Below are 144,179 nucleotides of genomic sequence, written 5' to 3'. Positions count from 1 at the left end.
GATGGAATAGACTCCCTGCAGAACTGTTTAAGCCCTACCCTAACAACGTAAGGATTTTCAAGAAGAGGTGTAGAGGATTAATATTGGAAAATTAATATCATTTCATTTTAAATACATATTCACTATCTACTTCCATTTTGGTGATGTATGTTTCATTTACAATAGTTTTGTTTTTTTCTTTTTTTGTATAAACTGTTACCACCTGGCAAATAGCCAACTTGTAACTTGTACAATATATGTAATAATAATAATAAATATCCAATACAAGTACATTATAACACTTTCACTGACTTCATTAGAAGTTTATATTTCCCTTAACATTCAATCTCTCAAGCTTTTTTACATGAGAGGCGACACATACCTTAAAGTATGACTAATAGTGGAATAATGACTGCCAAAATTAATGGGCCACAACCTGCAGGGAATCATTAAATTTTATTAATTTTAGGCATATCATTAGATGCCTAGTAGATACAATGATACAATCAGATAATGAGGAAATAATAATGTAGCCTAAACATAGAATCCTCAAAAACAGAGCAGGATTTCTTACTATGTAAAATATTATGCATTTGACATTGATTTCCATCATTTCATTTTTCCCAATGCTCTGAACAGACTCAGAATAACTACAGGCACTCTCTAAAAATGATAAATCCAAGTTTTCACTGGAGGTACTATCACAAACGTCACAATCAAAATTATTGGCAAGGATGGGCAAAGCAAAACACTTATTTTCAACTTTGATTGGAGAAGTTTCAATTGTTCGAGAACAACCACTTTTTTGCTCATGTTTGTTCTTACACCTCATTCAAGTTTGTACCCTCTTTTCTGTCGAAGTGGGAGCCTAACTTGTGTTCGGAAGAATGTGGTCCTCTAGCATCAATGGATACAAATTATCTTCACCAGCCTCCTCATTACCATTTCCGGAGATAGCATGGTCCATTTGAACCTCCTTGGGCTCCTGCAGGAGAATTTTTCTCTTCCTAATTACGGGGTGGTCTGGAGAGACTGGGATGTTCTGATCCTGGCATTCTAATATGTACACATATTTATGAGGCGTCACCGTTTCCTTTATCCTCAAAGGGCCTAACATCATTTTCCAGAACATATTGTACATACTTTCTGCATCTTCTTCCAACTGTAAGGCATTTGTGAAAAATTTACTAGATACAAAAATCAATACTTAAATGATAATGATCAGAGAGAGATAAATCCATGACTATGTTTTGAACTGCTTAATAATTACTATAAGTCTTTGACATATTCTCAATTATTATTCATTTTCATGAAAAACCCTCCATACACGAGTTAAATGAGATTGAGACTAATACTTTAATGTCATAAAGAAATTCTAACAAAAGGATTCTACTGCGAGAACCCAGATATTTCAACTCAATCAATCTGAATGGATTGTATTTTTACTTTGTAATTACAGTGAGAATGTAAAAATGAATAATCTTATATATAATTATTGGATTGTAATTTGTGATTAATTAATCGTATTAGTCTTGAAAGGGTAGATACACAAGTTTGGTGATTTACTATGGAATAGAAAAAAATGTTTCATTTACTAATCTTTAAATGGTCAGCACAGCCGAGATGGGTTGATGCTGAGAAAAGGTATCTTCTTTAAATCTCATCCTGCTTCTAAGAGCCACTTTTTCTGGGAATACAGTATACAAAATCTTTATTCGGAGTTGATTTCATGGCGCATGAAACCCAGGCAGTAACCGACCATTATAACCGATAACATGGTTAAACATACCTCACCTCACCAGGAGATATTGAGGGGTGTTCCTCAAGGCTCCATTCTTGGGCCCCTGCTGTTTTTGTTATACATTGAAACCGTTGCCGTTTGGCTCGGTTCATGGATTATTAAAGCGGCGTTTACGAGGTAGGGAAGGCTTGTGTAAATTGTGAAGGATTATGTAATTTTGTGTGAATGAGAAGTGAAGTGTGAATGACTCAGTTTTGTATTTTTCCGTTCCCCCACCCCTCCCACGATTCTTCCGTCTACGAAGTGTAGAAAGTTCCGTTGTCTACATGATTCGTAGCATGTTTTCCCCAACCCCACTGTGAAGCCGGAATACCTGCGTACGGAGGTGATGTAACCCTCCAACCTCGCCCTCCACAGAAACCCCCCCCCTCCCCTACGGAAGAATAGCCAAAAAACCCGCTGTCCTGGGTTTTTCCGCTCGCTCATCCCCCTACCAGAAAGTGGCTATATAAGCGGAGTGCGGGCGACATCCAGGCTACTATTTTGCTGGAGAAGTCGGCCGGAGGCTCTGCTGCACGACCAATCCATCCTGTGAGGAGAGAGAGAGAGGCAGCCCAGCATTGACGAAGACGTGAGATTTGAAAACGGCGGTGACTTGGAAAGAGGATATGAGACGGTAGCTTTCTAGCACGCGCGGCAGAAGACGTCAATCCACGGCGCCAACGAAGGAGTTCTCTCTTCCCACAGCGATACTAGTCGCAATATCGAGCCAGCCAAGGAAATCTTTGTTGAAGGGTGTGCTCAATAGTTTCTTTATGTCTGTCTGCTATGATCCTGTATCGATTGTATTGGATGATTGTCGATTGTGTGCGCGCGCACTTCCGGTGCACGCTAGTGGTCTCTCTGTGTGTTCGCGCCTAATGTACAATTGAGTTGTATCCGTTAATATCCGAATATATCTTGTTGAACTAACGCTGTCTGAATCTTATTACCACTGCCATAACTCCCTATAACAGGTTATGGGCCCAGGGATCGTGCTGTGTGGTGATAGACGTTAGTGATTCGGTAAATTGGACATAATAGAAAAGGTGAGACCATGGCGGATCAGGATGAGTAGCTGGATTCGGATAGGCAAGTGAATCCAATCCTGAGCAAGGATAATTACGAATATTGGAGGACCATGTCGGAGGCGTCGATGATTTTTCTGAACTGCTGGGACGCAATCAACCCGGGGCTGAGTGCAGACGAGTTGAAGAGACCAGAAAATATGCGCAAGGACAACAAGGCTCGCGCATACATTTTCCGGCATGTGCGCCCGGAGTACCTCACAGACATCAGCCATTTGAGGTCAGCCAAGGAGTGTTGGGACACCTTAGAAGAGATTCATGGGAGGGCTACATCCATGGATATAGCTATGTGTCTCCGAGAGCTGGGTAGCATTGAGAAGACAGAGGCGATGGACATCTCAGCGTACACTGGGAGGATACAGGAGCTCTGCGGTAAATTAACCAAAAACGGCATCGTATTCCAAGACCACGTTGTGGCCTCTTTTATATTGGCGGGACTCGTGAAGGATCCACAGTATTCTACGTATGTGAGAATAACAAAGATCAATGAGAGACTGACGTCGAGGGCGGTGAAGTCAGACCTTCTGCTTGAGGAGAGAAGGATTAATGCTGCGGAGTCCTCTGAACATGGCAGTGCGTTGGCAGCCCAGAAGTTCAGCAGGACGAGAGCAGCCAACAATGGAAAGCAGAGGAGCACTGCTGATCAGAAATGTTATAAGTGTGGTAAGTGGGGCCACATTTCCTACCAGTGTGGTGCGCCGAGGGGAGACAAGAAGTCGGAGGAAAGAAAAGGAAAAGACGAGGAGTCACGGGAGAGACACGAGAAAGGAGGGGACAAGCCGAAGTTCAAGGGACTCATATCTGCGTTTGCTTTGGCTTGCTCCCAAAGAAAGTGTGTTAGTTACCTAGATTCATGTGCTTCGAACCACATGATGCCAGACCGTCACCGCTTCATTGATTTCTAACCTGCCACCGGAGAAGTAAAGATTGGAAAGGGACGTCTGGCCGTGAAGGGGAAGGGAACTATTGTCATCAAGTTAAGAAACTCTTGTGGGGACTGGACCTTGTCACTATCAAATGCACTGTGGGTACCTGAGTTGGACGTGAATCTTGTGTCTGTCAGGCAGCTGGCGAAGAAAGGTGTACAGACCGTGTTCAGATTGAATGAAGCGATTGGAGAGCATGATGACGGTGATGTTTTGTTCAATGCCTTAGTGGAAAATGATGTATATTATTTAGAGACTGAGCCAGATGAGAACTACGTCGCAAATGTTTCTGTCAACGATGAGTGCAATGGTGGTACAGAAATTGAAGTATTTCAGGCCAAAGCCTTCAAGAGTACGTTGTGGCACGAGAGATTAGGACATCTCCATGAAGGTGCTATGAACAGAATCCCAGGTCTTGATCTCAAGAAAGAGGATTCCAAAAGGGACGATGAGTTATGTGAAGTCTGTGTGAAGGGTAAAATGACTAAGTTGCCGTTTCCGAAAGTTGCTCATCACAATTGTGAACGCCCTTTAGAAATTGTCCACAGTGACGTAAGTGGCAGGGCACAGTGTCGATCGTTGGGGGGAGGTCATTATTTTGTGACTTTCATTGATGATTTCTCTCGATTCACAAATGTCAGGATAATCAAGAAAAAAGTGAAGTATTTAAATGCTTTAGAGAATACCAGAGAGAGGTTGAGGCTCAGCATCAGGTGAAAATAAGTGCTTTTCAATCAGACAATGGTGGCGAATACACAAGTGTTGAGTTTGAGAATTATTTGAAGGCTGAGGGTATTCTGCATCGGAAAAGTGTGCCTAGAAACCCCGAGCAAAATGGTGTGTCTGAACGTGCCAATAGAACACTAGTGGAAATGGCAAGGTGTTTGCTTATTCAAGCAGGGCTTCCTGTTTTCTTGTGGGCTGAAGCAATAAGTTCAGCATGTCATATCAGAAATTTGTGTCCATCGTCTGCGATTGAGAACAAAATTCCCTTGGAATTATGGAAAGGAGAGAAGGCTGACATCCAAGGGGAGCTTTCTAGATTGCGGGTGTTTGGTTGTAAGGTCTGGTACCTGGTGAGTCCAACTGGAAATAAGTTTGGCAGTAGGGCAGATGAAGGTATTTTTGTGGGATATGATAGAGAAGTGAAGGGGTACAGAATCTATTTGCCAAAAAGTAGGAGTGTCATTATATCATGTCATGTACGTTTTGAGGAGAGGGTGTTCCCGTGTAAAGAGGTGTGTGAAATCACTCACATTCCAAGGAGATGTAATGATTGGATATGGCATGTGGATGATCAAGGGACCTTTGACCCGGATGAGCCTGAAGTCCAGAGTGATGGTGAGTATGAGGAAGGAGATGGTGATTTTTTCTTGGAGAACTTGATGAATGGAGATGAAAATCATGAGGGGGTACTTGACGATGGGGTTAACTTGGGAGTTGAAAATGTACTTGCCCCTAGGAGGTCTTCCAGACTTCGAAAAGAAAAGACTCATTCTTGTTGTGGGAACATTGCAATGATTTGTAGGGCTCAAGATCTGTGTGTGTCCATTTCTGTAAATGATGCTTTAAGGGGAAATGAATCTGAAAAATGGAGATTAGCTATGGAGGCTGAATTAGAGAACCTTTACAAAAAGGATGTCTGGGACATTGTCAAGAGACCGTTAAATACAAATGTGATCGATTGTAAGTGGGTTCTAAGCATTAACGCACTCAATGCTGAGAAAATTTATAATAACACACCGCTACGCGGAAAAAATATTTTGCAAAAGCGGGCAAAATATCTGCTGCAAGCAAACGACTTGTATCCAGTCACAGGAGAAGACACACTGAGACGCTGGGCACAATTGCAGGGTCTAGTAGAAGACGCGGAGGCAGATGGCGGGCCGAGAAACCTAGCGGGACCGATGCCTTCTATTCAAGGCATCCGCGTCCTAGGCTAGCGCGGGATGCCTTGAATTTAAGGCATCCGCATTGACTGTGTTAAAAGGGACTCAAACAGACCTAAGGCTAGACTTGTAGCAAGGGGATTCTGGCAGAGACCTGGAGTGGACTTCACTGAGACCTTCAGTGCAATTATAAAACGCAGAACATTGAGGATTTTACTTGCTCTCTGTGCTGAGAATGAATGGTGTTATGAACACATTGATGTGGAGTGCGCTTACCTGAACAGTGTCTTAGATGAGGACATATATATGGAGCAACCTGAATTTTTCGAAATTGAGGGAAAGAATAGGAACCAATATGTGTGCAAACTAAAGAAAAGTCTCTATGGTTTGAAGCAAGCAGGGAGGATGTGGTTCAAACACATAAACAATATTTTGAAGGGTATGGACTTGAAACCTTGCTTGAGTGATTCATGTGTATATGTAAATGAAACTAAGGATCTCATTGTGGCCGTGTATGTTGACGATTTTTTGGTTGTTGGGAAAAAGTCTATGATTGAAGGTTTTAAGGGCGAGATTAAAGAAAAGTTGGATGTCAAAATGTTGGGCTCTGACACCCAATTTCTTTCTGTTCATCTAACTATGCCTGACAGTGAGACGGTTGTGTTCGACCAATCTGCCCAAGTGAGTCAAATGTTAGAGTTATTTGATATTATGAACGAGACTGGGGTGTCAACACCTTTAGCTAAGGAGTGTGAAGCTGGTTTTGATATTGATTGTGATGAACCTTTTGATAAAAAATTGTATGAGCAAGCTATTGGTCATATAATGTATGTTGCATGTGCCATAGGTAAACTAAGTCAAAAGTGTGTAAATCCTACTTTGTCTGATTGGAGAGCTGTGAAGCGTGTGTTTAAGTATTTGCTCAAAACGAAAGAGTTGAAACTTGTTTATCGAAAGACTGGGAAAACTTTAAGGGTGTTTTGTGATTCAGACTTCGCAGGTTGCACAGTGGACAGAAAATCCAGGAGTGGGTATGTTTTTATACTGGCTGGCAGTGCTGTCTTGGTTGTCAAGGAAGCAAAAGATTGTGTCTCAATCAACATGTGAGGCAGAATTTGTTGCAATGCAGGAAGCAGCTAGAGAGGTTGTATGGGTATCATCCTTGTTGAAGGAATTAGGGCAATCCTTTCACTGTCCTCAACCATGTAAGATTTTTTGTGATAACCTGGGAGCCATTTCATGGTCCAAAGACGAGGTTGTTGCCGAAAGTTCAAAGCATGTCCAAGTGCGTTACTTTTATGTCAAAGACTGTGTATCCAAGGGATTAATAGTTTATGTGCACATCCCAAGCTCTGAAAATGTAGCTGACATTTTAACCAAGGGATTAAACCGTATAAAGACTCAGAAGTTCACCAAAGAATAGGGGCTGCAACTATGAGCAAAGGGGAGTGTTGAAGGGTGTGCTCAATAGTTTCTTTATGTCTGTCTGCTATGATCCTGTATCGATTGTATTGGATGATTGTCGATTGTGTGCGCGCGCACTTCCGGTGCACGCTAGTGGTCTCTCTGTGTGTGTTCGCGCCTAATGTACAATTGAGTTGCATCCGTTTATATCCGAATATATCTTGTTGAACTAACGCTGTGTGAATCTTATTACCACTGCCATAACTCCCTATAACAATCTTCTCCACCAGCAACTCAGCGAGAGCGATAAGTACTCTAGCCACCTATAATCCCCAAATTTCAGCAGAATCAGAAGAACCCCATTCCCCCCTCTCTTCCATTCAAGAGAAGAAGAATAGTGATATATTCCCGTGCATTTTTTTAATATTTTTTTTTTAAGTCCCCCCCGTGTGTGTGTGAATGGTTAATTGTGGTTATTAGGACAATAAGTGATACTTTGGAATTGGCGTTTGTCATTTTTCAAGCATTTTTGTAATATTTCACGCCAACAATTGTAAGCAGGGTTTATTTTCTTTTTTGTCATTCATTAATTGTTGTTACAGGGTATTTAACTGGCCAGTAGCAGTAGTTTAATTTTTGTTATTCAAAGAGTCATTTATTTATGTATTTTGTAGAACATTTCCCAATTGAAGTGCACATTAAACGTGTTGTTGGAATTGTAAACTGTTACGTAAGCCTTCATTATTTCGTACGCGCCAGCCCCCATTCAGCAAGTGAACCCACCCCAACTTACTTTTCCATTTCCTTTTCCCCCACCTACCCTTGCCCTCGAACCACCACCCGCTCACCTTGAGCGATCCCTCCAAACTATCCTCCCCCCACCCCCTCTGAAAGTGAAACCCGGACGGACGACGGCACGGGTTACAATATCAATGATCTACCCTCACAATTAAAAGGAAATATTTTTATGTATGCTGACGATACGAATCATCTACTGAAACGTGATGGCAATATTGTTGTTCCCACTCAAAATGCTGTCATCAAAATGGAAACATGGTGTTCAACTAACAAAGTGGCTATAAATAAATCCAAGTCTTCCTTTATATTTTTCCATCCTACTCAGAAAAAAATTGATTACAGCCCTTACATTAAATTTTCGGATTGTACTCTTAAGCGGGTTACTAATACCAAATTTCTAGGCATCTCCATAAATGAAAATCTAAACTGGGATACCCATATTAATTGTATTTCATCCTCGGTGGCTTCACGCTGCTACTTAATTAGACGGGTGATTCAGCTCACCAATATAGAAACAGCTAAATCAATTTACTATGCACATATTTATAGTAGATTAAAATATGGTATTTTACCCTGGGGTCACTCCCCTAAGGCAGTCCGTCTTTTTAAACTACAAAAATGGTCGGTAAGAATATTATGCAAAGCTGAAAAACAAGCTAGCTGCCGTAATCTTTTCAAAAGGTTACAGATCCTTCCCCTTCCTTGTATATATATTTATTATGCTGTGATGTTAATTAGAGAATTCAAACAAAAGTTGTGCCTTACCATGAATAACGATATTCATGATTATCATACAAGAAGTAGAAATGAGCTCGCAGTGAGGCAACAAAATCTTTCTCTCTTCAGTAGAGGGCCTATCAATATGAGTATTAAAATTATAATAAATTACCCAAAGCATCAAAGAGGAAATCAGACCTGGCCTTTTTAAAGCCGAATTAAAACAGTATCTTTTAGATCATTGTTATTATTCAATTGATGAATTCTTTGAGGATGCCTCGCAATTAATGTACATAATCAGGGTTCCCACTCTACCTGAACAATGAAATTCACGGCTTTTTCCAGGTTTTCACGGTTATTTTTCACGTTTTCACGGTTTTTTTAAGGTTTTCACGGTCTCAATTTTGCTAAATTCACGGTCCGTTAATAAGCCAACAGTAAGAAAATCACTGGCCGTATATCAACAGAAAATTAACGTACGCGAAAAACGCCGTGAATGTTAACGCCGCAATGAAAAGTGATATCTGTTATGACGTGATCTATCGTTTGCAAAATTCAGGGCCGACTAAAGGACCAGCCCAACCGCGCTCTTGCCCGGACGCCGAATACCCTTCGGACCTTCTTCCGTCCGGACACTCGAGGTACTTTTTTAATTCCTCGCTGAGAGATTGTTTTTTGCGCACGTTGTTATTACTGCACAGTAACCGAATTTCCCCCACCCATATATTTCTTATTTAACGGAAAATATTTTATTTAAATTGTTTATAGAATACAATAAATTGATTCTTTCTTATTCAGCGGAAAATATTTTATGAAAATTGTTAATAGAACATAATAAATCGAAAAACAATTTCATACACCGTAGTAGCACGAATCTAAGACGAACACGATTCTAAGACTACCCTCCTTTTTTGGAACTCCACTAGGGGACAATTTTTCTTTATTAATAACGATACGATTATAAAATGAATGCGGAAAAACGATCAATGCTTAATTTTTTTTGCTAGATTGCCTATGTCCCAGGAAACGCAGGATTTTGGCGAGTGATTAAGAAATTCATTAAAGGTTTCAAAACAATATTTTAGATAATAACAGGAATAGTAGTACTTTATCAAGACACATACGTCATATTGTTGATTCGACCCATATCTCTTTCAAAATTCTGAATGTTTGCTCTCCACTCGGCATTTACACTGCTATTATGGATTTCAGTCAGATGTAAAAATTCTTATCCATCAAACACCATTTCCAGTACACGTATTCACGAGAGCAATGTGCATGTTGTGCCTAAAACAACCGCATTCGCCGGTGCAGTGACTGGTTGTGAGATGGATCACGAAGGCCAAAAATAGTCAATTACTTGAATTGTTCCTGTCTAATGAATATATTTTTAATACAATTGAGGTAGTGTGTAAAGCGTGAACAATGTTGCGTTAATCGTCAGCGGCACGCCCACCTGGATCTTCGCCTTCATATCTCTACTTGTTTTCTCCAGGTAGCTCACTCTACCCCCACCCCTACCGTCATGTGCTAGCGGACAACCCAAGGCGCTCTGCAATATTCACGCGCATCTAGCCCGGATTCTTTTCTTCATGTTCAATTATTTTCAGTCCATCTCTTAAAGTTCTCAATAGGTTCTTCGGAGGGGCCATGGTCGGAAGACGACTAAAATTAAACTAGTGAAAATGACTCTATTAAAGTCACATGGAAAACACTCGGTGGTTCGAAGTCCAGCCACCCCGGAAAGTAGGGAACCACTCGTACGAGGTGAAGTTCGGAACTGATGCTATCGCGTACGGGGGTACGCAGAGCACACTGCAGAGGGCGAAGCGTGACCATAGGACTGCGCCATGAAATTTTTTACCCTAAAGATGCCCATTCTTTTCTAATTAGCGTAGCGCCAGATGATCAGATGAATTCGGATTGTTAGTAGGGAGAAACAAAAATCCTGAGAAGATATCCCTTCGTCAGTAACTCTGACAAGTGAGACTACTAGTAGTGGTATAGCTCGTAAATTGATAACTGATAACAACCTGGTATCATGTTTTCGGAACAAAATGCCGAATTTACTGCCGTAAGCTCAGCTACGAGGATATCGCGTTTCGCCAAAAATCACCATCGTATTTTTCCATCTATTTCCTTGCTTAAAATACGTCATGTGTGGTCTCGTTTTTATTAACGTGCAAATTACTAACATTTCAATCTAATAAAAGCATAATAGCAATTACTGAATATCATTGTTAGATACCTTTTGGGCTAATAGGTGATTCATGCAGCAGTTGACCTCCATAAACTGGGAACTTCGAAGCAGTTAGGCTGAAAAAGGTCAGTTAGTGAGAAGAGGGGGGAGCGCGAAACACGTTTCTATTGTTCTCGTGTAACTCGATATTTTTTTCGAAGCTAAGGTCTTCGTAATAAGATCCCTGCGCGAGCTGGGACCTGTTTTTATTTTGAAGAAGAGGAAAGCGTCAGAAGGGGGGAGGCGAATGGTGAATGGAGGGGGATAAAGGTTCTTGGGAAATGCGCTAATGTTACTTTCCCACGGCACTGAGCTTCTCCCAATGGTAGTTCCATCTCTTGGAGAAGATTCCAACTACGTGCTTGTCGTTATTAGCCATAAATGACACATTGTATTTATTTCGTCTCATTTTCGTCAAACGATGGATGCGGGAAAATTCTGCGTCGGAACCGCGATCTTCAAACGATCAATGCGAGAAACGATACTTCGGGGAACGATAGATGCGGGAAAAAATTAAATTGTCTATAAGGAACTTTATTTGGGACCAGAAACGGCGAACGATCAATGCGGGAACGATAGATCGAGGTTCCACCGTATAACTTTCTTTTGAAAGCGGCAGTGTAATGACTTCTTTTCTCTGCTATTGTAATACTCTGAAACCAAAACTGAATCGATCTCTCTAATCAGAGGCAAATCATGTTCCCTTCTTACCGTTGCTCTGGGAAAAATGGAACGACTATGTAGCATAATTAATCGTAGAGGGCGTAACTTGGTGGAAATCCATAATATCACGAATACAAGGATCAAGGAAATAGAAAAGTTCTTGATCCTTGTATTCGTGAGACTATGTAGCAGTTTATATCGCGACGGCATTGAGGCTTTAACGACACAAACAAACAGCATTACCTTAGATAGCACAAAGCGGAGGAACTGGATCACCACCGACAGTAAATAACTCCACACAAACTTTCCGGTTGCGACGTAAAACTGGCAAGTTCCAGGTCGACGCATGCGACAATCGTGTAATGCTGTGTTGCCATAAGCGGAAATCTTCTCTCGTTTTCAGGGCCGCAATGCGCGAGAATTAGTAACGTCACGCCGAAAGCTCGCTGTCACCCGGTTCAAACGCAGGGAGCGTAGTGTCCACAGCGCATGGCAGGTTGTCAAGGCTAGCGGTCTTCCAGTCATAGGATTGAGGGTGTTGAATAAACGTTCAAATTTTTCGACACAATGGCCATCTAGATTTAGTTTCGAAAGTGGTCGCTGCAGCCAGTGGGAAGGCTAATTGGGTTGAAGGGGGACTAAGCAGTGACCGAGGGAGGGGAAACCAAGCTATTTGAGGAAAGTAAACAAGCTGATGAGAAGTGGTGTCATATTTCAGGAGGGGGAGAGAAATGGCCTGCGCTGGGGAAAGATATTTTTTTCTTCAGGCAACATTCGTTCTCACGCTTTTCTGACCCATGCGACCGCATTCGACGATGCTTGCCACAATGAATAGAAGTGCGCTAGCTACGAACGAAGATGAAAATTTCTGGGAAGGTATTATTATCAAGATTGAGAGATTTTTAAGGTTTTAAGACGAAATTCACGGCTATTTCCCGGTTTTTTCACGGTAGAGGAAATTCACGGCTAATTCACGGTTTTAAGGTTTTCACGGTTGAGTGGGAACCCTGATAATATATGTATGTATTATAATATATTGTGAGTTTCTTTGTACTTTTGATTTGTTTTTTATGTTTTCCTCACGGGTCCTATATATGTATATTCATATCTTTTCTGTGACCAATAAAATATTATTATTATTCTTCCAATCCCTTTTTGCTAGTCTCCACTGCAAAACACGGATTATTTTCCCCTCCCATGCACTTCAACGTAAATTTGCTTTTAAAACAAGATTTTCCAGCACAGCTAAATTCAAAAAGTCACAAAATACAGTCACTACGAATGTAAACAAAGTTTCAATAGCAATGGCTATGATATATAAAATGGCCGCCAGTTGTTTTGGTGCAAGTTTCGAAATACGATTTTTAATCCACTATATCTATATATATAAAAAAAGTCGAAAATCGTGTTAGTTAGAACACTTATAACTCGAGAACGGCTGCACCGATTTCAATGAGATTTGGTTCTTTGGATTCGTCTCAGGCGGGGTTAACATATAGGCCATTAAAAAAAGGATAATTTCACAAAAAAAATTCATCTCTTTCCTATGGGCATGCTTTTAGGAGTTATAGTAACACAACAATTGATAAGTCGGTCAAAACTACAAATTAAATAATTTGTTTTGTTTTTACCACTTTAATAACTGAATTTAGTAACAATATAACATTTTAATTACTAAATATATTCAAAATATTAATTAAATTGAAATTACATTTTAAAAATTTAATTCGAGCTGATTGTAAGCCCAGCCGTGGCCCAGCTCGAGTTGACACTTCACTGCCGTGTTTGTAAACAAATCTCCAAGCAATTGTTGACAAACGGTAATGTCCGTGTTCCTGTCGAGGAATCGAGTAGTTTTAACTCATAACCTTGGAATGATTGCAAATTAGTTTCAGCGGGAGGTGAGCTCATCAGCAAAGAGTTCCAGAATATGATTGATCACCAAAAGAATCAAAGATGGTTGATTTAGCGAGCAAGAACGAAGATGTGGATGACTAAAACGAGGTAAATTCAAATAGTTCGTACTCTCCATGGATTCAAATATTTTAAATGTGTAACAAACGAAGACGATATCACCAACTATCTATCTGAATATTTTCTATCTGGCTTACCAAGGCACGATTTACAGAGAAATGTAGTTTCTGTGCTCATGATCTTTCGAAGCCTAAACCAACCATAACTATCCAACGGAACGTGTTTGATCATTAAAAAAATTGGTGATGAATGTGATTCACGCAACTTTACTCAAAGGAAAATTCAAAGGTTAGGAAGTCCTCATTCCGTAGATTCCATGATCTCAACTCATATGCCCTTTTGAGATTAAACGTATTCAATTTACAATTCGTGTTGCATTCGTGATAACGATTAAATAATCGCATGGTCATTCTTTCAGTTTTTGTGTTTTTTGTGCTCATGTGCTAATGAAAACCCATGATTTTCTCATGGTCAATTTAGCGTGCTATGTTCACGAGTCGATAAACCATCCTCTGTATTTCTTCCTTCGCTTCAAGTGATAGGGGGTTTTGGGCGTAGCTAATACCACGGGTCTGTAGGGTATAGAAAACTCGCTAAGGTAAGCGGGAAGTGTGGGGGCACTTCCCCCAGACATTTTTTAAGATAAATGGTTCAAAATAGTGGGTTTTGTGGCTGTGTGAATAGTTAAATATGTTTTGTTTGTTAGTCATCCATCCCCCAAATATTAATAACAAAATCTTTCATAAAAAAATTCTCTAAGCTCTTGGTGGGGGTTTATCCCCCAAAACCTCCCCTCGCTGCGTCACTGCTTTGCTTCGCTATATTTATTTAGCTTCATCCGCTTCATCTTGCGCCTGATAACAAAACAAAAACTGTTGTTTCTCAGAAGGTGCTTGACGCAAGACATTAAACCCGAATGTGTAGGGCTCACCGTGGTGCGTTTACGCATGACGTACGTTTACGCAGTGCATTTTTTCCAAACAGAGATACTAAAACTAGCGCGCCTTAAGTCATTTAATGCGAATGCTGCTTCATAGGGGCTTTTCTTGCACGATTTTGAGCATCAGTCAAGCGTCGGTCTGGGGTCGTGTCAACCTGCCCCCTGAATGGGCCAAGTGTATGCAACAGACTTGGACCTAAAAACATTTTTTTTACAGCTAATAACGAAAATAGCCAACAACTGAATGCGTATAATTTTTATTTCATGAACTGCTTTATTAAACCACAATGCCCAAAATTTCTTAAGCTAAAACGTAAGAAAATTTGTTGAAAAAAATCCGCGTAAACGTGCTCCGATTCACCCTATGTAGATTCAATAAAGAAAATGTCTTTCTGACAAGCAATTTTGGTACTCATTTACGTAGTTTTATTGAATTTGTATCCTTATTTTATTATAATAAATTAAACATGATTAAAAACGATACAGCCGCTCCTGATTTATGAATGGTGTAAGTAAACTGTAAGTTCATTGATTGTTAGGCGGTACGAAGTTCGCCGGGTCAGCTAGTTTAAATATAATAGGAAAAAATTTGTAACTTAGGTATATCGAAATGCCAAATATATATATTTTCCGTAGTTACCAAAAGTTGTGCAGATACTTGGTTGTCCCTGTTTGCACATTTTGTTGCCTAAAATTATTGGACCAAACTCAGTTTAGTCCTAAAATTTGAGTCACGGCCCTCCCTATCTTCTTTCTAGTCTTTTGGTCCAAACGGTAGGACCAAAAGCTATTTTACATGATGCAAATTTGGCAAAATGACATTTCAAGACTTCCAGTGCTGCTACCAAGAGTGGGAACAACGACTCTGCTGGTGCATAGCTACGTAAGGGAACTAGTGTGAAGGGGATAACATTATTTGTCAAAAAAATAAAAACTTGAGGTAGTACAAAATCAGTCTCATTTCTTTTCTAACATGCCTCGTGCTGCTGTGCACAAACCAGGGGGCACCTATGAATGTCTTCTTCTGGATGATGATGAGTTTGTGTAAATGCGTATTGGCTACGGAACCCCAGACAGGATAACCCTAAGTGCCCAGGATTATGGCCATGTGCAGGATTTTCTTTGTATGAAGCCCTAAGTGTGGACTTTTATGGAGGGGAAAGATGGCTGCAGTTGCACTCTTTACCTTTGAATTGCCGCCTCGGTGTTGGCGCTCCATGTGAGCTTCTCATCGAGCGTTACGACCAGGAATTTGGAAGTGGTGCTGCAACTGATCCTTGTGTTGCAGGAATACATTGGAGTGGACGGCCAGCGTTTGGATTCCCCGGCAAACTGCATGATTTGGCTTTTGGCAGGATTTAGCTTCAGCTTCCAGGTACCATCATACATATCATCAAGGTGTTCCTAGATCTGTCCCGGGGCCGTGCCTGGGTCCATGGGATTGGAGAGTATGGCAAAGTCATTGGCATATTAGAAGGTTTCGGTATTCGAGTGAGGGGGTAGGTCATTGACGTAAACGTTGCAACGGATCGGGGAGAGGATTGAACCTTGTGGGACACCATATATGTGATTGGATGCTTTGGAGATCGTGCCAGATTAAAGGAGGAGAAGAGGGTGCAGTGTGAGAGGTAGGATTGAATAAATTTGATAAGGTAAATGGAAATGTGTGAAGAGTAGAGCTTGTGAATGGGTCCTTTGAGCCAGACACGGTCAAAGGCTTTGGACTGGTCCAGGAAGACACATACTTTTTAATGATAAAGCTCTTTTGGATGCTTTCCAAGAGCCTTGTAATCTGATAAGTTGTCGAGTGGCCAGATCCAAAGCCTGCCTGTTCTTCACAGAGCACGTAGTGGGTTGCCATTTTCAGGATCAGTCTGTCCAAGATGGTTCACTTGAACATTTTCCAAAATGTTGATAGCAAGCTGATTGGCAGATGGTAGTTTAAATCGAGCAGGTTTCCTGGTTTGGGAATATGAATTACTTTTTCCCCTGGTTTCGGAAAGTAGGATTATTTACAGCAGGTGTTGATCAGGTGGCGCATGAACAGTAAAAAGTTTGGGGGCAGCTGTTTGGTGAGATGATTTGTGAAATTATCAGGACTTGGTGCTTTCTTCTTCTGTAGCTATTGAATGATGGCTTGAATTTCGGATGATGAAATAGGAGGGAATGATTTACTTGGGCAATGAATGATAGAGGAGTGGTAAACTTCGCTCCCGTCGGTGGCATCTTAGTGAATTGCCTGCGTCTTGAAATGTTTCTACCAGCTGTTCGGCGAACAGGTTGGCCTTCACAACATCCGTGGTCGCTCGGTTGCCGTTAAAATCCACTGGTGGGGCGGGAGTTTTCGGCAACGAGTGATCACGCCAATTGCCAGACAGAGTGATCCATAGTGAGTGGAGAGTGAAGAGATCTTTTGATCCCGTGATTGCTAATGGTGGGCTCGGATGACGGATGTGACCTGGTTTTGTAAAGCTATATAAAGGTTGCGCATGACCAGGCTTTGAGTTCTGCGACATGATTTCAGCTCATTATTCCGCCGTTGTATCAGAGGGAGAATGGATGGCAGGAGTGATGTATCAATGAGTGGCGTCGGTTTCTGTTTAAAAGACAACTTTTGTATGCATTGGTTGAGGCTTGTGTTGGGCAGAGATACATGGTTATCGACGTCATCAGCGGTGGTGCTGGTGCGTGGATCCGGGAGGATGATCTTATTGGCAGATGTGTTAAACTTGCTCCGTTCACTGCAGGCAGTGGGACGATGGATGGGTGGGAAAGTGGAAGGTTGAGTATTATGAGGACATGATTGGATGCGGTTTGTGAGAGGGTTACTGGCAACAGGAATGAGGAAAGATTATTGGTGAGAAACATGTCTAGTTTATCAGTGGTTTGATTGGGGTTTGCTGATTAGTGGGATGGAGAGGGTGGTGAAAGAACGGTAAATGACAAAGTAAGTTTGGCTTGATAGAGGTCTCTTCCTTTGGGTTCTGCAGCCCCAGGCTACATGTTTGCTATTTAGTCTCGACCTAGCCCGCAGTGGTAGCAAGAATTGTTTGAAAGGCAAATCCAAATACATAGTTCTTCTTTATGTCGTGTCGTTTTGGGGGCCAGTGGGTGCTCCAGACGTTAATATCACTGTTGGTGGGGGTGTGATAATTGTTTCGAGCGCATCTGTCGGTGGTGATTTTATAAGATTTTCTCCCAGGTGTTTGTTGAGGAGCAGTATCACTCTGTCGCCATTTCCCTCCTCCTGGTCCTGTCCATACTGATAGACTGGGATGCTCAATGACTCCTGTGGTCTTAGCCAAGTTTCCTGGATTAGGGCCATGTCCCGCCGATTCGAATGAAGAAAGTAAAGGAATTCACACTTCTTTGCTTTAATACTTCCCACGTTCCAGGACAATAATTTCATGTGTTTTATAGTATCTTTGTATTTTTACAGTCCATTAAGGAAAGCATGGCACCTGTGATAACCTCCTCAATTAGGATGTCTATTCTTGATTTTCCTTCGGCTGGGTTAATGATTTTCTGGGTTAGTCTGAAAAGTTTATGCCATTTTAACAGTGATTTCCCGACTCTGTGGTGGGGGTGGGTCTTTGTGGGGCCGATGCTGGCTGATTTTCTCGTAAAGTCGATGGTTGAGGGCAGTTTTTCAGGTTGTTGGTGGGCAGGCTGATGGTGGATGACAAAGGAGTTGGTGTGACTGAGGTTGATGGTAGGGTTGAGGGAGTGATGGTAGGTGACGTGGAGGTGGCTGAATGTGGTGGCGCTAGTGGTTTGGAGATTGGCGGTCGAATGTGGCTGGCATGTTGTCCAGGCATTGGCGGGGGAGCAGGAAAATTTGCCTCGTTTAGCGCTGGTGGTTCGGCAGTTGCGGCTTCTGGCATGGCTTTTAGGCGCAAAAGGCGAGCTAGTTCTTTATATTTTGGGCAACCATTGTAGATAGCCATGTGTGCACCATTTAAGTTGGCGCATTTGCCAGGAGCGTCTTTGGCTTTCGTGCAATTTGTGTAGCATTGTGGGCCGGCGTACTTCATGTACTTCAGCTCAAGACCGCATTCCTTATGTGTGTGCAACTAGTCTTGGCAACGATGGCATTTTACTGGCCCTGGCACCGGGTGGAAAGGAACTACAGAAGCCCAAGGTCCAAGGAAGTTTTTTAAGTTGGTAAGTTTCACTTTCTTCTTCGGCCGATCCAGGCAGACTTGAAACATCGGCAATGGTCGCAGGGGAACTGGCAGCAGCGGTGCAGCAGGATCGGCTTGTCGCAGTTGGTTCCGTTGCTTACTTTCATTGGGCTTTGGACGAGACGATCTGAGCTGGTGAACATGCTCCGTCGTTATTCCTTTTGCGGCTAGTTCAGAAGCGATCGGTGCTGGGGTGGAGTCTGATGGGAGTCCTTTAATGACTGAGAGTTGCTTTTTATCACCTTTCAGTTGGCAGCTAAAATGAGGTATCTGTTTTTCGGACAGTATTTTGGTTGTTGCACAAAAGTCACCAACCCTCTGGCATTAGACCATGATTTCCTTGCTTCTTAATGAAGCCACAGGCGGGTAGGTGCAAACTAAGTTGATTAGTTTGTGTTTTCCAATTCTTGATGTCCCGGATGAAAATGGGCTGGATTTTGGAAGGGGATTCAGAGTGTTGTGCAGATTCTTCATCCATTTTGTCAGGTGCAAGTGCCGCAAACGGATACAAACAAACTCCTGAGAAAAATGTGGGTGAGCTGTAGAGAACGGCTCTTCAGCAGGAATATGAACAGGAAGGAGGGCAGAAGAAAATGGTGCTCATAACACTTGTAGACCAGGCCAGCAATAATAAGATCATTTGGAGTTGGCGGAAGTAGTGGCTAAGAGAGCCGGGGTGGAAGGTGCTAAAACAATCGTTTGCTAATAGGCTTATAGAAATATTTGGGGGAAATTACGGCAAGAGCCTATTTACTCAATGGTTGTACATTTCAGATTTGATGTTCGCCACCGGCCTGCTCGAGGAAGAAATTGAGAATTGCAAGTCCAAGGTACCTTACAAAATTTGTTGTTTTGATAGTTTATTATTACATAGTTATTTCAGCTTGAAATTGCGAGAAGTGGAGATAGAAAATGACTATTCCAAGTTAATAGGGTATAGGGTCAGTGAATTTTCCGGTCAAAGCATTCGTTTGTGGCATTGTGTTGCGGCCTAGCACATTTTCTGGTTGAAATTATAAATTGTCTCGTCTACCAATCCAGTGTATGGTCCCAAATAATTGTAAACGGTTATCTCATAAACAACTTTATTATGTTGATTATGGTTCAGTCTACCATAGAACTTTCTTCCACTGGACTTTCGGGTGAAACTCAGGTCAGTTTGCAATAAGAAAGTAATTACATTCGGGGGAAACATGTGTGAGGAAAATTTGAATTCAGTCGATGGCAGTGGGGTAGCCAGGAATTTCATAAGGGGGAGTCCTAAACCAGGGGGGAGGAATTTTTACCAACATGGTACAAAGTAGAGGGTTTCAAACTAATTTAAACACCTTTCATAATTGAAAAGAACTTCATTTTTCAAAGAAATCTTTTGAAAATCCATGTCTTTTCAATATTTTGTTTTCTTTCATGAAGGAAAATAATTGTGTTTTTATATTTAGGGGGTCTGGACCCCCCGGACTTTCCCCCTTCCTACGCCACTGGTTGATGGTTTGCCTGAAGATTTTTTCCTATTTTTATTTCCAAACCAAAGCGTAACAGTTTAGGTCCTTAGCGTGTTAAAAAACAACTTGAAAGCCTATAAAAATGATTTTTAATTAATAAAAATATGTACGAAAATCTAAAAAGCATTCCTTTAATGGTATGTACCCAGAAGAAACTTGAATAATTATTTTGTATTATAGCAGCCATTTGAAAATGCATTTGGATCCAAAAATATCTGAAGACCCGGCTCCGAAATCAAGGATCCAATTCGAATCCGGATCCGCCCATGCTAGGTAAAAATGTTGAATTTTTAAAATGAAAACCTGGAGAAAGAACCATTGGCTGACTGATGCAATATGACATATTTTTCGACAATGCATTCTTAAACAACATGTTATTTAAATTTTTTTGCTACACAAGTAAAATTATGGAGACGATCTTAGGTTTTTTTTACTGAGCTTTCCTGCTAATTTACATCTTTAGTGAAATTATTTCATTCATTTCTTGTGGTTGCTCATTTTGCAATTAATTCAGATAATAAGAGTTCATCTTTAGAACCGAGTATCAAGAACTGAGAACCGATGGGGGAGAACGGGACCAGTACCGAGAGCCGAAAAAATTTAAGAGCCGACTCATTCTTAAATATAATTAAGGAAATGACTTCCAATTTTGAATGATTGTATTTGCCTATTTCCCATGCATGTCTTGTGTTTCTTCAGATGTCTATTGCTTTCCATAGATAACTGCCAAAAAGTTATTTTTCCATTTAGTAGAGAGTGCTTTTCTAGTGCACTATGTATTAGCATTAGCTTTCCAAATCTTTAGCTCCTTACACGAAAATAATGCAGAGCAACAGAATATATGTTTATTAAAATTGAGTTCAGTGTTTTTGTCTGCAATTAAGGGTCTCCAGCCAGTAGTGTAGCCACAAATTTCGTTCTGGGGGGGGGGGTTCCATTATTAGGGGAAAATTTTACACAACAGAGTAAATACTAAGTAGAGGGTTTTAAACTAATTTTAACACTTATCATAATCAAAAAAACTTCATTTGTTAAAGAAATCTTTAGTGAATTCCTGATTTTTCAATAGTATTTTGTTTCCATTTATGAGGCAAAGTACATACATAATTCTGTTTTTATAATTTGAGGTGTACGTCCGGACCTCCACCCTGGCTAAGCCACTGTCTCCTTCCTTAATCGACTAAAATGCACTGTAATCAACTGTGTGCGGTTAAACATACAAGATGGTCATAAAATGATGAGAATATACCAGCATTTGCATTTCTACTTCACTGGAAACATCGAAGAGCATCCCCAATACGTGAAGATAATTAAAAGTGAGCTTCTATTCAGCGAACTCAGTCAATTACGTACAAAAAAGTTAGTAGGGAATAGCTTTAAACAATGCAGTGATCATTTACACAATATGAGAGAACGAGAAAATGCAGCTTAATAAAATCTTAGCTGAATACAACACGAAAAATCCAGTGGCCAGAAAACAAGGAGGTTGTAAATATGTGGAGGTGGCACCACTGGTTTCGAGCGTGGAGCGAAGTGTCGCCGGAATGGGGGTGCTTGGGTAGGACGACAAGCCACGCCCACTTTGATGACCAAAACATTGACAATCCCATAAGGGTCGATGCTAACTATTTGGTGAAATATTTGGTCATAACTCGTCAATACATTAAAATAAACTATGGAACTCAGAATTTAAACCTTTTTTTCTTACTTCATTGGTAGGCTTCACGAAGTTATTTCACAAACATCTTATCCCAGGGAAAAATTATTATCAATCACCACGGTTACCTTCTACAACCAGCTCAGCTGAAAATAAATTTTACAAGAGTAAACTAGTCATTTATCTGATTACATAATTATAGCTAACGGAAATCTAACAATTACAGTAATAAAGAATATTGTCAAGGATATCCCCACCAATAAAGTGGCCAACAGACACAGAGTTTATGCATTAATAGAAGTATCGCAAATGATGTGAAAAATCCTATGACAATCACTGGTGAAACACTAATGATTATAGTAGCATTTTTCCCAAAATGCAGTTCATTTTCAGAACAAAACTTAGACACCTCAAAATATCAGTCTGAGACTAAGCCTAAAAATTGTTAAACCAAGATGGTGAATCTTTGACGACGTCATAATCTTGGAGACAGCTCCTCCTAATATTTACAACCTCCTTGCCAGTAACCCGTGAACAACTTTGCAAATAATGTTGTGTGTCAACTTTTTGTACACTTTTTCGCAGCACTCATTGCCAACACTCAAAATTTCAATGTATGATCGAGACTTGAGCGGCTTAAGTTCCACTTTATAAAGTAAGAACCTTGACACGACTGTGCAACGTGCTTTAGCTAACGTCTTACTTTACTGTAAAAGGACTTTGTAAAGTGAGCCATTTCAGTGTCGTCTATGAATCACATCCTAAGTATTCATGATGGATTTTTAGCATTTTCAGCAGAAAGAGAATCGGACCACCATAGGACGGATAGGACTACCTTCTCCACTAATAAGGCATTGACAAATTCAACCGAACGGCTCGTAAGCTTGAGAAGGCATTTCCACAATATAACAACCAGAAGAAAACTTGAAACGTTCCAAAACAAAGGCCTCAGTCTCCTCCCACACTGCTCTAAATTAACTAGAATTCAGGACATTATTACGGCTCATAAGCTGCAAACTGTCATCCAGTTACTAAATACAGTATAACCTCACCTTATCGAACTCCCGCTAAACGAAAAAATCCGTTTAACGAAAAAATGCTATAGGCCAATCACCTATGGAAATACAGTAGCGAGAAACCCCGATAAACAAACTCCTCTTTTACAAAAACTCCCAATCAACGAAATGAAATTTTTGCACGATTGAGTGAAATTCACCTCTCAATAACCAATTTTTCTGGTTATATTTTCATGTGAATAATTTAATATTTGTAGCGTGGTGACGAAATCCGTGAATTCTGGCAGGGTCTCTCAAAAGACATGAATATTGAAGGGTCATTTGATGAGTTCACCAGAGTAGACTCAAATTCAGTTATCCACAAAGCACAAATACAAACAGAGGTTGTAGAATATAATTTCTCAAAAACTCATTTTCCAAAATCGTGACTTATTTTACTTCAAGAACTCATGCATGAGGCCTTTCAAGCTGTTTTCTTATCGGCAGTTGTTTATTCGGAATACAATGGAAATGATGCTATTACAAGACTACTATAAATACATGCTACCACCTGCTGTGCTTTAATGGGTCGACGAAAGTCGCAACTCGCTTCGTTATGATAGAGTGATCTAAATTTCATGATGAAGCTATAATTGGCGCTGTTAACTAAAATTTATATTAGTGATGGTAAAATCTATTGAATTCTTAATTTTTCAGTGTAAACCTCACGAATACATGCACTCTATTTTAAATATTGAGAATAAAAGGATCGCCTCGCGCTCATCGCTGTATGCATTTTTGAAAACCGATTACAAAAGCACGCAAAGTGATTGAATAATACAAACTGAGGCTTCCTAAATGTGGTCTATTGTCCACGATTTTCATTGCAGTTGAAGGAATCAGCATTGTTTTGAAGTACGCAAAGGTAGAATGAAGATCATGCACGCAGACTCGCTTCAATTTCCGTGCCCCTAGGATGATGCAACGTGCGAATCACCTCCAAGGAATGAACTCCCGATCAACGAAACGGCAAAATTTCGGTCCCTTGAATTTCGTTTAAGAGAGGTTTGACGAGTCCAGGCTCGCGACAACTAATAACACACACACTCACAACAGATATTTAGAATCATGATCCAACAATTCCAACTAAATACCTACAAGTCACTCATCTATCAGTCTTTGCCTCCTTTTAGTTTAAAAAAATGCCAAAATAAGCATTAGTTATTGATTAAAAATGTATAAAAAATACAAAATATAAGAAAGAAATTAGAAAATAAAACAAAATGAAAAAAATTATGTAGAAGTTGTTTTTTGCAATGGAAAAACAAAAAAAATACTTGAAATGTAAAAAAACCGATTAAATGATTAAAAAATTGCAAAATTATACTTATTCTATATACCAAAGTTTTCATGATCAATGTTATCATTTAGTGCATAAGTTTCTGCTATCATAAACAACACACCACCCATTCAGCAGAAACAGATGGGCAAAAAAATTATTGTCTTATTTATGTAGTGGCTGGTTTTGGTGAACTAGGTTTACCGGTACAGCAGAAATGCACCACAGGCAATGAGTTTCCAGGTGGGAGAGCAAAATAGAGAGCTTCGTCAACCCAATCATCGAATTGTTGACTTATGATAACGATGCGTCAATGCAGGGTGACAGATCATTCCCCTGGCTCAACAAGCAAATAAGTCCGCTCTTTCTTTTAGACGTAGGTCATTTATTAAACATCACATAACACAGTTCTGTGTGGTTTCTCTTATCTCTCCGATCCAGATGAGAGCAGTGTGACATTTGGATTGGTTGAGATGATGTGTTGCAGAAGGTGAGCGGCAGTGGCGGCAAGGCAGGTCAGAGGTCGTCGTGGCGTCTCGTGCGTCGCAAGGCCGCTTCGAAGAAGGCAAACACTGATTGCAGGCACGACCAAGACGTCAGCTCGTGCTTCACCGTTCCTGCCGAAAGACATATAATTTGAACATGCACGCACACGCACGTCATTCTGTACTTCCAAATGCAGATGACGACACAGAATCATCAAAAGATGGCAATTGTTTGGAAGCACAATCAGTGACACACGCAAATAGCAGCTCACTTCCATTGGAACGGTTTGTTTCCATAGAGGCACTTCTGTTGCCTCAAGCAATGAATGACTCATTCGACGATTCATTTGAAGATGTCCGAAAGTGGTCATTTTCCATCGCCCCATCGGTAATACACAACAACAGCCCAGGTTCGCGTAGTGGCTGAGATGTTGCAAGCTGATTCATCAAGCACACCCGCCATCTTTGGTAAGATGCATCTTGCGTCAATGCTACACTTGCCGCTGGAGCCGACGGAAGGGTAGGGGTGCGACCCAAGGTTGACGGTAGCTATGGAGGACCTCTTGTCCTCAAGACATTAAGTGAACACTTTTTCCATCAAGCAGTTGATTTTTGAAATACATAAAAGAACCACTAAGGAGGAAACTGGAAAAGTAGCATGGGCTAAATATTACGGCTTCACTCAAACAAAGCCAATAAATTAGAAAGACATAATATTACATCCATGGCTTGCAAAGAGTAAAGCACACCAACCAGAGTGTTTTCGGAAGACAAAAGGGTACAATACTGCCCAAAAGACTTTCTCTCATTCACTCTACCATATCTCAGTAATTTTTCTACATTTACTGTTCCAGAGATGACATCCAAAAATTATGTTGCAAAATGTGATAATTAATCATATCAGATTCAATCACAGACAGGAAACATGTTTAAAATTTCCATAATCGATGACATTCTTTCCTTACATCAAAGGCTACATAAATCTAGCAAATTGGTTTCTCCAATCTTTTCGCCTAGTATCTATCATAAAGTATCATGGACTTCGCAAAAACGTCATAATTTATCCAAATTTCTCCATGAATTAACTCACCCCACAGTATGCAGTTGTAATTTCGAAACCTTGTTCCCTATGTGGACCTTTATAATAAACCAAGTGGGATGGTTCATTTTTTCCGTGACGGGGATAGCAATATGCTTCAACATGTACGCTTTCTCATCAGTAGCATAAGTACACACGTCCTTACCATACGCCGAAACGTAAAAATTTTATCTTTCCTTAGACAGCCTCGAATTTCCGCATCTTCCAACGAAACGGAAACAGCCCCATTAGACCGACCATCCCGAAAGAAAGAGCGGCAACAATGGAGTGCCACTTGACTCTGGATCCTCATGGCGTGCGCTCTCAATGCACCAATCCCCAGTGAACTTTCTGTTATTTTTGTTTTCTTGTTCTTAATCAGCCATTGGGAAGTCCTAGTCAAGAGTGGAGATGCCCAGAGTGACTCTCAAATGCTCCATGTACCTTTGCCAGTGTTATACTTAAATAACAATGATCCAGCCTCTGTCATGCCTGGCCAGGATGTCTGCCAAAGTCTCTTGTGTGTTCTGTTTGACTCCAAGAGCATAATAAAACCTTCTATCATCCGACACTATGGGCTGTATCCAGTGGCGGCGCGTGCATATGCGCATGTTAGCAAGTGCACACCCAAAGATGAATAAATTATAAAAGAAAACTATTCCTTTGCAACGCAAAGGATAAAAGTACTGTCTGCATATGCAAGAAACATGAGCCTCCGAACGCTACAGCTATCTCCTTTTCGAATTCACCGCTCTACAAGTGTGCGATCCCGTGGCATCATGCCGGGTGCATTTTTGGTCTGTGCGATCACTTGAGGGAGCTCTGGCGGGACGAGGTAAGCGGGGGGGTATGTGCTGTTCAAAGGGGCGATGGGAGCAGACTCAAAACCATGCGAATGCGCACGCGCATGTTTTTGGTGACTGACTAGCAGGTAGTGTAGTGGTGTAGCCGCCACCTACACTACCTGCGCCCAGGATCCTAGTCCGTCTACAGAGCCATCTGTATAGCCGTTCCCTACACTACTTCCTCATAGGAAGGTGTAAGGAAAAGAGAATGAATTTCAACTACCGTCACTTGTAAAGGTGTGTTAAGAATAATTATTTTCATACATGCTAATATTATTTCTGTTCATGCAATTTTAAGGGTAGAGTGTACCAGTGATATGTTTTGCTTGCTATGTATTCTATTACGACGAAATATGATGCTCATGGATTAGGATTAACATAATATAATTAAATCATCCTATATCTGCTCTAATGCACACCCTAGATAAATTACCACCAGCCGCCACTGGCTGTATCTCAGAATGTCACACAAGACTTGATTATGACTCAAACTCAGCTCGGTGGGCATGTTGGTAGCATAACTTGCACGACTGATAACTTGAGTCCAAGCTAATTGTCAGTGGCCACATTGCCAGATGCCCAACACCATCATCTCACATCTTTGAAATGAAACGTACCTCAAAAAAAATTCAACTCATGATATTGTATTCCAGTAATTCTATTTTTTAAATCAGAAGAACTAAGTGTGACCGAGTGGAATTTTTCCATATTGAAAGAAACACATGCAATTTTAATGCATGGCATAATTGTGGAAAACTGCATGTGTTTCTTTCAATATTCTAATTTAAGATGAGTGGGAGACCATGAGTGGAAAGAGCTTAGATCAATGTATGTATTACTTTGTAAATTTCACAGCTGAATAGAAACACAACTATGTACTCTGGCTCAAGTGAGTTTAGTAGAAGTTAGTTTCTAAAATGCAACCAGAGATGGGGAGTAACAGAGTAAATGTAACCCTGTTACTGGTAAAGACTACATTTAGGGTATTTTTTACTTATTATCATTAAATCCTAATAAAAATGTAAACATTACTTGAAAGCTGCGCATAACTCGTTAGTAGTTTCCATAAGATATTACGAAAAGTAAATATAACCGTATTTGTAACTGGACCCAGTTAGGTACTTTTTGAAATTGTAAATGACTGGTACTTGTAAGTGATTGCAAATTTCAAAATGTAACTAAAACTAAGCCCCGTTACTTGTGTTTGGTTCTCTAAGTCTCCATCAAACAAAATACAAATCTTACAGAAACTCAACTTGATACAGAGATATTTAACAACTAGGTACAGTGAGGACTGAGTCAGGTTCTGGAATACATACAGCCTTTTGTGCTATAAGGATCCTGTCAAGGTCTCTGTAAGAATAAACGGTTCAGTGGCTGCCAGTCAACAGCAGGCGCAGATGGATCTCACTTCCTCCTGTGGAGGTATGCCATAACAATACATATGTATCAGTTCCCCTTTGTTCTTACCAGCAGACACTCTGGGTATTTCTCCTTCCCTTGTTGACTCTGGCTCGTCCAGCGGCAGGTCCGACGACACCCAGTTGCGGCTTGCCTGCAAACACAACAAAAGAACTGTCAGCAAGAACAGGGTGAGAACTGTGCAGTAAAAAATTACCAGAGATTTCCACGTTTTCCACGGGAATTTCTTTGGGTAGATGTAAGCATGAGACACTATCAAATAATCACTTTTTTTTAACCTTCCCAAATTGCCATATCATAGAATTTTGAAAGCTGAATTACTGAGGATCAGAAAGCTGAAAAAATACAAGAAAGGCATGCATCGAAAGACATTACATATGTACAAAGAAAACCACAGCACCTCTGCCACACCAGGAAACTATCAACACAACCAAAGTTGCAAATCTATGTTTTTATTTATGTATTTACCGCATGTGTCTGAATATAGTCCCCCTTTTTTTCCAAAAATGTCCATGGTAAAAGTAAAGGGGGGACTATATTCAAACGCATTTTTGAAATTATATCCTGAAAATGAAGTCTCAAAATTAGGGGGGGACTATATTCGGAGAAATACGGTAGTTAACACCAAATACAGCACTAATGCCTTTACACTGGGTTACATAAACAACATAAATTATGTGAATATAATATTTAAAAATTATAAAAATAATCCCATAAACAATACCTAATCATGTATAACACATACAAGAGGTGGGCATTAAAATGAAAGTCCTTGAAATTGTTTATTGGAACTGATGAGGGAGGCAAAGAGATGAAGACAAGAAGAAGTATTAGAGAGGGAACTGAGAAGAGAAGGTAAACGGTAGAAAGGGAGGGACCAATGGGAAATGGACAGTCGGAATTGGGCTGGTGTGTAGCTTCAGTATTGTGGGTTTTGCAGGCAGGCAGGATATATAAGGAGCCATTCATGGTGCAGTGAAGAAATTTGACGAATGTCCATCGGCGGTGGGTGGGGTGTAATAATCCAAGTGAGTGAAGTATTTCTGCACATGAAGAGAGTCTGAGGTGAGGTGTGTGATGTTGCACTGTTGCTATGAAGAAATTGAGAGGACGGTTGAGTAGTTTTAGTGAGGTGGCAGAAGCAGTTAACCAAATGGGAGAGCAATATTCTAGGATGGGTAGCAAACATTCAATGAAGACGGATTTTAAAGCACTCCGCTCGGATATCTCGCTCAGACAGTAAAGGGTCCCAACCACTACCATAAACAGTTTTTATATTATCTTAGAAACTTAATTTTTGATCAAAAGTACATATACAGGTGTGAAATATGTCGAAATTTGATTGGGAGATGACAGAGGGAATGGGTTGATTATTTAAAGTATAAGTGGAGGTTATAGTGATACTTGTCAGCAAAAAAACATCATAGTGGATTTTCCAGGATTCACACGCAACTGCCATTTATTGCACCATTTCTCTAGCGATTGAAGAGCAGTTTGTAAAACCAGGGAATCAGCCATGGTGTTAACCCTTTTAAATATTTTACAATTGTCGGCATAGAGGAGAACACCACAGATAGGGGGAAGAATGTCGTCAACAATATTGTCGACGTGGAGAGTGAGCAGACGTGGGCCTAATACACTGCCTTGAGGCACACCAGAAGAAACAGGTAAGCAATTCGATTAAATACCTTCTATTAGAACTCCTTGGATGCACCAAGTCAGGAAATTAGAGACTAAACATAAGAGAGTGCCATGGATATTATAATGAGACTGGAGTTTGTGGATGAGGAGGCTATGATTAACGGAATCAAAAGCTTTAGAAAAGTCAAAGTAACAGACATCTAGCTGAGACCTTTTTTCGAAGGTAGAAATTAAATGGTGGTGCAGTATACAGAGATCAGCAGGGCAGAACCCACCAGGAAGAAAGCCATGCTGCAAAGGCGATATGTAAGGGAGAGTGAAATGAAGTATGCAGTTATGGATAATATATTCTAAGATAATAGATAAAACTAGTAATATTGAAATGGGTTGATAGTTCTCAACTACAGTAGAACCTTGGTTATACGACTCTCAGTTATACGATGACCTCACTTAAACACTGATTTTTTTTTGGTCCGAAGAATAACCCTATATGAACCCATGTATTTCCAACCTCGGTTATGAAACTTTTCACATGTATGACGACCTCGCTGACGAAATCTATTTTTCCAGTCCAATGAGATGAAATACCTCACTTATACGACTTGTCAGAGAACTGCTCTACGAGAAGATCGGGGAACACGCACAGATTTTAGTCACAGGAGCGGGAGTAGTATGTGCTCATTACAAGGATATGTCGATAAAGAATAATAAGTTTTAATAATGAGTGATGCTGTTTATTAAATATTAATTTTAACTATGGTAGATGATCATCAATCACTATGGAACATCTATCTCTAACGGAAGATTTTCTAGAATTTTTCTAAGGTTATTTTATCCATTGCCCCAGCAAAATAACACCCAAATGAGCCGTTAAAAATCCTCGCGTACCAAAATTTTGGCTCCCAAGGTCATCCAAAAAAGATAATCGTATTTGCAGTATAGACGTAAGTCGATAGTGATTCAACACGATGGCAAAAACAGCATGTGTGGATTCATTCCACACGCTTATCCCACATCTGCGGGACGAATTGCACCAGGGGGAAAGTTGTTTACGTGTCGAGCAGAACAAAACTGACCCAACTTGTAACTCAGTGGGTTCAAATGAAACATAGTTGGACCTTGAATAGCTATTAGCTTAACTCTGCCCAGTGGCAAGCGTATCTTTTTTAACAGAACGAGAGTTAGTGTTAATGCCCTTGGAGAATAACTCGCGTCGTCAGTCGTCACGTAAACATTAAAGTCAAATTCAAAACGTGAAAGATAAGGCAGTTCCTTTTGACTCAGGAATGGCTTATAACCATTATATCGAAGTACAAAAGTGTCCTGTGTTGTTATCAGAAATGGGAAAGTAAATAATTCCGTGAAAACATATCACGCAGCTAGCGAGTCGAAGTTCCTGGCACTGAATTCGCGGAAGAATGCCGACATAGAAGCTATACCTGGTAGATTCAATCTACCATTGCTAAAATTTCATGGGAAAATTCTTTTTTAGTGCGTAAACATGATAGAGAGAGGAGATTTTTCCGGGCTCTTTATCTATTTTAGTTCATTTATCATTGACGGCAGTTGTGCCGTTATTTAAATTGCTCACTTAAAAGAAGTGATATAAGCACTGGAAAAATCTTAGTTACGGAATATCCCAGGTGCCAGTGGTGTTACTAGGAATATACTAGGAATATGCTTGGGGGGATGGTAGCACCTGGGGCACGGGTCCCCTCCCCCCGAGGCACCGGGGATTTCCGGAAAATCAAAAAAAAATGATATGTCTATAATATGTTTACATCATTTTGGCACTTAAAATCTATCTTTAAGCAGATGCAGTTGCTGTACATCAAAACTAGACAATTGTTTTAAATATTTTTTTTTTCATTTCTCTGAGGCTTTGAGGGGGGGGGTTTATTCCCTCACCCCCCCCCCCCCCCCATACTTACACCACTGCCACGTGCCATGTGCTCCATATTATCTATGGCATGTTATTTAGAGGAAGGTAACCGACAGCTGGGTTTATTTTTGCCATGAGGTATGGGAGGGAGGATAGAAATCCTGTGTTGAAATTAGCCAGGTGGAAACAATAGGCTTAACCAGGGCTTTATGTCCCATGTGCCGGACAGTGTGTTGCACTAGCAGTTCCCTCCACGCTATTCTTAAGCAGGGATGCTACCCTCTCCGGAAAGTTTCTGCCACAGCCAGGACTTAAACCCCGGACTTAGGGTGGTCAGCCTTAATGATGCATTAGTGAAATTTTGCTCCCTAATTTTAGGGTTGATTTGGAAGACTTTCCTCATGTCATCTCATTTCTTCAATCTCCTATCCTTGGTTTGTCCTTAGGTGGTAAAATGAATTTCCTGAAAACTGCTGTCAATGAGGCAATTTTTTTGAAAATTGGATTCTCTGTGAACATTTGGTATGTATCGCAATTCTGAAATTTCTCCAGTATGATAGCCCTGCAGCTTAGTGCCATAAATGCTAGCGATTCAACCAAGACGTTCAACCATGGGTAATGATGTTCAGGAATGCAAAATTATGTTTCTCTTGGAGTGACACATCATCTGTGATGTTGCTTGTGAGTAAATACGATTATTAACCTTCAATTTCTTGCCTCCAAATGAGTAATTACATCCTGGAAACAAACTGGCCCCTAAATGAAAAAGATTTCATGCTAAATAGCGAAAAACCTCACGCATGAAACTTCCTCACTTATGAAACTTTTTTCGGTTCTCCGCTGAAAGTTTCATAAGTGAGGTTCTACTGTATGACCCAAAGGCTAGATTTCAAATTGTGGGTTACATTTTTCCATTGAGCAGGAAAAATTACAGATGAAACGAACCTGTCGAAGATTTTTGAGACTGGCCAAGAATACCTTCAACAGAGATTCTGGATATGCATTGAGCAACACTTGGAAACCTGTGCTCAAGACTATCCAAAAGGCTAGGCAATACCATCACGCCAGCCAATCAGAGCATACCACTGACGACAGCAAATCAGCAGTCACCTGACCACCAGAGAGTGACTGAATATAAGCAAGTTAAAATTCTCACTCGACACTCACAGCCCTGACGACAATGGCCGAGTCGGACATCGAAACGTCGGCAGTTCTGCAGTTCCTGACCTGGTGGCGATCCTGAGAACTCTTCACTATGCTATTATTTTGTTCGCTAATCTCATTATGAATGCTAGATGATATTGTTATTACCAGCCTTACAGTATAGAGTGTACGTATTTAACACAGCCATTAACTAAGTGGTTGAATAATTTCTTGTACCACACTTTTCCTTTCCAGCAAGAACGATTCTAAAGACTGATCTTTTAAATCTACACCACCCATACATTTATTATATTCTACTACACAAATACGTATATTTACACATTCTAGCCCACCCTTTCGACTTATGGGTTGCATTTGGTCTGAATGTTTCGTAGTCAGCAATGCAACATCGCATTTATCCCTCCTCATCAAAGCAACCAATTTCCTACACTTTGCACTAACAACTTCTCCTTTCTTCAGTTTCTTTTTTAGGTTTACTGGCATACCTTCACATGTGATTTTCACGGTTACAACAGCATCTGTTGTCATAGGAACTAACCTCTGGAAAAGATCGGGACTACTGTAAAAATTGTCCATATAAACACATCTACCAGAGTCTATTAGTTTCTCACACAAACTTAGAACAACTTTAGTTGAAAAAAGATCTGTGTCCTTTGTGATTTCACAGCCCAATTTTGTCCCCGAGCCACAGTAAGTAATAAAATTCCATAAATACCCTGCGGAGTCACAAAGTTCAAGTAATTTTATACCAAACCAGGAAGCATTCATGGGAATAGTATACTGTTTCCACGACAGTCTACCTTTCCAGCGATAAAGACTCATCTTCACTGATTTCCTTACCTAGTGTATACACTTTTTGAAACTTATTTTTCAAATATTTAATAAATGGTAAAATTTTATACAGCTTCGGATCCTTTTTTACAACTTCCTCATCGTTATTATCTACAAAATGGAGAAATTTGGTGAGCAATCCAAACCTCTGCTCACTCATTACATTGGGAAAAAATGGAGTCTCCAATAAATGCTTTCTGCTAAAATACATTCTGGGGCTTGGTTTCTGAATTATACCCATCAGCATCAGTAAACCTAGATACACCCTTATTTCCCCCAGCATTGTGGGAACCCAATTTTGGAAGCATTTCATAATTTTCTCTTTCTCACAAGCAAGAAACTGTGCTGCATGTGCTACTGTCTCAGTCACTATAATTGAAATTATTTCATCATCAAAAAATTACTCAAAATATTCCAAGGGATCATCTACACACATAACAGGCAATATTTGTTTTCCAGCTAATTCACACGCAAAAGGTTGACGAGGGTTCGATCTCTTGCCAATTATTTTCTTGAAAATTCACAGAAAAATAAGAAGGTTCTTCACTCTCTGTGGAACTGGAGTCCAGGAGTATCCAATTGAAATTTCTGAAGTAGTATCTGAGCATTCTGCACTCTCTTCTTCCAAAGCGTCAAGCACTTGCTCATCGCACAACTAACGCAAGCTAGAAGCCATGGTCAACTAAAGAGGGGTGCAGATATGGAGTGGACCCAAGGCAGAAAAAAAAATCACTAAAGCAAACGTAGGGGTGAAAACACCCCAACTCCAAGCTTCAAACGTCGTAAATACGATACCAAGATGTGGGGATGCTGGCCAGTCTTTGAGGTTCCGAGAGGTGTTGAGTGAATATGCCTGGATGACCCAGTCCTTCACTATCATTGCCTCGATGAAAGAGAAAAGGAAACGATGAGGCAGAAAAGCAGATGATAATGAACCACAGACGGATTGATTCACCATGCCCACACATCACTCACAATCGCTAAGAAAGCACATAACCAGAGCTTGCGTGGAAGGATATCTTTCATTAGCATCCACCAGACGCTGACCCTAGAGGAAGCGTTTCTTTCCTGACATCAGCCAGAAAAAAATATTCTAAGAAATACGAGAATGCAAACTCAGACCACACAGGGGCACAGAACGATAGCATGCAAATGTGTCTCACAAATATATACTCACTAAAAGTACATATATGGAAGCTTAAGAGATAGGAATACCTAATGAAACATTCAGATGCATAGGGTGTGTCGTGCACGCTTGAGGCATGGCAATCGGAGGATGCAAACGTTCTGTCGTACACGCTGTGAGAAGGACCACGGGCATTTAAAGCAACGCTTGAGGAGTTACACAATAATCAGATGATTGCCAACAACTATTGAACTGTGGCATAGCATTGTCAAAAACTTTCCCAGTTTTAAATGTAAGCCAACACTGACACTCTTTCACAGTGAGAGAACAGCTCAAAAAACAACGAAAGAACAAAAGAACAATTACATCATAAGTACATAAAAAACTCATTAAATTATTATTTCAAACATAAGTATTTCAATAGGTATGTCAATTTCAATAAGATTTTCAATAATAACAAATAACAACAGCCATTCCCCAAAACAAACCTCAAAGATACAAGAAATAAGTTGAACGGCGTGTGGCGGCACCAAAAGACAAAGTGACCCTTTGAAACATCTCCATTAGAGCGATGATGTCACTCTGACGATGGCCACTTCAAGGGAGATGCTAACTTGCAGAAGTGGGAGGGGGGAAATTACAGCTGCAACATAGGGGGAGGCATGTCAGAGGAAGCGGTACATGTGTAGCTGGCTTCAAACTCCAGGCGGAGGGATGAGGTAACACGCGGCCTCAAACAGTCCAATTTTCCCTGCAGTGATCCACGGGTTGATAGGAATCTCCAGAACAGTACTCATAGTCTAAGCATGATTGGGGAACCAATATACTCGGCGGGAAACACCTCCCTCTCCGCAATCTTCTCCATCATAAAAGTCCCCGGGTGGAGGGAGAGAAATTCAGAGAGGCAATTGGTAGCAATGGAGGGGAGGGACGTGGTAGGATGAGTGAGGTCTTGGAGGGAGAGACACTCGATCGGTGAAGAGTGGACTGCTTCTCATCCAAACTGCAAACTATGACTCAGCGCCAACCTTCCCCTGGATTTCCCAACTCCAACTATTTGTCCATAGGACTGCTGTTCAAGTGTTGAACTCCTGGTTTGGCAGGACGCATGATGGTGTAGGTTACAGAATGTCAGAGACAGGGGGCCAGAGATGGGGGGTCGGAGACAATGGTGCGAGACTACAGTGTCTGCACCTTTGAGTCGAAGGCCTTTGCACAAAAATCCTCAGTGCAAAAGATCCTTCACGGGAAAGTCCTGCGGTAAGTTCAGAGAGGAGTCCCAAGAATTTCTGGGAGGCTTAATTTCAAGATATGCCAAATTTCTGGGATAACTACTTTAAAAATGCCACATAACAAAAAAAAGATGCTAGATCAAGACTTTGAAAAGAAAGTCACATGTTCACAATCGTATCACAACAGCACTAGGCATAATTTTTAAAAATTCTTACCAGAGACAAAAACTTGGCATACTTTTCCATAGCATGCTTTGAGCTTAACCTATGGACAGAATCCGTCATGGCCACTGCAACCACCTTGCTCTTGAAGCTCGGGAACATCTCCCTTGCCTGCAAAAGCGAACAAGAGTCGTGAGTACACGATAAGGCCAAGCAAGAATGCTCAATGAGAGAATGACTGAGGCTAAGTCAACATCTATTGACTGAGGTGTGAGCTCCATCATTAATGTGATAATCAGTGATATCATGGCAAAATTGGCAGTGCCGGAACACACTTCCCTTAACCTTCTTTAGAAGTGAAATATTACTCAGCATGTTTTTTTATTACAAGTCATTATTTACATTTTCTTACTAAATTTTTTTTTTGATTATGAATGCATAAATTAGAAATTTTGAGCCAACAAAATTGATGAAAGTGTTATTTGACTATTACGTCTTTTGTTAACCACTGGTGACATGGCAACATGACACCACTGGTGATAATTATCCGATAGTGACTGAAATGAAGAAATTCCTGTTTACTTACAAAACTATGGTCAAGTATAAGCTCATTTGAAAGAGCCCCGACTGGAGGCCATTACAGCTATCATCCATACGACATCACACGGACGTATGAACATGACGAAAGATAGGCAGAGTATAACTATCAAGTGAAATTATTGGAGCACCTCAGAGGCTCTGCACTCATAGAAATATGTGGTAAGAACAATTTTCTGGAAATATTTATTATTGAACTCGTTCTTTGCTCATTCTAAAACCTTCCACGCGACCAACCGCATTTTACTCTCAGGCCCTGATTAATAAATGAAATACGTAATTCGTGTGTCATGGGACATGAGAGCTCGCTTGAGACTTACTCAATTGAGTGTGTTTTGTTCACCATTGAATTCAATTACTATCCATTTCATACATATTGCATAATGACCCAGGAACCATAAACAGCAAACATCACTTGTAAAATCTTAGCAAAGCATCACTGACTAGCCCATTCACCACTTAAGCTGAGCAAACATCACACTTTCAATTTGAGTAGAGTGGGGCTCAAATGTGCAACTTTCTAGTCAATGTTATTTTGAGTTATAACGTTACTTTCTACTTTTTGTAAAAAGTTACACTCATCAGAAACATTAGATTTCACATTAAATTCCTAATTGTCAGAAACACAACTATGAGGGCATACTCTGTACTTCATGATTTTTGTTTCTTTTTCGCAGCTTTTCAGGGCATGTCGCTTCGTCAATGTTTGCGTAGCCCCACCAATGCTGGTCGCTTTTTCAAGGGAATCTAAAAAAAAAGCGACCACCATCGGTCAGGAAACAGAAGGGACACCCAAACATTGACGCGACGACATGGCCCAATAACAGTTTTTGCTAGCATGAAGAGTAACTGCAAAAGTTTTCACGAAGATGTGCTCTTATCAACCATTTTTGTACATACTGCACTGCTAGGGGAATATTCAACAGTTTGCTCCACCCACTGAAAATGTTATCAGGGGACTAATGACAATGTATCTGGACCTGTGTCAGGTCATGACCAGAATGTAAAAATTCATAGTTGTAATGGATTAAAAATAATGAATTAAAACCACGCTTTAATTATAAAAGAAATCAAATCATAAAAAAACAGAAAAAGTGTCAAGGATTGGTTGCCACACCCGTACATTAGGGAGTTGCTTATTTTTTATTTATTTTTTTTTGGATTTTTTATTTCTACCTCTTATAATATGCTAAGGGGTGCAGAATAGATATCATAAAAATTTCAGCTTGATTTTTCCACATTTCTTTTTTTATCAAATATTTGGTTCGAAGAACAATGCTGTAATTATTTTAAGGGATAAACTCCAGCAAATACACAATGTGAAAAATGTTAGCATAGTGTTCCACTCCTCCCTTCTTCCGCCGACTCTCACTAGGGAAGGAGCGAGGGGCTTAAGGCAATGACGGTCGCTGACTGTGAATGCAATCGACCAGCTCAATTGCCATCAGGGGGTTGATGTGTGGCTGTAGCTCGAGGAAAAGTATTGTATTCCTGGAAAACCATTGAGCGAACGTTAAAATGGAGTGAATTTTGGTCCTAAAGGACTGTAAAATTGTGTGTTACCTCTGAAAATGATGTTATTTCAAATAACCAGGAAAATTACATGTTATTGCATTTATGCTCTTTGAGCGACCTCTAAATGTGGAACAATTGAGCTGAAATTTTTAGGATATCCATTCTGCACCCCATCAGTGTGGTTTTATTCATAAACTCCGACTCACCACCATCGTAGAGATACATATTTAGTGCAGAGCCCAACAAGTCGCTTCTAAGTTGAGATATGTACATATTTCCAACATTCTATCCCAATTTTCATTCAAGTTAAAAACATTTGAAAATTGGTTGCTTTCTCCTCAATCACCACAAAATATTTACTAAGAGAATTGAAAATGTCAATTTGCTCATCACTCAAATAGATCAACAATATTTGTATTTTTTTCAAGATACATCCACAATGGTTACCCTGCTCCTGTGGCATGAATTTGATTGGTGATGGCAATGACGTATACACAAAATAATCATTCAACCAAAAAGACACTCTGCACTGCACAAAAGGAACACCTGGAATCAATTCAACGATGTACCTTCATCCAAAATTTTCCCCTGAAAAATCACGAACATCAAGGATAATTACGGCTTCTTACAAACACAAAATTTGCATCACATCCACAGACACTGGCTATTAATGAAAGGGTCAACAAAAATGGTCACTCGACCACTCACCAGTTCCACTATGCAGTGTCCTCCATAGCTGTGCGCCACAATAAGAACCTGATTGGACTTTGCACCTTGGATGTAGTTCTTCCAAACATAGGACACATGCGCAACGGCATTGCTGCTCCCCTGTAATTCACAAGCACATTATGATTTAAAGTGCGCAAACATTCACTGCACTCACTCCACTCCACTTTCAATTAATAAACAAAGCAGAAATTATTAGCAGGATGTGCACTGCTTAAAAAATAAACAATTCCCTGATGAGATTTCCAGGTTATCCACCACAATTGCTTTGTTGTTTTCAATTGGGGTGCTACAAACAGTCCTAAACATAAGTATTACAGTAGACTCTCGTTAATACGAGCAACCTAATTACAAAGTTCTCTTCTTTGCAAAGCAAACCATTGGTCCCAACGAAAACCACCCGAACAAAGCTCCTTCTATCTCTTCATGTTCTGCATTCCTCGGGTACTTTTGTGTTTTTTAAATTGTGAAGTGAAAATAGGAAGATAAATTAACTACGCCTCTCTCATATAGCTCCATTATTTTCATTTTCTCGCTTAGACGTGTTTGGTACTGTTTGACCATTGTGTCTTCCTTCAAATGCTCTATATTCACACAACTCACGGACATGCGGGTTTGCTGTCGACTGCTTCCTGCGGCCCGAGGAACAAAAGAAGATCGAGCATTCACGAATGTTAATGCCACAGTATTTTCACCAAAATGAACTACGTACTTATTTATCGAACAACGGTTTACCACATGAATTTGAGACTGAACGCTCCATGCTAACTTCATTTCTAAAAGATCACCAGCAATTACAGAGATTACGGACTCTTGGTGAAGGTTTTCCTGCGATGGAAACTCTCGCTATGGTGAGTGCCAACACCTAAAGGGACTCGTAAAAAACAGATTTTTTTTACATGCTAATAATAGGGTTAATTGACGGTGCTTCGGCTATCTCTCATAATGGCAGGGGTCTCGCAATAGCCCGTACTCATTTTAGCGTGGTTCCACTGTAAATGCTGACTTCACCTGACATTCTATTCTTTTGTGTGCTTTTGAATCTCACAATTGAGTCAAGAGTGCTAGACATTTCTATTCTCTTTTCTTATTCTTGTCTGACACGCTTCGATGCGGCTGCAAAATTCTACTTAGCTATAACACTCATTAAGACAAGACACATTTTAGGACAGAAAATGGGAGTAGAACTGGAGAAATTTTATGTGAAATGAATTTGAAAGAGTTAAGATTTATAAATTCCAGGTTGGAGCAGAAATTCATGAATAATAATTCCAATGCAATAATAATGCCAGGCACTTAAAATTTACGCACAATTCTCTATTTTCCCCGTTGCTGGACAGAGGGTCAATTACGGTCCCCTTTTCAGTGCAAGATACTTCTGCATCCATGCATGCAACATCATATCATGAATGGGATTCATTCCAGTGGAATCATGGCGACCCACTCATTAACGCTCATAAATAGGCTGTACACTAAGTCCTCTTCTAATGAACAATCGAGTGACGAACTTTCTGAGGCACAAACTTTCGAAATATTCAAGCGCGCCTGAAATTTCAAATTCGGTGCCCATGGAGATGGCTGATGCAATGCAGTGTTGGAGCGCACACTTTGGGCACAGTCTGAACAAAGTGTCAATTAAATCCGACGTGAAGTCAGTAACTGTTTTGCATTTCGCCTGTTCTACCTTCCTGCAGACAGTGCATTTCATTCATCTCCATCCGCGTCGCACGTGCAGCTAGAATAGTTTGTCACAATCGTGAGATAACACAAAATTGCCATGGAGTGCTGCATTTTGCGGGATAATCACACTTTTCAATGGCTTGCATAGGTTCATCAACTTACGAGCAAGGTCTCCGAACACCTCTCGTTCGTATGTCGAGGAATTACTGTATTCGGGAAGAGGGATCACCCCTCGATTGTGTCATGCAGCAGCCAAGGAGTTCACACAGGAATGTGTTTGACGCCAGATGGCCATGGCAATGGGAGGATGACAAGAAACTGCCAAATGAATTCAGAGGGCTAGAGCTACGACGTCGAAAATTATGTTACCCCAAGGATCACTTTTCAAGCAGATGACTTCAAAGCCAAACGAGAATATTTGAAGATATTATTTTGCAAGAAATTTATCCCTTCAATTAAATGATACGCTATGATTGAAGAAGTGCTGCACCACCACTCGTATTCATCTATTGATGAAACCAAACGAATATGCTTGTTTTTTTTTCAAACACATTTGTGTGTAATTTAATCATGTTTATCATACACATGACTCTTAAGCTACTCCACAGTGCGTGCGTACCTATGGGAGGTTGAAGAGACAAGAAATTTTGGCTAGGTATGATTTTTCTTGTGATGATTCTTAATAGTAGCATTCTTACGAACTCCATCATTACGAACATCCGGTTTCTCAGTCCTGTGAACTTCGTAATAAGGATACTCTACTATACATAGGGTTATCATAAAAAATAGTTAATTCAGCAATTCATAGGAAGTTAGAAGGGATAGGATGGGCAAGATTTTTTGGAGGCTGCCCAATCGCTGCTCATTGACTTGAGGAGGGCACTTCAAGGCATCCGTCACATGGCATGTAAAGTCCGAGTGCCCTTGATACCGTTAATTAGGAATTGGCTAATGTTGAAGCCAAGTTACACTCTCATTGATTGACTCAGGGCTGTAACATCAGACATTCTTTCCTGCCACAACCTTTTTTATTTCTTTTCAAATACAATTTACTTCCTTGTCTCCTTACAGATCTTTCTTTAATAGCCACAACAATCCTCCTTTCAGATTGTTTGTCGACGAGTTGACTTTGTGGAAGTTGATGAGTACATATTAATAATTCAAACAGCTTTAGTAATTTTCCACACTTTTTTTTATTCTTTCTTGACCGGTTTCAATGATTACGCATCATTATCAAGAGCTGTTTGACCTAAGGAGCATCAAGCCTGGTATTTATACTTATTTAGGGTAGGTGTAGGTGGGGTATAATATAGAAGCAGGAATGGGAGAGTGTATAGAGGTTGGGTACTCATTTGCGGGATGTGTATTCAGGGTCATCGGAAAAGGTTTTCAATGGAGGAGGAGGGACGTTAAGGAAAGGTGATGCCATCGTTGGCACCACCTCATTGACAAGACATTCACCAAACAACTTCGAATATACACCTATTTCAAAATTTTCTACAAAATCCAGTTTTTTACCTTTGTCAAATGCATATAAAATTTTCAAGTTATCCATCTATTGGTAACCTTGAGCAACTTTTTTACCTTTGCCAAATACAAATGTAAAATTTTCCAGTTATCTATCTATCGGTAGATTAGAGCCATGAAGAGAGTAAAACAATGACAGAGCAACAAGTCACTGTTTATAAGGGCCTTCCATGATTATATGCATTTGCATCTCCGGCGATCGTCTGTCTTAATGAAAAGTAAATATACATGGACTTCAACTGACGTATCTTTGTGGTTTCAATATCCTGTAACGGCTAATTTGAACAAAGAGCAATTTTCACGTATGTTAAAGAGGCTGAAAATATACTGAGAGGCCATCAGGGGGGAAGTAACGCACAACAACGTAAAGTCAACCATTCCCGTATTCAACTCGGCAACCCATTGAGATTAGTGAAGAACGTAACTTCATATTAATCCAGCCAGGATTTTCCTACCCTGAACACGATATAAAGCTGCATCATTCCTTAGCCCCTCCCAGCAGTGGACAAAAGTAGAGCTTGGATTGCCTCGAAAGCTTCTTACGTCGTTACCATTTAGCAGTGATGATATGAACTGTTCCTACGGCTCCGATGGCCTTGGAGCCCTGACTATGAAATCACGCAATCATATGCGATGACTACAAGGAGCATATGAAGTAATTATATGGGAACACGATTTAGAGGTTTGTAAATGGGAAGCACCGTCGCTGATACCAATCTAGCTAGCAATACCACACATTGTAATGCGATACTTTGACTTGGTCGATGCATAGTGAAACTCCTTGAGAAACTTGACGATATGTATATGAAGTTGAGATCAGAGTTATCTTCAATATTGAGGCGGTCAACTGACCATTTGCATTTTTCTTTTGCACACCATTTTGTTATTTAATAATTGATAACGCAGAGACTTTTTGACATTTAATGTTTTCGAATAAATATGTACCATGAAAATGAAGGTTTTTTTGGGGAAAAAAATTAATGTACAGAAAAATGTCAGCTTTTATCTTGAATGACTGCAAGCAGTCAATTGACCCTTTTTGTATTTTATACCATAATATAGCTTTCTTTGCCGTTCCTTGAAGTCAATTTTGTCAAACATCATAGTGTATACTTTACCACACACGAAACTACTCAAGTTTGAATTTCATGTCTTTAAAACAGTTTTTACGTGTGATTTTACAGTTTATGTAAAGGGGAGACATAAGCAAATCCAAGGTATGTTGCATCGTAAAGAGTTGCTACTAAGCCTACTAAGCATTCTATGCAGTGATGAATGTTCATTTAGCTGAAATTCATCGTTGCATTCGTGCGTAGCTACTGCCAACCAATCCAGGTGCCACCGCACCCCCCCTCTCCTGCGCCTGTGGGGCCTGCCCGTGAGCACCTGGGGAAAATGCTTTCGGTGACGTGTTACAACTTGCATGCTGGTCACTGTCTTGTCATAGATGCTGCAGTCACCCATTCCCGTAGTTTAGTCTACACTGAGGTCATCTGGTTCACCAGAACTGGTGATATTCTTCAAGATCCTCCGATAGAAACTATATCCATGGAACAAATTCGGTGAAAACTTTTTTTTGCTCAGTTGATGGGAAGAATGAAATTTATTTCAAATGCAACAAAGCATAAACAATTTTCATAAATGATAGCAGTTGAAACTTTCACTGGCTGAGGCACAAAGGTGTGTGTTGCTTTTTCTTCCCCGAAATTGATGCGGTCTGTCGCTCACGAGATATTTCTGGTGATGGTTACCAGTGTCACATAAACGATCATGGATGTTTCCAACCACCTCCCCGTCAACTCAATCACTTCCACGCAGTCTTGCTTTCCCGAGATCATTGCTTCTTCATATGGTTTCCTTCATTATTCCTCCGTTCTGCATGTTCCTAAGATTTTCTCTACAACGCACTCATTTAATGTGCTTGAATATATTTCTGGGTTGATCGATGATTTTAGTCTCATTGTCCCGTTATGCTTGGTCTCACAAGACATTTTACTAATAAAATCAACTGATTTGGGCGTTACTTGGTGGAACGATGAAATATTCATGGTGAAACAAAAACACAGTACTATTCCACAAAATTTAAACAACTTAAATAAATTTTAAGTGGAATAGCACTGTGTTTTTGTTTCACCATGAACATTTTACTAAGACTCTAAAGTTTAATCATGGACTCAGAGGATAGATAAAATGAAATACACAATGACACATTCCGAAAGCCTTCTTTTCTATCTCCTTGAGATTCAAATACGCGTCTCATTCCACAATTTTGGTCACTTTAATTAAGCGATGTCTATTTTGTTGCCTCGTAGTCAACAGCGGTGTTCTTGATTTGTTGAAATTTCGGGTTTTCACTGCATAGTTTGTCATAGGGTGACGACAGTTTCACCTGGATTCCATGAGGCATCTTCAGAAGTGCCGAAATCGAAAATTTTGCATCTCCTTTGCACCACGGTTCCTGACCCAGAAAAATTCCACGTTTTGTATTAACATGCACTAAAAATTAATGTTTTTCGATGTTCCAGGAAAATTATTTCATTTCAACACTGATGTGTGTCTCCCAAATACATGTGCGAACGCCGTGAACGTAATCAGAACATTTTCAAATGTGCTGAGAGAGTGGAGTGGAATGGACAAACCTTGTGACCGAATTTGTAGTGCTTCATTTTTAATGCTTTTTTATTCTTTTTCCCTGACATATGTTTCTAACCAAGCAAAATACCACAAATAATGTGTTTTGAAATGTTACTTGCGTTTTAAAACACATGACATATTCTTTTTTAACAATGCACGTGAGACACTTTTTTATTTCACAATAAATATTTTTTGTAAAGTTCAGTTATTTCCTAACACTACATCTAACCATAAAACATGGTCAGAACACTTCTACAATCATTAGTTAAAAATATGGAGGAAAAAAAATGAAAGGGAGCAAGAAATGGACGATCGGTCAATTGATCACTGGTGGTCATTATATGTATGAACCTTACCCCACTCATTCTAGTGTTTGTTAACTGTAGGTAAAGGAAGTCCGTAAAGTTTCTCTTCATGGTGGTTAAGAGCTCAATGAGTGAATAAGAAGGCATTTGTATTTCTAGGAGGAAAATAGACAATTATCATTCATGTGCCACAAATGTTTCATAAAATTGTAGATCTCCTCCGATGGATTTTAAGTGATTATGGGTGTGAGGCATGCACAATGTGAACTTCAAACCATTCCTCCCCTCATTAAGTCAGGAAATTTCAAGGAGTAGACATCATACGCTAATGCCCTAATGTCTGTTGGGTAGGGATGGGTCGAATAGTAGATTTCTCGAATTCGAATATCGAATTCAAATATCAAATCATTGCTCAAATATTCGAATACCTCGAATTTCGAATACCTCGATTACTAAACGATGAATGTGAAAATGTTTGACTAGGTCGCCTATGCAGCAGGAAACCTAAGATTTTGGCAAGTAATTGTGATTGCCTTTAAAGGATTCAGACAGGAATTTAGCTGATTAATGGAATATTTTAATTTTATATAAATAATAGGGTAGTTTCCTTCATTAAAGAAAACAAAAGGAATTGATTGTGATTCGTTACCCACCATTGGTGTATTCATAATATACAAATTATTTGGTTCTAGAAATACCGGTTTAGACCAATGGCAATGGTCAATTTTATCCTCATTTGAAAAAGGCCAGATTGGCACCCATGCGATGCCGCTCCACGTGACGTCACAGGGACCTAGTTTCTACACGAGTGGATAGGAGTTTTACAACGTCTGAGGTTACCAATGCATGCATGAGGCACAGAGCTCAGGGAAACATGTCTTATTAATCACTTATTAAAACTGGCTAAGGTCCAAAAGTTTTCTTTGTTTGATAAGGTATTAATAATCCTTATTTAAGCCAAGCGCTACCAGCTAGCATGGTACTCGGCTACCTGCAAGCATCCTGCGTCGTATGAGCGCTCAGAGCTTCACCCCAAGGTCACCTCACTTGTGGCAGCGGGAAGCAGAACGACTTCATGCGGAGTTTTTCCCAGCATTCTTACTTACCCATCGCGTTTTGGCGCGCTTGAATTTTCACTTTTAATTTAATCGCGAAAAATCGATATCGTCTTATAAAAATCTAAAAGCGTAAAATACGCACTCTAGGAGTATTAATATTTCGATTTAGGCAATAAAAAAATAATAGGAAAGCACCCTATTTGAGCATTACGCTAAAATGCTAAGCCTCCGTCGTATTTCTTCGTCTTTCCGGCATTTATTTCTTTGCGTAAAATGCTTAAATAAAGTCAGAAATATGTCGTGTTTGGTCTTGTTCTTTCTTAAATTACGCGCATATTACTAATATTTCAATCCAACAAAGGTGTAATATCAATTGCCGAAAGTCATTGTTAGACAACTTTTGGGCTAGTAGATGACTCATGCAGCAGTTGACCTCCAAAAATGGGGAGCTTCGAAGCAGGTAACCAGAAAAAGGCCAGTGGGTGAGTAGAGGGGGGTGCGTGAGACATGTTTTTATTGTTCTCGTGTAACTTGATATTTTTTTCGAAGCTAAGGTCTTGGTAATACGATCCCTGCGCGAGCTGGGATCTTTTGTTTGATTTCGGAGAAGAGGAAATCGTCAGATTGGATGGGGTGAATGCTGAATGGAGGGGATAGCGGATCGTGGGAAATGCGCCAATGTTGCTATCCCACGGCACTGAGGTTCTCCTGATGGGGGGACACCTGGGATTTTCGGATTTTTTTCACCCGATCAATTTCGGTTCCCCACTTCGAACTCTTTTCACAGCTCTAACCCGCGAATTTGATGTGGTTCGCCAGCTTGCCTAAAACGGCGCTACATGCACTAAACGGCTAGAGTTCTCCTCATTTTTCCGAGTCAACTGCGTGTGAGCGACAGTGTATGACGCAAAATTCAAAGTATTCGAGACGGCACCTTTGGCATAACTATTCGAGATCTCGAATATCGAATACTTTCTAGTATTCGCGGTATTCGAGTATTCGCGGATACTATTGGCACATCTCTACTTGTTGGGTGAAATCACCACATCTAGGAATTCAAAGTCACACAATGACATATTTGCAGAATGGCAAATTAGTTGACTAGCTCTCGCAGGATTAACACCAAGACAGCAAACAGCCAGGCTCTAATATGGCAATTAAACCACTTATGTAGCCGTATTTTCAGCAATACAGCTTTTAAAAAATGGAAATTTTGAAAAACTACAGAAAACCTTCAATTGTTACATTATTCCTTTGTTTAGAGTTCCAGATTATTGATCTTCTACTGCGTAAATGTTTGAAAATTGATGTATGTTCATTTAAAAATTTTTACTGTAAAATGATTCATAATACAGTAAAACCTCTATGTAGTGAACCTCTTTACATCGCAAACCTCCATACTTTGTACCAACCCTCTGGTCCCGTCAGATTTACATGTAAATTTATAGGAAAACCTCTCTCTACATAGTGAACCTCTTTATCTCGTAAAACCTCCATATATCGTACCAACAAGACAGCCCCGAGACGGCCTAACTACCTCCGCAAATCGTACCGAGACATCTTGAGACCATTAATGCAGCCGCGATTACCTACATGGAATGACATTTTCAGCGATAAATGTTTCACGCTTATTTTTTTCTTATACACCTTTAATAATTATCACGTTAACCATTAGTTAGGGCATCCAACTATCCTAATCATATTAAGTGACGGTAAATGAAGACAGAACACATCGTTTTTCTCTCGAATCATGGTCAAAATCGCGCGATGGCACTCGCTTTCCTTTACTGATGGCTTTATTTTCTTGTAAGTGGCTATTTACTATGTTCAGTTAATAAAAGAGGCGATCAGCACAGCCTATAATCACTTGCTGACGGAAATATTTCAACTAACTTCACTACCATCCATGGAGACAGAATTACTCGACTGCATTGCTACTTCCGCTTCTAAAATGAAAATATTTCATGAATTTTCCGCGACTTGAAATAAATCAAATACAGTTCCGCAGTTATTTTATTCCCATATTTCCCGGTGTAGCACTTTCTTACTACCGCCTTGGTAATTTTTTCGATGCTTTCGTGAACAATCGTAGTTTAAAACTTATTGCGCTTAGTGACAGTCATATATCTTGCCTGCGTATTTATGACGCGAAATCTGACTCTTCCATCGGGAGTCTGGGACGTCAATTTCTAGCAATACTGAACGAACATCAATCCATGCGCGACAGTATTAGGTGAAGGAGACAGCTAATTAGCTGATACACGGTAGGGCAATGAAATTTTTTACCGTCGCTGCCGCATTCTGAAATAGTTCGCCCAGCATTCTCACCGGGAAATCATATCCTTTCGCAGACCTAGCGTTTCTGTGTGCCCTCGACAGAGTTTTTCTTCGGAACGCTACGTGCATTGTATTTTGGAGAGAGGGATTTAAACAAAATTTTCAAAATTACACTCAATTTTCCGTCTATTTTTTGCAGTAGTCACGTGTTTATTTATTTTTTTATAATCTTTAACAAGTCCTCTTACTAATACTCCTTATTATATCTTTTAGAATTGATTTATCATATTAAATATCTTTTAGAATTGATTTATCATTCTTATAACATGTGACTAATAATAATAATAATAATAATAATATTATTATTATTATTATTATTATTATTATGTTTAGAAATATAAAACTATTGTTCTTTCCTCCTAACACTATTAGTAAATTACAACCCTTAGACCAGGGAATTATTTCTTAGGTCAAAAGGCATTAACGAAAACAGCAAGTGATTTATTTATAGTGAAAATGACATTAAAATGTGCTCGTGGAATTGAAAACATTATTTCGAAAGAGTTAGAAAATAATTTTAAGCAAACCCATTAACTAATTTATTTTCTAAAAAGGCCTCTTGAACAATTAACTTTTACCTTTGTGTAATCATTAAATTGTAAATATATGTTCACTTATGCATACCTATATGTTTAAATATATTAATATAACGGCTTAAAGACAATAGCACCTTTCATTTCTCAAGGATATGAAAAAATGGTGCCTACCACTAAAACCTCTCTATAGTGAACCTCCATACATCAAATTGCCCAAATTTTGGTCCCCTCCGATGTAAAGAGTTTTTACTGTAAATTAATCAGTTGTATTGAGAAATACAGAAAAAAGTTATATTTAATGAAGTTATCAATTAATTTACACACACATGAAGAGATATTCATAATACATACATAAATACTACCCATCAAAATGATGGACAAAAGTCCTTCTAGGTAGCCATACAAATCCGCTCCTTCTAGTGTTAAGCCAGAGGCTGTAACTATCTACGAACATTATTACTGATGTTTTCTCACGTCCATTTCTGAGCTACCAGCAGAGCGCTCAACCATTGCTCTCTCCAATGGCCCTTGAAAACAGTTAACATAAAGCGAGCTGGAAGTGAAAGGGTTATTCTTTCCGTCCCGTGAACTAGCCGGGATCCTAACTCTCCCAAATGAGCCACATGGTGGAGAGAGGGCTTTTGAAAGAGGGCTTTCCTTTTTTATTCACTGGCAAAGTCTTTAGGGAGAGAACGTGGAAATGCCACGCCCCAAGTGTTGCAGGTCCCTCCTGCCATGATGCTGCCCCAAACAAACATTCCGAGCTTGCATAACTGGGCCAGTTCCAAATGAATTTATTTGAAAAGGATCATGACAGAAGATCAAGGCAGAGGGACTCCATGGGTGACTTTTTCTTTGCATTGCTTTACCTTGATGGCGATCCTCTTGCCATTTATAACTTTGGAGTTCTCATTGGAATTGGTGATGAGCACCTCATATCCCATCTCCCTTGCCTTCTTAATGTACGGGATTTGCGTGCCAGACTGCAGCGAGTCATTTATTATCAAACTGCAAAAACAAAAGAGTAACATAAAGACCAACATGAGCATTGCTGAGGGTTGCATACAATGAAGACTTGAGTTGGCATCATATCAAGTTCACTAATTGATTAACACATTCAATGCGGATGATATTTTTGCCGTAACCTCCAGTGACGGATGGGTGATTTTTCTTCATAACGGTGCTCTTGGAAGTAATACAACAGAATTTGCAATTTTTTATGTTTCTATTTCACGCAATTTGTAAAAAACGTTAATGACGTACATGTATGCCACCCGTCACCAGTAATTGACAATTCACGCAACCCGCATTACACACATGCAATATTACTTGTATGAAGGAGTGAACTTTTCATATTTCCGTTTATAATACTTCTTCTACCTTTGATTCCTTAGGTTAATGACGAAAATATCTTGGAATTAGTCTTTTATTTCAATGGCCATAGATTTAATTTTTACAAGTCACAGAAGTAGAACACACAATGAACGGCAATAAAAATATAAATTTATGGAATAAATATTTTTTTTAATCAAAGCAAATCTATGTTACCTCAGAGTTATTGCAAAATTGAAACATTTCAATAAAAATTCTCATAAAATTTTATGATATATTTTAGAGATGGGTCGAATAGCAGATTTCTCGAATTCGAATATCGAATTCGAATATTAAATCATTGCTCGAATATTCGAATACCTCGAATACTAAATGATGAATGCTGGAATTTTTGACTCGGTTGCCTATGCAGCAGGCAACACAAGATTTTGGGGAATAATTTTGATTTCCTTTAAATGATTCAAACAGGAATTTAGCTAATTAATGAATATTTTAATTTTATAGAAACAATTGGGCATATAATTAATTCAACTAACATCGCTTTACCCCCACTTCTGCTGCCAAGTGCTAGCTGACAATCTGAGGCATTCTGCAAAATACAAGCTCTTTTCCACCGGATTTTCTTCAATTATTTTCAGTCCATCTTTGGGATTTCTCACGAGATAAGAAGATGAATTGGAATTGCTATCAGGGAGAAACCAAATATTCTGAGAAAATATCCCTTTGTCTGGGACTGTAACAATAAAGATTTATAGCACCACTCATTAATTGTAACTTAATATATGCTTTCGGAAAAAAATACCGCATCAACTTCCGAGAAGCTCTGCTGCTCATATCGAGTTTCGCCAGAATGCTAAGTCTCCGTCGTATTTTGGCAATTATTTCTTTGCGTGAAATGCTTAAATAAACTCAGAAATACGTCGTGTTTGGTCTTATTCTTTTTGAAATTACGCGCACATTATTAATATTTCAATTCATTAAACGTGTAACATCAATTGACGAAAGTCATTCTTAGACACCTTTTGTGCTAATAGATGACTCATGCAGCGGTTGACCTCCACAGAAATGGGGAACTTCGAAGCTGGTAGGAAAAAAAGGTCAGTGGGGGAGAAAAGGGAAGGCCGGAAACACGTTTCTATTGTTCTCGTGTAACTTGGTATTTTTTCGAAGCTAAGGTCTTCGTAATATGATCCCTGCGCAAGCTGTGACCTTTTTTTTATTTCGAAGAAGAGGAAAGCCTCAGAGGGGGGGGCTAGTGCTGAATGGAGAGGGATACCGGATCTTGGGAAATACGCTAATGTAAGTATCCCACGGTACTCACACAGCAGTTGACCTCCAGAAATGGGGAACTTCGAAGCAGGTAGCCAGAAAAAGGTCAGTGGGTGAGAAAAGGGGGGAGGGCGTGAAACACGCTTTTATTGTTTTCGTAACTCGATATTTTTTTCGAAGCAGTGGTCTTCGTAATGCGATCCCTGCGCGAGCTGGGACCTTTTGTTTGATTTCGGAGAAGAGGAAAGCGTCAGAGTGGGTGAGGCGAGTGCTGAATGGAGGGGGATAGCGGATCGTGGGAAATGCCCTAAGGTTGCTGTCCCACGGCACTGAGGTTCTCCTGGTGGGGGAAATCGGGGATTTTCGGATTTTTTCACCCGACCATTTTCGGTTCCCCTCGTCGAACTCTTTTCACCGCTAAAATCCACGAATTTGAAGTAATTCGTCAACTTGCGTAAAACGGCGCTGCGTGCACTAAATGACTGCAGTTCTCTACATTTTTCCGAGTCAACTACCAACGACGTGCGTGCGACAGTGCATGACGCGAAATTCGAAGTATTCGAGGTATTCGAGGCGGTACTTTTCGCATAACTATTCGAAACCTCGAATATCGAATACTTTCTAATATTCGAGGTATTCGAGTATTCGCGGATACTATTCGCACATCTCTAATATATTTGAAAGCAAGGCCTTAGACAGAGTCCTGGTTGACCTTCACATTCTGGGCAAATCATAGTCACTGTCCTACAGATGCCTTCACGGTCTGAAAATGTCTGAGAAATGAAGAGCCTGCATCATTCCTAAAAACCTATCACGGCACATTTTCTCCCGAATATTGGTACTCGCACTAATTCTGACCTCCAATTGTTAGAAATCGTGTTCACCATAAGTGCGCCCATGTGGAGAAGAAGGCCCAGCCAAGTTTCCAGTTCTCCCTACCCAACGGCTTCCAATCCATTATGCCCTTAGTGAAGGCCTTGGGTGAAGGATTTTGGAGTAAAATGCTTTCTGCATTTTTCTCTGTCTATGAGAGGATTATTCCAAAGAAAATATAATTTGCAAGTTGAAATAATCCCTGGGAGTGCCGCTGGTAGGGAGGGACTCCAACCATGAGCCTTAAAAATTATCCAGCAAAATAGTACAATTTGTGTAATGGATTGTTGCATATGTGATTAATATGTTAGTTTTTATGAAAAGTAAGACTCTATCTGTACCGAACACTAGAATGTATTAATGACCTACAAAATGAAAATGCCATAATGAACAGAGGACAAGTAATTGATGTGGATCAATGACCGAGAAAATATGCTGTAAAATTAGGAAAAAAACCCAAAATATGTAAAAAAACGTAATTTGCAATAATAATTTTAAAAATTATTAATAAAGTATAAAATACGACCTTATGGACCGCATGGAAACATTTTGGAATAAAATAGTGAGTTTTGAGACGGGAATACACGTTATTAACAAAAACTAAGACTGATCATAATTTTGGTGGTTGCACATAAGATATGAATAAATTAAAAAATAAGATAAAAATACTATTGAAAGGGAATAAATAATGGTCACATGCTGTAATGGTTAAAATACCTCTTGAGTTTATCTATTCATTTCCGCAATTTCGTTTACAAAGCTAAGGAAACAAATAAACGAGTAAAAAAATACAGACCAATACTGTACATAATGTAATGCAGTGTTGCATACGCTATTCATGTTATTTTTTTATGAAAAGGAAGAAAATTTGCAACTAACCCCAACACGTATGAATAACTCAGAAAATGAAATAAAATCGAAATGAATAGAGGATTGGTAATTGACTTAGAGAAACGAATGAGAAAATATGCCGTAAAAGTAGGAAAAAGACCCAAAAAAAATCACCCAGGATAAACGTAATTTGCAATAATAAAATAAGTTCCCAGAAAAAGAAATTCAAATATAACATAATTAACTGAAGCACCGCACTAAGATCATTTTTTTATATTGTAGTGAGTATGAAACGGGGATAAATATCTTCAATAAAAAAGTTAGTCTAATCATAATTTTTGTGATAGCAATAATCTATATATATAAAAGAAAGTCGAAAATCGTGTTAGTTAGAACACTTATAACTCGAGAACGGCTGCACCGATTTCAATGAGATTTGGTTCTTTGGGTTCGTCTCAGGCGGGGTTAACATATAGGCCATTAAAAAAAGGATAATTTCACAAAAAAAATTCATCTCTTTCCTATGGACATGCTTTTAGGAGTTATAGTAACACAACAATTGATAAGTCGGTCAAAACTACTAATTAAATAATTTGTTTGGTTTTTACCACTTAAATAACTGAATTTTGTAACAATATAACGTTTTAATCACTAAATATATTCAAAATATTAATTAAATTGAAATTACATTTAAAAAATTTAATTCGAGCTAATTGTAAGCCCAGCCGTGGCCCAGCTCGAGTTGACACTTCACTACCGTGTTTGTAAACAAATCTCCAAGTAATTGTTGACAAACGGTAATGTCCGTGTTCCTGTCTAGGAATCGAGTAGTTTTAACTCATTTTCTTTGAATGATTGCAAATTAGTTTCAGCGAAAGGTGAGCTCATCAGCAAAGAGTTCCAGAATATGATTGATCACCAAAAGAATCAAAGATGGTTGATTTAGCGAGCAAGAACGAAGATGTGGATGACTAAAACGAGGTAAATTCAAATAGTTCGTACTCTGCATGAATTCGAATCTTTTAAATGTGTAACAAACGAAGTCGAAATCACCAACTATCTATCTGAATATTTAAAGTCCTTGGACGTACCTACCTGGCTTACCAAGGCACGATTTACAGAAAAATGTAGTTTCTGTGTTCATGATCTTTCGAAGCCTAAACCAACCATAACTATCCAACGGAACGTGTTTGGTGATTAAAAAAATTGGTAATGAATGTGATTCACGCAACTTTACTCAAAGGAAAATTCAAAGGTGAGGAAGTCCTCATTCCGTAGATTCCATGATCTCAACTATATGCCCTTTTGAGCCTAAACATATTCAATTTCCAATTCGTGTTGCATTCGTGATAACGATTAAAAAATCGCAAGGTCAGTCTTTCAGTTTTTGTATTGTTTGTGCTCATGTGCTAATGAAAACCCATGATTTTCTCATGGTCAATTTGACGTGCTATGCTCACGAGTCGATAAACCATCCTCTGTATTTCTTCCTTCGCTTCAAGTTCGTAGCTAGGATAGGGGGTTTTGGGCGCAGCTAATACTACGGGTCTGTAGGGTATAGAAAACTCGCTAAGGTAAGCGGGAAGTGTGGGGGCACTTCCCCCAGACATTTTTTAAGATAAATGGTTCAAAATAGTGGGTTTTGCGGCTGTGTGAATAGTTAAATATGTTTTGTTTGTTAGTCATCCGTCCCCCTAATGTTAATAACAAAATCTTTCATAAAAAAATTCTCTAAGCTCTTGGGGGGGTTTATCCCCCAAAACCTCCGCTCGCTTCGTCACTGCTTTGCTTCGCTATATTTATTTAGCTTCATCCGCTTCATCTTGCGCCTGATAACAAAACAAAAACTGTTGTTTATCAGAAGGTGCTTGACGCAAGACATTAAACTCGAATGTGTAGGGCTCACCGTGATGCGTTTACGCATGCAGTACGTTTACGCAGTACATTTTTTCCAAACAGAGATACTAAAACTGGAGCGCCTTAAGTCATTTAATGCGAATGCTGCTTCATAGGGGCTTTTCTTGCACGATTTTGAGAATCAGTCAAGCGTCGGTCTGGGGTTGTGTCAACCTGCCCCCTGAATGGGCCAAGTATATGCAACAGACTTGGACCTAAAAACATTTTTTTTACAGCTAATAACGCAAATGGCCAACAACTTAATGCGTATGATTTTTATTTCATGAACTGCTTTATTAAACCACAATGCCCAAAATTTCTTAAGCTAAAACGTAAGAAAATTTGTTGAAAAAAATCCGCGTAAACGTGCTCCGATCCACCCAATGTAGATTCAATAAAGAAAGTGTCTTTCTGACAAGCAATTTAGGTACTCATTTACGTAGTTTTATTAAATTTGTATCCTTATTTTATTATAATAAATTAAACATGATTAAAAACGATACAGCCGCTCTTGATTTATAAATGGTGTAAGTAAACTGTAAGTTCATTGATTGTTAGGCGGTACGAAGTTCGCCGGGTCAGCTAGTATATGAATAAATTAAAATGAAGGTAAAAAAACAAATTAAAAAAAAATAATCCATATGTAAGACATGATGATGATATTTACGATAAGAGTAATGAGAAAGAGGTGAAGGAAATGAAGAGAAAAATCTCAACCTGCCAAATTGTTCCAAAAATAGCACTAAAGAAAACAAAGAAACACTAAAAATGAAGGAACACCTAGAACTAGAAACGGACACTTCCGCAATGGTGTAAGGTCACTCCCAAACTGCGGGAGGGTGAAAAAGTAACGCTAGGCGCGCTCGGAGCACCCTAGTGACCAGCGGAAAAACGAACTCCCGAAGACATACATTTATGTCATCCGCCTGAGTGGAAAAGCCTTCATGGCATATATATATACGTCATCCGCACTGAAAGTGTTAAAAAATGGCATGAAACTTGCAGAATGATATTCAAATGCCAACATTTATCGCAATTGATGACACTAGTGAGTTACAAAGCTCATAAATTTAGAATAATGGTACTTCGACAGAATACTACAAAATGAATCTGTAAATTTAACCTTTTCCCTACTATACACGTATAGGTACGTGTATAGAAGTGTATATTTCCTGAACCAGGAGACGACGGCCGTATATTTACGTGTGTGATTTTCCTGGTCAGGATAACGAAAGCCGTATATATACGTTTTCTAGCTCTCCCCCTTATAGGACGGTCGCGGGCTTACATCGTCTTTGTCTCGGGACCCAACCCTGCGGGGTTTAGGATTTACCCTCGGAATCCGGGAGCAGGTATAACCCCCCTTAGCGGTAAGGGACAGCGGTCGTATAATTGTTTATCCAGTCAGTTTTTGAAATAAATATTTGTTCATTTCTCATAAAAAATAAACTAAGAATTGAATTTGAAACAAACTTTTTAAAAAGTGTCTTTGACGTGAAGATTGGGAAGTCTTCTGACACTAATGTTCTTCTGTTTTAAATATTTCAAAACCTATGGAGAATAAATCACTAAGCCCAAAAACCAGCCCATTTTGGCAATAAACAGTGACAAATATAGCATTCAAGGTTATACTGACGAAGTTTAAAGTTTATCGAAAGAATGTTATGGTTTTACAATGAGTGAGAATGATCAACAAATGTTGAGCATAAGCAGCAACCTGCATTCCACCCAAAATGTGTGCCTAGGGTGTCGCGTGCTCACTCTAGGGGCCTTATCTCATGAAACACCAGTCACAACTGGAAAATATTTTAGATGCAGCATCTAAAATGTCAAATGTATCGTTGGTTACCATAGAAAATCTGTTGGAAAATACGAGCACCTACTTATCGCCATTCATATCCAAAAAATAGCTGAAAATACCAAAATTTCTCAAATTTGAGTGCAATGTGGCACGTTTTCCCATAATACAACTGCAATAATATTTTACAGGATATGCTTTTACACCAATTGGCATAAAATGAGGGGGTGTCTTGAAAGAAAATTGAAAAATAAGGACCACCCTAATTTTGCACTGTGTTAACAGATGGGAAAACAAATCTAAATTAAGACATTTTGGTTACAATGGCAAAGAATATTGTATATATAAAAAAAGGTGAATCAGGTCAATATTCCATGTAAATTATTGATTAAAATATCCCTGTTCCCTCATTCAATATCAATTAATTTGCCGTTAAATTAACACCTCTTTCAGGGCAAAATAACACCACTTCTGGCTCTGGATATATAACCCCACCTTCTGCATGAACCTACTCATTATTTCATAATAATTAGAAAATTCCATGCAGTCACGCCTGAAACAATGCACTCAACCAACCTCCTTGCCCATTGGCCAGCTCGAACAACTCCACTCCCATGAACGAGGATGACCAGAGGTGCATCAGCCGTCAAGGCGTTTGGAGAGGCAAAGATAAACGTGGAGGGGTGGTCAGGGTTGACGGGGACGGGCAGCCGCACCAACCCCACCTCAGTCTCAAGCAGATCATACACATACTCCGTGATCACCTACAATAAATATATGCAACCATTTTAATTTAGTCATCAAATTGACACTGCTCACTCAGTGACAGTACTTGACACTTGAGATTGATGAATGAAAATTATATGTGCCATTAGGTTTCAATTGCTATGACACACTGATCAGATAAGGCTGGGTCGGTTCAGACCTTTAGTTACATCGGTTACATCATGAGTTAGAGGACTGGAATAGGAGGCAGAGCCAAAACAAATTGGTGCCAACACAAATGGTAGGATACTAAGTTTGAAAACTTTTCCAGAGCACAATTATGCATTCCATAGGTTAAATGTTTAGGCTAAAGTATACATAGTTTCAATCACTAGCAAAATAACTTGACGTGCTGTTATCTCAGGGAGTTTTCACAGGGTGTCGACCGTATAGTGATAAAAAAATTCCCAGATAAGATTTCCCAGTTTTCCAAGGGAATGGCTTTTTCCACTCCAATGGGTGCTCTTTCCCAGTCCTCTCTGTGTCTCTGCATCTCTGACTAAACTTTGTCAATTGGGGAGAAATAACTGACCACTCAAATGGTTGGAAAATGCATTATAATGCTGCGAAGAGTAACATTTTGAGGAGATAGACACTTATCCACACACGCAAGTTACCCCAATAAAATGAGGTTCAACAAAACCTTCCGCATATTCTAAAAAAAACTTCAGCTCCAAGAAGGGGGGAAAACTGCACAGGCATTATCAAATTATCCCGATCTTTACAATGAATACCAGAGTATCAATAACAGACACTTTGTAAATACAGATGCACACGACACATTCTACTTTAGGCAAATGTTCACTGAAAACAATCTCAAAATCCTACCGTTAGGCCCCACTAATACTACGAAAACTTCATCAATACGGATTGATCATATGGCAACGGCAAAAAAAGGAAAGGTTATTGCGCAACGACAGCTTCCAGCTCCTGGTATCTCTTCTCATGATCTACTGTATCTTGCTTACTCAGTTAAAGCCAAAAATTCAAGCAGAAGCTTCTAAGTCAACAAAATATCAAGGAAATAAACGACGATGAATTACTTAACGCAGCATTTTCACTACCATGGGCCCATACTGAATTCACTGATTCAGTAGACGACAAAGTTGAAACTCTAAATTCACTGATGATATATCTGCTTGACTTGAATTTGCTCCTGTAAAGGTGATCCGAATTTCAAAGCCACGTGCACGTGGTTAAATTCAGAAATGACAATGAATCAGACCCTCCTAAGGAAGAAAGATATTCCTAAGGAAGATATTATTCACCACAAATCTTACTGGTTTTCCTCTTATAAACATTTTAATGGAATGGCAACCAAAATAAGGCATCATTTTCTCATGAATAGATAATTTATGAGAAAATGCATCAAACCGTAGAAATATTTGGTTGAGCTCACTAAGTATGGAAGTATCTTAGAAAACTTATTCCCCTTGTCCAAACTTCTGTTACCCGCCAAGCTTAAGAACATTTTAGTTTCAACAAAACACTTCCGGGACATCGTTTGGCGTACAATCAGAATGCCTTTATCAGGGTCCTTACTTCAGTAATATTTTTTATGTACGGTGTGATAGCCACTAAACATCAGAATAGAAGAAATACCATGCTATTGCAATATTTTCTGAGAATTTCACACACTCTGATCACTGGCGATAATGAGTAACTTAGGCAGCAAACGTGGGTTCAGGTCATTTGGAGGGAACAATAGTTCAACAGACAACCAGTGGAACAGAACATATATCATACCCCTTCTATAAACCATAATACCTACTGTTCAAGCTATCCCTTAGAGCAATTACCTGAGTCAATATACCAAGAAATATTTTTCTAGTAATCCCAGTGCATTCATCATCACTCATAGTTCTCAAAAAATTTCTCTCCAAATGAGCCGCACCCTCATTTGGAGCCTGACCAGCTCATTAGGTACCGTCAGCGGCCAGTGAGCATGAATTTCTCAGAAAATACTGCGATAATGCGATCCCTCCTATTTCTGTATTCTTTTTACTCACTTGCCAACCCACGCTGTGCATGGAGACCCATCGGTATCGGGTTATCCCCACCCAGCCTAACTATGTTTTTTCTCCTACCACTTCCTTCCCTATGAATCCTAGTCAACAACACCACGTAACTACGACTCTACAATCTCTTTCCTAACCATCACATACTATATTGCTTTTAGCATACCAGTCAACTGTGGAAAACAGATCGTTCTTACCTTAGGATGTCAGTATATCTTGGAATTGTACACGCCTACAGAAACCATTGTATTTTCTGAACAACTCTATGGCAAAGTTTTTATGCATCTTTTATGTTTAGGTCACGGTAAATTCCCACTGTAGCGTAAGTAGATGATCATTTAATCTTGCTCAACACGTGAAGTTAAAAATAGCAAACACAATCACAACTCGGTGAAAACTCACCACCTGCCAAACATCCTCATACAGACACTTCAGCACCTACATAGATGTATACGTAGGACTAAAATATTGTACAACTGCCTGAAATTAAAGAGTCACCATAAAAATGTAGCAAATACTTTTTTTCATATTTCAGTCCCAAAAGAAATATGTACTCTTAACGACTACCACCGCGGCGCGCCATTGCCCTAGATTACCGGGGTCCTCCCAATGGTGCATGAACGCAACACTTTGTTTATTCTTAAATTATTTGAAAACCACTCTGTCAAATTCACCCAATTTGTTGCAATGGCCTAGAATACAAATGCATCATTGCATCTGTAAAGAGATATAATCATCAAGTGCCTCAGATTTCACATAATATGTAAACTTAAAACATACCCTAAAATAATGACTTTCCAATAAATGAAAAGGTCATTGTAAAAACAAAAGTTATTAAATTTTTTTCATAAAAAAATTCATAACATTTTAAAAAGCATTGAACTACCTATTTTAAAAGTATGAACTACGTATCAACAACAAATGATGAGAAAAAAATCGCAAAGCTTGCGTTGCGTTCACGCAACATTCGGAAGAAATGGGTTAAAGTGGCAAAGGGTCACAAAATATAAACAGCAGTAATCAGAAGAGCAGTTAACGGGGATTGGGCGCATAAAAAATACACACATTCTGCAAAGGTTAAACCAGTCTTGATGATGCTGACCTAAGTGCACTGGACGACATGTTGACGATGCAATAAAATATGCAGTTGCAAATAATGCCGAGTATTTTTCCCTTAAATATGTACCATGGCATTTTGGAAATCACAGCTTCAATTTAAGACGATATTAATTTGAAGATACTCCATAAGGCAGAAGAAGAAAATGCAGTCCAGTACAGAAATTAGAGATTTTTAAGATATATACGAGCATCACTAATAATTAGGTCAGCTCAAAAAACAGACTAACTCTGATTACAGCACAAGGATGAGCAGAATGAAAGAGGGATATGATAACAGCACCAATGCATTACTATTGACCATGGCACATTCAGCGCACGATTTGATATAAGAGGGGTTGAGAAGCCAAGGGGTACACGTGATTTATTTTCTAAGCAGAGGTAGACACAGAAATTGATAAAAAGAAAGGTACAAAAACTTGGTGGCCACAGTATACGAGTGAGTCTCTGTTCTGTGCTCTCATGGAGTGAGTGGAGTATCAAATACACTGCTAAATATAATCTAGCTGATCTCTTTCGTTTTCTTTGCCTAATTTCTGTACCAAACTCTGTTCAGAAATAAAATCACTTGCAGCCCTAGCTTCACACCCACTCATTTGTTTCACATATGTTGGCAGGGAGAGAGAGAGAGAGAGCATGGTGCAGATCTTACGTCTCCGAGGGCTTCGTAGTGCCGCTGGTTGTAATCACCATCGTCAGAGACTTGGAATTGAAAGCCTTCTTCTCCGGGCTCACCAGTGGATTTTTCAAGCTTCCTCAGTTTACCCTCTGCAATGACCAAACACCCAATAAATTAAAAGAAAAAATCAATCAGGAAATGTTTACCTCTGAATACGTACTGCTGTCAACCGACCATGAGATTGACAGCTGAACACGTCATTTTCAAAGCACAGAAGTTTTTTCTCTAACAACCTTCTTGTACTATGGCAGCAAAGAGGTAAACGGGCAAGGGATGTTTGAATGAGAGGTGAGAAAGAGAGAAGAAGACCATAGGTGGTGAAAGTCAGGCATTCTGCAAGTCATGGGGACGGGAAAACAAAGGTTAACAAGATGTAATTTATAGCTAAAAACAATGTCATTGCACAGCGTAGCCGGGCTACGAGCAATAACATATTGCTTGGGCTGGACTCTTTGTCCACTTGGTGCAATACGACTGCATCAAAACTGCTAAAATGATTACAATCGCACAGACGTTATGCAAAACAGGATCTATCGTCACCATTTACAAAACTTACCCTATTCCCAATGATTCTACCTCAAAATTATCTACCTGTACTTCTACTTGTTTGACCAAAGTAACACGTGTCACAGTAATCACATAGTAATTTGATTACACCACTCCTACTTAAAATGTCATGGTGGGCTGTTGGGTTGACTAAAATGATTCCTATGATGACCTCCCATAAAACAAACATGGGCCAAATGCCTATTTCCTTTAAATAAATATTTTCCATTGCTTAACCCCTTCAGTGCGGATGGCATAGCATTGATGCCCAGCATAGGTCCTGCCAACGGGCGGGTGGCATCACATTGATGCCATGCCGGCCTATGTCCTTCAATCGCTCCCTACGCTCCTCCGCTCTGTTCTTTCTACTCTCACGATGGTTTCCCGCACGCACATTGGATTAGGCTACCTTGATATGCCTTCCGTTTTTGAAAAAAAGTTTATATTTTTTTAGTAATTTTTTTTACATTTATGGAGTACTTTTTAATTTGTAAGATTTTTCGCCATTACAAAAAAATTAAAATGTGATATTTTCTTTACTCTTCTGAATATTTGTACTAAATGTTGCCAGATTTGAAGGTTATTATCCCCGTTTTAGTCGTATTAAAATTTTTGTTAACAATATTTAGTCATAGTCTTCCTTTCATCTCACCGACGAAAAATATTTTCGTATTTCAAAATACAGTCAAAATACACAAGCTAAAGAGAGTTGAATAATATTTTTCTCTTTTTATTATTATTTAAACTTAATATTTACATAATGCCGTTTTAACTTATAACATTCTTCCATAACATATTTGCAACTCATTTTCTGAACGATCCTTTCAATAGGGGTTTGAATATATTGGTTTCGGAAAAAGAAATAGATTTTTTCGATTTTTTCTCATTTATTTCGTTTGAGTTTGTTAAAGTTACTAGGCTCGAATAATTACGTCCACCAATTCGTTATTCACGGGAAATAATGAAGGTTCTAGGGAAACTTTTATATTTATTTCATTTTGAATGAGAAATTAAAATTGGGGAAATCGATTTCCCCAATTTTAATTTCTTCAAAGATCTTTGGGGAAAAAATGATCAAATTTCGGGGCTCAAAAAAAAGAGTCGTTTTATGTCACCGCGGAATAGACTACAAGTTTTTGCCATTCTTATGAGAAATGCATGCAAATGCAAAGTATTCTCTTATGTGCATGTGGTGGAGAAGGTGAGCTCTTCCTGCTCAGTTTTTTTGACTCTCGCCATTAGTACAGTCTCTACTTCGGACATCTTTCGATTGCGTGCATTTTCACTCCCCTACAGAGATTTTTTAAAATAATATTACCGTATAGCCTTTTTCTGTTGGAAATTTCAGTATTTTACATATATTTAGCCACTTAGGTGGAATATGGGAAAAACCTTTATTTTTAATTGTATTCCTATTCTCAAACCCCAAGGACCGTTTATGTATCAGCCTTTGGTGAACTAGGCTTAGAATATCTCCTCGCAATTAAACTACCTCTGGCACAATTTACTCAAGTTTATGCATGGAACACTGCATTGAGTCTTCTCCGCGAAGGATTTTTTAACTTTGTAGCAATTTACATATTTTGCTTCAACCAAATAGAGCTATTATAATTAGAAAAGACCGAGCATAGGGATCTTACTCGTGGGGAATGGGAGATATTTTTAATCTGGTATACCTAATGTATGATTGTATTAAGTATTACAAGATGGCCATCCATTCCAGATTATTGGAAAATGTAAGAAAATATCTTCGATGTTTCTTGTCTTCACACCACTTTTTCCCGAGACCGATTTCAACTAATTTTCCGTTGCATGCATTTTGGCAGGGACCCTGGAGTAGATGATCCGATACCAAGAGACCCCTTGCATAAAATTTGACCCCTTTTGAAATTATTCACTCAAAGAATGAAATAAATTTACTATCCGGGTAAAGAACTCTGCTTCATGTGTCCATGTTGCTTTGGCGCTACAAACACGGCATAACATTATATATGCTTTCAGGGCCTAATGGCGTCTTGCAAGATGCTATAATTTACACAGGGGCGAAGGATCCTGATGTTGGAGGCAGATGACATGCAAACAAAGTCGTGCGAAAATTAATCGATAGATTTCATCTCTGTGGACACCGTTTATACAGTCGCGAAGCCACGATTTTGAAATGAGGGGTTTTTGCCGGATATTTTAGGGCCCTTCCGGAGGGTGCGGGGGCCATCTTCCCGTTTTTGGCGCCTCAACGGGGGTTGTAACCCATAACCCTCCCTTCCGTGGCAACACTGCTGAGTTTACGCATGGAAAATTATAATAATCTCTTGAAATATCTATTGAGTTACTCAAAAAAGACACACCTCTGAAACTCTAAGGAAAAACAGAAAAATAATACTCCTCACGTTCTAAGAACGACTAAAAAGTGGCTCTAATGATATATGATGCGCAGAAGCTCCAGGGCTGCGTTTGAAGCCTTTTTTCAAAGAATTCCTCAATTATTAGTTAGTTTTTATAGTATTAACGCTAATAAAAATGTCAAAAAGATAAAATAACTTTCATATGTTTGCATGCAAATCTAAGTTACTGGTAACTTAAAAAATTTATAAATGTGAAAATTAAACTTCGAATACTATTATTTTCCCAAAGTTTGATGCATGGAAAGTGGATGATAACTGAGAATATATTTATCTTCTTTTATAATTCAATTCCGCCATCATTTCAGAAATTATTTTAAGCTTCTTAGTTGCTACGTAAAGATTAGTTGCCCGTCGCCACCTAATGTTTGTGTAACGGGTTGCATAAATATCCGGAACATTTTTTCACATGGGTGCGGATGGCATCACTGTGATGCCATTAACAAATTGTTTAATAAATAGTGAAATGAATATAAATATCTTTTTTGTATTGAAATTGTTTACATATTTTCGAAAAACTAAGTGAATGCAGTGAAAAAAAATTCTCCGCCAATGTGAAACAACTCTGAGAAAATGTTACGCAATGAAAGGGTTAACATGTCCTAACTGGCATGCAATTTTCAATCAAGTGCACTCTTCCCATGGGGTGTTCTTGACATCCCAAAGATAACTTTTTGTAGCATTATGAGACCCACTAACTAGAGACGGAAGAAGAAGGACAGAAATTATCAGTGGAATAGCCCTGGCAAAGAGAGCAAAAGAAATATCCACTAACAGCAGAAAATTTAAACAAAGAAGAAAGAACAATGATCAGAACTTACATATGGAGTATGCTCCTCTAAGGAAGTGATGCTGGGACAATGATAGCAGTGGAGAAAGCAAGGATAGAGGCTGTCAAAATGTGGTGCTATGGAAGAGTTCTGAAAATCAAATTGATCAACTGCGTAATGAGGAAGCCCTAAGAAAAGTAGGAGAAGAGAGAAGCCTCATGAAAACCTTGGTAAGAAGATGGAGCAATCTTATCAGCCATATCTCGAGACATGGTGGCCCGATGAGGACAATCGTGGAGGGTCAAGCAGGTGGTGAAAATGGGAAAGGAGGACCGAATTTATAATGTCAAGTTAGCGTTAACCAGAACATGATACTGTCTATCCCAGTTTTGCATTGTCGTAACCTAAACTTTAAGGTATTTTAAAGTTAAAGTAGTGAAAAGTAATTCAGGATAACGGTTAGTTTAACAGGTGACTTCAAGTGGAAGATATCGTTAACTCTGATTTTTATGCACTGAAAAACCTTAACTAGACATTATAAAACCGGGCCTAAATCCAAAAACAGTCTAGAAGACCAGATAATTAATTTCCGGGCAAATGCCACGTTGACGCATTCTGGTGGACAACAGTTTCAGGTGCATTCCAGCTCTGTCTTCTTTACCTGAACAGTCATCCACCAAAATGAGTCGATGAGGCATAAGCCTAAAAAACATCCATTTAATCACCATGGAAGCCTCTTTACCAGTATGGAAGACCTTTTACATCGGAACTTTAATCAAAGGGGAAAATAATAAAGTGCAACTATGTAGTAGTTACAACAACAAAAAAAATAACACATCAAATACACTCAGATAGATATCATGCATCACTTGTATGACCGCCTCATTTGCTCTTTTTGTATTATAGGGAGGGAAAATCAGGGCCCAGCTGTGAAGAAGCAAGGATTAAGAAAGGAGTGCGACAAGGCTGTACATTGTCACCCGTAATTTTCAACGTTTACATTGAAAAAGCCATTAATGAAATCAAAGAAAAGGAATTGGGAGTGAATATTCATGGAGAAAAAGTTAGCATGCTAAGATTTGCCGATGACATAGCCATTATAGCAGAAACAGAGAAGGATTTGAAAAATATTCTGGTTAATACGGGTAGGGTAATGAGTAGATATCAACTGAAAATAAGCACGAAGAAAACCAAGATCTTAGTATACAGCAGAAGAGAAGAAGTCAAGACCAACATTAAAATAGGGAGGGAAAAACTGATAGAGGTGGATGAATTCTGTTATTTGGGAAGCAAGATAACTAGTGACGGGAGAAGCAAGAAAGAAATTATCAGCAGAATAGCCCAGGCGAAGAGAGCATTCCACCAAAAGAGAGACCTGCTTACAGCGGGAAACTTAAATATGGAAGTAAAGAAACAATTTATTAGAACCTATATCTGGAGTATGCTCCTATACGGAAGTGACGCATGGACAATGACCGCAGCGGAGAAAGCAAGGATAGAGGCCTTTGAAATGTGGTGCTACAGAAGAATGATGAAAATCAAATAGATCGACCGAGTTAGTAACTAGGAAGTCCTAGGAAGGGTAGGAGAGAAGGGAAGCCTCATGAAAACCTTAATAAGAAGACGGAACAACCTTATAGGCCACATCTTGAGACATGATGGCCTGATGAAGACAATCGTCGAAGGACAAGTGGAAGGCAAGAATGGAAAAGGAAGACCTCGAACAAAATATATGGAACAAGTAAAGAGAGATGTGAAAGAGAAGAAATACGTAGGAGTAAAAAGATTAGCTGATAGGAGAACTGAGTGGAGAGCTGCGTCAAACCAATCCTAGGATTGTTGACCAGTGATGATGATGAGGGAGGGATTCAGAGAGGAACTCTGATGGCGGTTGTAAATGATGATGTTAAAACAACAGAGGGCGCTCCAATAGGTAAAGAGGCAGCTGGTAGGTAAGGGATCTCTGAGTGAGTCACGGATGAATGGTGAGGCAGATGGGAAAGACACGAGTTTCATGGGGAGGGAGGGACCCATTGGGAGGGAGAATATCGGCAGAATGATCTCAAGTGGGTGATATGGTGGAAAACCTGAGGTCACAAAGTGTACATTGTAAGGGAACTACAGTATACTCTTGTTATTATGAAGTTCACAGGACTGAAAAACCGGAGGTTCGAAATAACGAAGTTCATATGAACGTTACTTTTAGGAATCATCGAAAGAAAAAGTTCTTTGTCAAGATTTCTTGTCTCTTCAATCTCCCGCACTTATAATATTCAGAGTCAAGCGTATAATATGTATACGCGATTACATTATGTGCAAGTCCTTGGTATGCAAGGAAGATGCTTTGCGAGACCTTGCTCGTTAGTTGATAAACCTCGAGGAGAGTGGTTACCCTGCAGAATGCGACACTGCATGACAGTCGTGCGTTAACTCACGATTGTGATGAACTGATCTAGCTTGCAACGTAGCTGGAGCCGAAAAAAAAAATTGCTGTCCGCGGGAAGAAAGAATGGGCAAAACACTGAACAGTTTCTGACTTCACACCGGATTAAATGATACTTTGTTCAGATGATGCCCAAAGTTGGAGTTCCTCTACGCCACGTCGTGTCGCATCGGCTAACTCCAAAGGTGCCAAATTTGAAATTTCGGGCGTGCTTGAATTTTTCAAATGTTCGTATCTCTGAAAGTTTGTAAATCCAAAATGTGTAGGAAGGGGACTAACTGTACGTCCAATTTACAAGCGGTAATGAGTGGGTCACCATAATTCCACAGGAATGAAGCTTATTATATGATGTTGTGAGCATATTGCAGTATCTCCTACAACAGAAAGAACCTAAGTTGATGCTCTTGGGCACAGTACAAGAAGAGAACATAAACGTAATCATGACGTAGTGCAGTAGGTCGATCCACCTGAATGCCGTTACTTTTTTGATGGAGAGATTATGGAGGGAGGGGTTATGGATTTCAAAATGTCAAAGAAGAAATTAAGAGGCCCATTTAGAGTTTTGAGATTGCTGAGACAAGCTAAGGACCACATGCAAGGGCGAACAATTATCAATAATAATAACAGTGGAAGAACACATTCAAAAAAGACAGATTTACTTGGTATTTCTGTAATGCTGTATAACAGTCAAACTAGATGCATTGCTTTAGAAGAGATTTGCTTGACGTAGGAGGCGAAGGTAAGCTTGGAGTCGAAAAGGACTCCCGGATCACATTGGGATGTAACTCTTGGAATTGGTTAGCCAGAGAAACTTTACGACAAATTTACAGGATTAGCACATAGAGAAAAGGTCATGGTTTAGTATTTAAGTGGATTTACCTCTATCTTCCAGGTGAAACTCAGTGAAAATGAAGTGAGAACATCCAGCAGGATTGAGCTGTCAGAGTGGCAGTTAACTTTTCTGAAAACCTTGCAGTCATCAGCATACAGAAGAATTCCACAGTCACGCAAAGAAATGGATTGGGTTATATCATCGATGTAAGGCATAAATATAAAAAGGGCAGACTGCCTTGAGGAACTCCAGAGGATACTCAGAGTAATGTAGAGGAGACACCATCAAGAATTACCACCTGTATTCTATTGAACACGAAGTCGATGAAAAGATTAAAAAAGGTTGCAAGAATATTGAAGCGGTTTCCCAGCTTGTGTGATAGGTTATGGCTGACTGTAACAAATGCATCTGAAAAATAAATGCAGCAAACGTCAAGTTGGGAAGATTGCAAGAACGCTTCATTGATGTGGCTGCGCATGACTGTGAGATTGCTTAGGAATGATCCACTTGGAAGGAACCCATGCTGGTGCGGAGATAAACAGGGAAGAGTGAATGAAAGGAGGCAGTTATGGATGACTTCATCAGAGAGAATAGATAGGATCGATAAGATGGATGGATCTTGGTCAATAATTATCAATGGAAACCTTGCATTGATTTAAAAATCGGAGTGACATTTCCTATTCTAATGGAAAAGCACCAACTGAAAATGCTCTGTTGAATATCATTGAAATGGAATGACCAAATTACAAAGTTGTACATATACATATATAATGCCAATAACAGCCAAAATTTCAAAGGCAAAAATATTATTATAAGATAGAACATTACAGCCTAGTGGTAATGCACAATGAAAAAAATAAAATACATAGCATAAATTTAGCATCCACATGGTATATCTAAATCTCTTTTCAAGTGCAGTGGCAGAAAAAATAAACACACAGCTCTTTGGCATCTGAAAGTGGCCAGTTCACGAATTACTCGTCTTCCAAAATTTTGCCGTCATACAACCAGGAATTTTGAAAGCTATTTGACCCTAATAGCGGGGAAATAATCATATGACAAATCCCACATGCAGCTAATGTCAGGATCCTAGAAGCAGGGCTGGACAATGCAGAAAACGTAGTGAAATGTCCAAATGGTTGTGCAATATAGGAGTTGAATTTCAGCAAATAAGTATGCGTGTAAGAATTCAATAGCAATGCAACATCCTCTTGATCTTGTGATAAGTTTTATGAACTATTAAGATCAGAAAAATGTCCAGTGTTTGTGTACAGCATAAAATCATCTGTCACTGAGACTTGATCCATGGAACTTCTGATTAGTTGCATGATCCACTATGCCACCGGAACGAGGAAGAGCATTCTAATCTTCAAATGCAGATTTCACACGTGAATACTAAAACATATCCCTTCATTTTGTATTTTCAGTGATGATGTTTTATTTTAAGCAAAACCAACTATTCTATTCAAGTTGCCTAAAAAAAGGTAAAAAAAATGGTTCTCTACTCAATCAATTTAATAGAAGGAATTTCCTCCATCAGTTCAAGGGTTACATAGACTTAAAACGAATTAGTCTGAGAGCCACTGGAGTTTCATGGAGTGTACATGCTACACATAGATTGCTTGACCAATTAAGAATAGATATCATTCAGAGGGACACTGGAAGGTCGGCACCAAAAGGCGATGAGGATGAGGACTAACAAAGGTGGAGTCAAATTCCAGGGCCAAACGCTAGAATTCAAATGACTCAAGATTAGCGGATGGAATGCACGAAGGAGACTCACATCCATGCACACATTGGACCTTTGGAATGGTTTCTTTTGGGCTCCATGGTGAGGTTTATCCCCTCTCCACATTCATACATATTTGCATGCACTGTTTATTTTTTACTAATGCATGGCTCCATAGCTGAATAGCCCTATTCTATGCAGGGTAATCCTGGTGAAGTTCTGGGAAGATTTGAGTCAGAAGTAAACAAATTTTTTTCATTTTTTAGAAAAGATATTCTTAACATCAACATATTAAGTACAGTTGACCCTATAAAAATTTAATACTGAATTGTTTAATGAATAAATATATTCAAATAATGACTACCAACGTTAAGATATTTATTTTCAATCGAAATGACCACAATAGGTGACACCCATGTCTTCAAGCTTTTTAATCAGGCTAAATTGTGATTTTCCTTAGATGAATTCTTCTCATGGTAGAATAGGTTCTTAATAAGTAAAACTACACAATTTTTTCAATCAATTAATATTTAGTAGTGTCAATTGCTGTCTCTACAAATTTCTGCAGACATTTAGTCGTTAATTCAACTAATTTCTCTCATATATGAGGCCGAAACGCACAAGTCATGGACATACAATAGGGTGGTTTCCTATTATTTTTTTATTGCCTAAATCGAAAGATTATTACTCCTGGAGTACGTATTTTGCGCTTTTAGATTTTTAAATGACGATATCTATTTTTCGCGATAAAATGAAAAGTGAAAAATTTCAAGCGCGCAAAAACGCGACGCGTAAGCAGGAAAGTCCGTGCGACGCATTTCTGGTTCCCCCTCTCTCCTTGTGAAGTGACCTTGATCGAGACTCTGAGCGCTGATAGGACGCAGGGTGCTAGCGGATAGCTGAGTACCTTGCTGAATGGTAGCGCTTGGCTTAAAAAAGGTTTATTAATACCTTATCAAACGAAGAAAACTTTCCGACCTTAGCCAGTTTTAATAGGTGACATGTTTCCCTGAGCTCTGTGCCTCATGCATGCATTGGTAACCTCAGACGATGTATAACTCCTATCCTCTCGTGTAGAAACTAGGTCCCTGTGACGTCACGCGGAGTGGAATCGCATGGGCGCCAATCTGGCCTTTTTCAAATGAGGATAAAATTTGACCCTTGCCATTCGTCTAAACCTGTATTTCAAAAACCAAATAATTTGTGTATTATGAATACACTAATGGTGGGTAACGAATCGCAATCAATGCCTATCGTTTTCTTTGATGAAGGAAACTACCCTATTCTAGCACCTTCACTGCTGAGGCACCCCTCAATTTCCATTCCTTCCCCATAGGTTCTCAATGGGGTTTAGGTAAATGAGTTGGCATGGTGTTTATCGTATGTTGCTAGTGGTGAAATCAGAAGGTGAGGCTTAAAAGAATTCCATTTGAAAATTGAAGAAATGGATGATATCCATTTGGTCATAAATGTCCTAATTTTTCGTAGTCGTCAGATTCTTTAAGGTGAAAGAGTTTTCTAAGGTACCAATTTATTTCCACCTGGTTCTCAGAGCTGTTTGCTCACCCATTGGAAGGAGAGTATTGGTGCTTTTAATTGCGCAACTTCTCACATTTTTTTGTGACCAAGTACTATAAATTTGAATATTATGATTATTCATTGAATTACATTCACTTCTCATACTCTAAGAGTCATCAAAACGATTTTAACTACAAATGTATCTGGTTATTTATTGAGTATTGTCGATACTATGAATAGCAATTTTACTCGATGGATATTTGAAAGTAATTAGCCACAAGGACACAAAGATACGACCACTAACACTTCTGCTTATATTTCATCTCAGTGAATCACTTTAAAAATAAATAAAATAAATATGTTAATGTAGGTAGAGTTATAACTTTAAGAAAACTCGCCACGAAAAATCCTGTATACATTTTTTCTTAAGTCACTCACAGCAACAACCATGCATGGAATAAAATTAATCAGCGACGAGCAACGTCTTTGCATGACAGAAACAGTGAATTCAATTATGAATCTGGAGAATGTGAAAAAATGTTGTGGCACTATTGCAGAATAAGGCCCAAACCATTGGAGACCTTTGGAGGTCCACTTTTGACTCTTGCTCCATGACCTGCTCCTATGGGGAGGGTGTTAAAATTTAAGGTGTAAAACTTACTGGTCATTTCCAAAAGATTTTGCCGAGGCATGGCCTCAACAATGAACATTTTCTCCATTTTGTCTTACCTTTGACTGTTTAGCCACAAATTGTCTATTAAGAGTGCATGGATGGAGGGTCCTATGCAACCTAGAAGTGTCGTCGGCAGCAATGTTACGCAGGGGAATGTGCAATATACAGCTCATACCTCCTGCCTTCTCCCAGAGAATGGAGTACAATTCATATTCCATGCATCTTTTATGAGTGCATAACTAATGCTTGACACATTGATAATGGCAGAGGAATTTTTTGGAATCAATATAGGACATGCCGTTAGGTGATCCTCCTGGGCTACTAAATCAGAGAGCATTTCTGCACAGTGAACTTTGCAGAAGTTTCAAGATTTTCCTCAGACATACTTCTTGGGCTTTGACAGAAAAGACCAATGGTTTTGTTGAGAAAGAGAGTAATTATGTTTGAAAGCTGATCAAAACTTTTTATGCTCTTCATCAATCAGTAATGGATTGAAATAGCTCTTACCTGAGACGTGTGTCTTGAGAGAATACATTTAAAACAATATTCAAGTGAACCTTGTACAACTTGAAAAGAAGGTTTAACCATTGGACTGGGTGTTGACAACACAAGAAAGATAGAACACCAAGTAGGGTACTTATGAATTTAATGCAGAAGAGTAATGAGTATTGGAAAAACATCACCTTTATTCTATCATACCATCACAACATTGAGGCCATTGTGGGAATAATAGTGACCTATCCATCAATCACATATTAATCAATCAAATCATCAGGAGATTTGGAAGATTTTAGAATGGATCAATGGGTCAATGACTCTATGGCAAGTTACATGCGGAAACAAAACAATGAGATTGTGAATGAATACATTAACAGGTAAGCAGGAGGCTGTCAACTACACTTGAATATTTGCATTAAAACAAATCTAGCTTTTGAACTTGCTTACAAGAAAAATATTTTAAAAGTTTTTCAAGTAAGAAAAACTGGAATGATGTTAAGCACATAATAATTTTAATAATTTATTTGTCCAAAGATCTACAAAAGAGATATACGACATGTCAAAAAAAGGGGAGGAGATCCATACAAATTGGCAGTTCACAAACATCAAGGTGGAATGTTATGTACAAAGTATATATTTAATTCACATAAAATAAGCTTTCAAAAAAAATATAAAAGAAGCACTACATTGTAGAGTCAGTCAGATATACTGTCAAAGAATAGAAATTCTTTGCAAGCAGGAATACTTTCAACTTCATTTTCAGAGACACACATGGATTATTCAAATGGTGTGCGAGTTCATTATTGGTTTGAAGTCCCATTTCTCTCAGACCTAACTTAGTTCTATTTGCCCTCACTGTATTATATTGGAGGCTTTGCCAATTTCTGGTTTCACACTATGAAAATTCGAGTTAATTTCAAACATGTCCAGACTCATATCTGTAAAAATTGACAGAAATAATAAATGGACACATGGTAATGGGAGAATCTTCAGAGTTTTAAAGATGGGGTTGGAGGGACCATCATAAGGTTGTCTTCATCAAATTCTACTTGCCCTTTTTTGCAATGTAAATATTTCGGATGCATGAGGTGATGAGCCCCAAAAGATTATGTAGTATGACATCAGGAAATAAAAAGCACCGAAGTATACATTAAGTAAGATATCTTATACATTAACAGAGTTTCAGAGGTGGCGTAAAAGGTAGCAACTATAGCTAAGTTTAATGGTTAAAATTTCAACATTCTTAACACACGGCATATTACCACTTGACCCTAGAAATTTAGATGAAGTAACATTCTCAATCGACTTTTTATCAATTTTAATTCAAATACTTTCCAGGAGATGACTTTTACACTCAAATTAAACAATATGTGACTTTTTAGTGTTTCATTTTCATTCATTGTCAATGTACCAAGCAAATAATGTTTTCGTTCACAGATTTAGTACTGATGATTAGGTAATTTTGTGATGGGGCAGAAAGTAAGATGTTTGTATCATAATCATACATTACAACTTCAGCATAATGAATATTGGAAAAGGATGCAGGAAAATTGCCTATGTAGATTAGGGAAAGAACTCGGCCCAATATGGACCCTTGTGGTACACCAACAGAAGTGGTACTACTCTCAAAGCCATATCTGTTACCCTTGACAGAGAGTGACACAGCTTGTGTTCAATTGGTGAGGTAAGAGTGAAGCCATTTGTTAGCAATGCCTCTCACGCCCAGTTTATTAATTTTGTTGAGAAGGCATGAATGATTAACGTAATCAAAATTGTAGATGCCATAGAAGATTCTCACTGTTTTATGTTATATAATAAGTACATTAAAGAAAAGTCAAAAAATAAAGCTGTGTCATCGCATGACAAGTGGAAGAGCAATCATCTTCTGTTCGGCAGACTTGGATAGTGAGAATATGGATGTTGCAGTAAAATAATGGTAGCAAAAACAAAAGGAATTAGCAGATTACCATCCTTTAGTTGTGACCAAGATAACAAGTCACCAGACATTGTCACCAAAGGAAAAGATGGAAAGAATATTATTAGGGGGAGCAATTTTCTACACCGGTCATTACCCCAAAGCCGGATCTGATACATAGACCGACACTGACGAAAATTATGACACTTCGTTAAACATAATTGACAGCTCACAATAGGATTTAACGCAAGTTGAACAGGAAATTGCTGGTTTCCCGATGCAATTCATTCGCCAATATGTCGGGTGAATCACGTAGCTGAGGATGAGATATGAGCACCAAAGGTACAGCCCTCAAAATCAGATTTAACAAGGTGCATCAGAAACCAAATCTACAAAGACGTGCCACAAGAGGAGAAATGTACCTGGGAAACTGATTTATATATTGCTAGACATGTCAAGGCATGAAGAAATCGAAACAAACACCGGGATGGCTAATAAGGGAAGAGTAACTTAATTACGATTTCGAAACGAGGTGCCTCATTAAAATTGACTCCGTCTGTGTCACAGAAAATACCATCGATGGATGGATATTCCTCCCGTAGGTGCTAATACTAGTTCCCAATGAATGAGTAGGAATCTAGAAATGCTGAAGTTAGAAATCAAATAGTGTGCATATTTACTCATAGTTACATTTTAAAACAAATCCACGATCTGCGACTTCAAGTAGCAGCGTGCACATAACCATAAATACCTTTGGAGAATCCATAGCCGAAACCTTTTAGATTAGCGGGAAACCCAGTGCCAAGCGATCCTGCTGCCATTCCTATACAAAGCAGAACAAAAGATAAGATGTATTTACCCAGGAAGCACATCCGCACGCTGAAGGGTTAAGTTCTACGTTTACTTATAAATAATTCTGTCAAAATTCGAACTTTAGGCCATGATAATTGTCAATGCGAGAAAGTACCCCACCAAGCACGTACTTCACCTTTCAAATAGAATGATAATTGATGACAAAACACGAATACCAAAATTTGAGCGCACCCGCAGACAGCGCGAAAATTTACAGTTTGAAATAACCAACACAAGTTCGGAATCTATCACTAAACGGATATCAATTACATGCTCAGAGAGCGACAGGAAAGTCTTCAGTGACAGCATTTTCGAGGAAAGCCTACGCTTTCACCGATAGCCTCTGGGTCATTCCATGTCAGTTCATCCAGGCATGACACCCACCGACTCGGATTTTGATGAAACTTGCCAATTTTCATCCTTCCATGCTGGAATGAAACAGTGTAAAATATTTCTTGGCTATCTCTAATAGTTTTATTTTCACGACCATTTGAAGTTTGGGTGAAACTGCAGTTTTTCAATGAATGCTGTCTCCAGAGGCACTTGCGCCTCCAGAGGGAAATAATTTGTCTCAGCCATAGTTTTCATCCGATTCTTATGAAAATTTGCAGGTTTACTATAGAAGTCATGAGGATTCCAAAATCTTATTGAAAAATATCCTAAGGAATATTGGAAATTCTCTAAACTCGTATGTTTCATAAGATTTTAGAATATTTTGCGTCAAAAACATGGTTCTATAAAACATCAAATTTTGACCTGAGGCAATATCTGAATCAAGCTAAATTATTTTTTCTAATATTCCTTAAGGTATGACCCACCACCTGTAAAAATAAAATTCATGGCTTTTTGCTTGCTTTGTTGTTAAAAAAAATTTTATGCAAAAAAAATCCCTTTTCACGACTCTGGTCGTCAGTGTTGGGTCCTCCTTCAAGTGTGATGAAATGCTTGTGTTAACTGTTTTCTATATCTAAGAAAATATTTACAACATATATCTAGTGCATAATACATCCAAAAATTAAAACATTTTTTTATGTGCAGGTTGTTTTTCTCCCGATAAGAAAAATATATTTTTGAAATAGAATATTTTAAGGAATTCATAGCTCTTACCCATCATTGCTGTGGATAACTTAATTGTTGCTTAATAAAACACATCAAAATACAGGATGCATGTCAATACAAGTCAACTTTCTCCATTTTGTATTGACAAAAAACTTCTCGAATGTGTTTTACTTCAATAATGTTGCACAACTTATGAATGAACAATCACAATATATAGTCACTTTTGTCTGTGCATCAGTTTGTAGTTAAATAGGATAGTATCCAAGGTCTTCACTGAGGCCTATCTCTGAGAAAGCTAATATTTCAGTTACACTAGAGTTACATTTTTTTCCCAGTGGTGGTAATTCCAAGTTTTCCTTTTAAATCCAAGAGCCGTCGGTTCACACGTTCAATGTCTTTCTCCGAGAAGTAATATATTTGTCCTGAGCCTCTTGTGGTAGAAGTTTCCACATAACAAATGACATTATTTACAGGAACATTGCAAATATCTTCTTTCTCTTTTGGCCACTAAAATGATAAAGAATTTCACTTTTATATCTAATGGATCAACATCCTTTGACATAAGTTGCCCAAAAAACCAGTGATTGTCATACAAGCAGGCCACAAAAGAATTAGTACAAGTTTTTGTCAAAATTTCTTCCCAACTTGGCTTTATCAAGAAATTGTGGACAGAACTGTACGTGGTATCAAAGCTAATTTTTTTTGTCGCAATAATGTATAGAAGAATGGTAGCTACGAGTACCTGGGATTGTTTTTACAAGGTACTAGTGAGTTTCTAATTGTTGCTGAATCATTGATAATTGTTCTTTTTTTAAAACGTAAAATGAAATTTTGTCCACTTTGTACTTGCAGAACTGAAACACCTTTTCAATGGAAGTCATTGTATTACCCAGATCCCGCTGAAGGCTTTCTCTTGTAAGAATGCACTTAACTGTTCCACCTATCCCATCACATGGAGATTTCCCATGACTAGTTGAAAAAAAGACCAAGAAGCATGCAAGTCAAAGTCCTGGTGATGATGGCACAGGTTTATAAAGTTTTTACAGTTCTTATATTGGCCAGCACAACCATCACTGAAATATTGCACTTCCTTTACTTCAAGGAACTTTTCCTTTAAAAACTGAGTGACTATTTTTTGCGTTTCAAATACGAAAGCTACATCATGTTCTAGATCGTCACAAAATACACACAAACTTGACACACAGAGATCTTACTTCAGCTGTCCACGAGTATAAATTACCGCTGGATGTAGGGAACAACCATCCTGATTCCAGTGATGACCCTGTACCTCATCTTGTATTACATAATGGTATTTTTCACTGAAATCCAGCAAAACAATGGCTTCATCTGGCTGTAGGTTATTTTTTAGTTCTTTTAGGTATCTCGCCTGGGATTTGTTTATGAAGGAATGTGGGAGAAGTTTTTCCAGATTGTTCACCAGACTATTGATGTATTCATCCAGAGTCACTGTTAACCTAATTTATTGGGTCCGATCTGTTGTCACCCATTGTATGTCACTTCATCTTCAGGGTCCCATTCCTCAAATTTACTTTTCAGATGCTCCTTCAGTCGTTTTTCAGACATACATTCTGAACAGTGCCGTAACATGCAATCCCTGTTATCTTTGGAACATACCAAGTAGTCAAATAGGTCGTTGTAGGTCTCCTCTATAGAGCATCCATGGAGAAGAAGTGATGCATTCTGATGGATAGCACAGATACACACAGAATGGGCTACAGTGAAGCCTGCCAACACGCACCATTTAAGTTGCAACATACAGAATTTTGAAAACCCTATTTTTACATGTGGGAATTCAAATTGAAAAGCTGCATACAGCTCATTTAGGTTAAATAAAAGTAACCACTTTTGCTTGTGGACATTTTTGGACACACTCACCTTATCATTCATTCCTGGCATAAGGCGTGAATACTCGTAATTTTGGTAGAATGACTGAACTAAGTCCACTGCAGTTTGTTCTATGTTTTTCCCCCTCCTTGGATCTGGTATGGCTATGATGCCTTTCATTCTTAGAATTCCCTAGCATGCTGAATTGTATATTCACTAACATTAGTTTCGGTGGCTACTTTTTTCCTACTCCACGAAGTCGGAGCTAGTGTTAGTAGCTGAATTATCTCTCGCTGACTGCCTGCTGTCACCAGTTTTTCTTTTAGTAACCCAACTAGCACATCCATATCACTCGCTTTATCAAGAACTTCTGAATCATGCTCTGGAAGGAAATCTTTATCCAGTACTTTGAAAACCTTTTTGTTCAAAGTAGAACAACATTAATGAGGTAAAAAACATTTGTGAAGTTTTTTGTCAATACAAAATGGAGAAAGGTGACATGCATTGACATGCATCCTGTATTTTGATGTGTTTTATTAAGCAACAATTAAGTTATCCACAGCAATGATGGGTAAGAGCTATGAATTCCTTAAAATATTCTATTTCAAAAATATATTTTTCTTATCGGGAGAAAAACAACCTGCACATAAAAAAATGTTTTAATTTTTGGATGTATTATGCACTAGATATATGTTGTAAATATTTTCTTAGATATAGAAAACAGTTAACACAAGCATTTCATCACACTTGAAGGAGGACCCAACACTGACGACCAGAGTCGTGAAAAGGGATTTTTTTTGCATAAAATTTTTTTTAACAACAAAGCAAGCAAAAAGCCATGAATTTTATTTTTACAGGTGGTGGGTCATACCTTAAGGAATATTAGAAAAAATAATTTAGCTTGATTCAGATATTGCCTCAGGTCAAAATTTGATGTTTTATAGAACCATGTTTTTGACGCAAAATATTCTAAAATCTTATGAAACATACGAGTTTAGAGAATTTCCAATATTCCTTAGGATATTTTTCAATAAGATTTTGGAATCCTCATGACTTCTATAATAAACCTGCAAATTTTCATAAGAATCGGATGAAAACTATGGCTGAGACAAATTATTTCCCTCTGGAGGCGCAAGTGCCTCTGGAGACAGCATTCATTGAAAAACTGCAGTTTCACCCAAACTTCAAATGGTCGTGAAAATAAAACTATTAGAGATAGCCAAGAAATATTTTACACTGTTTCATTCCAGCATGGAAGGATGAAAATTGGCAAGTTTCATCAAAATCCGAGTCGGTGGGTGTCATGCCTGGATGAACTGACATGGAATGACCCCTCTATCTGACAGGCCGGCCCTTAAAAATGCCATACACGTCCAACCTACCGAGGATTCTAGATGAGAAAATACATTCAAGGCTGGTGCCTAAGGTATGTTGATTCGAGGAACATATAAGCTGACAAAATTATAGCATAAATGCATATTTTTAGTGACCCTAGTTAAGGAGGCGAACAGCAAATGACGCAACAGAAACTTAAGGAAATGAGACGGGGTTGCACCACCGGCACAACACTTCCGTTGGGCGCTTCCCCAGAATCAATGCCTTCTGAAGCTTACGAGCAAAGATATGTATATGCAGGCTAGGGCTGCTATTATGGATGGAATAGCATTATGCTATTCTTCATTATTGCAACCGATGTTGCTATAATATAGCGTATTGCAACGCCTATGCTATTTGGTATTACGAACGGTTGCAATTCGTGTTTTTACTACACCGGAAGACGTAATTCTCAGAATAGCATAGGCCCGTTGCTATTTACTATTATGAACGGCGAATTGCAACCGGTAGGCTTGCTATAATATTACGCGGTCTTCGATGCCGAGCAATTCGGCAAGGGGACTCCATTATAATATTCTATTGTAATATTCGTGCAATTCGGTATTGCAACCAGAAAACGTGCGCATTGCGATGTCGAATTGTTTTTCTGAGGTTAAAGTAACCTAATCAAGCATTGAAAAATGGAATAATAGCCAAAAATAAAATGATATCAGCTTTATTTTAATTAAATAATAGTAGCATAAGTGATGAATATTTAACTAGTTAAGTGATTTGGTTAGGAATTAACATTCGAGCTTAATATATGAAGCACAAGCTTGCTTCATCGACAGTACGAAAACAATAACAATTAATGCAAAGAATTACTACCATTAGCCCAAATTTTACGTGTTTTATTCATATTTACAATTCATAATTTTATTTCATCACTTGACTTGCTACTAAAAATATCCTCAATGTAGGCTATCAGGTCGATTCTTGAAAAATTTCAAGCTTGTGTTAACACACTAACTCGCCAAATATATTAATAGTTATAGCTTTCAATGAAAACCATATATTACCATAATAATACCATATACTTTGATCAGCCGTTCATTTCCTCAATTGGACAGTATATACAAATACATGCAACGAGTCGAAATTGTTTTCCCCACTATTCGCTGCCTTCTACAATTAAAACTAAAAATTTACTAAATTATAAACACGGGCAGTCGACTTGAATTACTTGCTTGAAAACAAAGGATTTCTCCGAACACCAATAAAGTTTCCGAACAAATATGATTCACCACAAACGTTTAATGGAATATCCATGCACTACATCATTAATGCAATATAAATCATGTGGAATTGAATACAAATTGTTTCCTCTATAGACAAGTAAGTTATTCACACAATTAAGTTTCAGTTTATCGGCACAGTTCAGGGTCTATCAAAAATTTCAGTGAGCACATAATAAAATCAGCTGATTCGAAAACAATGATAACTGACACAACAGCACTTTCCACACGATTCACTATTGCTAGATTCACTTTTTCACAGCTGTTCCATCCATCCTCAAATTCACCATCACCTCCCTCTGCTTTTTCCAAATATGCAGCTGAAATATCGATACTATTCCATCATAATACATCAAAGCACAGCTGTGACGTTGCCACCTACTTCATTTCCTAAACAGAGAATGAACACTGAAATTAGGGAGTCATATAATACATAGATAACATTAGAAACGAAAGCTTCTAGTTCATACAGTAAAACGATATCGTCACGAGCAATACAATAAAAGTTGATACATATTAATTCTGATATGCAACAAACAGACTTCGAAGCCTAACACATTTACGAAGAAAATCAAACATATTTAGCTTTCAATGATTATTTCGCATAGCATATATCTCACGGTAAAGGACCGATCGGATATAGGTAAATCATTGAATATTTATGTCCGATAAATCATCATTATAACAACGAAATTATGACCTAACCCACCTGTCTGAAGCCATTGGGAAATTATCACAACCACAACAAACAGCTGATTTCTTAAATGAGATTTTCAAAGCGTATTATATATTTCCAAGGTTTAATATAATTTTTAAATGTAAATAAAGCAATTATTTATAATTTCAAGTCAATATTCCGTAAAATACAGAAAAATATATAAAATATCTTCTCCCTCATTGGTTACGCAAACTGTTCAGAAAGTTTGTCATACGGGAAGAGGCGGAGCTTCCAAATAGCTCGCGCAAGAAATAGCATGCTGCTATTCCGAACAAAATTATTACTACGCTTCATTCATAATACGGGGTCGTTGCTATAATGACCCGCAGAATAGCGTATGCTATTTTTTGCAACGCTTATCCATAATAGCAGCCTAGTAGGTTACGAGTCGTGCTGTTGAATTTGGCAATGCCGCATTATCGTAGAAGGTCCTATCCGTCTTACAGAGGTCCGAATCTCTTCCTCCTGAAAATCCATAACGAATATTTAGCTGAGCCTTAATTAATCACAGACAAAAACACTGAACTTCTGAGATATAACAAACCATCTGCTGCTCTGCATTCTTCCGCCGGCCAAGGTGGCGTAAAGTCCTCACCTACCAAACCGTAAGTCACCGGGTTCGAATCCCGCCTAGATAGGTGGTCCCAGGGCATAGATGTTTATGACTATGTGCTGTTTGCGGGGAAGTTAAACAAAAAACACTTTCGTGTAAGTAGCGGGGTTAGGAAAGCTAATGCCAATCCAGAGAGCACAAGGAAAGTACTTTTTGCAAAAATGAAAATAACTTTTAGGCAGTTATCAAAGAGAAGCAATAGACAGTAAAAGAAACACAAGACGTACAATTCATGTTTAAATAAACTTTTATTTCATGATGATGTGACAGAGTTTCACCATTTCCTTGAGTTCACGGATACGAATTCACAGCAAAACTGTCTGCACAGAATTCAAATGTGAGGTCACGAATCGGTTCCGCTGCCAACATACACAAACTACAACGTACGCACGCATGTAACGGATTTCTTTTTGGTTTAATTCTTCCTCGCTCCCAGCTGGTTAGCTGTCTGCCAGGGATTTCAGCAACTGTTGGATTCTGCTATTTCAACAATATACGTAAATCCAAAAGCGATATATAAGCACACATCATAAAAAATATGGTGGGAAATAGGCAATTAAATCATCTAAAACTATAAGTCACTACCATTCATACAATCCTCACGCACAATCCTACACGACTTACAATCACAGAGCTCGTTATGATGAAAACTACCATTTATTCATTGATTTAAAACCTTAAATTAGCCACAGGTGACTTCTCTCACAGCCATTCATTGATACATTAGAAATAAACTTCACACACAGCTATGATCTTGATAGCTGGATCGTGAAATATCATACCTACAGTGAAAAACGGAGGTGAACATGCCAATGACAATTTTAACGTTATTGTCAGACATTTATCGATTACGTAACAACACTGCTTTCAATTCAATCACGAATGAACACTGATAATTGCAACTGTTGGCCGATATTTTTCAACCTCGTCAAACTGTGTTTGCTACAACCACTGGCAATGTGATTATCAGCAGTTGATTAACGGGAGATGTCACGTTGAAAATAACACTACTGTGGCACAAAAGTTGTTCGTAGAAATCTCCAAGCAGCGAGAAGAATTTGTAATCAACTTATAACACAAGCACAATCGGACCTAAACGACGAACTTTCCGATACATACGAAGAAATGGATGATTTATAGTGTCTATAAACATAGCGGACATTATCGAACATCGAAATTGTTGATTACATTAATAATGAGTTGCCGCTCATTATCATCTTACAATCGTCTCCACCTCCCACACGTGGCTCAAATGATAATATTTTGGAATTATAACATTTTTGGTTTCACTGCTCCAGTTTTGCATTATCTGCGCTTACTCAGATAGTAATATCATTAATAATACAAAAAATGAGGGCTTCCGAGCCTCTATCGACGTATATTTTGCTTTAAATCGAAAATAACCGACACTTCTCACAAACTAACCTCGCACAACTGCTGGTTACTACAAACAATCACAAACAATCACAATATACACAACAAAGATTATATACTCTAGATACACAACGTGGTCTGGAAATGAGTGCCGGACTCCTATGTCCCTCTGTTGCCAAATCTTCAGTATCTGGTGGTATCTGGGCTCTGCTTTAATATTAATAATAGTTTCATAATTATTAAAAGAGGCCATGGCTCTGCGCTCGAAGGCATTGCATGCATAAAATAAGTGATACCCGAGGTGATAACGAACCAATAGGAAAGAATCGAATCGAAAATGATAACATGATAATTAAAATACCTAGTTTTCCTAATAAAGCTTGATTAATAAATACTTAATGCAGAAGAATCTCCGTCATACGGATCGGCTTAGTCCGGACTCTCGATTATACTGATCAATGATCTTGAAGGATAAAAATATATTTGCTGCGATATTTTGCAAATACAAACGAAAATACGTAACTTTCGGTTTTAGCGCCTACATTCTTTGGGCGAATATGCCCGCAATACACTTCTGTTGTTCGTTTTGCAATCACAATGCGTTATTTGTCAAATCTATACAATATTTGCAATGATTTATGTAGCAATGACACTTGTAACACCTGAGGAGGGAGGGGAGTGTCTCTGACTTCCACTAGGCAACAAACACTACTAGTATGCATGCGCTTTGCTATGGCAGATGTAAACTTTGATTGAGGTGTTCGCGTTGCTTCTTGAATATAGTATGATTTAAAATCAATAATTAAACACACAATTTTAACAAAATCTGAAATACTCACATTCCTTTAGTTGTATTGCAGAAGTCCATCCTTCTTTCCTTTTGTCCAGCAAAGTGATCAATTACACGTTCGTTGAAACCAGCGCTGGACAACAATTTCTTTCCGATTGAACACATGGCAAGGGCACTAGTCTATAATAAACAAGGGACGACACAAAATAGGCCGACGAAAAATACGATCAAAAAGAACAAGGTGGCTGGACACAGAATTGGGACAATTTTTCCCGATATTTCCCTAAATCAAAAACGAGCACTTGATTAATTAAAATTGTCTTCTTGAATGTACACACAGCACTAAGAAACTTCTTAATCGGCAATTACTCACAGTTAACTCCTCGAAAATGATGTCTGAATTCGTTTCACTCCGTTCTTTCCGAGAGTCTTGCCGTTACTATAAGGACGACTCAAGGGAGATAGAAGTCGTGGTCCACTAATGCTGATTCAGCTGAGGGACGAATTTAAGGTCAGCAAAGGCATTCAAGCAAACAGAAGACGTCACGGACCATCTCCTTGAGTCTAAGATTCATATGTGGTAAACACACGAAACGCCAACGGGTCGCACTTGGAATAACCATGTCTTCGAAATAATTGCCATGATATAATAGAAAATAAATTCTAGATCGTAAAAGAAGACGACTCTGAGCCACAGATGGGAGCTGTAAGGACCTCCGCACCATGATATGAACTCTTCGAAGCCACTTAAATCAGACCCAAGTGGACATTTTCCGTCAGACAGCTACCGCTCTGCCGCTGAGGAATTAGGTGAACATGAACTAATTGAACAAGGGGCTAGAAAAATGATGAATCTACACACAAAAGGTGCATTGTACGCGGCACTTCTTGGCATTCATTGAATGACTCTATTTAAAGTCACGTTTTACGGGTTAAATCATGTTCAATCCTTCACCCTATCACGCACGCACCTATTTCTTAAATTATAAATCAGTGGGGAATGTTAACTGATTTTTCCCAATACTGCAGGCCTTTTGATAAATTCATCTGAAAAATAGGTTTCGCATTTCTAATCATCGGGAAGATATGAATACATTGGTCCCCAAGGTTCTTGAAATTCGTAATCATAACAGAACTGTGGCAAATACTCGAGAATAGTTTTCCTACGTCAATACGGCCTTTAACTGGTTGGATTTTATGTGTTCCGGAATTCAAACACCCAAAAATGCAAGCATAATGAGATAATTTATTTTCTGTGGCAATACCTACCAGTAATTAAAAATTAAAATCGTATAGCTACACCCAGTACAGTGACCATTCTGATTCCGTAGGTTCCTTTTCTGTGGCAGCACCAAGTAGGCGCCAGATTATACGCCCGCCGGCCGGCGCAGCGATGTCAACTCACTCGTCGCTCTGCGCATTCTCGGACGACGTCAACGCGTCAATAAGGCACAACGTTAGACGCGTCATAGCACCAGCGGCCCCCACCACTACAACTCTCCATATAACTGCATGGGGATGGATTGGGACGTTCTGGCCAGCGCCCCACGGCTACAAATACGAACTTCTCGCGCTATTTCTTTTCGTGTTTTTCCTACACTTTCGATGTATGCGACTGAAAAAACACTCTGATTAGGTAGATGTATAATTATAAATTAATGGATATCAATTTTTTTTACTTTTTAAAATATTTGGGAGGGGCGGCGTCCGAGAGTCCTTATGGGCAAGCCGCCACTGCAGCAGAGGATATGTTAATTTATTATCATTATTATCGTAATCAGTTACAATTTGGCAACTGGCCATATGGTAACATGCACATCCAAAAAGAAAACACTGAACAATAATAACGCTAGGAAAAAGTTTGGAAAACAATTATGTAAAATTTGGCCAGTAGAGTGAGCAGTGACAGCAAAGACAAAGCGAAAATTATTGGGATGTGCGTCATGGAAAAAATACTTACGTGCTTTTGAAATTCCTCCTTTAAAATAAAGAGGTGCGACGTATGAATAGATACCACGCTGTGAATGTCTGAAATGAAATAGGCGCCTCAACGATCCACACTGCATGGTCGCTCTGGTGCGATTCACGGACGCCACTGAAATAGCTCACTTTACGAAGTCTCTCTTTAGGATAAAGGGAGACTTTAGCTGAAGTACGTTGACTTATTTGACTTATCATTTCGCGTGCCATTGGGTGAGGTAATATTTTTGAAATATCCAACGTCATACGAACTGTTTGGACATGGCCGTCACTCATTACAAAATTTAGTACCAAAACTCACAAAAATAGATTTCCTAAAGACAATTCTGCAGCTGGGAAGAAATCAGTCTCAAAGGAGGTGTGCAGTTTGTGCGTAACATGGGAAATGAAGAGTTTGCGTGTACTGGTGTGAAAAATGTGCTGTGGGATTATGTTTGGATTGCTTCAAATCATGTCACACAAAGCAGATTTTCTAAGGTAAATCATTTGAATATTTGCATATTGACGTTTGAAACATTAGCATGTGATTACCTATATGAAATGATACGGTAATAATGTAACAAAGTCAGAGAAGTGGGCGGAGTGGTAAATTTTCAAGTAGGCGAAACGGGTAATCCTATCGAAAGTATCCAATCTGTTATGAAATTTTCAACCCAAAATAACTAAATTACATCATGTAATTGTATTTTTTAAATGCATGGAATGTTAAAGATCTCGTAGCTTATTCGAAACCAAATAAAAATCTTTCAAAATAGAAAATTTATTTATTAGTTCATAAAAGGAGATACATAAAACAAATATTTTTTCAAATCGCTCGAAAAATTATTATATAGTAGCGCATTATATTACGCAAGTTTACAAAAATTTTCAACGATACTGATCGTATATTATGAAAGATGTAAATTATTGAATGATAGTATACCAAAAAGGCGAAGATTTTTAAATCTCATCCGGCCGCTGAGATGGGATTTAATTAAATGCCTGCCGCGCGTGAGGGGCTATTTGATCGGACAGTACCGGTTCCCAATATGCCGCGTGATGCTAATGCCGGCAAAAGCTTAGCACTGGTAAAAAAAATTGTCAAAATAGAAAAAGAAATTCACCTCAGGAAAATTTTCCTTGACAACATCTGCTTTCTTTAGGACAACGGACTCCCCAAGCCCTACATTAGGTGGTCGGATTTCCCCTGCCTGTTTTCCCTGGTATAAATCTACGTCAAGGCAGTGTCCCTGACGTTCGGCAGCTACCCAAGCTTTAAAACCAAAACGTATTGGTTTTCCCCTAATGTATTGCTTGCACCCATGCCTTCTGAAATAAGGAATCATGGGCTCGTCAACTGATACATGCCTCTCATCTGGAGCGTTTTCAATGAATGATTTATTCAACTTGTTTAGGAAAGGTCTCACTTTAGCCATTTAGCCGCCAGGAATTATAGCATCATTTTTGCATACATGTAGAAATCTTAAAATATCCTTGAATCGGTTTCTCCTCATTGAATTTACAACTAATAAATTCCGCACATCATCTGCACTATCCCAATACATGCGTCGGCGGGGAAGCGGGACATAACCAGTCAAATATAGAACAACAATGAAACAGTACATCTCTTCAATAGTTAGGGCCCTCGCGCACTGGCAACTTTTACAAAGCAACTATTTCGTTGCTTTGTGGAAGTGCAAATGAAACACACGGCATTGACTGTGGCCCCGCGCACGGGCGACTTTTTAATTGCCGCAACTGCCGTGTGTTTCATAGGGACTTCCTCAAAGCAACTAAATAGTTGCTTTGCAAAAATTGCCAGTGCGCGGTGTCCCATAGTTGAAAATTCGGAAAATTCTTTGAAACAGCGTTTTCAACAGTTAATTTCACGATCTCAGTTATTAGTTCCTCGCTAATAAATGCTTCCCAAAAATGAATTGGATATGAATCATCCGTAAATTGGTCAGAGTTTTTATGATTCATCTTTACGGAAACATCAGAGACATAGGGGATATATCTCCGAGTTCCCAGTTCGTGTGAACAATTTCAACTCTGCCACGTGCAGTACGGTGGCCTTTTCTTCTAGTCTTACACAGTCTTGAATGTTTTGTTATACTTGCAGTATTTGTTGAACTTGTACTTGGGGTGGGTATCTGGAGTGATGTAATATCACCTTCATCTCCCTCGTCGTCCTGAGGTAGGGAAATGATAAGGTCTGCCTTGGCCTGAAGTTGGCGACGAGATAGTCGATCGGGATCACAGCATTCCTCGTCACCCTCTGATTCAACTCCATCAACAGGAGCCTCAATATAAATGTCAGCCCCTGTATGTATGCGGGATTTCGTTTGGATCCGTCGTCTCCAGCGCTTCTAATATTTCCGCAACATTCATACCTTGTAATCTTTAGATGGAAATATGAAACATTAGGTAATGCTGTGGTGGTAATATAAATACTCAAAATAGAGATGAATTGTGAATTAAAATGTATATGATATACTATTTTCAATTTTAAATGCAAGGAGAGTATTACTAATTTCAATTAATTATTATCCTTTGAGTACTCACAAGGTTTTCCGGTAAGTCATTCCCTTGCTTTCCATGCTTCTAGCAGCCGTCTACCCTTCCGAATGGTTTGCTTACCGCGTAAGAAATGCCCTCCACATTATGTTCCTCAGACACAGCGAGGTATGTATACCTATGGCGCCTCGTCCATCGACGTGTCGGCCACCCGGCGCTCACCCGGGCGCCTTTTTCGTGTGTCAATCCAGACGGGGGCCAGACATCGAGAGCATACATCCCTCCGCGCCTGTCGCTAGCACGGGAAATGGTTATTGGTACCCGCCAGGTTTCCTGAGTGGCCGTGGCGTCGATGGACGACGCGCCAAAGGCCAGTACATGCGTCGGCTTCACCGCAGATGTATGGACTGGGAGAGTGCTATTTTCATTCAGGCACATGTAAGTGATTCGTGAAAATAAAATTGAAATACATTTACTACAAGCCTATAATATGATACAATGACCAAATACACTACGAAAGTTCTTCATTGGGCATTTAAAATGAAACGTCTGCATGTGAAATACGGCCTGGCTCGGGGAACATGGTCTTCGGTGTTGTGCCCAATGGGTCGTTAGCGACCCATGCAAGATTAAACCCAAATATTTTCGTTCCCACTCCACTTATATGAAAAAAGCTTATCAATTACTTTATTTGAGCTTATACAACAAAATAATGACCATCCGGGAAAAATATTTCATGCAAAACAATATTTAAAAATTAATTGTTCAAGGGGATGCACGATTGCATCACAATGAGGTTTTTTAAAAAAAATTACGCAAATGATGCTATGCGCATACAATTGTATATTCGTTGAATTATATAAGCTTAATGTTTTAACAAACTAATAAAAATATTTCCTGAAATCCTGGAAATTAAGAAGCAAAAGAATATTATTGTTTTCATTTGCTAAAAATAAAGCTAGACCGAACTGTCGGTAAAACTAAGAATGTAGGATTCATTATGGGAATCTGTCCACAGTTAAACAATATTCATGCGGTAAAGACAGTAGATATGCCAAAGAAATATCTGAGGTTTTCCCGACGTATGATGATGTTGAAGTTGTTTCGGGTTTCCCACCGGATGAGGTTCTCCATCTCTACCGACGTTTCGATGGTCGTGTCGTCCATCGTCATCAGGGCTTGTATTTGCGTTGAGTGATCCCACTTATATAGGATGGGCTCCTGGTCAGGTGACTTGTGATTGGTCCACCTTTTCCCGCCGCGAAAAATCCGCCGTAGCTGAGCACAGCATATCACGCGACCATGCCATTCGCTGGGAGAACACAAAGGTCCTGTGCCGTGTGGACAGATTCTGCGAAAGGCTGACCAAGGAAGCTATTGAAATTCGAACGACGACTTACACCATGAACCGTGATGCTGGTTACGCCCTAAGCAACTCCTGGAAACCGGTGCTTAAATATGTCAGCGAAGCCCGCGAAAAAAGGCGGACCAATCACAAGTCACCTGACCAGGAGCCCATATAAGTGGGATATATAAGTGGGATCTCTCAACGCAAAGACAAGCCCTGATGACGATGGACGACACGACCATCGAAACGTCGGCAGAGATGGAGAACCTCATTCGGTGGGAAACCCGAAATAACTTCAACGTAGATATGCCGCTTAGCTACGTTCCAAATTGGAATGTATTGTTAACTGGTCACTTTGTGGCGTTACGTCGTTAAATATTGAAGATTGTGCACGTAAGCCTCAGGCATAGGGAACTCCAATCGTCGGTCACAAGCTGGTTCAGGGAAAGACTCCACAAACAAGAAATCGGCACACAAGAAACAATTGTAAAAAAAATTTACGAGTTATTTTCAATCAATATCTATTTGAAGCAGAAGTATTAAAAAATCAGAATTATTACAGAAAACAACGATGATAACTAAATGATCCCATAGGAAACATTACCAAACCAAGTACAAGCTGTATAATTTTGCTAAAATCACCCATGTCAGTCACGGCATCCTACTACCACGAGCGCCCGAGCAAAAAGAGGCCTAGCGTACTCCGAGACGTGTCAGGGTGGAAGGGAGGGATTTTGCCAAGGAGTGGAGGGTTAAAAAGGGCGATGTTCAATCAACTGCGAATATGCCCCAAAAAATCGCCCCTGTTGACTCGCAGTTCCGCTAAGCATAATCCCGGCCGGGGTAGGAGGGGAGAACAGCGTGCAGGCCGGAAATTTCCCCTCAATCTTCTGGGTTGGAGACATCACTGGGAGATTCATTGGAATTCATGGAGGGGAGTGACATATTGGATTGAGGTGTTGGAGGGAGAGAGAGTTGTGATAGGACTATGGTAATACTTTTCACTCCAAACTGCATACTTGGGCCTCAGCACCCATTCCCCCTTGATTGCCAAGGAGTAGGTATTCCTCCGCAGTAGTCCTATATAAGTCTTGCTCTGCAGGTATGGCTGGGTTCGGGGCTGGGTTTCGGAGGCTGAATTCCGGAGGCAGGATTTTCGGAGGCAGAGTTTCGGAGAGAAGAGTCTCCGAGCCTTTGAGTCAAAGGGCCTTTGCGCGAAAAACCTTCTGTTCTGAAAAAAGTTCTGCGGATAAGTTTGGAGGAAGTTCGGAGGAATTTCTGGGAGGGGTACCAGAAATTTTGGAAGGCTCACTAAAAATGCCACAACTTTATTATATAATATCGACTCAATCCGTCTTGAACGTGCCCAAAATAAATTTCTCAAATAAAATAATTACGATTTAGGAATCTCACTGTCTGATTACAACACTTCATGTCTTCAATCCCTGGTCAATTTGAGAACTCTTGCACGACATTGGATCCTCCAACAATAGCCTATTCCTCTAAAAAATTATCAATTCCTATTTAGATTGTTCCTATCTCCTTTATTAGTCAATTTTAAATGGACCCCGTCATAACTATGCAAATTTTCACCTGTTTGTTTTTAATTACCATAGAGCAAATTATGTCTTCAACTCCGAAAGCTATCCAGAATAATGAAGTTTAATCCATGGTATAACTAAAACTAGTCATAACAGCCGTCCGTGAAGCCTTTAAGAATCTAGATTCTTCGAGAGAATATGTCAAAAAGTTTAAGAATATTCACGCATTAAAGACAGTACATATTGCTCTTATTATTTAACCAGAAAAGGCTTATATTTCGGCTTAATTCGGCACAAGTGTTGATTTCTCCATGTCTTCATCTAAATGTTATAGTTATCTGTGGCGAATTTTATCGTGAAATCCTGTATACAACGATTTTAATTGGTTATGTTCATAGGCGGATATAGGGAGGGGGGGGGGGCACGGAGGAACGTGGCCCCCCAGACCATTAAAAAATATGGAAGATTTTAATAAAGCCCCATTATCATTGCGTTCGTTTTTCATTACGAGGCATCCTTGTGCCCCCCCAGAACAAAATCCTGGATACGGCCTTGCTTGTGTCACCCTCAGAAAGAAATCCTGGATCCGCCCCTGTGTATGTTTGTTATTTTCCATCATCTGTTAAGTATAATGTAAGGATATATGGTTATGGTAAACCTGTAATTAAGAAATACATAAAACTGGTATAGTATAGAATATCCGATATCATTTGCTAAATAGAACATCAGAAAAAACTTTCCCCTTACGTCCTTCCATTACCAGCTCAATTATGTCTTCGCTCGTTGCCATACACCCACACAGCACACAGACACCTTTAGTACGTCCGGTGACTGTCCGTCGAGTGGCCTACGGACGTCCGTAGGCCACCCGAATTCATGCCAATGGATGTCCGCTGCAAGTCTGCATGTCAGTAAAAAAAGGTTGCCTACGGACGTCCTGAAAGTGTGCGCTCCGGACACCTTAAGGGCACTCAAAGGACACGTTTAGGTTAGGACTGAATTTTGTTCGATACTAATAAATAATAGGTCCAGACAAGAATTTAAATAAATAGGGCATCAATTTCATACACAATATTTATTTGGCTTCTTTGGTAAAATAATAAAACACAAGAAACTACATATGTATTACTTAATTTTCTTCTTCCCCTGCAACCGCTCCTTAGCGTGCGTCAGTCTGTTTTCGATAGCCTCCTCTACACATTTTTCAGGGGCTGACATGCTCTCCTGCACTGCTCCTGTAATAACGAAGTATATAAACATTTCGTTGTAGCAAGAAATCGTCTCTTGTAGGTAACAAGCAGATCACATAAGACAGGAAGGATTTTAGGCCGTATTCATTTTAGAAACTTTTCTTTGACTTTTTATTCTTCTTAAAAAAGAAAAGATTTTAAGTAAAAATAGAAATACATTATATATTTAAATATGAAAGTTATAAAATATATTAGTAATGCATATATTATAATTAAGAACATTTTTCATAGAGCAATTGTTGCACGACAGAACCGAACGACAGAATACAACAAAGGCAACTAAAATGCAAGAATTTTCAAGTGAATTGCTGCTACAATATTTTAAATCACCACTTTCAGTCCTGTTCATCAACATCCTGAAGCCACTTATAACTAGAAATTACGTCCAAAGAATTTCAGGGAGAGAGGGTACATACGTACCTTAATGTTTTCGTAGGGGTGAAATTGTCTCTTCTTATCGCCCAAATACACTTCTTCTTCAACCCAAGATCTATCGGAAAGCTAAAAACTTGAACTTTGGGTCTAGTCCTGCAGGAGTTTCCTTTGCATACCGGCACCACACACGAGAAAGGCATTTTTAACAAAAATGTCTCACAAACAAGTTTCTGAAGCCCACCGACTGAAATTAAAGAATAACGGAAACTTCACTATTCACAACAACTCTAATTCTCCCCAACTTAACCACAAAAATCCATGGAATATGGTGAGACGTAACGTTAACAACGTAATCTCCAACGGCGATCCTTCCGCGGGCCTTCTTTCTAGGTTCCTATGGCACCATCCGAGAAAGAAAATGGTCCCACACCGGATACGAATCTTAGTATCCAGCGTATCCAGATACAAAATGACTACTGTGTCATATGTTAATTCACGAGTTTTTAGGAAATTTGGGCGTATGTGATACAATTTTATCGCTGCATATGAATTTGCCAGTTTACTGTTCAAAACCTTCGTACAAACGGGACACGAGTTGGACGCCCGCTGGACGTCCGAGGTCGGACGGTGGTGCGGACGGATTGCAAGGACGGGAGCCGGCCGTCCTCTGGCTGTGCTGAAAATCCTCGGACAGTGACAGGACGCGCCGAATGCGCAGCGGACGTCCTTTGGCAACGACGTGCTCTGTGGGTATCTTTGATATAAGACAACAATTATCGTATCAAGATTGCAACGAGGCGAAAGAATCGTATATGCATCGATCTTCATTTCCTAACTCTTTTTTCTTAGCGCACTAGTGTTAGGTACTAAGGCCTACGATGGTAACTCTGCGCGTTTACACGACGTTTTGAGGTTACGCGCGTACGGATCAACGTCGATATGATCGTAGTATAAACGGGGTATTTCTTTCAACAGTCAAAATTGCCTTGCTCAAGAAAAAATTTCTCCCTTGGAACTTGACTGAAACTGGGCTGAAACAACCTTGAAACTCACTGCCTTGCTTCTACACAAACTGCATTGAAATTGAAACAAAATCAGTGGAGTTTGTAAGAGGGATTGGCAGTGCCGTAGCAGTGCAATTAAGTACTCCAGTTACTCCAATGAAATTCCCTTGGCCGACTAAACTGAAACTCCCTTGGCTAGCTACACTGAAACTCCCTTGTCTACTAACTAGACTGAAACTACCTTGGTTGCCAGCTAGACTGAAATTCCCTTGGCTTCTAGACTGAAACTTCATTGGCTAGCTAGACTGAAACTCCCTTGTTTGGCTGAATACAATTCCCCTACCCATTTCATTAAAATTCCCTTGTCAAATCATACGAAACACAGTAAATTAACAACTTGCGCAACCCAGCCAACGGTGGATGATCACATATAACAGGTTTCTCCCACAATTTTGCATGCATGATAAAAATAAAGGGTGGACGGGTGATTGCGATCAACAATAGTTGTAACTGCAAAGACCACAACATTTTCCAAGACACAATTTATTAGAACATGAAAATACATCAATAAATAATAACTGTTAAAAGCACATACAAAAATATTCTAAATTAAAGAAGTCATGGAAGTTAGATGCTCCTGCAATAGAGAAGAAACATGACTGATGAGAGCCACAAACTACTTAACTCAAAATCAAATTATCAAAATTTAACATAAAAAACTCTCCTATACTTGGGTCATTAGTTATATGTTGCATTAATGTGAAGCATTCAAATTATAGAAAGCAAAACTTAAGTTATCACTGAGGAAGCATGCGCTTTGCATCATAGTTCAATGAAAAACGAAGCGATGACTCGTTACTTCGGCTATGTGTGAACTCGCAAGCTTCCAAAACTATCAGCAGTAACTAATAAGTATAAGCAGTAAATATACATTGCACTATAGCGATACCCACCCGCATTCCTTATTTCTTCGAAAGCCCGCTCGAGCTCACCGAGTCCGTTAGTCCTCCGCCGGATGACTAACGGACGGCGCGGCATTGATGACCGGTCGGTGTATTCTCCTCCTCGTCCGGGGTATCCATGCGGCAGGAAAAGTGGACGGCAGTCGCCAAGGCGTTGAAAGAAGAATTCGCTATTTGCTACATGACCCCTGAAAAAGGAGCTCGAAATCCTCGGATTAAAACACGGACCTGCCCGGATTAAAACACGGATTCAATGTCAACGCTCTCATGGCTAAACATGGAAGGAATAAACATACCATCAGAAAAGTTAAAACGCTTACCTCTAATTTCGATTGCAGTCACCACCACCGACCTCGTTCTCCCCTTTACCTTAATTTCGATTAATTCTTGCCATTAACAACCGTCGAAGTACCGGGAAAATATTTCTGTCATCAATCTTTTCATGACAAAACCCACGCTCACCACTCGTCTTTCGCTCCTAGCAACTTGAGAGAAATAACGGCAACCGACAGCTTGACGTGTTGCCAAAAGCTAAATTAAAAACAAATACATTGCCGCTGAAAACAGGGGTCGCGCATATGTCCTGGAAATGGGTTCCGTATGTTGGCAAAACTTAAGATGGGTAGCACACGTGCAGCAAGGGAGAAACAGTTCAAATTTACGAGGGAGAGGGGATACCCAAATGCTGCAGCAGCTATGTGGCAGGGCAATAAAGACATTCGGCAAGAGAGATTCAGTGGAGTTATTAAGTTGGCCTGGCCTATGACTTGTCGGCTAGCTTCGCCAATCCCGCCAAATCTGTAGAATCCTGCGTGGCCAGGATCGCTTGGGCGGAGGATGGTAAGCGATTTATTCACAGAGTCCGCACAAAGTCGTCGGGTATGGCATTAACCGCAAGAGAGCGGCTATGGCGGAGGAATTGGGAGGGCTACCGGTCCCCGAGTTCCTCGTGTACGAGGAGTTGGCGGATGCGTGGACCAACGCGAAATTAGTTCGTCCTCAATGCGTTTGTACGGGGATTCACTGGGGGAAGGGGTCACAATAATATCCTCCACTTTCATGGCGTGGCTTTATTCCAATTGAGCGACCACGTGGGAGAACTTAGTGAGCTCGTTGGTGATGCCGGCGATGGAAAACTGCACCTCCAACTGGCTGAACTAAAGCGCCGGTCGTTCCGGCCAAAAAGGTGGCACACGCATTGCTACACGATTAACAGAACCCTTACCGGTTGGCGGGACTTGGTCCGGAGGAGCCGCCATTTTGGACGCCAACTAACACAAAAATACACTTCAATACAATAATCGCGTTGGGGTCACCACTTGAGGGAAGGTGCGACTAAGTTCAAATAATCACCCCAATTAAAAAAAACAGTGTAAGAGACAGAAATAGCAGACTCAACTTCCGTTCCCATCCTTTCCACGCCCCCGTCCCATCATCTACACTCTCCTTCATATTCCTCAAGAATCGGCAATAGAGCGTCCCGTTCCCCGCAGTTTAAATGCATAAGTTTGAGCCGTGCATGCTGGTTCGAGGTCGACCTGGCCGGCCGTGGAAGAGTCATACCAGGACGTGGCTGGATGACGCCAGCAGAGAATGAGCCGTGCATGCTGGCTCAAGGTGGGCCTGGCCGGGCGACTGGTGTCAAACAACATTGTGGCTGGACGACGGCAGCAGAGGATGAGCCGTGCATGCTGGCTCGAGGTGGGCCTGGCAGGGCGACTGGTGTCAAACAAGATCGTGCATGGACGTCGGCAGTAGAGCCAGTATCCCTCCCCCACCGACTCCACCGGCAATTTGGGGGCTTAAATAAAGCCTTCCCGGGGACCAGAGTGCACTGTTTTTCCGCATCTTGACTTGTGTCGGTCGTTCCAGCGCGGCCCTGCTGTCGCCCATTCATCCCCGGTGCCTGGCGTGAACCTTTCCCCTCCTTAACCCCCCCCCCCTCTATCCGTTCCACCTACACCACCACTACCACGGCCACTTACCTTTTTGTTGTATTTACCATATTAAATACTCGCCAGAGGGATGCGAGTTTTTCTGATTTAACCCGTGTACTTTCCTTTCTTCCCTTTTCCCAGTTATTTTCCGTGAGGTGACCCCCCTTCCTTAGCGTTACCTCTCCTTCGTTGAATTAAGCTACTTGAACAATTACTTCACGCTTTCCATTAACTCTTGACATGCTTATAGCCACTACACAGCCCTCCAGATCCTCAAAGTTTGGTTCAATAAGGATATCAGCGCCGATAGGGATTTGTGGGTCAGCTACCTTGACAGTTATTAATTTTTCACACCTACCCGGCAATGTTTCTGTCCTTATTGACCGGATTAAAAACCCCGCGTCGCTCCGCTTTCGGATTTCTTTCATTATTCCTACATTCGCTTGTTCCCCGTGGTTGCACCTCAAACCCCACGTCTCATTCACTACGGAGAGTGTCCCCTGTTTAATATTTATACAGCAACCTAATTTTTCTAGGAAATCTAAACCCAATATCCCCTCGTTATCCCCTAGTTCAATCACAACTTGCATGCAACACTTATATTGAACCCAGTTTACAAAAAAATTCAATAACTTTTTCCCCAAAACTTTTCACCACGTCACCAGTAATACCCTTCACGCGATAAGGGGACCTTTAATCCCCGTTTAATACCCTTATTCCCACACTCATCACTGCACACGAGAGATACCTGAGCGCCGGTTTCACACAGGAACCTGGCCCTTCTTCCCCCGATGCTCACCACCGCCACCAAATCCATGGGTCCGCCTCCTTTCTCCACCCTCGGAAGGAAGACATCTAGTAGGGGCCGGAATTGGCGGCGTTGCCGGCCCCGCCGTCGTTTAACTCCGTAGTCTGCTGCCTCCGTCTGCATTCCCGGGCGATGTGGTTCTCACCTCCGCAGTTGAAGTAGCGCCTCCGATTTCGGCACTCCCTCGCCATGTGCCCCATCTCGACACAGTTAAAGCATTTACCTTCCCTTGGAGCCCGGAAGACATGGCGGCTCGTAGGCTCCTCTCTCATGGGGCACCTCTCCACCTCCTCGATTCTAATGGTGGCCTCGACCGCCTCGTCAAAATTGTGAGGCGACGTCAGCCGGCATTATCTGCCCACTTCCCCTGAGAGATCATTAGGCGTCAAGGGCGCGCTGATATGCCTCATATCGCGTCGCGGCGGCATGCTCCGCGGGCCCGGCCACGTCATACGTCTGGCTGTTGATTTTTCTCACCCTGTCAGCGAAGGCTTCCAGGTCTTCTCCAGCGCCCCTTCTTATGTTGGTTAAGAGCTCCCGAAAAAAACGGGTGCTCCATTTCGTTCGGTACCACTGCAAAAGCTGCTCTTTTAGCCCCTCGAATGTCGCGGCCCCTCGGCACTCTTCCTTGCTATGATAAAATTCAGCCGCTTCCCCGTTCAACTTCAGGATCGCTGCATTCAGTCTGTCGGCGTCAGAGAGGCCCCCCAAATCGGCCGCGCGTTCCAATTTGTCTAAAAAGGCCGTTACGGACTCTCCTGGTATTCCCGAGAACGCCTCAACCACCGAAAGTAGGCCGAAGTTTTTCCACCCGCCTTCCTCCCCAGCAGTCGCCCCCGCCCGCCGAAGTCTCTCGTAGTCCGCATCGAGCTCGCGTAATTTCTTGCTCATCTCTGTGATGGCCTGCTGCAAATCCATCTCCTGGCCTCCCAGGCTCACTCTCGCCGCCATCGTAATCAATGAGTTATTCCAAAAATATGCCAAATGTGCCACTTCTGACACCAGTGTAAGACCCCCGATGCTCGAAGGGGTGTCGCCGATCAATTGGCAGGGATTTTTGGAAGGAAACTCGTAGACTCCGGAGAGATGATTTATTCACCCGTTCACATTATTCGCCGTCACACGTCTCACTCCGCGACGTCCGCCTCCCAACGGCCCCCTCCGCTGACCTCCCCTCCTCACCCTTCCCCATCCTCAGTCATCGTCTTTTCCTTTCACCCAGCTCTGCAGTTTCCCACGGGAGGGTGGAAAAATGGCCGCAGGAAACGAGAGTAAAGCGACCCGACTCTTCGCAGAGACAGAAACTCATGACTCTGGAAGGAATATGAAGGAGAGTGTAGGTGATGGGTTGGGGGCGTGGAAAGGATGGGAACGGAAGTTGAGTCTGCTGTTTCTGTCTCTTACATCAGTAAGTATATTTTGCGTATAGTAAATCGGTATACAGAGTTGGAATACAGAATGACCGAGCAATGCCGGTTGGCGTGGTGACGGTAGCATGCGTTCGGCTCTATGGTTTCGGTCAATCTCCCAGTCACATTCTGTTCACTTTCTTCTTAACTTAAATACCCTTTGTGAGCATCTGAGAATGGGATTTATAGTGAAAATAACTCCCCTACCTTCGTAAGTACCCTTGCGAGCATCAAACAGCAAAGACGAGATATAAAAAGCATATTGCTACTATCTTTCAAAAGAATGCAAATGGCATCACTTAAATCCTCACACTCACGGTCAGACTCCCAGTGTAATGGCGGCGCCCAGTCAGCGGCGTCAAGGTCAGTAAAAGACTGACCTTGAGCGGCGTGGGTCGACCATTGCGACCTCTGGCGGCGGCGTCGCGAAACTCTCCTGACTCCTACGCGCACCAACGGCGGGCGCGCGGATTTGAAATGCACAGCCACAATATGCCACACGCAATGCCTCAGGTTAAATAACCTGAATATAACAGTTTTTTCATCAGGTTATAATACTCAATTACTCTACTCACTCAGAATAACCGGTTAACCCCAGACAGCACAGGAATTTTACGTATCTGAATACGAGGGTGGACCATCAAGATACAAGAAATCGCGCTTAGGAAGTTACTAAATAGGTTTTGTTTCTTTATTTCCTTTAATGACGAAAAAAGATACAAGTGGACTGGCAAATTCATATGCATCGATAAAATTGTATCTCATCGATAAAACTGTATTCAGTGTGGGACTATTTTCTTTCGCGGGTGGTGCCATATCCTCCTAGAAAGAAGGCCCGATCACAAGCCTGCACAAGCCCATGGAGATTGCGTTTTTTACGTTACGTCTCACCACATTTCAGGGATTTTTGTGGTTAAGTTGATGAAAAATGGAGTGTCTGTTAATAATGAAGTGTGCCTTATTCTTCAATTTCATTTACTGGGCTTCAGAAACGTGTTTTTGAGGTATTTTTGTTAAAAATGCCATTCGTGTTTGTATTGTTGGGATGTTAAGGAAACTCCGGGACATTGTTCAAGTTTTTAGCTTTCCAAAAGAGCCTGAGTTGAAGAAGAAGTGCATTTGGGAGATAAGAAGAAAAAATTTCACCCCTACAAAAACAGTTAGGTATGTACTCTTTCTCGTTGTAATTATTTGAATGTAATTTTAAGTTAGAAGTAGCTTCGGGGTGTTGATGCTTCACTTCGGTACTGAAAATGGTGATTCAAAATATTGTAGCAACAATTCATTTGAAAATTCCTGCATTTTAGCTGTCTTTTATGTATTTATTCATTCGGTGAACGTGTGGTTGAAGGAGAAACTAGGAATAAGCAGCCAAGTTTATAGAATCGAATATTCAATTCAATTTCAATTTATTTAGTATCGTGGGCCACTTGTACATGAGATAATTTACAAGTGCACATCAATTACGTAAAAATCATTTGACAAAGGTTCAAAGAAAAAAAACACTACAACAAGACTCAGTAAATGCTAAAATTTGAGGAAAAAAAATAAAAACAAAATATAAATCTATACAAGCATACGTATACGGACAATTGCATCCCGAATGCTGATACCCGGTATCTAGCCACACAAAATTTTCAGACATATTAAATACATTTCAAACAATATCACTGTTTATTCAAAGAAAAATATTCAGTGTAACATAAAAACGTAGGACTAATAGTAAATTACGTATGTCATGAATATAGAATATATTCTCCCCTCATCCACATCAGTACTCAAACACGTCACATGGTTTGTTACACTGGGAATTTCCATGAACTATCATTAAACAACTTATATACTGTATTCTTAAATACATGTATACATGGCAAATTTCTTATTTCTATCGGTAGAGAGTTCCATATTCTGGCAGCTTTAACCATGAATGATTTATTGAGGTGAGATGTTCAATGGTGGGGGATATGAATGTCAAAGTTGTGATTTCTAGTGGGTATGAAATGAATATTTCTTTTCCAAATAAATCTTTCTTACAGATAAAGCGGGTTACCAGAACAAAGTATTTTGTATGTGAGGCAGGTGAGATGATAAAGGCGACGTTGTTTGAATTTCATCCAGTTTAGGCGGGCATACGAACTACTAATTCGATCCCACTTTTTGAGGTCAAAAATAAATCGTAATGTCGAGTTCACTACCACTTTTAATTTGTTACTCTTTTCTTCATCTATATTTGTAAGCAGGGAAGAGCAGTATTCCAGGTGTGGAAGGAATAGTGTTTGTTCGAGGATGGTGCGTATTTTTGGGGGACATAATATTCTTTGATCTATACAGCTGGTGTAGTATACCTAGGGTTTTCTGTTTAGTACTTAGTACTTGTTGCTTCCTATTAAGATGTTTATCAAATGTTACACCAAGGTTTTTTATTGATTCTTCATATGGTATGGTGTAGTTTCCGATTTGAAAGTTGGGTAGAGATAAAATGTCTATTTGAGCATGCAAGTAGCTTTGCCCAATTATTATGGACTTCGTTTTACACTCATTTAATCGTAGGTTGTTTTTCAGTGTCCAGGATGCCATTCGCTCAACGTCTTCATTGATCAGAGCAATAGGGTAGTTTTCTTCATGAAAGAAAACGAAATGCATTGAATGCTATTCGTTACCCACCATTAGGGTTTTCATAATATACAAATTATTTGGTTTTAGAAATCCCAGTTTAGACGAATGGCAATGGTCAATTTTAACCTCATTTGTAAAAGGCCAGATTGGCGCCCATGCGATTCCACGTGGAATCGCATGGGCTCCAAGTACTCCACGTGACGTTACAGGGACCTAGTTTCTACACGAGAGGATAGGAGTTTTACATCGTCTGATATTACCAATGCATGCATGAGTCACAGAGCTCAGGGAAACATGTCTTAATAATCACTTATTAAATTATCTAAGGTCGGAAAGTTTCCTTCGTTTGATAAGGTAGTAATAATCCATATATTAGCCAAGCGCTACCTTCTAGCAGGGTACTCAGCTACCTGCTAGCAGCCTGCATCGAATCAGCGCTCAAGCCTCGCCTCAAGGTCACCTCACTGGGCGGCAGCGGGAACCAGAAATACGTCAAACGGACTTTTTCCCATCATTCCTACTTAGCCGTCGCGTTTTCGCGCGCTTGAAAATTTTCACTTTTCGTTTAATCGCGAAAAATAGATATCGTCATTCGAAAATCTAAGAGCGTGAAATACGTACTCCAGGAGTAATAATCTTTCCATTAGGGCAATAAAAAATAATAGGAAACCACCCTATTGTAGAAGTCCGGAATTGAAGATATCTGGAAATCATCAGTGTAAAGATGGTATTTACAGTGTTTTATGACTTAGGGGAGATCATTTATGAATGACGAGAAAAGAATAGGGCTAAGGACTGAGCCCTGAACTACGCCTCTGGAATTTTATATCCAGTTAGAAAGTGTGTTATTAGGTCCAACCACTGATTGGGTTCGGTTACTGAGGTAGGATCGAAACCAATTTACTGAACTACTTAAGAAGTTATATTTCGTCAGTTTATGAAGAAGCAGTTCATGATCTACCATATCAAATGCCTTTGAAAAATCTAATAGTACCAGGACTGTGACTTCTCGATTTTCCATAGCCCCTCTTATATCTTCCGTAATGTTCAATAGCGCAGTTTGAGTACTGTGTACTGTTCGGAAGCCGGATTGTAATGAATCTATGTGGTTACCAATGACAAACCTATTGATTTGTTCAAATACCACACGTTCTAGAATCTTAGCAAAAGCGCAAATGATTCCTATTGGTCTATGGTCTGACGGATTGGTAGGTTCAGAGCATTTTGGGATTGGACGTATTATGGATTGTTTCCATAAAGTTGGATATTGGGCTGTTTGAAGAGAGGCATCGAAAATATTTAGAAGCGCAGGAAGTATCACCGGAAGAGCCATATTAATTGCGGAAATATTTATTTCGTCATGACCTTTTGCACTTGTGATGTTTTTGCATGCTCTCGTGACTGATAAGGAAGAAATGTGGGAGAAATAAAACTGGTTTCCAGAGAGATTGTTTTTTTATGACCTTCTAGGACGTTGCTCACTTTGCATTCGTGGTTAATTTCTTTTACAGAAGAATAATTATTGAGTATATCTACATTTATATTGATGACATTCATATCTTTTGGCTGTATTACACCAAGATCACGAATAATTTTCCATATTGTTTTTGTACCAGTCTGCATTCCAATGGTATTTTGCAAGTATTCGCTTTTGGCCTTACGAGTCATACATTTGACTCGCTTTTGTAGTTCTTTGTATTCAGCGTACATGACCGGGTCCTTGTGGCGTCTAAACGTAGCTCGAGCTTTGTTTCTTTCTTTAATTTCAAGCTTTATTTCTGTTGAAATCCAAGGTTTTGGTGGGTGAGTTACTCAAGCAGTCCTAATGGGAGCATGAATATCGTCAGTGTCAAGGAGCAGAGAATTTAATGTCTCCACTTTTTCGTCGATCGAGTCGAGTTCACCGATACGACACCAGTTTATTTTGTAAAGGTCATTCGTGAATCCTTCTTGATAGAATGACTTAAAATCTCTATAGGTGACCGTTTTTGGAGTGAAAGCAGGGGCTGCGACCTTATAAACAATATACAATTGATCATGGCAAGACATTGGGGGGTCCGATGTTTGCCCACAGGAGAATACTTTTTTGGCTTTGTCAACACATATTAGATCTAATGTAGTAATTGTAGACTTTGTGTGACAGGTATGTGCTGTGGGAACAATATTAAGGTTACTACCTTGAATTACACTAAGCAACCGATCACTATTTACACTCTTCTTTGCCATATTACTATTAAAATCTCCCATGACTATCACGTTTTCATACATCGGTACCTTATTAGTAAAAAAATGACTCAAAGTCTGACAGATTATATCAGTTTGGTGGGTTATAAACTACCCCTATCATCATTTAAAAATAAAAGCAACTAATTTCTAAAGCAATAAACTCCAGTTTGGATTCGATATCACTGTTTGAACGGCCAACACACTTAGCCCTTAAAGAGGTGTGCACATATATACCAGCTCCTCCTCCACGTTTTTCTTCTCTGTCATGTCTGAATAATGTATAATCAGACAGAGCAACAGTCTCTGATTTGATGGTTGGCTTAAGCCAGGTCTCGCTCACACCGATCACATGCATATGGTTGATGGAATAATAAAATTTGAAATCTTCTATGTGAGCGGGTAGCGATTGGGCGTTAACAAGAGACATACACAACGAGACAGAGGGGAATTTTGAGTTAGCTTTGATTGGAGAATTTGCTGTCGAATTAGGGGCCCTGATATTAGTAATTTGAGCACTGGGTGAATCTCTTATAAAAAACATCCAAGTCTTTTTCGGTATTTATAACTGTAACAGGACAGCCCTCATATTTCCTAGCGAGAATAGTACCATTTCTCACCCAAATAAACTTTAAATTGCCTTTCTTTTTTTAAGTCTCTGGCGGACGCAAAGACTTTTTTGTTGAATGGGATGAGGGCCTCATCAACGTAGATTGACAGAGTGTTTTGCGTCGAGGCAGAGGACCAACCCATATCTCTGGTGCTTAAGTTTTTCCTCGTCCGGCGTTTGAGTATGAGTTCGTTTCTTTTACTTTGCCTGATGAAGCGTACGATAATAGGTGGTGGGTGAGAAGGATTGGAAGTCATGTTGCGGGGTCGTGGCCTGAACGCGATATCTATATCTTCAGCGGTTAAAAGTACATTAAGAGTGGAACCAATGCTCAGCACTATATTTTCGGTACTTTCATCGACGTTAAATGGCACACCTCTTATTTCAACACTATTTTTCAAAATTTCTTGTTCTTGTCTTTTCAACCTGTTCTCAAAGTCATCCACATTACCCTGAAGTGCATTTGTTAGCTCCTTAACACATATCAACTCCTTCTCAATCATATCAAACTTGGCTGATAGGCCAGTGACTAGAGCACAATTTTCACTTACTTTTTCAGTTAATGACACTTGGTCTTCTTTGAGTTCATCCAGCCTTCTCAGAACCTCATGCAGTATGTTCCGAAGCTCCATCGTTGATAGATCAGATACCTTGTCTGCTCCTGGCGATATTTCAGCTTGCGCACTGCGATCCATGACAGCAGGACAGGAGTGAGCAGGTCTTCTAATGGGAGTGTCGTCTCGTCGAGATCTTCTATTCTCTCCAAGGCATGGATCACAGGACCAGGGTTTCTGCAGATCCTCAAGCGTTCTTACATCTTCCTCGGTGAGATTCTTGCAGTGCGGGTGATGTAGAGTCAAGCAACCGCTACATTGGAGGGAGCCACCTCTCTTAACTGGGCAGCCACAAGTTCCACAGTTCGGCATGACTCGCTTACGTTAGAGAACCGTTCGGCCCGGTGGCTCGAGAGAGACTCAATATTGTTTCTTAGCTTGCCCTATGGTGTGTTATACGTCGGCCTTCATCATTTTAAATTATCTTATGCTATAGTTTATAATAAAAAAAATATTCAGGTATACAATTATTTACTTTATTTACGAGCTTTGTAATTTGATTTCTCATGCAGAAATACCAAAAATTGGAAATTAAGTGACCTAGTAAGTTAAATGGTATTTTATTATTTATTAATTTTAGGTGTGTGAGCTTCACATCACACCTTGTGATATCAGAAAATAATCTGTGGCCTTGGACGAGAAGACGGGGAGAAAATTCTAGTTGAATTGAAGGTGCCCAGATTGGAGGAAGATACCATTGCTTCTCTGTTACCTGTCGTCAAGAAGACAGACATTGTGGCAGAAGTGACATATAGATCTATAGTGGGTGTGGATTTGTTTTGTGCAAGTGGATACTGTGATGGTGGACGTTCATCGGAGAAAGTATTGAAGATAGTGACTATGTATCAACCAGTCCTCTTTTAAATAATTTTCTATTGGAAAGAGAATAAGAGTAATTGTTTCGCCAAATTAGATGTGGGTTAGAAGAGAAAATTGGAAATATTATTGTGATTGACTAAAGAAAATACATAATATCTGTATTGTATTTCTGTGGTTTTTTCTTTCCTGCCTCTTAAAATTTCTTGTGGTGATGACTTCATGCAAAGTAAGTATAAACTCGGAGGTGTGATCTAAGAGATATCATGTTTTATTTTACAAATGTTTATGCTTGGTGCTTTGGCAGGACTTTCATATTTTTTAATAGGTTGATACACCTACTGCAGTGACATGGAGACTTTTACTCATCCCAATTAATTTTTCAAATACTTTAGCGCCTGGTACGGGTACGTTTTAGTAGGTGAGACTGAACTAAGCGTTAATTTTTGCTTGCATTTTGATGAATTCGATCATAATAATGGCAGATGTGTCAGCAATCCTGTTTCATCGGCAATTTTGATTGAAAAACTTTTATTTCGTCAGGCTTTAGGATAAGATTTTCAATGCTCATGGGCTATGTGATGTCTTATTTAGTGTCAAAATTAATAAGAATTTACCCTTATTAACATCTCAAGGTTTCCAAGTAAGTATGAGCCACTTAAGAATGCTGGATGCTGGGGATGCGTGAATTAGCCATGATAATCTCATTTTTCGCAGAGTTATATAAGTGGCCGAGTAAGTTTTTGTCGGTCGTGAATTTTTTCATGGTAATTAGAATTCATGATATAGTATTATTTACCTCTTGAGAACTTACAATTCATAACGTTCTCTGCTGGCATCATGGCGTCGCAACGGTCGGTAGCTATCGATTGTGTTGCGTTCGATACATTTTTCGATCGTGCCAGTTACGGTATATCTAATTTTCGACCTAATCGATTGAGATTAGCCTGAGTGCTGTGTTCCTGCGCGATTCGTATCCTTTCGTACGCGCTTCGTAGCGGACATTGACATGCTTCGTACGCGCTTCGTCGACAGGCCGTGAATGGATATTATCCATTGACGAAAAGCGACGGAGCGGCATATTATCCCCGTAGTCAATGGATACTATCTACATACGAATTAGATACGGGGGGCTCTGTCCCGTCTGGGACCTAACGCCGTTTTTCTCATAACCACCCATCCCTATCTAAAGTGAACGGGAAATTGACGGTTAGCAAAACTGTTGAGGTATGCAGGGTAAAGATATTGCTGTGGTCAACGTGTATTTAACGAATTATTTTTATTCCGCCCATATTCTCCCTTGTTAGGACAAATCCAAGAAAAAATAGAGCCTAAGGAGCTTCACGAACTTTTCGTCTTTCTCTGGTCGCTTCCTCTTTCGGTCTCCCAGCGCCTAACCATCGTAAAGTGGCAACGTTCTGAATTACGTGAACTATTGTTTGGACATGTATTCACGTTCTGCCAACTATCATTAGAACGATATATCGGACAATCGTAATCTAAAGGAGGCACTCAAAGAGTGGAAATTGATGCAAATAAAGCGCAATCGTGGATATGGTATTCGATGTATGACTTCAACAACTAGATCGATAGTTATAAATCACGGGCGGGAGTTCGACAATCTACCCTCGGAAATCGGTAAAGTCAGACTGATGACTTATGACTGATGAGTTATATCAAAGATTAGATAAGTGATGCTTACTCTATGGTAATATATTTCACTGGGAGAAGTATCTCATGTGCAACATGTCACTTTTATTCTATGAAACAATTCTAAGCCCATGGGAAAGGATCGGAGAGCAATCGAACGGAAATAGAGTCACATTTCTCCTACAAAATAATTCCAAGTCCAATGGAAAGGAATCGGAAAGGAATTCGATGGCAGCAAGCCACTATACCAGCCAACCCGAAATCAAAAACTTCGATCTGGGAACTATCATTTGAAATGTTTCATTGAGGTTTTGTTTTCCTTCAAGGTAAAATTTCACATTTTTTGCCTCTTCACTTTTTAAATCGTGGTATTTCCTTTTTTCCAGATATTGTCTGAAAGCATTACCCACGGGCCACAGATAACGAAATCTCATATGTGATAAAAGTGTGGCTGAGAAATGCGAAATCAAGACCGGGTCAGTCAGCAGAAAAATAAATTATGCTTATACAAATGACTTTATTTTTTCCACTAAAATAAATGTTTTACTAACAATATGTTCTAGTTTTCATATCTTTCTTCCTCCATATTGTCAATGCTATTGAGTATCTCTAATACGTTAGCACTAAATACTACGCTTTTCACACAGTGCTTTTAATTAAATAATTTCTAAAATTCTGCACAGGTGCAACTAATTATTAACATGCTTATTAAATGGACGTGGGCTAGATAATCAATATGTTTAATTCATAATTAAGGCCCTGAAGAGACACATTTGAGGGTGTCGGAAGCCAAGAGATTCAAGTGATTTTTTTCCAAGCAGAAGCAGCAAAAAAGTAGATAGAAGATACCAACAAAATCTTTTTGGCCTAGAGATCCGAGTGAGTCTGTTCTCTGCTGACATTTACTGGAATTTCATATGCACTGATAAACATCTAGTCGATCTTAGGTACTCATTTTCTTTACCCCATTTCTGCTCCTGACTGAAAAAAATCACTCGCACCCCCTCGTTTCATATAGGCACAGGTTTTCAGATTTACAATTTGTAAATGGCAAATGAACGTACATGCATCATAATTAAGGGACTTATGAAGCTCCATTATTTCACATATTCAGACATTATACAATCGTATTCCATCGTATACATATGTGTGTTCCATGTATATGGGTAGGTACTTAGATTCCCAATTTGTAATACGCACATGCACATACACCGTGAGGGACTTTTGAAGCACTTATGCATCACATAAACAGGCGTAATACGATTGTATCCCATCGTGTTCATATGCATTTGTTTAATAGTTTCCGTGCATTATTGATGCAATGCATAGGTATGTGATACAATCAATACTGTATTGTCTCGCAAGAGCGGATCCGGGATTATTTTTCTGGGGGGGGGCGCAGGGGGCTCAATAGGCAAACAGCCGTCTCGTATTTGAGATTAAAAAGAACAATTACTATACGCAAGTATAGTAATTGTTCATTACAATTCAACCTTAATTTTAATGTGAAAATTATTAAAATGAAATTAAATTATTATGGCCACTGGGGTAGCGAGAAATTTCGTTCGGGGGGCGGGGTCCAAAACCAGGGGGGAAATTTGTTTAAAAACAGAGCACCAAGTAAGGGGTTTTAACCCTTGGGCAATGGGAGTTCACGATTTTAGCTGCCAGCCGGAAACATCCCCTGTGTGGGAGGCGGACCCCCAGCCACTGTTCTGGAAGAGTCAAGGATTTATGGATCTGGAAGAGGAGAATTTATGGTTAATGCCACAACAAAATCTCTAAAAACCCTCCAAGTGGAAGAAAAAGAAGTGTTAATCAAGATGATATACATTTTTTGTCAATAAATCGATTCATGAAACCACCGCACGAGGATAAAGTTGGCATTTTTCAGAAAAATTCGAGGGTGGTCGTTTTTCGCTAAATTAGTTCAACTATGACCTCAAATATATTATTGACTTGAAGACACAGGAGAGAAATAATCTAGCAAGTTATGCAAAATTTATTTGAAAATATGTATGAGAATGTTCAACTTCATAGCTAAAAAAATCGATTTTGAGGTTTTGGCCAGCTTTTTTCGATTCTAACCCACTGTGCATCGCCATGTTTGCTGAGCGTGATGTCAGAGTCCAGTAAACAATACGTAAACGTGGTACCAATAGGCCGGTTGTCCCAGTTTTAGAAAAACATGCATCTCTCGGTCTTTTTCCTCAGTGCAATTTATTTTTTTTCATAGCAATACATATTAATTTCATCATAAGTCATATGAAAGATTTATACTGAATAATTGACAGGTTTAACGGGACATATCCCAGTGCGCTCTCAAGCCTGGAAGTCTTTAAATACGTACTCGTCGCCATCCTGTTCCGAAACAGACAAATTTTACAGCCAGAATATCAAAATTGAGCAGTTACCTTGATTTAACAGCATAATGAACACCATATTGAGTAAACAAAGCAATACTTTAAATGGATATATGATTCATTTTGGAAGATTCCAGTAGTCCTCCAGCAGCATGGAGCCTGCGCCCACTGGCCATTGCCGTCTTAGACGCCCTATGAATGAGGAGAGAGCATCGTGGGAGAGAAATCCAATCGCCTGAAAATCAAACGGATCACTCGAACCCCTTTTAAGTCAGAGAAGAAGATTCCGTTAGATTTTTTTCTAATTGCTAATTCTCATTCATTCAAGAATTCCGAGGAAATTCATCCCATGATCGCGGGAGGCGTTTACAAAATCCCGTGCTCTATCGGGAAATCTTACGTCGGTCGTTCCGTAACTTCCCGATTAATAAAAGAACATAAACGCAGGGGTGGCAGTGAGGTGTGATTGGGGGCCCTCGCCTGGAGCTCATGATGGAAAATTTTAGGAATTTGCATGACCGGAAATGTATTTTGACGCTAATATATTAAAATATAAAATATATATAATAAAATTTCTTAAGAAAAAAATACTATGGATAGTCCTCGCCGTGGTCTCACAGGGTTGGGGCAATATCAAAGCAACAAGCCACCACCCCAATTTCAGTTTGGTGATCACATTAATTGGTTACCGACAGGTGCTACCATAAAACCTTTCTCCCATAAATTCCAGTGCTGAGAGTTCCATAGTAGGCCCCCTGATGAAGAGTTTAAAAATTTTCCATCCTGAATTAGAAAAAAATACACTGACCATTGACGTAACTTCACCGAGGAGGTTTGTTTTTTTTTTTGAGGTGGAAATACAATTTATACACTATCTTCAGCCAAGATAAACCCGTATCAGGGTGTGGACCTTTAGTGGGAAATGGGTGGACCACTCAGTAGGGCGGATCGCAAAAATCGATTTTTTTCAAATCCATCTGGCCCAATGAAAAAAAGTTGTGGGACCGATCATAAATAAGGCCTGAAAAATTTGAGACCTGTACGTGAACCCCTGACCCTCGCTCAAATGCAATTAAGGGGGGGAGGGTCAAAATTCGAAAAATATAATATTTTATGGTCATTCCTTATAGATTTTGCCGAGTTACTGTCCTGTTAGGACAAAAATTTCGTGCATTTTGACGTATCTGCCACCGTTTAGCCACAAAATGCCTACTTTGAGTCCGCGTCCGCGAAGAAAATATTCCAACGCCCACGCAGCGTCGCGGATACCAGAGCCGTAGGCCGATCCCTTCCCCTCCACGCACGCTTCTTCCCCTCCCACGCCTCTAATACAGCAAAATTCATCCTGCGCATGCTGCTAGGAGGTCGTTTGTCTTTGATAATATAAATCAGAAGATGGTAGAAGGTAAAAAACGATGCGTAGTGAGACGACTTGTCCCTTATTTGGCGCCTCGTCGGCGTTAAACAAATCGATGTTACCAACTTTTAGAGAAGTGATGAAATATTTTTAGATTCGAGAACGCAGGAAAGGAGCTTATGGTCTATGAAGAGGCTTCTCGAGTGGCTATAAAGGTGTGCGAACTATGGTGACGCGCTTCTCTTCCATTATGAATGTGACTAAATGGATTTAGCGGTACCACAGGTAGTACTATAACTTACGGAAAATTAGAATAGGCCAAAAGTAGGGTTTTATTGAAGTATAAAACTCAAACAATTATAAAGTAACATTTTTAATTATGCGATATTTTTGCGTGTAAGTGTAAGGAGGAGCATAAGTTTCCCCCAATGAAGAAGTAGTTTGAGAAACAAGCTGACGAAAAGAAAGATGATGGCTGCTGGATTGAATCCTAAAGAAACTCGACAACTGAGGAAAAAAAGGGAATCATCGGAGAGCGATTAGTCAACATCGTCAATTCTTGTACGGGAAAATAGTATCAAAAATTTTCTTCATTAATTCATCTGAAGAAAATTAAACTGGATAGAAATTAGCCGATTTGTATCTCTACGTTCCTCATAAAATAAACATTAAGGGTTATAAACTCAAATTGGAACTTCTTCGGGGAAAATGCGTCTGCCAACTGTGATAGAGGTATATGCAAGAGCCAAGCAACAGCAATGATCGTTCCCGCAAGTTTAGCTGACGCAAAAGTCATAACTTCGTAAGGTATATCAAAGCTAGTGTACCAGAATCACTTACGTAGACAGAAAAAGATGCTAATTGCTGTGAATAAGAAAAGAGAGGAGTCATCAAGGGCTCCATTTTATTGTAATGAAAGACCATACTCTTGTCTGATGAAAAAAGGCAAGAGGACTTATCAATACAAGTTTAGAGGGGAATGTTTGATGTTAGTTGAAGAAACAGGGTCCCACTTTTGGAGGTTTGCCTCCCCCATCGGAGGATTAGCAAAAGTTATAAAATCTGCGATTATCGATTTCTTTCCGAGTGAAAAGTAGATATAAAAAATTAAAAAGGACTTGTTTATGATGGAACCAAGTGAATACCGCCCAAAAAGGAGGCATCATCCCTTTACTATAAGCGTAATTCCAACATCCCTTGCAGTGTGGGTAAACTCTTCTCGGGATTCCCGCCGGGTTAATTTTTCCATAATGGCGAACATTTCAAGCTCCGACTCGAGGCTCATCCTAAGGGATAAATTTTGTTGAACCCGAAAAGGGTTTACCCACATCATTCACCGGGAAAGTATCAAGTCGTATTTCATCCCTTACAGTGGTCTATTTGCTAATTGCACAATGTTGACTTGGATTTGCGACATAAACGTTGGGAGGGTAATCTAGGGACCCAATTTGCGTTTCTTCAAGGATGCGTTTGGCGACCAATCCGAGATTTTTTTAATTGCTGGATTTTAATATCGTCGTAAAGGACTACCTGCTGATGATATATTAGAGAGAGACTCCGGTTCCTTCGGCTATATCTGAGCTTAGCGCTGTGGAATTAAAAACTCTATTGATGAAAGTTCAAATTTGAATTTCCATATTCCTTTTATTATACATACGGACGAGAGATTCGCGAAATAATTTACCAAAACTTTGTTGACAGCAGCAATAGACGAGGAATGACACTTACATAAGAAATACAGACTGGAAAGCAGGTAATTGAGTAATTCTTTCGTGATTGTTCCTCACTGGACGATGCTGATACATCAAATATTAGTAAGACTGACGAAGAAAGACGCACTTGGTGTGAATTTTGGTGCATCTGGGGCGTTCGAGAGGGGGGCGGGGAGGGTACGCCGGCGGCATTCACCCTTATTCATCCATTTAGTCACAGCTGTCGGACAATACCGGAATAGAAGTGCATAATCTAAGTTCCCAAACCTTCATAGCCACTCGAGAGGCGTCTTCATAGACCGTAGTCTCCTTTCCTGCGTGCGCAGATCTAAAAATATTTCATCACTTCTCTGAAAGTTGGTAACATCGATTTGTTTAACGCCGACGAGGCGAAAAATAAGGGACAAGTCGTCTAACTACGCATCGTTTTTTACCTTCTACCATCTTCTGATTTATATTATCAAAGACAAACGACCTCCTAGCAGCATGCGCAGGATGAATTTTGCTGTATTAGAGGCGTGGGAGGGGAAGAAGCGTGCGTGGAGGGGAAGGGATCGGCCTACGGCTCTGGTATCCGCGACGCTGCGTGGGCGTTGGAATATTTTCTTCGCGGACGCGGACTCAAAGTAGGCATTTTGTGGCTAAACGGTGGCAGATACGTCAAAATGCACGAAATTTTTTCCTAACAGTACAGTAACTCGGCAAAATCTATAAGGAATGACCATAAAATATTATATTTTTCGAATTTTGACCCTCCCCCCCTTAATTGCATTTGAGCGAGGGTCAGGGGTTCACGTACAGGTCTCAAATTTTTCAGGCCTTATTTTTGATCGGTCCCACAACTTTTTTTCATTGGGCCAGATGGATTTGAAAAAAATCGATTTTTGCGATCCGCCCTACCACTCAGTTGATGACAGAATGTTGGTGGACTGACATAATGGAGACAGAGTAACTCATCAGCTATGGAAAATCTTTTAGGTCAGCTGAACCACTGCTGACTTATAAGTAATAAGTCGATGAAGTCTTATCAAGTCATATCATGTGTACAACCCATTGTCCTTGATTTTCCTCTTTGCAATCACACCGGTGTAAACTTGAGAAGAAAAAATACAAGACATTTCCAAATCAGCGCATATCCACATCTTGATTTCCTAACGATCCGGATTACTTTTCATGTGGACTTTAAATAGAAATTTCATTTAACATTGGCAAGCCGGTCATCTACTATGATGCTAGAGTACGACATGTAATATTGAATGCAATTCGCCACATTTTCTGTAATTATACCCCTATGGTCGAATCGAATATTTTGGGATAGATAATAAACATAATATTATGTTATTGTGGAATAATTTTTTTACGTTCTCAATAACTCAGTTATCCCAAAATATTTGGGGTAACTGAGTAACCCCCCACACAGTCAGGGAGTTAATTAAATTAATTATTAAGGGGGTTAATAAAGTTAGGGTTAATTAAAGACATGTATAATATGCCAATAATTTACCTGGCTTCATTTTCTTGTTATTGTTAAATTTCTTACACTCTTAAAAATATATATTATAAAGACTAACAAAAAAAAAATTCACAAAATAAATTTAAATTCACCATAGACTTACCTTTAGTCAATGAATATTGTGGTCAAGATAACTTACTTACAAAGGTTATGGAAAAAAATTTGAACTGATTGTGAGTGGAAAATATCTTGAGGCTTCTCCCATGACATTCAAGTCAGCAGTTAAATTTAAGGTCGCAGATGTTACAATATGGACTTGATCGTCACGTACATGAGAAGTGAAACTACTAAGTTAACCTTATTACTTATATGAAGGATTTGATGCTTTCCCGGTGAATCTTGTTGATGAAGTCTTCTCGGGAAATCAGCCGGGTCAGGATGGGCATTGCTGCCAACGTTTCGACGGCCTTCTCTGCCATCGTCTTCAGGGCGAATGATGCAATGGAGCAGGGGCACAGGTAGGAATTAAAGTTTCGGTGCAACTAATACCGGTGTGTGTGGGGTTGTGGTATACCCACCAGGATAAGCCTTAGGTGCGAGATTAATAAATTGCGGAATTTTAAGATAAATGGTTCAAAATGGTGAGTTTTACGACTTTCTAAGGGATTATTTTTTTATTAATTATTACACTATTCTATTAGTAATATCAATCCAATTAAGTAAAATGGATAAACTTAAAAATTTCTCTGAGCTCCGGGGGGGGGGGGGGTTTATCCCCCAAACCACCCCCCCCCTCGCTGCGCCACTGGAATGGAGGGAGGTGTGTTGGCCAGGCGTTCCTTGGTGCCTGGGCCTATCAGTTTTCCTGCGTTTTGTTTTTCAGCTGTTGTTTCCTTCGCAGAGACTCTCCCGTCCATTTCTTTGCGAGGGTCCTTCACCTCCGTCTCTTCTTCGGCGGCACGTCCCCTTCCCTGCCAGTTGAAGAGCATGGCCGCTTATAGCGGTCATGTGCGGACGGATTTTCAGCTGCAATTCGTCGGATGTCCGTGATGTTTGATGCCTCGGCTTTCTTGAAGTATTCCTTGGCGATTGTCTTGAAGTGATCTTCAATTGGGTCGATGCCTGTGAGGGCGTATAGGAACTCTCTCGCGTAGTTCCATCCCAGTTTGAGGAAGTTCTTCAGAGCAGCGTTCTCCGTCACACGGAGAGGCGCTTGGCGCTTGCCGCCTCTCCGTGTGACGGTGAACGCTGTCATATGGGTTGTAAACAAGGACATGGGTTTAAATATGATAAGTAGATTCCTGCCATTTCACAAAACATAAATGTAAAAACTTAAATGTAACGTACAGTGTATTTGGAAATTTAAACAAAACAAGACTTTATTTTATTAAAATGAGAGCCATGATGCTGAATCACAAGAAAAACTTAAATATCACAAATAATTTACGAAGCATAAATGGGATACCTGAGATACTCCAAACAGTAGTACACGTAAGTTTTCAAGGAAAATTCACGGAAGGGTTAATTTCTTCATTACATTTTGCTTTTAACATCAGCTGTGAATCAGAGGAGAAATGAACATGCTAGTTGCTATGGTTATGGAGACAGCTATTTCTCTATTTTCCAGTCACTATAAACAAAATATTTTAGTATTTATTTTTGTTTTCAGGGGAAGTCAAGTTAAATTCAGAAGTAATGAGTGATGTAAGTACCATTTAATATATTTTAGCGTCTGCCTGCATTATTCTGGAGGCTTTTCACCAGTCAGAAGCTGAATATGGCGATAAAATTAATAAAACATATAATAATTACTGTCTATACCTTAAGTATAACAATTTTATATGCATGCAAGTTTAAAATTATACAATCTCCTCCAACTGATGATGCGGTCTCAGCAGTTAATTTTATATTTTATTTTGCAAATACCTCATTTACAAGCATGGATTAATTGAAGTACCAGACATAATAGTCAATAGATAATGTGTTAAATAACATTTGTACCACTTATCTTTACATGATGAGAACTCTTTCAAATGTGCATGTGTGATTCATCTACCAAGTTAAAAAATATCCCCTCATTTTCATATAGAAAATTGAGGTGAATAGTGTCTACCAACTGTCAAAATATGTACCTCTTTATTGTGATTGCTCATATTGAGGTGAATAGTTTTTTACTGTGACTTGTTAGTAAAAATGTATTTAAAAGAATAATAATTAAAATATAGTTCAGAATTGGAGAAAATGAGATACCTCTTATTGATTTATGACTATCATCACGGTACTTTAATATATAATTAAAATATTTAGAATAAAAATAAAGTTCATGCTGTTCAATGTTCACTGAAAATTAGAGACATCAACCAATATGCATGAATTCTCTCAGGTACCAATTACAACAAGAGATATGTGCAAAGGAACAGGCTCTTGAAGATTTAAAGCGGAAAAACAGCCAAATTCAAAATGAAATGAAATCGCTGTGTTGGGAAAACAAGCAATTACAAGAAAAGCTTGGTGACAAAAACAAACAGCCAAATAAATCCTCTTGCAAGAAGGAACAAAACAAAAAGATGGAGGAAAACATGATCAACCACCTTCAGATGCAAATGAAAAATATGCAGAGAGAGTTGCAGTGCATGCAAATGGCTAGGAAGCAAGCAGAGCAAGAGCGCTGCAGTCACCAAGATAATGCATCTTCAATGAGAAATAGGGTATCTATTTCGACCCTCGCTATAGAATGCTTTTTATTTGCTAATTATTTCAATGATGACTCTGTACACACTTCTGTTTTCAGCCAACAACATCTCCTCCTCAAGGGAATCAAGACAGAAACTGCGAGAAAATTCAGCAACTGAAAGAAAAGTACGGCAAATTAACGGAGGACTTCAAAGCGAAAGTGACAGAAGTGGCTGCCATGCACGTGGAAAACGAGAATTTGATTTCTGAACTTGATCAAAAGAAAAAATGCCTGAAAGAAGCTGAGACCGCAATTAAAGAACTTCAAGATAAATTAAAAGCAGCCGAAGAACCAAATGAAAGGGTACCTACGCGTTGTCATTTACAATATGTGCCAGAAGCATTTTTGGGCCAGTATCTTACGAAAGGTCTTTGCGTTATTATTCCTCCTGATTTTTATTCCAGGGATCAAAAGCACAAACTAGTCAAGTAATGTTCCTCGAACAACAATTGAGAGATGCCAAAGATGAGCTGGAAGAATTGCATATGAAGCAGCAGGAATGTGAATACCAAGAGGAGTATTACAGAGAGAAGGTAAATACATATACTTATCTAGCATGCCTAGTGAGGCATAATATTTCTGACTTAAATTTCTTTTTGTAATCAATACAATACACAGTCACATCTTATGGATGGTTATGCTAATAAAATAATAAAATGGCTCTATTACTGAGGTTATTCTTGTACATTCCAGTATTTGTTGGCTCAGCAGCAAGTTGAAGAACAGCGTCGCCAAATAGAAATGATGGAGGCTGACAACAGACGAATAACTAAACAAGTGGAAGAGGAAATCCAGCGAGTTAAAGTAAGTTATGAGGAATAATACACTAAAACCTCACTTTTATGCCCCGGAGTTTACGCTTTCCCGCAATTTATGACTTTTTCGTCAGGTCCCCATGATTTACATATCTCCACAGTGTTATGTCTTCCCCGTATTTAAGCTTACATAATTTTAAAAAGTCCACCATTTACGCTAGGCCGCCAAAAGGAACATGGCGGATAGCACACCTCAACCATACCTGAGAGTAAATATATGAATGGTGCTTACTAGGGCGGATCGCAAAAATCGATTTTTTTCAAATCCGTCTGGTTCAATGAAAAAAAGTTGTGGGACCGATCAATAATAAGGCTTGAAAATTTTTAGACCTCTACGTGAACCACTGGCCCTCGCTCAAATGCAATTTAGGGGGGGAGGGTCAAAATTCGAAAAATATAATATTTTATGGTCATTCCCTATAGATATTGCCGAGTTACTGTCCTTCAAGAAAAAATTGGTGAATTTTGACGTATCTGCCACCGTTTAGCCACAAAATGCTTAATTTGAGTCCGCGCCCGCGAAGAAAATATTCCAACGCCCACGCAGCGTCGCGGATACAAGAGCAGCAAGCCGATCCCGTCCCCTCCCCGCTCGCTTCTCCCCCTCCCATGCAAAGTTCATCCAGCGTGTGCTGCTAGAAGGGCGATAATATAAATCAGAAGATGGTAGAAGGTAAAAAACGATGCGTAGTGAGACGACTTGTCCCTTATTTGGCGCCTCGTCGGCGTTAAACAAATCGATGTTACCAACTTTTAGAGAAGTGATGAAATATTTTTAGATTCGAGAACGCAGGAAAGGAGCTTATGGTCTATGAAGAGGCTTCTCGAGTGGCTATAAAGGTGTGCGAACTATGGTGACGCGCTTCTCTTCCATTATGAATGTGACTAAATGGATTTAGCGGTACCACAGGTAGTACTATAACTTACGGAAAATTAGAATAGGCCAAAAGTAGGGTTTTATTGAAGTATAAAACTCAAACAATTATAAAGTAACATTTTTAATTATGCGATATTTTTGCGTGTAAGTGTAAGGAGGAGCATAAGTTTCCCCCAATGAAGAAGTAGTTTGAGAAACAAGCTGACGAAAAGAAAGATGATGGCTGCTGGATTGAATCCTAAAGAAACTCGACAACTGAGGAAAAAAAGGGAATCATCGGAGAGCGATTAGTCAACATCGTCAATTCTTGTACGGGAAAATAGTATCAAAAATTTTCTTCATTAATTCATCTGAAGAAAATTAAACTGGATAGAAATTAGCCGATTTGTATCTCTACGTTCCTCATAAAATAAACATTAAGGGTTATAAACTCAAATTGGAACTTCTTCGGGGAAAATGCGTCTGCCAACTGTGATAGAGGTATATGCAAGAGCCAAGCAACAGCAATGATCGTTCCCGCAAGTTTAGCTGACGCAAAAGTCATAACTTCGTAAGATATATCAAAGCTAGTGTACCAGAATCACTTACGTAGACAGAAAAAGATGCTAATTGCTGTGAATAAGAAAAGAGAGGAGTCATCAAGGGCTCCATTTTATTGTAATGAAAGACCATACTCTTGTCTGATGAAAAAAGGCAAGAGGACTTATCAATACAAGTTTAGAGGGGAATGTTTGATGTTAGTTGAAGAAACAGGGTCCCACTTTTGGAGGTTTGCCTCCCCCATCGGAGGATTAGCAAAAGTTATAAAATCTGCGATTATCGATTTCTTTCCGAGTGAAAAGTAGATATAAAAAATTAAAAAGGACTTGTTTATGATGGAACCAAGTGAATACCGCCCAAAAAGGAGGCATCATCCCTTTACTATAAGCGTAATTCCAACATCCCTTGCAGTGTGGGTAAACTCTTCTCGGGATTCCCGCCGGGTTAATTTTTCCATAATGGCGAACATTTCAAGCTCCGACTCGAGGCTCATCCTAAGGGATAAATTTTGTTGAATCCCGAAATAGTTTACCCACATCATTCGTCGGGAAAGCATCAAATCGTATTTCATCCCTTACAGCGGTCTATTTGCTAATTGCACTATTTTGACTTGGATTTGCGACGTTAACTTTGGGAGGGTAATCTAGGGACCCAATTTGCGTTGCTGCAAGGATGCGTTTGGCGACCAATCCGAGATATTTTTAATTGCTGGATTTTAATATCGACGTAAAGGACTACCCGCTGATGATATATTAGAGAGAGACTCCGGTTCCTTCGGCTATATCTGAGGTAAGCGCTGTGGAAATTAAAAATCTCTTGATGAACATTCAAAATTGAATTTAAATATTCCTTTATTATACATGCGGACGAGAGATTCGCGAAATAATTTACCAAAATTTTGTTGACAGGAGCGAATGACGAGGGATGACTCTGACATGAGAAATACAGACTGGAAAGCAGATAATTGAGTAATTCTTTCGTGATTGTACCTCACCGGATGATGCTGAAGCATCAAATATTAGTAAGACTAACGTAGAAAGACGCACTTGGTGTGAATTTTGGTGCGTTTGGGATGTGGGAGAGGGGAGAGGCGAGCGGGGAGGGGACGCGAGCGGCCTTCCCCCAAATTCCATTTAGTCACAGCTGTCGGACAATACCGGAATAGAAAAGCAAATCCTAGGTTCCCACACCTTCATAGCCGCTCGAGAGGCCTCTTCATAGACCGTAGGCTCCTTTCCTGCGTTCACAGATTTAAAAATATTTCATCACTTCCCTAGAAGTTGGTAACATAGATTTGTTTAACGCCGACGAGGCGCCAAATAAGGGACAAGTCGTCTCACTATGCATCGTTTTTTACCTTCTACCATCTTCTGATTTATATTATCGCCCTCCTAGCAGCACACGCTGGATGAATTTTGCGTGGGAGGGGAAGAAGCGAGCGGGGAGGGGACGGGATCGGCTTGCTGCTCTTGTATCGGCGACGCTGCGTGGGCGTTGGAATATTTTCTTCGCGGGCGCGGACTCAAATTAAGCATTTTGTGGCTAAACGGTGGCAGATACGTCAAAATGCACGAAATGTTTGTCCTAATAGGACAGTAACTCGGCAAAATCTATAGGGAATGACCATAAAATAGTATATTTTTCGAATTTTGACTCCCCCCCCCCTTAAATTGCATTTGAGCGAGGGTCAGGGGTTCACGTAGAGGTCTCAACATTTTAGGCCTTATTATTGATCGGTCCCAAAACTTTTTTTCATTGGGCCAGATGGATTTGAAAAAAATCGATTTTTGCGATCCGCCCTAGTGCTTACTGTAGCTGCGCAGTAGCCAGGAGGTGAGGACAACATAAAATCCACGTGATCTCGAGGAAAACTGCTGTAATCCCTACATAACCATCCCACATTTAGGAGACCCATCAACCAACCACTTGGGAAATACTTTTCCCAAATGGAAGTGGTAAAAAGACCCATCAAAGTAAGATATGTGAAATTATTAAACGTTCTCTGCTACTAAATATATGATATCCAATGATCTCACTTCAGTGCCAATTTCAAGAGAAGTTAGAGGAATTGAAGTCACTGCCAGAAGTTCTCAGAACCACTCAGTGCAGACTTCAAGCTGCCATTCAGAAGCAGAAACAAGCAGAAGAAAGGGCTTATGAGCTGAAAATGGAGGCTGAAGATGCTCGTGCTAGGGTAATGCAATGTCATTATTATTTACATTTAAAATTATTCATGGAAGGCAAATTTTTTTAGGTCTTCGCAATCATTGTCTTTTGATTTCAATACATAGGCCTCAGAAGCTACACAAAAATTGGACCAGTATTTGTATCAGCAGCAGGATTCGGTCAGTCAAAGTGATTCATTGGCATCAAAGGCTGAGGCCTGGGAGAAAAAATGCAAGGAGCTTACGGAATGCAACTGCAAACTCAAGTAATTGTAGTTCCTTCTAATTCTTATTTAATCAACATTCACAAATGCATGCATATTAGCCAATATGCAATTTTCAAAGGCATCACAAAACTTATGTATTGCTGGGAAAAGAAGTACACGTTACTTCTAGAGAGAGCTATCAAAACAATTTCAAGCAACTTATCAAATTACTTTTGGAATTCAAATTTCATATTAACTTGAAGAGAACTGTAATAAGCATATCCTCTTTTCTTTTGACTTTTTCGACTCATTTCAAATCAAAGAAATTCTTCAAAATATTGAACCACAACTTTTTATGGTAATAGAAAATATGAGTTCAGTGGTTAGACTTATTAAGTCTCTAATTTTAAATTTTAATGGTGTACACAGGGTCAGAAATAAAAAGCAACCTCCTGTGTACTTCCTAAATTGTGCAAAGGCCTGTGCAAAGTCACTAATTCAGACTAATATCATTTCTTGTAAAATGCATGAGAACTTGGAAGGAAAATAATATAAAAAATGGAAAGATTTCCAAATTAAAATGAAGCTTCCACTCACACTTTTGCAAGGAACTGCTTAACATAGTACTCGTTCAAATTTTTTAACTGATAGGGTATTCAAGTGATAGCCTTCATTTGAAAGTTATGGTCACGCACAAAAACCTGGGTTTGATAATAGTTATGAATACAGGAAATTAATGATGTTTAAATTCATGAATTGTGACAGAAAATATTTAAATATGTGAATAGTTGAGAGGAGATGAATAATTAGCTATCTGCAGGCATTTTATTTGCATGCACGTATGAGAAATAACAAATACTTTCAATGTAACATTCAATTATTGGATTCTGCCTAGTAATTATGTGCGTCTCCATGAAAAGATTGTCATTTATTCACAAATACCTATAGTAGAGAATGACAGCAGATAATATAAGTGCATGGGCTTTTATAATATGCCACTGTGAATTTTTTCAGGCAAGAACTGAAGCGACTTGAGGAATCTGCTGCGCAATGTAAACGTTGCGCTGAGGAGAAATCTATGGAGATCCTCCAGCTGAGCAATCAGCTGGAATGTGTGAGGGAAGACTCAGCGAGGCAAGTGTCTAAAGCAAAGGAGAGGTGTGAAACAATTCGCAGGTCTTATCAATGCCAGATAGAAGACTTGGAACGGCAGCTCGCTCAAACCAGAGCCAGTGCACGAGCTGCTCAAGCGGAAAGAGATGAGGTAAGCACGCAACAATTTGGTACCTACTCAAATTCCCTCGAAAATTCAAAACATATTAATTTAAATTATGTCTTTTCCCAATAATCTTTTGGATTTCGTATCGCACGAGTATTTTAGTATAATATTGAAACACGTCCCAGAACTTGCACAGAGATTTTCGCCAATGGTTATTCCGATTACCAACATTAAAAACTATCTAGAGTCCTACCATGAATGAAACATTTCACTCCCATTCATTTTAAGCTGATGACGTGAAAACAATGTCGTAGTACTCACGAAACAATCTTGTTAATGGCATAATTTTCTACATCTGATGTTGCATGCATTAACACTGCCACCAGCTGCGCCTACAAATGGCTCCAAAGGATGCCGCATAATCTTAGTGGCTTCTCCTGAAATATGAAATATAAAACATTTGGAATTGAAAAATATAAATGATTTTTTCTCCACTATCATCCTTTGACTAATTGGATATTCTGTAGTATGTTCAGTATGATTGACCTGAAAGGCTTTCTCAGACATTTTCAAGTCACAGAAACTGGGAAAAATCAAGGTTTCTCATTGTCTTGATGACTAAAATAGGAATAAATTGTTACCGTCCAGAATTCCATCCTTAAGCCCCTGCAGAAAACCCAAAAAAATAAAGGCAACTCTAACTTGTAATGTAAGCGGTCCGTAGAAATGAATAGTAAATTTGTACTTTTTCCCACTGCTCTTACATCTCCTTCATATTATGCAAAATAACCTTAAATAATCCTTGTGGAATATCTCTAGAGCTTGACTAAATCTGCCATTTAACCCTCAGTATATTCACCAAATCCCTTTTCTAAATTCATCAAGTAGGTACTTAATTCCATGTATTAAAATTCCAGAAACCATATTTTTTATGATAAAATTGTCCGTTTTCTTTCAATGAAGAAGTGGAAATGTGTATACCAAATCAAAGTTATTACCAGTTCAACTGCAGGAATTTCAGTCACACTGAAATTAAACATAATTTCAAAACATATAATCTTCAGATAATTATGGTAATTCGAAGTGAATGGTCAACCACACTCAATCTACTTCAAGTAGGTTACCAACTTGAATTACTCTCAGCATTAAATGGCAGTAGAATAACAATCACAGAGGGTCGTATTCAAGAATGATACTGAAATCTTAATCCTTGACCTGATAGCCTGTTATCATTCATAGGAAGCAAGATTCCTCACCACAACTAATATTCCGACACAAAAATGAATGCACACCAATTCTAGAGATCACATAAGCAACCGCAACTTTAATTTTTTCCCCGAGTGTCGACAATATTTTGTTTACAATTATGTATTTTCATTGGATAGGTGAATATAAGAGCATATTTAATTGTAAATGTGATGAATACTACAGAGGTCAAATGGAATCAATGTGATTCAGAGGGTCATTTGACTGTGCACTAACTTTTGATTGCACATTTTGCAGGCGAGGAAGAGAATGCAGTGTGAAATTGGAAACTTGTCAGAAAACTTTGAGCAGGCTCAATCAAGAATACGTTACCTTCAATCTCACGTGAACTATCTGAAGAAATCTTTCTCGAATATGCTGGATCAATCCAATGATGATATGAATCAATGTCCACCCGTTGACTCCGGAGACTTTTGTAATTGCGACTAAAAACAACTACTATTCCAATTTTGGAATTCCTCGTGCCAAGATATTTTTGGACCTTCTACATCCACTGGAAAAAACATACAGGAAAAAACGATGATGATCTCTGTTTCTTATGTCATTAAATTGTCTATTTCTGAATGTTCGTGTGATAATCCATAACCATTGTTTAGATTCCATCGTGATAACACTAAAAATTGTAATGTGATAGATCAAGTAAAAGCTATTAAAGATAATTCCATATGCAATTCCTTAGACTCCATCAAAAGAATGAGAGAAATTACTCCTCTTCTACATATCTGATGCACTTCCAAACTATGTCCATCTCCCCTGTAACTGTCTCATTGCCTTTGATCCCAAAAACGCCAGCTAAAATGTATTGTGATTTACAGAGAAAAAATAGAGGTGATTTCTTTATCATGCACTAACTACAAAAGCAAATATGTGCCGTAATTTTTCACAATTTAGTATTTATACATGCTTAACCTATGAACAGTCAATGCACAAAGCGATGTTTATATGGTAAGCCACAATTTATGCCATTTTTTCTGAAGACCTGAAACATGCACCTGTATATACAGTTTTTAGTGCAAGTATAAGCCATTTCTCTGTTTTTCTTCCCATTTAAAGGAAACACTTTTTTATGGATGATTTGCAGGGTTTTTGAGGTCTTTAAGTGGTCTCTTAGGCATAAAAAAATTCTAGAAGAAATGTCACCATACTAAGATGGCATTTTATGCCGGAATAAACTACTTCAATTACCACTTAAGCTTTAGTTGGAATGCTACTTGGAGGGGGACTGATAGCTGAGGTAATTTTCACCAAGAGGATGGGCAGAGCAAGGCATAGCATGACAGAGTCAGCCAAGCGTGGATGAAAGGCACCATGGGTGCGTACCACCATTTATCTCCTATCCTCTAAATGTTCAATCTCCAATTGCTCCAAAACTGATATGCAAACTGAAACACCTGGAAAACAGTTGGTGGACAGTTGAAAAGCTAGTGAAAAAAAGGTGGCGACACACGAAAAAAAAAGGGTTTAGTTAGAACAGGGAACTTGCATACATTTCAGATATAAACAAGAGCCCCAAAACTATATCAAAATATATGTTTGCGTATCACGGTGAAAGTTTTTTTATTATTGTATGCCGTGGTTTGCGATATCTAATTCATCAAAGTTCACGCTAATTTTCAAGTACAAGTGAGAAATGAAAACGCCGGATGATTGGCTGGTGGAAAAGTGTCGTCAATATTCAGTAGGCGGAGGCGCGGCGGCACGACGATAGTGGAGGCTGCATACTAGAATGCAAGCGACGGCGTGGCTATGATTCATTTATTGAAGTGCAGACGTAACGGAGTTATTCATTGTGACTTCAGGGCTATTATTTGATCTATTTTTCCTTCATTGAAAGCAATATATTTTGTAAAGATGACGGTATATGGTTATTCTTAGGCTGATTCTAGCAAGCTTCCTGTAACTGATTCTATAATGATACCAATAAGGGGTTTTAGTGAAACTGAAGACTTCGTCGGCGCCGAAAGTCGATGCCGAAAATGGGAAAGGAAGCGGATTTGCATCAGAAATTATTTATAGTTCATAACAAAGTGAGATTTGCATGTAATATTGGCGAAAGCGTATATTTATGTGATATGTAATCCTTTTGGCTGGTCCGGTAGAGAGTCTTATGGTGAACTTATTTTCCACCACGAAGCAGTCAATGATGCTTTCAGCTTAAAAATACCTTGCCTGGAAGGCGGCACAAATCACTTTAAGACTGGAAATCTGAGGAAGCCAGACTGCCCTGTCGACTTCTATAACAATAATGCCTGTTCGCTGTCCGTTTGAAGTCTGATGATAGCCTGTTGGAGATTTAGTGAACAGAGTATAAACAGCCTACGAACAATCTCGGGACACACACAAATGGGAACAACTTAAGAACAGCCTTCCAACAGTTTGTACTCTGTTTGCAGCTTGTTCCTTAACAGGCAGGCAACAAGCACTTCGGGAACGATAGTGAACAAGCTCTTGACAGGCAGGGGCCGGTTGGTTGTAAGCTTCACTATACAGGGAACGAACAGACAACAGTGAATGGACTCTCAACAGACAGGGACTGATTGACTGTCCGCTTCTCCCTACCAGTGGCGGATTTAGGGGGGATCACAGGGGTCGTAACCCCCCAAATTTTATCAATTTTTAAATTTTTAAAAAGATTATTCGTTTTTTGCTATTCATTTTTCTCCATTATTAATTTAAACTTTTTAAATTGTTCAATTTCATCGGTTGTTAAGAATAAAAGCGAAATTTTAAGCTCCAAAATGCATTTAAAAATGGGTATTTTTAAAAAAGTTTACACGGGAGAATGCTCTTTTACCAGATCATGAACCTCCCAAACTTGAATATGATTCCACCCCTACTGCGAACGAACAGTCAACAGTGAACAGGCTCTAAACAGGCAGGGGCCGGTTGGTAGTATGTTTCACCGCACAGGGAATGAACAGACAACAGTGAACTAAACACCCTAACGATAATGCCTGTAATAATAATGCCTGTTCGCAGTCAGTTTGGAGCCTGTTTGAGATTTAGTGAACAGGGTATGAACAGCCTACGAACAACCTCAATTTAATTGAGTACGAGGAAGTTAAATTGAATCCAAAGAAAATGTTATCTGCTTAAGCAGTAATGGTAGTGTCCCCCACCTGTTCACTGGCCATGGTCCAACGAGCAAGTAACAGAAAATCCCGCCTCCTTCACAGGGAGAGAACAAACAAGTAACCCTCTTCCCTCAGACATGGAATACAAGCCGTTCCTTGTAGACAAGGCGTTCCAATTTACAATCTACAAACAGTCGCCTGACTGTTGTCACACGGACAATGAACAGGGAGCCAACAGCCTACTGAACAGACAGCAACCAGGTATTATTGTTACATAAATCGACAGGGTATTGATTTTTCAATTTAGTAGCGATAATATGCGCGAATTTAAAAACATAATCTGCCAGCTTGTGACTCAAAAACCCCGAAGTCACTTCCTATTCTGCAGAAAGAATCAGTCAATTGCACTTCGATCAATATAATAAACACAAAGTCTTCAGGTGTGAATAAGTTACCTTTGCAATTAAGGCCTTCCAAAAATTAACATTACTGTATGAATATTCTCCGGACGGAGTCCGCCTTTTTCACGATATATCTGGTACCTACTCTCATGACAAGCTCATCGTGATTGTGATCGTTGTCACTTAAAATTCCGTGTCGGAGTCCTAAATTGATAACCTTCCCCTAGACTCTCATTATCACTGGAATCCGTGGTGAAAATATCATCCAAAACCAATTTCTCTTTGGGGAAAGAGGAAAATGTGAGAGAACTGCAAATTCTTTGGGCAATTTTGGGTTTGACTTTGCCTCAAACACCCCGTTTCCCTTGTGATGCACTTCAATCCTACTCTGTGCGAGATTTACACCTCTGGATTCCATTCTTTTTCCATCCACAACTTCCTTTATAATGCGTCTCCTATCCATTCTCACAGCAGCTGCCCTAGGTTTACCCGCCGCGGCCCCGTTTGGCAACATGGCATTTATATAATTATATTAATTAATTAATTGATTAACATTTAAAAATATCAATATCTTTATAGATGATGGATGATAGAAAAATTACAAATAAATTAAAAAGTGTTTCTATCAGTTTTATCATTTCTTTCGGAGTAAACAGAAGGACTAGATAATGTTCAAACATTTTCGTTAATAATCGACAAAATATGTATTCTAAAAATATGAAAAAGCCATGTTATTAAATTAAATTTATGTGTGCAACTTATTGTGGAAGATGGATGCTGTAAACGTAGTAGTTTTTCCCTAGGTTGAGTTACAGAGTTCATGAAGTCGACAAAACGGCTAATTCTACGGTGCGCGGAGTCATTTATTGCACTAACGGGTCTACATTTTTGAAAATTTCGTAAAAAAATATATCAGAATTAAGAATAAAATTTTCTTTAAAATGACATATAATTCATTATGATAGTCCTGAAGCCCAGGTATAAATTTGCGAAGTACAGCGGCACATCATTTTGACGCCGACAGTACTTAGGACAAAACGCTGGTCTTCTTGGCTGGCAGTCGAATGTATTCTGCTCTTCATTTTCATGTATCCTCCCATGATTTTAAACTGGAATGGATTTTTCATGGAATTTTCCATGTCCTTCCGCAATTGAAATTTAACAAGTACTATAAATAATTCCATCGTACCCATCGAGAAACAAGTATCTCGAAGTTTTTATTTTACGGCGGCCGAATTATAGATAACTCTCAGGTTCAAGTTATTCACTCGATTAAATATTATTTATATTAAAGTTATCTTCGCACACACAGCACACGGATTTATTACTCTGTTTATTATACTCTTATTTTTCCGGAATGCTCATCCCGACAGACGGCATACATCGAGGCTTTTCTTCTAATGTCCTCCGTAGGAACGCTGACGAAAATTTTTTCTGCGGAGTTATTGCAAAGAGGAACAATGCACCACTAGTAGCCTCTTTCCAGCCACGTTCTCCTTTAAACGTAACGTGAGTCTTCCAAAACTGCAGCTACGACGTTACTGGGCTTGGATCTACAGCGCCTACTGAATTTTGGACGTCACGGCGTAAGATTAGTGGGGGCGGTATTTTTTAGCCCGCGAAACTCGGGAGACTTTTGGGAGTCATTATCTAGAGCATACACTGAATTTTAAGCGGAAAAATTATACTGCGATAATATATATTTATTGCAGTTAATCAGCAAACTGTCTATAAAAAGTATGTAATTTCCCTACTATCGAATTCTGATGAAATTTACCAAACTTTTCGGTTCATATGGAACATTAAAAAATTCGGTAGCATTACCAAACCAGTTTTATAATTTCTATCAAAATGTATGAAGATTTTTACAGCTTCTTTTATCAATGTAGGCGGTTGCTTTCGGGAAAAGGCTCCCAGTAGGAGGAGTGAAACGTCGAGCAGGTAATGTTACCGACGCAGAATTTCCCGAAAGCAACCACCAACATTCTATCAAACTGGTTTGGTAATTGTTACCGAACTGACCTCAGCAGTTCGATAAAAACTTCTAAAATCAAAAGGATAATAAAACCGACGTAGCGTGTTCATATGAAAGATTTCTCACCAAGAAAAACATTGTTCTAATTGTAAATCATAAAATTAGGAGTTTAACATAAGTTTCTGCAAAAGAAATATTAAAAAAATTGGTTGCCATAATTAACGCTCACACAAACTCCGTGTTATGTTTTTATTGCAAATAATCAACCTTTGTTTTGAAATGTGAATAGGATGTGACTTCATTTTCCCTTCGCAAGCTTAAGAGGTGCTCACTTTATGCACGCAATTGCATTACGTAGTTACTCAATATCACTATCTAATACAGATGCGCAAGGAAACTTTACTTGCACACTTTTTACATCGATGCAGATTGACTTTAACCATGTGTCGCGTCCTCTCGTGGACAAGGGGCGACTCAGACTACACAGGGATCTCGGCTGACGCTGAGGGATTCCGGGCTGCGAAGATGGTCCTCTCGGACGGACAGTATCGGTGAGAAATGGAAGATACGGAGTTTGCCGCAAGGAGTGTACTTGGAGACAGTTGGTTGTTGAACAAGAGTGATCTCCTCCCTCGGATACTCTGGGTCTCTGGGTAGAGCTTCCCTTCCACGGCCATGAGGGCGCCCGCTACGCACACTACAACTCTTGACGAAAATGACCTCGAGTGAATGATGCATGCAGTTTTTAAGGCATCGCGGCATCCGACTACGCCCCTCCGTGCGTTCTAGAACTTTCCACCGGTGCGCCATTCTTTTCTGAAAAGTGCAAATGCATCGGTAATCAAAAATGCGATTCCCACTCTTAGCAAAATCAGCATATCACGGGAATCGTGGCTTTCCTTTCATCAAAGCGCAAATGAATGAAAATTTCTATCAAAAATACATTCCCCACTATCAGCACAATCATCACCGTGCAGGCATAAAAAAGTTCCATAGACTCACGCAAAAAAGGTGAATAAGACCATAGAGTAAGTATATATTGAGGGCTCACCGAGTGTACAAAAATCGTATGCGTTTTTGATGTAGTCCTGGAACAATTAATCAGATGGCGAGGAACAATTTTTTGCGAATTTTTTTATTTGCTCGTTCCGCAAGTCTAAAAATATATTCTGAAGTAGAAAGGGTAGCTACGTTTAGTGGAGAAAATGGTTATTCGATTTTGTTTATAACAATTGTTATAAAAATATTTCCTTGAATTTCGTCAAGTAACTTGACTTTTCTGAGTTTATATTCCAAATCCATTTTCCGGCAGACTGTTCTAAGTGAGTGGAACTACCGAAACCGTAAATATATGGGAAGTGATAAGCAACACAAAAACAGCAATCCGATTGAATCTTAACGTACAACACAAACACTCACTTAAAAGTGCAACAAATTATATCATTTAATTATAATAATTTTGATGCTTTCAACACTGTCATGGAGATCAGTTAGCGACCGATTTTTGCGTCTTTTAATTGCACTGCTATTTTGATGAAGAAATCAAATCTCAAATACCGAGAATTTACAAATGCCTATTACTTTTTTTCGATTCTTCCCACCCTACTGATACAACCAGTAAAAAAATTACGAACATGATCATAAAATAGCCCGCATGACTTTTTCAAAGTAAGTTTATCATATGAATTGTTCCACCGCTAGTAAAACATTTTCGTACTCACGTAAATGGCCATTCGAAGAGTTTTTATGTTTCTTTCGTAGTCTCCTTCGCACTGTCTTCTTACACCAACTCCGTAACTGCTGAGGAAGAAGGTGATCTTGACGAAGAGGGTTGGTTTGTTTATCAAGTGTCTAATCAAGAACAAAGTTCCTTGAAATGACACCAAGGTTCGTGACGGTTAGACTAGAGGGGGGTAAGACTTGATAGGAGGCGGGGTAGGCCAGTTACTGAGGCCGTCGAATTAAGGCAGGCGCGACGTCAAATAGCCATGACTACTGCCCAATTTTACTTCGCGGAGCAGACTGTGACGAGAGGCAATGGACTAATGCAATACTTGCGTGAAATGATGATAATCTTGCGGATGACGTCTTTGAATGACCTTTGAAGCAGATTTTCTCTCTCCCACAATGGGATAATTTTTCTAGGTCTAAGTAAGCGCGAAAACGGTTGGAAAAATTGCTACTGTTTTCGGCTTAAGTTATTCCGTGAAGACTTAAAATTAAAATTCTGTTTTCCGCGTAACAAATCAATTTTCTAATCGCACCTAAACGTATTATTAAATTAATAAGCAACATCAAATATTAAAATGAATAGATTTAAATATTTTATGAGTTATTTATTTTATGCTGTCGCTTGCTTTGTACTATATTTTTTTTTAATTTATCGGAACTATTTATTGTGGCGGCTAGTTGTCACGTGACACTCGAAGCGGCCCACGATGCATCTCCTAAAAATCTTTCATCAGTCTGGCGGCAACTTGTATTGAGTTAAGGGGTGAGTACGGGAGTGTTCCCAAACAGTTAACTGCTTGCATATTCTACATTCCTCTCCGGTATTGATGGTGTGTGATTTCGACTTTAGGAATGTGAAAATAATTGTTGTAGCGAGTGACTATGGAACCCGTAAAGTACATTAATTTTGCGGAAAATCGTGTTCAACAAAGTGCTGAGAACCAGTGACCCCGTATGGTCTTCAAGCTTATCAAGTAATTCTTATATTTTATTCGATGTTTTAGGCTACGTAATGTAATCGCTATCGATTTAATGATCGTGAATATATTTTTCGGAGGGAAGTTTCCATCGTTCGTTCACATGAACCGTTATCTTTTGGTCATGTTTTGGGACTTGCAAAATACTTGCAACGCATGAAATATCCATTTTTGTGTGTGGTGAATTTCTCTTGCCTCTTAAATTTTAAATTCACTATTTCTCGGCAAGCGTGGACCAAGGTCGTAAGACGTGCTCCAGAAATTTTTGACCGGGGTTTAAATGTAAGCTTTTGAATCGGCGATTCTCGGGACTGTGCATTGCTCTATACCGTCATAATCAGTTAGTTCTGACGTTGTCTTTTCAAGTTTTCACCGGTGTATTATATTGGTTGCGTCAATAATTGTTAACCAAAGTATTCGTATATTCCATAACTATGTAGTGATGTGAATCAGAATCTTTAACATCATATCTTTTGACAATCTTCATTGGTATATTCCACCTTGCAGCCACTTATTCCACGGATTGGTCTAGGAAATGAGTACATTGACACATAATACGAAATGCTTTTTTGAAACTAAGGTTGTGCCATAATTCTGAGTGAGTTTGAAATTAGAATAAGAAATTCGACAACAAGAAGTCAGAAAATCTTTCCCTGTATGATTGGTTCCACCTGAACGGTTAAATTTACCGGAGATGTAATGACGTCATCGACTCGTGAAATGTGGGCGTTACCTTCGCGTGTTTTTCATTTTAAACTGAGAAGGGCTGAGTTATGAAGATTATTTTTCCTCGTAACTTAATAATCTTCGTACTTTCCTCGTAACTAATACAATGTCTCCACTTCCATCTACCGAATACGTTTAAAGAATTGCTGTTTCGGGTCTGAAAAATCTTCCCTACTGTGCCATTTTTCCTCCTAAACACTGCAGCGAAATACATGGTAGCGTGGGTGACTACTGGTGACTACTGCATCTACGTAATACCCTGCGAGCCACCTCTAGGGTGTTTGGCAGGGGGTGACAAATCACCAACATGCAGCATGCAAGAGGACCGCCGCATGCACACCGCACGGTCATAGAAATATGACGCATACTAGAAAAATATACATGCTTATTCACAAAAATAACTTGCTAATGGTTAGTAATTCCTAGATCAAATGCATGCAAGGTTCGAACTATGAAAAAAACATGCAATGAGTGATCCTAGCGAGCGACGTCATTAATTCTATTAATTGAGACAACATTGCTATCCTTAATAGTACGAGGGAAGAATGACATTTTAAATTTCTCTGTTTTGCAGTCTATTTCTTTTATTTTATTCTACTATGACTACGTGACTACTCCTCTATGACTACGTCTACTATAGTACGATGGTAAACGAAGGATGTGATTCACATCGTCTCAGAAAATATCTTCTTCGAATTTCCAAAGTAAGTTACTACTGGTACTTACTAGTAGCGCTAAAGTACTGGCAGCGCTTGGTTCACTATTAGCCACGAAATTTTTAAAAATTCTCAGTCGGTAGGGATCGAATTCCAATAAATTTCTTTAATTCCGCTTATTCCTACTTGAAAAATTTATCAATACGGCTCACTCTGATATTCTCGCATATTTTAATCCTCTTTCTAGTGATAATATTTATAGCGTGACTAGAGGTTTACAAATCGAGCACTAAGTCGAGGCGAAATTTAATTTGTTATTTTTCTTTCTTTACGGCAATGCAAATCCGTTGTCGCTATCGATTGCGTGAAATGAAATCAGATTTTGCGGGAAATCCTTGCAAGGTCACATGGGAGAGGTAAGCTGATTAAGATATGGTAAGTAAGTCCAATTTTCGTTCATTTAAATTTTATATATCCTTGGTGGTTCATTCGCTTCCTTTAGCCTTTGCTTCATTTACATTTTGCTTTTACTTCACATTGTCTCAATGCACTCGCAAAGTAGAACTATTTAATGACGTAGTGACCATTCATTAGGTGATTCACGGGCATTGTAAACTTTTTCTCGACGTGGATTTCTCTGTCTGCTTTGTTCCTCCGTGAGGGAGACTCCCAGGAAAAAATATTCAAAATATACTGAATAATTTTATGCAATGAGGTGGCATTAGGTAGGGTCATGAATGATGGGAACATTCAAGAAACCTTTTTAGAATTATGTTTCAATCATCAACGAATGAAATGCATGTTTCAGCTTCACAGTGATAAGTTAATAGTCGTCATATTAATCCATTGCAAGGATTTACAGTTTTGTTCAGCTTCATTCAGATAAATAGGTCTACCTATAACCATGAATAATCATCATTATAGCTTAGTTTGAATGACTTGCGTACTGCGATTTATCCAGCTTACTTGTCCTTACTTGTCCTGAGATTTACCCAGCTTACTTGCCCCCTTTGCCTCCTATGCACCATTCTTACTTCGATCTATTTATCATCTCGAGTGATGCGTCTTTATTTGAGCTCATACTTGTTTTTGACACAATAGACCAGTTCAAGACTTTCTTTTATCGTCAATTTTGATAATAGCACTGACACATTTTTCCGTTTAGAACCCGTCGTCCACTTATCGAGCAATTCTCGGTGAAAAATCGAAGCTGTCGAGACTTTGGCAGAAAATTTGATACCGTCACAAATTAATGCGGAGCGAGTCACCGCCCCTAGATACTTCCAATCATCTCTCGCGTGACAAGCAAAGTTCATTGCCGCTCATTTTATCTATCTGTTCCGACGATAACACTTTTATTACTAGAATGAAAACAGTAGAAAAATAGTAAGATGCGGATCAGCAGTGGCGGATCCAGAATAGGGAAAAGGGGGGAGGCTAAGTGGGGGTCAGCCGACCAGCAGTAGTGGGGGTCCGAAAAAAATTACTATTCTATCTAGTGTGAATGGGACAACCAAAGGGGGGGGGGCTATAGCCGCCTCCCCCCACCCCCATAGATTCGCCAGTGTGCGTACAATTAAAAAATAACTGCTTACAAAATAAATAGAACAATTGTTAGTGTAGGAAGGTTAGGCTATTATTATAAGAGAGCAACTAGACGGTTCTCTAGTTAGAAATGCTTTCCCTCTCTGATCGGTTCTGATTTATTAGAGATGTAATGGCATCACCAACTCATCATATGTGGGCGGTACCTTCTCGTATCTTTTCATTTTAAACAGAGAATGGCTGAATGAAGGTCATTTTTCCTCGTAACCAATCTTCCCACTTCATCAACCGAATTCTCATAATGAATTGCGGTTTCTTGTCTGAGTAATCGACCCTATTGTGAAATTTTGCCTTCTAAGGGCTGCAGCGAAATAGAAAGGCTATAAAGGAAAATAAGGGCTGCAGAGAAATACTTAGCGGCGTGGGTCTCTAGTGCTTGGTTCACTGTGTGGCAGTCCAGGCTCTCCTTTCACTTCGTGATTAATTTTTCAATTTCTCAATCGGTAGGCATTAAAGTCAAATAACTGTCTTAAGAGCCGTTTATTTTTACTTGCCCAATGCATGATTTTAGCTTACTTCGACTGACTTGCGCACTACGACCCGGCCTGTTCTCTATCTCTTATTTCTCTCGTATTTCTCTATCATGGCTAAAACTTACTTCCTTGTTTTCGTACACATGATCCTTTCCCCCAAATTAGGCGTGAAAATGCTTAAGACCTCTTATCTCTGCTGCCTAAGGGAATAGGAGGCGATCTATAAGGATATCTGTAAGAAGCAGAAATTCTTGATACTGGTATTAACACTTCAAGTACACTTCTTTCACATTTATGCAAGGATGCACAATAGTTTCCACTCATTATTAGCATGTTTCAATCTTTTACAGGTCAACATTGACTAATGATAATAACTCGTCATTTTCATTTGTTACAAAATATGATTTTGTTTAATTTTTGATTTCTTTTCTTTCGAATGTCTGAAATTATAACTATGCCGTACCAACCGCTACTCAAATTTCGTTCTTTCAATAAATGCTCGCATAACTTTTGTTTTGAAGACATATCAAATGAATGTCGTTTCAAAATCTTGAAGGGGAAGTTCCATGACTTAAGGAATGTTAAATGGAGTGTGAGCTGAGGGTTGGTGGTGTGATGACAGGGGAGACCTTAGAGGTCTGGATTTGATCCTGTGAAACCAATCAGGAGTTTTCCTGTGAAAACATTTGTGGTGGTAGATCAGTTACTTTGCGAATTTTTTTCCATTGCCCTCCCACATAGGGTCTAGACTACGAGCAGAATTTTATGCACAATATATTAGGCGCAGCTTCCCGCTTTTACTTCTTCTCAGTACCTACTCTTCTACATCTGTATACTACGCAGCTAGCCGCGTCAATAAGCGTGTGGCAGGGGGTGTTAGGACACCAGCCGTTAGCGAATGAAAAGGAAAGGCTGTAACGAAGTTCTACCCAGAATTTATTAAATTATTTTATCGTGCGGGAGGAAAACAAATTCAATTATTCATCCATTCGAAAAAATATTTCTTATTATCGTTTCTGAGGGACCTGGAAATAGAGTGTTGTTCCAATATGATTTTCTCCGAATCTTCCTCTTCTTGTAGTGCCTGTTTTCCAAAGCGGAAAAATGTTAAGCGAATTATGCCTATTATCTGTGGCCTGTCGCAACTTGACATTTACTTTTGAAGCCCACTGTACTATAGTGAGTCGATTATTCAGTCATCTTTTTCTCCTACGGTTTTATTCATACCTGTTGCCATATTAATTCAAGCGTATAAAACCAAAATAATTAAACGTGTTTATCGTTTTAATTTTCCCGTTGATTTTAACCAATCGCTTTGAATTGCAATGGTGAAATGCCTACCTTTTATTTTTATCATCTGTCCTCCGTAAGATTTACACGTATTTATCCCTAAACAATTTAAAAAATTAAATATCATACATACATAAATAATTTTGGAGCTATTGTTGACCTCAGAGTCTATTGTCTGTTGGAGGGATCACCTTCAGAAATACAATCGTAATTCTGTGCATATTGCTGCGAAACAAGAAATGCCTTCCAGATGTACTTTTGATACATTAGAAACAAGCAATAAATTTAAACTAAAAAATGGAATTAACAATAAAAAAGGAATACGGTTTGAAAATACTTCTATTAGATATCCCCTATAATATTTTAGTATGCAGCCAGGTTCACTCGCTTAAGGATGGTATATATGTTGTTACTCTCGTAGTCGTATACATGCTGTTACTCTCTTTGATTGTTTTTCGCAAACTAGTGCAAATTTTTGGTCCCAAGAAAAGAAAGCTGCCTTTAAAAAAAATTACATTTCGTTTGGGCAATACATATGAAGTATTTGTTCGTAGATAGTATTATTGGGGCTCATCCAAGATTTTTGGACCACCTCCACCACCACGTAGGGAGAAAACCTTAGCACCTAATAGATTTATCAGTGTCTCAGGGGTAGTAGGTACCTGCAGTTTAACAATTATAGGAAAAGAGAGTGAAAGGCCATCTGCTCCGGCTGCAGGAGAAAGTGTGATTGCGCTTAGAGCTGTATGTGTACGTTTGAGCGAATTTTTAAATGAACTAGCCCAGCTCAACATACCATAATTTACCCTTGAATATACGAAAGCATAATAAATATTGTAAATTACAGTTAAAGAACACTGATTACGAATCAAGTAGTGTTTCATTCTACAATTTTTCAAACTATTTGCAATATTATTTGTATAATTCTTCCATTTAAGATGCTCATCAATTGCTAAACCATGGTATTTGTATTCCTCAACTCGAACCAGTGTGAAACTGTCAGCATGCCATTTTAGTACGCTTGGAAGAACGGTGCACAACATTAGTCAACGGGGAAGCTGCTGTATAAAATTAAACATATTTTGTGTTTTCTCGCTTAATTTAAGTTTGTTTGATGCAAAACATTGGTTGATATCGTTTATATCACATTTTATGTATTGCTGTACATCAATCCAGTTCACACTTTCGTAAGACAGGACTAGGTTATCCGCAAAGGCGGTTAGTTTACCACTGAAATTTAGATTACACAGATGATTGATTTATAATAAAAATCATATTGGACCTAACGCTGATCCTTGAGGCACCCCAGAACAAATATTTTCGGAACTTCTATGGCTATTGTAGTTCCTTAAAAACTTTAAGCGCGCAGTCAGGAATGACTTTATAGAAATGCTACGAATTTCTACCAGATGTGGTTTATCCAAAAACATCTTGTATTTTATTGTATCGAAGGCTTTTTTATAGCTATGCATAGATCAGCGGTTTATTTATTACATTTAATGGACTGGAAATCGGAGTGATAAAGTTTTTCAGGCGTCCTGTGTACTTTTACCTATCCTAATACGAGGTTCGTTCTATAAGTCCTTAGAATTTCCGAAAAATTGCTCTCTTAGTTTCCAAAATTAATGTTAGTCAGAAATTAGCACTTGTGACTCGTCAGCCTTATACCTTTTTTTAAAGACTTATTGAACGACCCTCGTACTACATTGACTGTCACAAAACTACTTCCTTTTACGGAAAATTCACCAGCATTCTTTTTACAAGTTTTTCAAGTACGTTAGAATAAATTTAGAGCAAAGAAATCGGACGGTAATTGTGAATACCACGTAGTTCAACTTTTTGTGAACGGGAACAGTGATTTCTTGCTTTAAGGATGCAGGGAACCTTACATTTGGCAAGATTTGATTTAAGAAATGGCAGAGTACATCTGCAATGTCTTATATGATAATTTTATAAAATAGCATACCAGTATTTAGTTGATCTGGACGGGCAGCTTTTTTTAAAGATTGGCTATTGGCAATTTTTAATACATCAGGCGTAGTGACTGGTTCCAAAAAGGAGTTTATGCTTAGATGATTTTTACTACTTGATGAATTATCAATCATTGAATTATTTTTTAAGAATGGATACAATTTAGGAGACTCAAATGTGCTTATGAACTCCTTCCTGAAGTCAATATCAATAATAACTGGGTCATTTAAGGTCCGATTTCCTTGTATTAGTTCATGCATCCGAAGTTTGTGTCGCTCCCGTTAATTCCTTGAAGATACTCCACTGTTTCTTTTTTAATTCTATTTACTTTGTCCAATTGTTCCATGTAATATGAGTTAGCTGCATTACGGACACATATACACAGTTTATTTCTTATCTTGACTTGCTCTTTTCTCAAGCCGTAATTGTGCGGGTAATGACTTTGTTTTTGAAAAAGATTTTTTTACGCGCAACTTTGCTCATCGAGGAGTCAGTGATCCAGGGTTTTAGTTTTACGGCACGTTCATTCCTGACCATACTTAAGACTCATTTACACATGTTAACAGCATGCTTAAAAATGTAGTCAAAGTTTAGGAAATTTCATGCTCTTCATACAATACTTCCCAAGAATACAGTCGAACATTTTCATTTAATGATTTACGGCAGCAATACTATAGCAAAGTGACATTACATGGTGTACTTTCGTTTTCTTCGCGAGCAGAAAGATTGGAGATGGGGTTGGACTGGAGAGTGATGCGTTATACCTAAATGCATAACCTTGGCTTGGAGGGCTACATTAAATGTGTTGAAGAACCGAGTGATTACATGACCTGAACAGGTAGCTCATTGTCTAGAAATTCTGGTTGCTTCATTGATTAAGGTAGTCATGAGATTTGTAAACTGATGGAATCGCAGTTGGGCATTAGTAACTGGACATTCATATCACCGACCATTACTAATTTTAGAGATATGCCCCTTGATTAGGGTTCAAAATCTAAAACAAATTGATCAATAGAAATTTTTTGTTCCTGTAGACGACAAAGAGATCATATATACAAAACTTACATGACACATTGATCAACAAGCAATTAGTAGGGCTTATATGACAAGGCCCCATTACGGTTGTCATGTCTTATAAACGCTAACACACCTCTTGCTCTTTCAGGAGTATTACAATTTATATGAGAATAGTACCTACCCACTCACTGCATATACATTAGTTTAATCAGATTGTATTCATATTTCATTCAAAGCTATAATATCCGGTAATTGTGACATGCTATTTAAAGGTGAGTATAGTAAATTAAAATTGCGTCTAGCACTTCGGATATTTTGATGGAAGATCAATTGGGAATTATTCCATTAAAGGCATTTTCAGTAATATTTACATCCATAAATTTGGCTTATAGTCTAGATATACCTTCTATACCATTGAAGTATGAATCACAAAATCAATGATCAAAGATGTTTTACATCATCCATGATGCTAGCTACAATAGCTGGCTCCTTTTCTACTTTTTTCAAATAAATGTTACCACCACGAATCCAAAGATGACTCACTTGAGGGGGTGTACAGTAGGGCGGATCGGAAAAATCGATTTTTTTCAAATCCATCTGGCCCAATGAAAAAAAGTTGTGGGACCGATCAAAAATAAGGCCTGAAAAATTTGAGACCTCTAGGTGAACCCCTGACCCTCGCTCAAATGCAATTTAGGGGGGGGAGGTCGAAATTCGAAAAATATAGTATTTTATGGTCATTTCCTATAGATTTTGCCGAGTTACTGCCCTCCTAGGACAAAAATTTCGTGCATTTTGACGTATCTGCCACCGTTTAGCCACAAAATGCCTAATTTGAGTCCGCGCCCGCGAAGAAAATATTCCAACGCCCACGCAGCGTCGCGGATACAAGAGCCGCAGGCCGATCCCCTCCCCTCTCCGCTCGCTTCTACCCCTCCCACGCCTCCAATACAGCAAAATTCATCCCGCGTATGCTGCTAGGAGGTCATTTATCTTTTATAATATAAATCGGAAGATGGTAGAAGCTAATAAAGGAAGCTTAGTGAGACGGCTTGTCCCTTATTAGGCGCCTCGTCGGGGTTAAAAAAATCGATGTTATCAACTTTTAGAGAAGTGATGAAATATTTTTAGATCCGAGAACGCAGGAAAGGAGCCTACGGTCCATGAAAAGGCCTCTCGAGTGGCTATAAAGGTGTGCGAACTATGGTGACGCTTCCCTTCCATTGTGTGTGTGATTAAATGGATTTAGCGGTACAACAGGAAGTACTAAAACTTACGGAAAATGCGAATAGGGCAAAAGTAGGGTTTTTGCTTAAGTACAAACCTGAAGCACTTTTGAAAGAACATTTGAAATTATGCGATATTCTTGCGTGTAAGTGCAAGAAGGAGCATAAATGTTCCCCCCATTGAAGAAGTATGTTGATCGGCTATAAAGGTGTGCTAACTTCGGATATGCGCTCCAATTTCGGCTTTGTCCGACAGATGTGATTAAATGGATTTTGGGCGAAAGCCGCCCGCGTCCCCTCCCCTCAAGCTTCTTCCACGCGCCAAATACACCAAAATTCACACCAAGTGCGTCTTACTTCGTTAGTCTAAATATTTAATGTTTCAGTATCGTCTGTGGAGGAACAATCACGAAATAATTTTTCAATTACCTGCTTTCCAATCTGTATTTCTTATGTCAGTATCATTCCTCGTCTTTCGCTGTTGTCAATAAAGTTTTGGTGAATTTCTTCACGAATTTCTCGTCCGTATCTATAATAAAAAGAAATATTTAACTTCAAATTTGAAAGTTCATCAATAGATTTTTGAAAATCCACAGCACGAAGGTCAGATGTAGCCGGAGGTACTGTGGTCTCTCTCCAATATGTCATCAGCGAGTAGTCCTTAAAGTTGATATTAAAATCCAGCACTTTAAAAAATTTCTGATCGGCCGCCAAACGCATACTTGCAACAACGCAAATTCGGTCCTTAGATTGCCCTCCCAATGTTTATGCCGCAAATCTAAGTCAACTTAGTGCAATTAGCAAATAGACCTCTGTAAGGGATGAAATATGATTTGATGCTTTCCCGGCGAATGATGTGGGTAAACTCTTCTCGGGATTCAACGAAATTTATCCCTGATGATGAGCCCCGAGTCGGAGCTTGAAATGTTTGCCATTTTGGAAAAATTAACCCGGTGGGAATCCCGAGAAGAGTTTACTCACATAGCAAGGGATGTTGGAATTATGCTTGTAGCATAGGGATGATGCCTCCTTTTTGGGCGGTAATCACCATCGCATTCAAATCCTTTTTATTTTTGTGTATCTAATTTTCACTCGGAAAGGAATCGAGAATCGCAGATTCCATTCCGAGTAAACTTTTGCTAATCCTCCGACGGGGGAGGCAAACCCAAAAGTGGGACCCTGTTTCTTCAACTAACATCAAGCATTCCCCTCTAAACTTGGATTGATAAGTGCTCATGCCTTTTTTCATCAGACAAAAGTATAGTCTTTCACTCCATAAAAATGTAACCCTTTGTTGACACCCTTTGATACCTCTCTTTTCGTATTCACAATAATTAGCATCTTTTTCTGTCTACGTAAGTAATCTTGCAAACTTCCTTGGATGTTTCTTATGAAGTTATGATTTTTGCGTCAACTAAAGTTGCGGGGACGATCATTGCTGTTTCTTGGTTCTTGCATATACCTCTATCACATTTGGCAGACGCATTTTTCACGCAGAAGTTCCAGTTTGAGTTTAGTCCTGAATTTTTATTTGATGAGGAACGTAGAGATAAAAATCGGATGATTTCTCTTCAGTTTAATTTTCTTCGGATGAATTGATGAAGAAAATGTTTGATACTATTTTCCCATACAAGAATTGACGATGTCGACTCAACGCTTACCGACGATTCCCTTTTTTTCCTCAGTTGTCGAGTTTCTTTAGGACTCAATCCAGTAGCCATCATCTTTAGTTTCGTCCGCTGGTCTCTCAACATACTTCTTCAATGGGGGGAACATTTATGCTCCTTCTTGCACTTACACGCAAGAATATCGCATAATTTCAAATGTTCTTTCAAAAGTGCTTCAGGTTTGTACATAAGCAAAAACCCTACTTTTGCCCTATTCGCATTTTCCGTAAGTTTTAGTACTTCCTGTTGTACCGCTAAATCCATTTAATCACACACACAATGGAAGGGAAGCGTCACCATAGTTCGCACACCTTTATAGCCACTCGAGAGGCCTTTTCATGGACCGTAGGCTCCTTTCCTGCGTTCTCGGATCTAAAAATATTTCATCACTTCTCTAAAAGTTGATAACATCGATTTTTTTAACCCC

The 144,179-nt window shown here is 39.3% G+C and overlaps 3 protein-coding genes across 15 annotated transcripts; 1 reads left to right on the top strand and 2 right to left on the bottom strand.

Annotated features, from left to right (window-relative positions):
• Positions 1-17,951: 17,951 nt before the first annotated feature.
• Positions 17,952-18,344, bottom strand: LOC124166499 (proline-rich receptor-like protein kinase PERK2). Its single transcript, XM_046544028.1, has one exon. It carries the CDS (start codon positions 18,342-18,344, stop codon positions 17,952-17,954), a length of 393 nt encoding a protein of 130 aa, XP_046399984.1.
• Positions 18,345-24,438: 6,094 nt separating this feature from the next.
• Positions 24,439-86,723, bottom strand: LOC124167269 (FAM172 family protein homolog CG10038). 11 transcript variants are annotated; one of them, XM_046545167.1, is made up of 9 exons: positions 86,578-86,723; positions 75,509-75,580; positions 61,408-61,523; positions 57,433-57,620; positions 49,727-49,865; positions 38,763-38,882; positions 35,997-36,113; positions 27,953-28,037; positions 24,439-24,691 (listed from the first exon to the last, which is right to left on the bottom strand). In XM_046545167.1, the coding sequence occupies exons 1-9, from the start codon at positions 86,681-86,683 to the stop codon at positions 24,591-24,593; spliced, it is 1,044 nt and encodes a 347-aa protein (XP_046401123.1). In that variant the 5' UTR covers positions 86,684-86,723; the 3' UTR covers positions 24,439-24,590. The 11 variants fall into 11 exon arrangements, with proteins under 11 accessions (XP_046401123.1, XP_046401128.1, XP_046401133.1 ...); XM_046545172.1 differs by lacking the exon at positions 86,578-86,723 and adding an exon at positions 83,879-83,897; XM_046545177.1 differs by lacking the exon at positions 86,578-86,723 and adding an exon at positions 80,127-80,144.
• A 30,030-nt stretch (positions 86,724-116,753) lies between these two features.
• LOC124167268 (tropomyosin-like) lies at positions 116,754-125,622 on the top strand. Of its 3 annotated transcripts, none has more exons than XM_046545166.1 (10): positions 116,785-116,845; positions 117,231-117,300; positions 117,525-117,849; positions 117,933-118,178; positions 118,280-118,408; positions 118,569-118,679; positions 122,149-122,301; positions 122,399-122,538; positions 123,493-123,742; positions 125,201-125,622. In XM_046545166.1, exons 3-10 carry the CDS (start codon positions 117,607-117,609, stop codon positions 125,390-125,392), a joined length of 1,464 nt encoding a protein of 487 aa, XP_046401122.1. In that variant the 5' UTR covers positions 116,785-116,845; positions 117,231-117,300; positions 117,525-117,606; the 3' UTR covers positions 125,393-125,622. The 3 variants fall into 3 exon arrangements, with proteins under 3 accessions (XP_046401119.1, XP_046401122.1, XP_046401120.1); XM_046545164.1 differs by having other exon boundaries at positions 116,801-116,845; positions 117,202-117,300; XM_046545163.1 differs by lacking the exon at positions 117,231-117,300 and having other exon boundaries at positions 116,754-116,845.
• Positions 125,623-144,179: the final 18,557 nt, after the last annotated feature.

Source organism: Ischnura elegans, chromosome 10 (genome assembly GCF_921293095.1).
Source record: "Ischnura elegans chromosome 10, ioIscEleg1.1, whole genome shotgun sequence".
Taxonomy (NCBI): Eukaryota; Metazoa; Arthropoda; class Insecta; order Odonata; family Coenagrionidae; genus Ischnura; species Ischnura elegans.
The sequence above is the reverse complement of the archived record's forward strand: the minus strand, read 5'-3'. Positions and strand labels throughout refer to the sequence as shown.

What these genes read in the sequence shown, in the direction of transcription:
- LOC124166499 (XM_046544028.1), bottom strand. Translation starts at nt 18,344, where the DNA reads ATGGCTATCTACAATGGTTGCCCAAAATATAAAGAACTAGCTCGCCTT.
- LOC124167269 (XM_046545167.1), bottom strand. Translation starts at nt 86,683, where the DNA reads ATGCAGTGTGGATCGTTGAGGCGCCTATTTCATTTCAGACATTCACAG. An exon ending in AGGAGGAATTTCAAAAGCAC is followed by an intron (nt 75,581 to 86,577) that starts GTAAGTATTTTT and finishes TGCTTTGTATAG; the next exon opens with GAATGGCAGCAGGATCGCTT. An exon ending in ATGCCAAGTTTTTGTCTCTG is followed by an intron (nt 28,038 to 35,996) that starts GTAAGAATTTTT and finishes TTGTGTTTGCAG; the next exon opens with GCAAGCCGCAACTGGGTGTC.
- LOC124167268 (XM_046545163.1), top strand. An exon ending in AGGAAATCCAGCGAGTTAAA is followed by an intron (nt 118,680 to 122,148) that starts GTAAGTTATGAG and finishes ATCTCACTTCAG; the next exon opens with TGCCAATTTCAAGAGAAGTT. An exon ending in CTCAAGCGGAAAGAGATGAG is followed by an intron (nt 123,743 to 125,200) that starts GTAAGCACGCAA and finishes CACATTTTGCAG; the next exon opens with GCGAGGAAGAGAATGCAGTG.